Source organism: Marmota flaviventris, chromosome 17 (assembly GCF_047511675.1).
Source record: "Marmota flaviventris isolate mMarFla1 chromosome 17, mMarFla1.hap1, whole genome shotgun sequence".
NCBI lineage: Eukaryota > Metazoa > Chordata > Mammalia > Rodentia > Sciuridae > Marmota > Marmota flaviventris.
In genome coordinates this window covers 56,550,492-56,689,531 of record NC_092514.1, presented here as the reverse complement: position 1 = coordinate 56,689,531, position 139,040 = coordinate 56,550,492, and the positions used below count along the sequence as shown (strand labels likewise).

General features: G+C 43.7%; 5 protein-coding genes, 1 long non-coding RNA gene and 1 other non-coding gene across 13 annotated transcripts; 6 read left to right on the top strand and 1 right to left on the bottom strand.

Moving 5' to 3' along the window:
- The first annotated feature begins 26,631 nt into the window (after positions 1-26,631).
- Positions 26,632-53,301, top strand: Gosr2 (golgi SNAP receptor complex member 2). 3 transcript variants are annotated; one of them, XR_003580582.3, is made up of 7 exons: positions 26,632-26,725; positions 36,019-36,083; positions 37,517-37,625; positions 38,442-38,574; positions 41,267-41,407; positions 44,945-45,158; positions 52,923-53,301. XR_003580582.3 is itself a non-coding variant. In XM_027921769.3 (6 exons), exons 1-6 carry the CDS (start codon positions 26,697-26,699, stop codon positions 45,104-45,106), a joined length of 639 nt encoding a protein of 212 aa, XP_027777570.1. In that variant the 5' UTR covers positions 26,632-26,696; the 3' UTR covers positions 45,107-47,071. The 3 variants fall into 3 exon arrangements, 1 of the variants encoding a protein (XP_027777570.1); XR_003580581.3 differs by lacking the exon at positions 52,923-53,301 and adding an exon at positions 46,549-47,071; XM_027921769.3 differs by lacking the exon at positions 52,923-53,301 and having other exon boundaries at positions 44,945-47,071.
- A 2,995-nt stretch (positions 53,302-56,296) lies between these two features.
- On the top strand, positions 56,297-66,344 carry LOC139702330 (uncharacterized). Its single transcript, XR_011704952.1, has 4 exons — positions 56,297-56,520; positions 57,071-57,220; positions 59,343-59,519; positions 65,356-66,344. It is a non-coding gene; the product is annotated as an uncharacterized lncRNA (long non-coding RNA).
- A 4,932-nt stretch (positions 66,345-71,276) lies between these two features.
- Rprml (reprimo like) lies at positions 71,277-72,353 on the bottom strand. Its single transcript, XM_027956130.2, has one exon. The coding sequence runs from the start codon at positions 72,094-72,096 to the stop codon at positions 71,734-71,736; it is 363 nt and encodes a 120-aa protein (XP_027811931.2). The 5' UTR covers positions 72,097-72,353; the 3' UTR covers positions 71,277-71,733.
- A 2,776-nt stretch (positions 72,354-75,129) lies between these two features.
- LOC114078700 (lysozyme-like protein 6) lies at positions 75,130-89,785 on the top strand. Of its 2 annotated transcripts, none has more exons than XM_071603232.1 (6): positions 75,130-75,223; positions 76,034-76,240; positions 86,267-86,491; positions 87,357-87,515; positions 88,522-88,600; positions 89,716-89,785. In XM_071603232.1, the coding sequence occupies exons 3-6, from the start codon at positions 86,353-86,355 to the stop codon at positions 89,783-89,785; spliced, it is 447 nt and encodes a 148-aa protein (XP_071459333.1). In that variant the 5' UTR covers positions 75,130-75,223; positions 76,034-76,240; positions 86,267-86,352. The 2 variants fall into 2 exon arrangements, with proteins under 2 accessions (XP_071459333.1, XP_071459334.1); XM_071603233.1 differs by lacking the exon at positions 75,130-75,223 and adding an exon at positions 75,518-75,584.
- Positions 89,786-96,372: 6,587 nt separating this feature from the next.
- On the top strand, positions 96,373-98,752 carry LOC139702507 (leucine-rich repeat-containing protein 37A-like). The gene is made up of 2 exons (XM_071603847.1): positions 96,373-98,634; positions 98,747-98,752. The coding sequence occupies exons 1-2, from the start codon at positions 96,373-96,375 to the stop codon at positions 98,750-98,752; spliced, it is 2,268 nt and encodes a 755-aa protein (XP_071459948.1).
- Positions 98,753-99,670: 918 nt separating this feature from the next.
- On the top strand, positions 99,671-134,718 carry LOC114081522 (leucine-rich repeat-containing protein 37A-like). 4 transcript variants are annotated; one of them, XM_071603227.1, is made up of 12 exons: positions 99,671-100,124; positions 102,735-102,806; positions 103,807-103,878; positions 118,183-118,254; positions 118,975-119,049; positions 120,357-120,475; positions 122,579-124,398; positions 124,758-124,862; positions 132,714-132,763; positions 134,177-134,228; positions 134,309-134,451; positions 134,553-134,718. In XM_071603227.1, the coding sequence occupies exons 1-12, from the start codon at positions 99,898-99,900 to the stop codon at positions 134,599-134,601; spliced, it is 2,856 nt and encodes a 951-aa protein (XP_071459328.1). In that variant the 5' UTR covers positions 99,671-99,897; the 3' UTR covers positions 134,602-134,718. The 4 variants fall into 4 exon arrangements, with proteins under 4 accessions (XP_071459328.1, XP_071459330.1, XP_071459329.1 ...); XM_071603229.1 differs by lacking the exon at positions 99,671-100,124 and adding an exon at positions 107,739-108,439 and having other exon boundaries at positions 102,789-102,806; XM_071603228.1 differs by lacking the exons at positions 99,671-100,124; positions 102,735-102,806 and adding an exon at positions 107,739-108,439 and having other exon boundaries at positions 103,311-103,878.
- Positions 114,427-114,558, top strand: LOC114084526 (small nucleolar RNA SNORA51). The gene has a single exon (XR_003581331.2). It is a non-coding gene; the product is annotated as a small nucleolar RNA SNORA51 (small nucleolar RNA).
- Positions 134,719-139,040: the final 4,322 nt, after the last annotated feature.

The following is a 139,040-nucleotide window of genomic DNA, read 5'->3' as shown; positions in this document are numbered from 1 at the left end:
CAGGACTCCCATCCCTGTGGACCCTGCTCCAGAACATGGCCCTTGCCATGTTCTAGGCTCTATGGAGTATGACTGTGGTGGTTCCAACCCCTGGAGCTACGGAGATGGCCCCCAAGGTCAATTTCTCTGCTCCCCAGGCTCCTGAAGACACACAGAACAATCCTCCCACATGCCCAACCTCTAGGTGGGGAAATGTGGCCTCTGGCTCAACACCAAGCATTGCCTGCCCAGGCCTGGTTCCAGAGCCATGACCTGGGAGCGGGGGACATCAGGAAGGAGAAAGCGGGTGGGGTCCTGTGCCTATGCCCACCCTTCCCCTTTATTTCTCATTCTTTGCTCCACACCCTCTCACATTCTGTTTCTTCATTAACCGCTCATGCAACCAATTGGTGTGCTAGGCAGAGTGCCGGGGTGCTGCGGCAATGAGACCTAGGTTGGCCTTCAGGGAGGTCACAGACAAGGAAAGAGACCCCCAGAATCAGGGTCTCGGCACTCTGAGAGAGCCACCTTTCACACAGCAAAGCTATCAAGGAGTCTTAGGAAGCTTTCAAACAATATGGAGCTTCTTTATGATGATCTGGAAAAGCCAAAGCAGTGCTCTCGTTCTCGAAACACTAGATATTTGTGTGACTGCATTAAACACTAGATATTTGGGTACTCCTGGGCTGGGCCCTTTCCTTGTTTCCTGTTTTAATGGCTGCAAAACCCCTGGGGATCCATACAGCCACAATCCCAGTTCACAGAAACTGAACTCAGAGCAGTCCCCTGCTGTACCCAAGGCCCCACAACAGATAGCGGGGCTGGAAATTGAACAGCCTGGTTCCTAGGAGTGCAGGGCCCAGCTGGGCAAACGCCTGGGGCCACAAGAAGGGGACACCAGGGAGTGGCAAGGATCCGTGTGACTGGTGGCATCTTCCTCCCCTCTGGCTTGGTCCTTCTCCTTCTTTCTTCCTTCTCCTGCGCTTGCGCTCTCTCTCTCTCTCTCTCTCTCTCTCTCTCTCTCTCTCTCTCCCCTGCGTGCCTCTTGGGTGTCTTATCCCTGCTCCCATCCTCTGGAGTCCCCAGGGGCTGTGGGGCCCACATTCCTCCCTGACTCTCGAGCCCATTAGTGTGTTTACGCTGGAGCCATCTCAGGGGAGCCAAGCCGACCCCCCACCAGGCTCCCCCCCCAACTACAGAGAGTGGCCAGTTGAGAAATGGAGACTGGTCAGAGCCATGGCAGACCTGACCTGGTGTCCGAATTCCTGCCCCCCTGTCTGAACAAGTCCAGGGCGGCCAAGAGCCTGGAGAGCAACCGAAGCCCCGGGTCGCACCACCCCTTCCCACACAGCCTCCCCCGGCTGACAGCCTCTAATCTCAGCTGTCTGCATGCAGCCAGCCCTCCGCGCCTGGGGTCACCTGACGCCGACACATTTTAATTCACAAGCTGATTTCTGCTTGTTGGCAACATGTCATTTCTGAAATTGCTTTCTCTGCCCAGAGGCAGGAGATGTCAGAGCCATGCAGGTGTGGCAGCAGGGCTGCCCCCCCACCCCCAAGTTCAGGAAGGATTAAGGGGTGTGGGGGGCACACATGAGATCCTCAAGCTCTGCTTCTCATGTTTCCCCAAGGGCGGGGTGGGGGGCAGGGGTGGGGACCGCTGGGAACGGCCTTAGCTCTCTTCTCCAGCCCACAGAGGCCCACAGTTCAGGACATGAAGTTGTGGTGCTATTGCTGCCACTGATAGTGGCCACAGTAAGGTGCCAGGGACCCTCTCCTGTGCATGACTGTGTCTGATCCCATGACAACGCTCAAGTTGGCATTGTTCCTACTTAATAGATGAGAAAACTGGGGCTCAGAGAGGTTAAATCACTTCCCTAAGGTTACACAGCAAGTATATGGCGGGGCTAGGATTCAACTCAATGATGGCAACAGCTGGATTGAGATTTGGAGATCTGGGAAGAGATGGACCACGGAGCTGAGGAGGAAGAGTGGGTTGGCTGTTTCTCTGTTTCCTTCATATCTTGGTTTAAACACCTCCAGTGAAATTTGCCCACTCTCGCTACATCTCTGTTCCTACCACCCATCAAATAGTTATTTGCTCTCTCTTTTTTTATTTTCCTAACCTGTTCCATGTACCTCAATTAGCAATCATCTCTCAGTATTGGCTTCCTTCGTTTTATTGGACAAATGAATGAATGGGAGGACAAGTGCGGAAATGAGCCTGTGGATCTCGTTCTCCGTACTCTCCCCCATCCCCTTTTCCCTCCCCTGCAGCATCCAGCTGCAGCAGGCTTCCTGTGGTAGCTGACACCTTGTCCCTCCCGGACACATTGGCTCCTCACTGCCCAGACTCCCTGCCCTTTGCTCTCCTCCCTTTCCTTCCCTTCACTCCCTCTCGCCTTCCTTTTACGCCTCCCAGAATCTCTGGCTGTCTCAAGCACCAGGAACAAGACTCCCCGAAGCCTGAATCTGGGCTCCCACAGCGGGAGTGAACTGGCCTGGCTGGAAAGCAGCCTGTTGGGAACCCGGCAGAGATGGCACCTGGCCGCTGCCCGCGGAGGTTCCCATCTCTCAGTTCACCTGCTTCTCAGGATGGGCTTCTCCCTCCTGCCCCTCTCTCCAGCTCTCCAGAGGACCATGGCTGAGATACTTATCCCTTGGCCTGGGCCAGAGCTGGGGACAGTGGCCAGACTGGCTGGTGTGGAAGTCAGACCAGAAAGCTGTGCTCACCCACCTGGAGCACTGGGTGTTCGGGGATCGAGTAGCAGCTTTAACCCAAAACCTTCCACAGCAGCTCTCTCACTTACTGCAGGTGTGAAGAAGACCGCCCCCCAGGTGGGGGGTAAGCTAGGGAAGCCATGGAAAATGCCCAGATGAGCAGGCCCCTCCCACCTCCTGGAGGAGGAAGGGGAGCCCCCAGGGGATCATGGCTGCAGCAGTAACATCCTGAGCACAACATTGGGGTGATGGTGAAATGGAGTGGGGACTGGGGCACACCAGGGGACTTATGTGGGGTGATGTCTCATTTCCTCTCCACTTTGTGATCATTAATGAAGAGTAATATGTATGTTCCCATTTAAAAATCACACCAAAAAAAATGAAATCAGAATCCAGTTCACAGAGTATGGTTATATGTCCAAGAAGAAGGGTCAGATTGTTACTAATAAACAGTTTTCAGGGAGCACAGTCTTGGGAAGGGGAGTTAATTGGACAAGCCACCTTTCTTTTTGGAGTCTCATTCATTAAAAAAAAAATTATATATAGATATCTTTCTAAATGTCTCTCAGATGGATGAATGGATGGATAGACAGACAGCATACACGGTACTCCTGGCATGTGCCAGGCACTGTGCTGGGCCATAGGGATGAGGCAGTTAATAAGGTAGGCACAGACCCTGTTCCTGAAGGACGGGCAGATAAACAAGTCGTCACTATTCAGTGTGATGAAACTGACAGCCCTGCTCCCTGGGGCAGCAGGATCCAGGGGCTGGCGATGGGGGCAGGACAGAAGAGGGACCTTTCACTGTGTTCCTTGTTGTTGCTTTTAAACTCTGAACCATGCGACTGTATTATAGGCCCAGAGTAGAATAGGATAGCATAGAAATAAAGCAGGATGAGTTTTAATGAGCAGGACGCAGAGGGGTACTGCCCTGGCCTCTGGTAAGTCAGAGAAGGCTCCCCAGAGGAAAGAGCCCAGCCGCTGCCTGAAGCTTAAGAAGGCGTTCGGGGGGTGGGAGCCATGGGGAGCTGGATGCAGGTATCCTGGAAGGTTATGGCGTAGGTTATGATAAAACCCACCTTGCAGGCTCCCTGGAAGGGTTGGAGGGTGTCCCTAGGAAGTGCCTGGCACACAGGATTATCATTCCTCAATTATAGTTGTTGTACTTGGTCGAGGCTAGGGAGAGAGTACCCTGATGCTGCGGCTGATTCCACTGATAAACTCCTGGGCCTCTGGAAGTCCCTTGGGGACAGGAGCTCCTAACACTGCTGCAGCGTTTTACAGTGTACCCCAGTCTAGCCTTGGGTGCTCCATTCCAGGGGTGCCTGGCTCTTCTGAAAATAGTGCCTTGTCAAATGCAGGACCCAAACGACTCCTGATGGTCTAGTGGCCTATTTCTTGTCATAGACGAATAAATCTCCCCATGCAAAGAAGGGACAGAAGCTCTCCCTGCAGCATAGTGTTCACAGTGGTGAAAACCACAGCTCTGAGCCCTGGCGGGCACCTGGCACCATGTAAAACACTTTACTCAGATGAACTCCTTAACCCCAAACCCAGCCTACCGGGAGCCAGGTACCATGCAGAGTGGGAAACAGAGGCATGCAAAGGGTAAGTGACCCTCATGATGTCATGCTGTCAGGCTTTGGACCCAGGTGGCCTCTCAGCCACTTCCTGGCCTCCAAAGAAGAGTGCTCCTGTCTCAAATTGTGTCTGCTGGCCTGCTCGGCCCTGCCCTGCAGTAGAAGAAAACCATCTCTCAGTCTGATCCTACTAAGCACAACTAGACTTCATCTGTGTCCCTAAGTTTAGGAAATCTGATTTCCAAGCAGGACAGAGGGTCAGGAGTTGACTGAATTTAATGCAGGATGGACAGGAGTGTGCTACTCCCTTAGAGGGGTTCCCCCTTTGGATCAGGACCTCTGGGCTGTGACCACCTTAGTCCAGCAGGAACATCTCCTCTCACCCTCCTTGGAAGAAAGTGGAAGTCCTGTCCTCACCCACAGGTCCATCATGGCCTTGGTGGGCACCAGCCAATGGCCAGTGGTCATGGCCTCCAGATCCTGTTGGCTAAATGGAACTCTGACCCCCAAAGACTGAATGAGACCTCTGACCTTTGACTCTGAAAAGGTTAATGGAGATCTCTGACCTTTGTGTTTCTGGCTCCCCTTCTCCCTGACATCCCCTGGCCTAGCATCCACACCTCTGCTGTGGTTACTGAGAACTTGTCTTCTCTTCCCTTCCAGATCCGAGTGGTCCGGGGGAGATGGGAGTGGGAGGCTTCAAACCTTCCTTTCCTTCCTCACAGCCCTCAAGCCCTTCCTTGTCCTGAAAGTGCCAGTTGCATTTCATTGACTCCTAAAAGGGACCTTTGCCTTTTGATCTCTAGGTGGTTGAGGAAGGCTTCCAGGAACAGCCAGGCCCCAGCCTTGCGACCTGGATTGGCATTCTTAATGGATGGGCCTCTCCTGATCTCTACACCATCTGTAAAATGGGAATGACAACTCTAACACCGATGTTGTGAGGATGACATTCGCTCACCCAAGTGCTGCCAACAGTACCTGGCATGCGCCGGCTCTGATCCAGAGTCAGCTGCCACGGTTATCAGCATCATCGCTGTGATCATCGAATGCAGGCCCCTGGCGGCCCCTCTCACGCTCTCACTTCCACCTGCATCTCCAGCCCAGAGGCCCTGCCTCATTCTCCCGTCTGTTCTGTGTCTCTGAACCCCGTCCCTCCTCCTCCTTGCTCCCCTTCCCTCCCGGCCTATCCCCGCTACTCCTGCGGCCTTTCGCTGGCTAATAATGCTGCTGTCAGTTCAGATTAGAGCCCATTACGTTCCTTCATCTCAGCTTAACATTTTTGTGGTTTCCCATCTCTGCCTAAAGTGCTTCCTGAGGGTCAGGGGCTGCCCAGCTGGAGGGTGCTTTGGAGGAAGAATGCAGATCTGTGGTGAGGTTCCCCGGATTCCTGCCCATGGCAGAGGGCTGGACGGGGGAGCAAAGGGGAGCAGCTCCTCCAAGACTGCCATCAGGGGCTGAGGCCCCGAGACCAGCCAACAGCAGCTCTCAGAGGCCCCGCGTCATTGTACCCTATCACCCCAGGACGGACAGCACCTCCCTGGCGACTTGTTGGTCATTGAGTCTGAAAGCGGTCTCGGGGTTGTGGATTATGCCAGAGACCCCTGGTGGAACTACTGGGCACAGGCCTTGGGCTGGAATCTGTCTTCTGCAGCCACAGGTTTGCACTCAGTTTTGAACAGTGGCATCCTTGGTGACTCTTTTCAGACCTTGCCACAAGCCTGCCTTCCTGAGGCCCAACCTCCAAGGATCTTCCCAGCCATAGGTTTCCTCAGGACGAAGGCAGGAGCAAGGGAAATGGGAGGGGGTGGAAGGCAATGACCAGAGGAAGGCAAACAGTCATTTTAATGAGCGCTTCCAGCAGGCAGGCCACCATTGTGCTGAGGACTTTGTGTGCCTCAAACTATTGACTTCCTATCACAGCCCCCATCACCATTTCATAGGAGAAGAAACTGAAGCACAGAGAGATGCAGTGCCTTGCCCAGGATCACACAGCTAGGAAGGGAAAAGCAAGGAGGGGTTCATCTGGGCCCCTCAATCCTTCCCCACCCAGTTCATCAGCTCAGCTGGGAGATGTCAGTGTGCCTAGAGGGAGCGCCAACCAAGCAGGAAGTTACCACCATCAAGAGATGTGTCCCTGCCACCAGGCCAGAAAGACTTCCAGTCAGAAATGTCCTCATGTGGGACCCAGTTTTGCCCTCTCATTGGGGCTGGTCTTTTTTGTGCTCTGATCACAATGACCAAAGGACTACCATATGCAGGGACTGGCCAAAGGACCATCATATGCAGGGGCTTCAGGGACTCTAGAGCTTTTTTGACTCCAAAGTAAATGGATTCTGTTTCTAGTGAAGTTAAAGCCAGCTCTCAGAGTTTCAAAGCCCCCCTTTTACTCTTGCTGGCTGGATATGTCACACTCCTGTTTAAAAACCTCAGCTGCTCAGGCACAGTGGTGCACGCTCGTAATCTCAACTACTTGGGAGGCTGAAGCAGGAGGATTGCAACTTCAAGGCAAGCCTGGGCAGTTCTAACAAGACCCCAAATAAGAAATAAAAAAGGACTGAGGATGTAGATCAGTGTTAGAGCACTCCTGAGCTCAACCCCTAGTCCCCAAAAAAACAAAACAAAATAAACAAAACCCCTTCAGTATCTGTCCCCAGCTCTTCTGAACCTCCCACACCCACGTCTCCTGTGCCTCTCAAGGTATCTATTCCCCATCACCTGAGCCACTCCTGCTGTCCCTGCAGCTGGCTAACTGTGGTACCTCTGTCTTTGCTCATGCCAGTTCCGCAGAGGATGATTTTTCTCCTTTTGAGGAAACTCAACTCCCAACTCCTGTTCAACCTGAGACCCAGCCATAGAAGATGTCCTAGCTCTCCCCAGAAGGGACCTTCCCCCAATTGGGCCAGTCTTCCTTTTGTGCCTCATGAACCTCCCTTCCATCCTCATCTCTCCCCTGCACCAAACTGCGGGCTCTCGTGAGCAAGGCTTGGCCACATTGGCGTCAATTCCTGGAAAAGTTCTTTGTCTTCTTTCCTTCTGTTCTTCCTTCCTCTCCCCCTCCCTCCTCCCCTTTCACCATCAATCAATATTTATTCAGTCCAGCACAGACCAGCTGCTGGGGGTTCAGGGGTAAGTGAACATTTCCACAGGTTCACAATCTAGTGGAGGGGGTAGATAATCAAACACTCATACAATTAATCAAAAGATCGATTACCTCTGTGGGGAATGCTCTGTTGGAGAAGTACATGGTGCTGGGTCCTACCATGCAGGATGCCCTGACCTTTCTTAGGATGCCTGATTGTGAAGATTCACAATCAAAACTTTCCCAACAATCAGCATCACGTTGACTGGCTTCTCAGACTATTCATGTGGCCAGTGCAGTTAGAGCTTGGGGTTCTTTTTGAACCCCAACTCCTTTTTCTCTCTCTCCTTGCTCAGACTCATTCATTACCTACCACCACCACCACCAGGCTTTGTGGGGCGCTACCAGGGGACCTAGCTCAGAACATTGTGGGTGGACACTGCAGGTGAGCAGGGCAGGGAAGGACAGGACCCTGTTGACTTGGGAAGGTCTTTGTCAACATGTCATTTGTGAGATCTTCTCACCTTGGGGAGAAGTGACAACAGCCATCAAGTTCTGAACTGTGGTTGGAAGTCTGAAAAAAACAAACTGGAAAAGCTCTGGCTTCTAGAGAGGTTGATATGACATTACCAAGAGAAAGAAGCAAAGAGCCCAGTTCACTCTCCTGGGCAAGAGCAGATCCCCAGAAGAGCCAAGCTGGCCAGGAGGGGGCCATGGGTCATGGGTGGGGCCAAGTGTCTCTGTGGAAGTAGAGATATCTTGGTGGCCATCTTCATCAAGACACAATGAAGACTATTAGCACAGCTGGATTAGAACAGCTGCCGGCCCCAATGCCACCTTCCTGTAGTCAGTCTGTTTGTGGCACTTAGCAACCCAATCCCCTATCTACCTTGGTTTGACCTGGTAACTTAAGACCATAATACCCACCTCCATCCATTCACCATGGCCAATGATTTCACTCCCAAGGTTTGGAGAATCCCTCTATGCTCTCTTAGGTGTCACCCTCTTATCATCCACGTAACCAACACTCACTCACTGAACACCTAGAGCGTCCAAAACATTGCTGGGTTAAAATGGCATGATGAAGTCACCTAGTCACTGTTACTCTGATTCGCTAAACTCAAGGCATTAGGGATACAGATCAGTGTTGGAGACACAGCCCCATCCTCCAGCGAGCTACAGCCTCAAGGGACTAAGCACCCAGCCATGTGATTGACGGAGGCCCTTCCCTTCTCTGGGCCTCAGACCCCTACTCAGTAATAACAAGGAGGGTCAGACTAGCTGACCTTGCTGGGCCACGAATAATTCTGATGTAGGTTCTACACACAAGGTCACTGGGTGAGATGCAGGTGTCATTAAGTCCCCCTAAGACAGGTGCCAGGAAACCTACCAATTGGGTAATTAGGCTGCCCCGACCCTGCACCCCTTGAGGGGATAGACATGGACTTCAGCTGCCCTCTCCACAGTGGCGGAAGCAAGTGCGCCGCAGGGGTCCCCTGGTGGAATGTGACTGTGGTGGGCGCTGGGACAGAGGGCTCGGCTGACAGATCTAAGGCTGCCGCAAGCCACCAGGTCTCCATGGGGTGGCCTGCCGGCCTCCCTCCTGTGGAATGACAAGCCCCGCTCCCCCCACCTGGCGTTTAATCTTTAATGCAGCCCCAGCTGCCCTCGGGCTGGACCCATCAACCCACCCGCTCTGATAAAAGCGATAATTAGCTCTTTTTCAACTTTTCCCTTCTCCCCCCTCCACTCTGATGTGTGAGCATTGGGAGGATTCCAGCTAATGGGCCTGCCCTCAGCCAATTCCCCGCCCAAGTAGGCCGGAATGTGGGGGTCATTAGCCAGGCCTCCCGGGCAGGGGCCTGTGTTCTCAAGACGTGCTCGCCTGCCCGCTCTGGAGTGTCCCAGCCACCAGGAGCACTCAGCCCCAGCAGAGTCGACCTGCCCGGACCTGCTGGATCCCACCTCCCTCCATGGCAGCCCCTGCCCACACCTCAGCAGAGCCCACTGGAAGGTGCCCTTAGGCTCCATGGGGCCAGGCTGAGAGGACACGGGGCCATCCATCCCCAGGCATCACCCTGCTTCCAGGGCAGAGAGCCCAGGCTGGGTTCAGGCACCGGTCAGTGCAGAGGCTGCTGGCTGGGCTTCCCCACCCCCGCCCTGTCAATGGCTTATAATAACTAACTTGTGCGCGGAACCTCGCCCTTTACGGAGTGCTTTCAAATAGCTCAACCAGGAGGTAGCTACAGCCCGGGCTTAATCATGCAGGCTAAGGGAGCCCGGCTGTGCAGAGCAATCCCAGGCTTCCCCATGGGTGTCACGACAAATGGATTTACAAGAAAGTGCCACGGCTCCCTCATCTCTGAGTGGGGACAGTCACAGCGGTGCCCACTTTGTATGCTGGCATGAAGACGGAGTGGGCTGACACATGTGAGGTGCTCAGTACCGGCCGTTGTTGATGTTCTTGGTTCTCTGCACAGGCCTCTGTTTTGCAGGGGTTCAAAAAGTTTGCAACTTTCCCAGATTTTATTTATCTTAATAAGGATAATTGACTTATCTGGTCTGCACAGTTTTGGGTTTAGATCCCATTAGTCCCATTTTGCAGAGAAACAACTGATAAATGGCAGGTGCAGATAGATGTTTTCTGCTGCTCCCAGACACCTGCCTTGTTTGAAATCCTCTGCTGCTGGGGAAGCCCCAATCCTGCTGCAAATGCCTGAGGATCCGAGAACTGGGGAGATGGGGTCAGAGAGGGGCCACACCTGAGCTTGAGGGGCAGGGCCTGGTGCTGGCGGGGCCTCAGAGAGGCCTGGTGGAGGTGGAGATGGCTTCAGCTGGGGAGGAAGAAAGGCCAGGTTGGTGTCCAAGTCATGAGCTGGTCGTGCTCCATGGTGGTCATCTCTTCTCTGCCTCTGTTTTGTCCACCCTCCAAAGGTGTGCTGCCTTCTGGTGACATTCTTCACACTTCAAGGCAGCCCTGGCTAGTCACTGTCCCCTACACCCCCGGATTCCAGTGCCCAGTTGGAGGGGGAGTGTGTGAGACAGAGATGCACAGGCCTGGCCTGGCCGCTGCCCATCAGAGCAGGCCAGGAGGAGCAGCTGGCACCGACGCTCTCAGGTCTCACTGGGGCTTTGCAGCTCTGAGCAAAGTGGTCCCGATTGTGATTCTCCCAGAGGTTCCTGATGGAACAGTAGGCACCTACAATCTGGTTGATGTGCCAGGAAAGGAGATCACAAGACAAACAGAAAACTTCAGAAGAGAAAGAGCTGGGCTGAGCCCACAGGGGCACAGGAAGGCTCCGACTGCAGCTGGGGAGCCTGGGGCTCTGGCTTAGCTTCCTCTTCCCTCCTCTGTCCAGCTCTAGCCAACACCCACCAACTTATGTCCACCCAGTGCCAGAAAGCTGAAACCACGGGCCTCCATCATGAATGCCCAAGCTCACCAGCACCCAGATTGCCATGGAGAAACAGATGAGTAGTTACCTATGAGTAGGGGTGGAGGGAATGGGAGTGGGTTTTGTGGGGAGTCCTGGATTAGATGGTGGTGATGGTTGCCCAACTCTGTGAATATGCTAAAAACCACTGAACTGTATAGTTCATAATGGTGACATTTATTGTACGTGAATTCTATTTCAGTGGAGCTCTTATTTAGAATATGCTAGGGAGTTGTATTAAGCATCTAATTCTTACAGAGTCTCCACATTGGAGGTAGGGAGATGGTTAGTGCAGTGGTTAAGGTCTCAGAATTTTCAGTTGAATTATGAAGAGAGTACAGCCTCAGCTCCATCCTCTACAAGTTCAGGGACCTTGAATAAGTGACCCAACTTCCATGAGACTCAGAGTCCCCTTGTTAAATTGGGCACAGATACCTGCATGTTATCTGCACAGCTCTGTGCTTGGTGTGCAGGAAGTTTATAAGTATTGTCACTATTAGATGTAGTAGTATTATGGTTTCAGAAGTTCTTTCCATGCTTAAACTGTTCAAGTCCCCTGAAAGTACAGTCACCCTTAAAGGATGAGGATGGGGGAGGAGGAGGAGGAGGAGGAAGGGCATCTGCAAGGTGGTCTATATCTCCTTCTCGCAGTCAACTCTCTTGAGTGTGTTCGGCTTTGCAGGATGTGGTAGGGTGGGGAGTCTAATCTCTGCCAGGAACTTTGGAGGTGGATGATGTATTTTTTCTCCACGTTTCATTCCAGAAAAGTGACCACTAAGTTATTCATAATTGAACACCATCTTCTGGGGATCAAGACAGTCCAAATCTCACCCTTAATGGGGCTTACATCCTCCAGAGAGGTAGAAAACAAAAAATGAACCATTCCCAGGGTATTTGCTGAGCAACTATAATACAATGAAAATAAACCAAATAAAGGTGGAAGGATGATCCATCATAGGTATTCAAGGAAGTTTTGTCCAAGAAAAACGGCTTCTGAGCTGAGAGAGGAGGAAGGCACCAGAAGTAAAGGAAACCAAAATGAGAATAAGCCCAGCACATTTGAAGCACAGCAAGAAGCTTGGTACAGCTGGAGCTAAGATTGCCAGGGAAGATCCAGGAGGGAGGCGGGGCCTGTCCCAGCCAGCAGGTCTCCTCGAAGGACTCCACTTTGGCATCTCATGCAGTAGGCAGCAGGGGAAGCTTCTCTAGGCTTCTTACGGGAGGGAAGATGGTGGCAGAATCCCAAGGAATATATCCAGCAGTGGTGTCTCCTCATGCCTTCAGCAGCTGAGTGAGGGTTGAGTCCTTTGCCACAAGTTCTATGGTTCCCTCCAGAATGTCTGGCTGCCAGGACCTTTACCACTGAGATTCCTTCTGGAACCTTTTATGAATCCAGCCAGGCTAGCAGCCTCCATTCCTGAACACTGCCCTTGGAAGCATCTTCCTCCTGGGCAAGCCACGGGGGCACATGAGTGTGGATGTCATTTTCCCCCTGAAAACAAGGTCAAGTCCATTCTTAGAAATTGTGAAGAATTAGAGGCTCACGGATGCCTCCTTGTGTAAACCGCGTCAGAAATGGACCTGGGGGTGTCTGTGGTAGGAAGGTCTGTGGTAGGAAGAGTGCATTGTGCTGATACTTATTTTCCCAAAAAAGGTGTGAGGTTCAGAGTAACTCAGTGGGAATCTAGATAAGGAAAGTTTGTGTGTGTGTGTGTGGGGGGGGTATGTGTGTGTTGGAATAGAAGGAGAGAGAAAATGCAGGAAGTTTTCACTCAGCGAAGTTTTAACAACAAACAAGGTGCAGTTTGTGTTCAAGCCAGAGGGGAAAACAAACATGCAGAGCTGGGGCTGAGAAGGACAGGGAGGGGGGTTACCAGCTGCTTCTGGGGTGGAGGCAGAAACACCAAATATTGGACCTTTCATCTGGGTGCCAACGGACACCACGAGTAGCTAACCTAAGCTTCAGCTGCCCTTTCTTGATAAACAGAATCCTGGTTCTCATCAGATCCCTTAATGAAGGTACCTCTACCCCCAGCTCAAGGGAAAATCCTGACTCACTTGATCCAAGAGTGGTCATCCCTTTGCCCTTCTCAAAAGTCAATTTGAGCATGAGTGGGTGATGCACACTGGCCATGAGAGATGAAGGCAAGATTTGCTGGGAACTATAGAAAAGGTCTCTTAAAAAGAGATGGCAAGAAGAAATTGTTCCTCTTATGCTTTAGTTATTTACAGTATTAGCCTGCAGTCTCTGGATGTGTGACAGCCACCTTGACACCATCAGGCAAACTGGCAGGTACTTGGAAGGTAGAAAGATATAAGAAATTTGGATTCTCAATGAGGCCATTGAGTCCCAGTTGACCTTCCTGCCTACCTCTGAATTTTTTTTCCTACCTTCAATACTGGGGATTGAACCCAGGGACACTCTTCCACTAAGAAACATCCCTAGCCCTTTTATTTTTAACTTTGAGACAGTGTCTTGGTAAGTTTCCCAGGCTGGTCTTCAACTTGTGATCTTCCTGCCACAGCCTCTTGGGTTTTGGGGATTATGGTGTGGACTACTTCCTCTGGCCTTCTTAGTTTATGAGATAATACATTTTCCTTCTTAATTGAGGCCATTTCAGGTGCAATTTCCAGGCACTTGTATCCTAAGCAAGGCTGCCTTCCTTTCTGGAAAGCAACAAGAAGTTAATGACCACAGCTTCCTTCTCTCTGGATCTCTAGCACCCAATACCAAATCTGGCTCATTGTAGGTATTCAGCAGATGATGGATGGATGGGCGGAGATGGATGGGGATGGATGGATGGATGGATGGATGGATGGGGATGGATGGAGATTGATGGTGGAATGGATGGATAGAGGGAGGGAGGGATCTAGTTCACCAGCTTTTATACCAACTTTGTCTCAGCATCTGCTCTTCTAGTTCTCACTATACCCTTGTTCAAGATCAGAGTGAACTAAAGAGGCATAAATTTCTGAACTCATGAGATCTGCTCAAAGCTTTCACATGAACACAGGCTTGTATTTTCCTTGGAGTTGATGGGAAAACTTGGGTCTTCTGAGTGAAGATCTCAGCAAGAGCCCCCTTGCCCAGGGTGTTCTGGAGAACTCCTCCTCTTTGGGGACCCCTCCCGGAGCTTCTGTGTCCCAACACACATAACAGGAACTGCCTACCCCATCATAAAGGAAGCAGCTCTGGAGTCTTGGAGCAGGTCTCCACCTGTCCTGAAGCCTGTTTCTATATTGAACAAAGGAGGAAACTGCCCTGGACCTAGTGAGATGAGCTTATTAGCCAGAATCCACAGGGCCCTTCTGAAGATGGTGTTTGGCAACAGCCGGAAATAACTAGAAGGCACAGTTTTATCCTTCTAGGGAGTCATGAGCTGATCCCCTTTGTATATTTCACACATGAATGAGAGAGAAAACCCTGGTTCAGGGTAGTATCCGTGGTTATAGAAGAGAAGGAAATCTGGCCCTGTCTAGGGATTGACCCATGACCTTGACCTGTTGGGCAATGGATACCAACAGCTAAGCCATCATTCCCAGCAGTCCACAGTGCATCCAGAGGGTGGGACTTTGTAGTCTGGAACAGCCCAGAGGAAGGTCAAGGGGACATCTAAGTCATTAGTTGGTTGCTTCATCCTGCAGCCCCTGTACTCTGTGTGTGGGGGGGGAGGGGGGGATCATGTGTCTATGAGAGTGTACCGACTAGGTCCTCCAAGGGACCTTCCCAGTGCGAAGGAAAGACTCCGCCCAGCAATGACGGAGTAGCCAAGCCATCTTTCCACAGCATCTGGGAGGAACAGGCAGGGCCGGATGTGAGCTGCCGACCTTCTCCCTTCCTCCTCGAGAGGAAGCGCCTCCTGCGCCACCTTTGTGCTGCCACTGGGCGGTTACAAATCCTTCCCCGCCTGTCGTTCCCTTCCTGAGCAGTAAGGGGCAGCTAGCCTGGCCCACCCAGCCCCCTCTCCGGAGAGGGCCAGCCCAGGAAGGAGCTCCAGGCCCTGGCTTCAGCCCAGGGCTGATGGGTGGGGCGGGAGGCGAGGTCCCAGACCTGCTTCCCCTGGTCCCTTCTGGAGAATGGCATGCTCGCCTCTCCCATGGGAAAATAGACAGTGTCAGCAAGGACTTCCCTGCGGTCACAGGACAGGGGCCACAGAAGGCCAGAACTCGGACCAGCACATAGAGAATGAGCGTCTCTGGCCCTGGGGTGTTGTGGATAAATTTTATTTAACAAAACAGTCCTAAAGCACAAACATGTGCCCTTTATAATCACAAAAGTATATATACCTCCCAACAACCCTTTGAGAAAGGTGTTACTATTCTGCGCAGCTCAAAAATGAGGAGGTTGAGGCACAAAGAAGATAAGCAATTTACCAGCGATTGCCTGCCTGGCAAGTGGCAGGGCCCAGACTTGAATTCAGGCTTCAAGGTTGATGCTCTTGATTAAAATGGAGGCACAAAATAAAATCAGTACTTGAGTACCATGTGTGTGCCATGTGTCACAGGGTCCTGCCTGGGATCCACTGTTTGAGAGACCAGCATTAAACATGTCACAGTTACACAGGAAAGAGGAAGGAATCTGATTGTATCAAGTACTGTCAAATACATGGTTTCATTAGTCTACACTCACACACACACACACACACACACACACACACAAACTTGTAAGGAAACTAAAGGCCAGAATAGTTGAGTAACCTGCCCTAGGATGCATTGCCAGGGACTGATCTAACCCATATCTCTCTGATAGCAAGGCCAGGTGATTTTCCACAACATCAGCAGTACAGTAGGAGGGAGCTCTTGCCACTTAAGGAAATGGGACCCAGACAATTCAAGGGCGACAGGAGGCTGAGCCAGGATTTGAACACAGGCTTTTCGATGCCTCTATGAGCAAGAACCAAGTCTTGGGGTCCTTCTTGGCCCTACTGTTCTCAGGACAACAGGCTCCCAATTGGGGATGTGTTCAGAGAGAAGAAGAGGAGGGAAATCCATGTCCTGGTCCCACCTGGGGGATGAGCTGAGCATGTACAACAGTCCTCCGTGGATGCCTGCGACTACTGACAGTACCCAAACCTATGTATACCATGTTTTTCTCTATGCACACATACTTATGATAAAGTTTAACTTATAAATTAGGCACAGTAATGGATGTGATAATAACTAATAGAACAATTTCAACATATACTATAATAAAATTAATTTAAAAAAAATAATTATTCCTAGATTTCCCATGTAAGATCTTTGGACTGTGTTTGACTGCAGGTACCTGAAATCATGGAAAGTGAAGCAGGACTACTGTCCCCAGGTATCCTGAGGCTGACTGACCCTCAAGTTTTAGGAGAACAAGCCAGGTGCAGGTGTTGGGTTCAGTAGGGAGGATCCTGGCCCTCTGTTCTTATCTGAGGGACCCTTTCCCTAGCTCTTGGCATAAACAAGGCTTTGGAGACCCTCAGTGCAACTCAGCCTCCCTGATTTAAGCCAAGGAAAAAAAAATGGTAATGAAGATTGCCTCTCAAGATGTGTACTATTTTCTTAAAAACTGGGGCAGACAAAAAGGCCCCACCAATTTCTATTTTGCCCTGGGTTCCCTAACCGCAACTCCATTTGGGGAGTCAGGGCTAGAGAGTTCAGTCCCAGCACGGTGGGAGAGCAGGCTGGGGGCCAGCCCCGCTTGGGTTGCCGACCCCTAATCCCCACCAATGGAATGTGCTCCATTGCAAGAGGCTACATTTTGGGGGGTGGGCAAGCTGCAGAAGGCCCCTTTAAAAAGCCAAATGTTCAGACAGGAGATAGCCCTGCTGTTTGACGGTTCTTGATGGATGAGCCCCTGACCCTCCCCACGAGCCTCATGTGCCTCCCCCTCACGTGCCCCCCTCACTCTGTGAGGTCTGGCTTGTGCAAGGAAGCCTGTCAGTGTCGGGACACGTTGGCCCCATGGCCTGCAGCAGGAAGGAGGCCTCTGAGGGATGCCTGCTATCTGTCCCTCATCTCAGAGGGCTCCTCTCGTCCCATGCCTCGGGGTCCTAGGCGCTTCCCTTTCAAAGCTGCAAAATTATCACCATTAGTGCAGCTTGTCTCCTGGGGCCTGAGGGGAGGGTCAGGGAGGAGGAGGCCCTGACTCCCCGCCAAAGAGAATTGGGCCCAGGAATGGCTTATTTGGGGCCAAGTATGCAGAGAGGGAAGGGAACAGGCCAGTTTGGTGGGTGCTGAATGGGGTTTTACCCCAGGAGATTGGGGCTATTCGAACACCCCAGAGAATGTTGGGAATTGAATGGTGTGGCCACATGGCTCCTGCTGAAGGAACCATATTGAAGCCCAACCTGGCCAGCAGAAGAAGAAGGTAAGTAAGTAAAGTGCCTAGGGTCAGCTCCTGCACACCCTGACTGAGGGCCTCCTTCAGTTTTATGCCCTGGGCACCTGCTCTGGTCCCAACCCATTCATCTTCAACAGAAGGCCCATGTTAATTGCCATCATGACACACCCTGAGATTTTTTAGATCCCAGGGATCTCAGAGGAGCCCAAGCGGAGGAGCTGTAAAGGCCAGAGAACTGGAGATCCAATTTGTGCATCAGTACGTGTGGGGCCTGGGCTGTCAGGCTGGGAGAGGTGACCACATGACAGAAGCATTGCCGGAAGCAGCACTCTGCCCTCATGGAGCCTGCTGTGTCCTACGAAGGTGAAGATAAATGTTGGGCCAACACTGTCCAATAGAAGCATGACACAGGTTGCAAATGTGAGCTGCATATTTAGTTTAAAATTTCTAAAAGTCTTATGAAAAAATAAAAGAAAGGGCTAGGGGTATATGGCTCAGTGATAGAACATGCGCTTAGCATGCATGAGGGAGGCCCTGGGTTCAATCCTCAGGGGAGAGAGAGAGAGAGAGAGAGAGAGAGAGAGAGAGAGAGAGAGAAAGGGAGGAAGGCAGGGAAGAGGAGAGGAAGATAATTTTAGTAAAATACTAACAAATAAATAAATATTTTCCTTAATCCGATGCATCCAAAATAAGATTGCTTTAATATGAGTCAATACAAACATGTAATACTTTTACATTTTTTTGTTCTGTCTTTGAAAAGCCATGGTGCATTATGTACATACAATTCATCTCCATCTGTGCCAGCCACACTTCAGATGGTCATTAACCACATGTGGCTAATGGCTAGTGTGTTGGAAAGTGCAGGTCGAGACAGTGTGGCTTCATTTCAAGGGAAGACAAAACCAAATGGGATGTACCATGGTACAGAGGGTTTGGGGGCCGGGGAAGGGGTGAGAGATTCCTTCTCAGAGAGCTTTTCAGTCTGGTTGGACTTCTATTCACAGCAGGTTGAAGGCAATCTGGATGAGGGGAAGTTTCCCAGGTTCTGGTCCCGGCCTGCAATTCTAGAATCCCTCTGTTTGCAAGGCCTCCCCAGCTGCTGTGTCACCTGAGAGGCAGTGTGATGTCGGGAGGTGATCATGGAACTTGAATCAGGCCATGAGGTTCCAGCTGGGTTTTGCTATCTGTGTGATGTGGGCTGGTCTCCCGGAGCCTCAGTTTTCCTGTGGGCAAATGAGCAGACAGATGGGGGATTCACAGTTCATTGGCTGTCAAGGGCACAGAAGGGAACTACTCAATATTCCCATTCCCGGTGATTCCCATTCTGTTCCTAAAACCCTGAGGACCCATGGAATGGAGGAGATGAATGGGGATGATGCAGGGGGTCAGGCACACTCAAGGAGATCCCTGTGGGGCTGTAGAAGAGCGGACTTCTAGGTCAGCACTCTGGCAGGACCCACAAAGTTGACACCTGCCCCTCCACACTGGTCTGCTACATCAGTACACTGAGCCTCCAATGCACCAGATCCTCAAAGGACCATCACTCAGCTGCCCATGTTCTGGGGCAAAAGGTCCTTTCCTGACACACAAATGGATTGGTTTCTGAGGACATCCCTTAGCCCATTGCCTCTCTAGTTGAGCAGATTCATTGAAAAATGCAAGTAGAACTTTGTCTTCAGGAAGCATATGATCTAACCTGGAGACTGATAAACAATCAACACACCCAGAGGGCGAGGGCCAGGTCTCCAAGGGTGATAAAGACAAGAGAGTGGAAAGTCTGCGACAGGCTGAATGGTCAGGAAGGCTGCTGCAGGGGCCAGGATCAGAGCCAGCTAGGAAGAGGGGACAGATCATGTCAGGAGCCAGCAAAAGTCCACAGGTGTGAGGTCACATAGTGTTCTGGACAATCCAAGTGGGATTTGTGACTTGAGCCCATGGTCTGTTGGGGTAGGAGAATAGAAACTTTGCGTTTGGGAGAGAAAGTGAGCTGGTTCATGAAAAATGGAATTCCAGGAAGCAATAGCAGGCTGACACTGATGGTTCCCAAGCAGGAAACTGGGGACAGGCATACGGTGGTATTTAAGGCAGGGGAATCTGAAAGCAGGTGGACAAAGAAACAAAAACTAGAGGCAAGAACTGTCAGGATCTCCAGACAATGACTGTATCAGTAACTAATACCCAAATCATGTGCCGATCCCTTTCATTCCCTCTCTTATTTAATTCTCTTTTTACTCATTGAAATACATAGAGTGGGTATGATTGTCCCCACCTTACAGAAAAAGAAACTGAAGTTTCAAGGAATGAATTGATTTGTGCAAAGGACCCAAGTTGAAGAATTCAACTTGGACTCTGTGTTTCAACATCTAGGACTCTTTCTACTCCCTCTTATGTTAACTATCCAGAAAAATGGGGATCCAAAAGGAGGAGATAGAAATGGTGAACACAGGCTCCCTGGAGCAGAGGCGAGTTAGGACTCCCTCATCCTAGCAGCCAGAGAGGCCTTCACACTTCAGTGCTGATCTGCCCAGGCTGTAAGGCCGGGAGACCTGCGTTTCGGGGTCTGTAACTTTGGGCCCTTTACTTAGCCCCTCTAAGCCTCAGTTTTAGCCTGTATACATTAAGATACCTGCACACAAAGGGCTTATGAGGAATGAATGAGATTACAATCCTTAAGAGCCTAGAGAGATGATTCTCAGTCAGTCTCTCAAGTCTGAACTAAGCCAACACGTTGACCAGGGGACCACTCGTCCCCTTCATCAGCCTCCAGCCTCACACCACCTCTGCCTCCTCAGACTTCCTCTTTTTCCAAGAACTTCACATGTGTGGCTCCAAAGAGCAAGGGCTCTGAAAGCATTTGTCCCATCTGGGGAGAGTGCTCTAGAAACTATTGAGCCCCTCAAATGCCTAATGACATGGGAATCGTTTAGCAAGAGAAAAAGCCAGACCTTTGCCCTGGCCCTGCTCACAGGTGATGGGGTTAATTGGGAATTCTCTTCCCTTGCTCAGGGCTGCTGGTAGGGGTCCAGCTTCCCCAATGACCTGGGGACACGCTAGTCAGTGATAAGTGGGGCTTTCCAGCCCCTTTTATGCTGTTTACAATACACTGGCTTTCCTTAGACAACTAAACCCTCCTCCCCTGCCTTGCTCCCGGCTGTTACAGCTACATGAGACAATTTGCTGATGGACTCTTCACAGAGGGCAGCTTTCTTGGAGACCCTTTCCCACCTCGGCAGCACCTGGGGCAACATCCCCTCCACCTGGTGGGTCCTGGAAGGGGCCACAAGATTCTGTTTCCCAGCTCATTGCAATCTCCGCTTTCAAAACTATCATCCTTTCTGTCGGCTCAGCTTTAATCTAAGGGAGGGAGACCAAACCCTGAGGTGGCAGCAATGTTTCTCAGGCTTTGGTGGGCGGTGACCAAGGCTGTTGTGGCTGTCCAAAGCAGAAGCGATCCAGAGGTGTCCTATTTATCTGTGACAAGGCCCTTTCAGGGTCTAAAAGACAGGATGATAGAACAGCTACCTGGAGGGTAGGATGATGCTGCAGCCTGGTGCTTGTCTCCTTCTACCACTAACCAGCTTGGTCAGTCCAGGCAAACAAGTTTATTTCTCTGAAGCTGAGCCGTCCTGTCTAGGCAACCAGCATGGAGATGCTGGTCCTGCCTCTCGCTAGGTGGCTGCGAGCACAGAAGCTTACTGTGAAAGTATCCAAAGAGGAGGCGTTTCGTTAAACATTCTGCACCCATTTCAAGTGATGATTCGTCAAGCCAGATTGACTCCACTACTGGGGGCAGTTTTTAAATCACCTAAAACTTCCAAATAATTCTGGGTTCCCAGAATGCCAAGCACAGAGAGTACCCAGGAGAAGGAATTCATTCTTAAGAGCCCAGAGACACATTTCTGTCAGTCTCTCAGGGGTAAACTGGGTCAACCTTTGACCAGGAGACTACCCTCCTCTGCAACTGCCCACTTCATGCCACCTCTGCCTCCCTTGGACCTCCTCTCCTTCCAAGCGTGTCACATAGAATCCACTTCAGGGCAACAGATATTTAAAAACACACCAGGTCCTGAGCTGTGTAGAATGAAAGACAGAGTTGGGAGGCCTGTAATGAGTGGCAGGGGCAAAGGGAGACGGGGAGGGGAAAGTTCTACTCAGAATGGGTGTCGAAGGCACTCCCCAAGGAGGGGAATCCAGACTGGAAGAGCTAAGACTTGAAGAACCAATGGGAATTGGTTAGGCCTGAGGCACAGGGAAGGGTGTGCAAAGCACAGGGAACAGTATATGCAAAAGCTAGAAGAAGGCCCTGGTGAGTAGATATGCAGCTGCTCTAGTTAGCATGGGTGGGAGGGGAGGATGACCAGGGATGAGGCCAGTCTGCTGAGATAAGGAGGTCTCACTGTACTCTGGAGGCACTAGGGAGCTATGGGAAGGCTTACCATGTATGAGACATCAAATTGTGTTTTAGCACTGGGCAACACTGAAGAGGATTCATGGGAAGTGGAGGGAGACCTGAGGAACAATGAGGGCTTCTCAACCAGCTTTATGGTTTAGTAGGGGAAGCAAGAAGTAATTCAGAGCGGGCACCAATTATGCAAGGTGGTGCATGTGCACTGGAACAGGCGGGACAGTCACTAAGGGCAATGGCTCAGGAGAAAACAGGATCACTCTGTTTTCTGTATTGGTCAAGCAGGTCTCAAATCCAGCTCAGATTTCAAGGGAATGGAACTGAACTCTGTCTCTCAGTGGGAGCAGTAGAAAAGAATATGAAACCATATTTTATAACACTATTTTTCCTGAGACCTAGATAGGCAAGGTCACTGGCCCACATCCTAGCCCCACTCCTTGGGGGACCTCATACTTTGGAGTGCTAATGTTGAAAATTTTCCAAGTCCTTCAGTGGCTGGGATAATCCTGGTCTGTTTCTCTTCAAGGTACTCTTTGACCTGCCACAGCATCTATGGGGTTGACCAGATGCCTTGAAGAGCTTCAGGGTTCATGCCTATCAGGTTGTCCAGGGCAAGCTGACAAGCAGATTGCTTGTGCTGGACAGCACCATGCTTCTTCTGTGGCATTGCACAATATTAGCCATTAAATGGTACTGACTTGTTAAATATGGATGATTCCCATTCACCTTGGATACAGGAGTTCAGGAATGGGTTGCTACCAGTCTGCCATCGACCCTTGGGGTTGAATCATCTGCCTGGGTCAATGCCATGGTTCTCACCAATCTGGGTTATGACCACAGTGCTGCCTCTGGTCTACAGCATGCCAGAATAGTGAGAGTGGCAGCGTCCTTTATCCTGTGAAGAGCCCCGACCTCCACCCCACCCTCTCTTCGGGCTTTGCAACCGTGTGTCAGGCAGTCTTCCAGGGAATGCCATGTCTTTTTTTTTCCCATTTGAGATTGGAAATTTGTAATGCCAGCAGCTTTTCCAATCAATGTTGACTCTTTTCTCTGGTCAATGTCGTGACCTCACAAGCTACTGGGTTAATCTCAAGCTGTGTTAGGTGTGGGTCAGACATTCTTTAGCTCCACCCATGGACTCTAGCCCATCTCCACTCCCACTGACAACTGGATTCAGTGTCAGGAGTGCAGTCAACAGTGGAAAAGATCACATTCTAGGAATACAGTCCTTAGGCCTAAAGAATTCAAGAGAAGACATATTTGGATGATACATTGCTGTACATCTACAGTATACAACAACACAGGTACACTTACAATGAGTTGTTATTCATGGTTTCCTTCATACTCTAAACAAATCTTGCCATTTAGTGTCATCATTGATGAGGCATGGTAACAAACTTAGAGTCACTGAAAGCCAGTATCCATGGGCAGAATGAAGGATGATGAAACATCATGAGTCTCAATGAAATAAGCACTAAATAGATGACAAGAGGAAATGGAGGGACAAGAAGAGCTATACAGACAAAATGAGCAGGTTCTGAAGAGCCACGGCACTGTGAATAAAAACAGCATTGTTCGCTTTTTCTTATAGTAGCCAGAACCCAGCCAGCAAGAGCATGCTTGACAATGAATGTGAAGAGAGAGTTCCTGAACCCACACAGGGAGCCAGGGTTCATGAACATTGTAAAGGGATCTTCACATGCACTTATTGGACAATAAACAAATATGGAAGTACCTCTCCTCTGTCAAGTATTCTCAATTTTCATTGATAAATCACTGTTCTTATAGGAGTCCATGAATTTTGTAACACAGTTTTAAATCAAATTGCTTATATAGACAGGGTCCATTAACATTTTGTCTGGGGCTTGACAAACCCTAACAATCCTGCTAAGATAGATAGATAGACAGACAGACAGACATTTCCCAGAGGATCCTTTACCAATGAAGTACTAACAAATAATCCTTCAGTCAATCTCCCTCCTCCTGCCCATTAGACTGCAGATGGAGTGATCCGTGTAAAATGCAAATTTGCTCAAGTGACTCTCAAGGTTGAAATCCTCCAAAGGCTCCTTGCCACCTACAAAATGAAGTCCAAGCTCCTTAGACTGACTTGATCACAGTCTATCTTTCTGGTCTCATCCTTTGCCATTTTGTGCATTATATTAGTAATATAAAAAAAACTACTTACCTGTAGTTTCTCTGTGCACCATGATCTCCTCACTGGGTTTATCTTTCAAGACTCAGTTCAGGTATCACTTCATCTTTCAAGTCCTCTGAATCCCCAAGCTATGCTAAGTATCCCCTCTCAATCACCCCATAGTTCCCAATTACCCTTGATTCACACTCACCACAGAGCATTCTAATTATCTGTATAGAAATTTCCCTTCCATGATTCCTCAGAAAACTTGGAATGGAACCACCATTTGATCCAGTTATCCTACTCCTCAGTATATACTCAATAAAATCAGCATACTACAGTGATGCAGCCACATCAATGTTTACAACAGTTAATTCACAATAGCTAAGCTATGGAACCAACCTAGGTGCCCTTCAACAGATGAATGGATAAAGAAAATGTGGCATATATACACAATGGAATATTACTCAGCCATAAAACAGAGTCTTTTTATGACTTTTGTCCGTAAATGGATGGATCTGGAGATTATCATGCTAAGTGAAATAAGCCACCCCCCCCCAAAAAAAAAACAAAGGCCAAATGTTCTCTTTGATATGTGGATGCTAACACACAATAAGATGGGAAGAGAAGAATTTAGAAGTTCAGTGGAATGGATACAAGGGAATAAAGGAAAGGGGGATGGGAATAAGAAAGACAGTAGAATGAGTAGGACATAATTTTCCTATGTTCATATATGAATACATGACCAATGAAACACCACATCATGTGCAACCACAAGAATGGGATCCTAATTAGAATAAGTTATACTCCATATATGTATGATATGTCAAAATACACTCTACTGGCCTATATAACTAAAAAGAACAAAGAAAAAAATAAGAAAGTAATTTCCCTTCCAGTATATTAAACTTTTGCAGAAAGATAGTATCTCATGTATCTTTGTGTCCCAGCCCTTGCATTATGCCTGACACATAGTATGAGCTCAATTAATATATAATATAGGATGATTTATGGGAAAACATCACTAGACTAAGGCAGGTGGGCTCTGGTGAGCCTCAAAAACAGTTCTGGGAGAATAAAGGAGAGGTTGGAGGGCAAGTAATTATAGAGAATGTCAGCATAATAAATCAACTGTCCCAGTGGTTTACCATAAAAGAAAAATAAGAAATGAGAAACAAGAATGCAAGATGGAGGGATGGAGTTTCCTTCTATTTCTATTTGCATATGCATATGCAAAAGCCTGGGAAGCCATAAGGAGGCTTCTGTTCTTCAATTTTCTTATCTGCCTTATCCACCTCACAGGGATGCTGCGGAGCCCAAAGGAAATAAGAAATGGGCATAAAATTACTTTGAGAGCTCGGCATAGTGGTACATGCCTGTAATTTCAGCTACTTGGGAGGCTAAGGCATGAGGATGGCAAATTCAAGGCAAGCCCTGGCAATTAGCATGACCCTGTCTTAAAAAAAAAAAAAAATTAGGTGTGAGGGGCAGGGGATGTAGTTCAATGGTAGAGTGCTTGCCTGGCATGCCAGGAGCCCTGTGTTCAATCCCCAGCACTACAAAAATAAATAAAACAAGTCTTTGAGAAATTTAAAAACTTCTATCTAACCTCTGATAGTTTCCAGCTATCTATAGTACCAAAATCTACAAATGAAAATCTGAGCCTTACATTTGTGTTCCCCGTGATCTAGCTCTGAACTTCCTTCTAATACTATTCTTGCTCCAAGCCCCATGAGCCCAGCCACAGGAGGTCCAAATTCTTTCCTCATATGCCTTTACTCAAGTTACTCCTTCACTCTTAAATGCCCTCCCTTTCATCTCTACCAAGGCAATACAAGAAACAGTGGTTAGTATAGGCAAGACACTGTTGATTCTTGAAGGTCTATTCATATGGCAATTAGTCTATGATCCATGAACTTTTCTTGCTCTTCCCCATGGAAATGGTACTTCAGTCAATAGTTGCATATATTCTACTTGATAATTGATCTGGAGTATATGTCTAGCCCTCTAAATGGACTTATGAGAGGTATGAGACAGTTGAGGACTGCTGCTTTGTGTTCTTATCCCCAATATCTGTGCATGGTACACAGTAGATGCTCAGTGAATACAAGTGGAGAAGTTAATGTTAAGCAAATAAACAACAAGGGTGGACAGTCTCTTGGGACACAAAACTGGGAGGGATCCAGGATATGGGAGAATAGAAACATCAACTTGTCAAAGGGAGAGGAACATCTCCTCCTTTGGGAGGATCTGCAGATAAAGCCTGGGAGGATGAAAACGCTGTGGGTCTACGTGGAAAGACAGAAATTGTACAAGCCCATCCAAGTCTCAACTCCAATGCCAACCTCTTCAAGTCTCCTGAATCTCCCACCGAACACAACCCTAGCTCAGCCAATTTTCTTGGGCTTTCTCCGGATTTTCTACCTTTTAGAATGTTTATTCGTATACATATCTTATCTCCTTTCCTAGACGGCGACCTCTTTGAGGGCCGGAGGAACTCGGATTTTCCCCGTTACCACCCATGACACCAGATAATGCGGGTTTATTGGTTGGATAAATGGGAAGGGGAGGAGGGAGATGGGCGTGCGACTGAGCGGACAAATTCAATACAGGGGAAGAATGAGCCAGAGAACCCGGTGAAGATCCGCAATCGCAGGGTCAGAGAAGACAATCCGAAAACCGCAGTCAAGAGCCGCGTCTGCAGCCTTGCTTTGAGGACCTCACTCCAGGACCTCACTCCGCGGCTGTCCTTTCCAAAACCTGACTCAATCCTGCAGCTGGACCTCGGCAAAAACCTTCACCCCCTCGGCCCCGACGTGAGGCCGAGCCTGTAGCTACATGTGTTCTTTCCTCCCTTGCGGTTGTTTCTCGTTCTCCTCCATCCCACAACCTCAGTCAGTGAGGCGCGATCAAGGGCGCCCTAACCAGAGGGGAGAGGCGGGGTGGGTCCTGCGACCGGAAACAGGAAGCCGGAAGCCGGAAGCCGGAAGGGAAGCTTTGAGGACGTGTTCTGAGGAAGCCAGAGGCCGGGCCGGTAGGGCCGGCGACATGGAGCCACTGTACCAACAAACGCACAAGTGAGGGCAGCGTCGGGGAGCGGGCGGAGGCTAGGCCAGGCGAGGCCGGCCCCTGGGGCTGGGGTCTCGGGCGGACACCCGTGTACAGGCCGAGCCCTTCCGCCGGGAAAGCTCGGAAGTTCTCAACCCCTGGCGGGATGCCCGCTCAGCCTGGGGCTCCGGAGACGTTGGGCCGAAGGACCTCTGGGGTCTGCAAGCTGTGACTGCCTGTCGAGTGGACTGGGCGAAGGGGTAGTAGCACTTGCAGGTCGTAGTACTTCCTCCAGCACCTGGCAACTCGGTGCTTCGGGTTGGTAGAGTTTGGGGGAGAACGGAGCAGACGCGGCTCCTCGCCCCTAGGAGTTAACTAAACCGTGGTGAAGGCGAAGAGTCAGGGGAATAATGAAAAGTTATTTTTATTCTGATTTTGATTAAGTTTTTTAATATAAAGAAATTACCATACAGGTAGCATTCACAGTGTTTGTCAGTCATATCTGATTACAGCTTACCTTTAAGAAATATAATTGACTTAGTTTCTCATAGCTAAAATTCCTCGGTGTGTCCTTTAGTCATATTGCCCTGCATTGTTGGAAGTAGTTGAGTATGGTGATGTGGAACCATACCTATCCTATTTAAAAAAAAAAATATGTTTAGTTTTCTTTTGTAAAATATACGTAACAAAATTTCCCATGTTAACTCTTTTTAAGCGTATGATTCTGTGATATTAAGTACAGAATTACACCACCACTATACATTTCCAGAACTTTTTCACCAACCTAAACAGAAACTCAGTACCTACTAAGTAGTAACTCCCTATTCCTCCTATCCAGAGCCTCAAGTAAATTTGATTCTATTTTCTGAAGTGAAATCATACAATTTCTCTCTCTCTCTCTCTCTTTTTTTTTTGGGGGGGGGGCCTGGCTTATTTCTGGTGGCATGTTTTTCAAGGTTCAATATTGTAGCACGTATCAGAATTTCATTCCTTTTTGTGACTGAATAATATTTCATTATATGTTAGGGATGGCATTTTGTTGTCTGTTTATCCATTGATGGACACTCCACCTTTGGCTATTGAGAATGATGTTATTATTAGTGTTAAAGTATCTATTTTCGTCCATTTTCAATTTTTTGAGATGTATACTTATACCTATCCTATTTTAAGAACTTTCAGATATATGCTATCATTTTGATGTAGTGGAAACATTTAAAATCACACTCGCTAGGCCTGGAAATGAAATAAAATTCACTAAGGAGAATTCACAACAAGCTTAAGCATTAGGAATAAGAGGATGATGATTCTCTTACTCTTCATGCTTTGTGTGTGTGCTCGCTCACTCGCTCTCTCTTTCTCTCTTTTAGTGCTGGGAATTAAACTCAGGGGTATTCTTTTTTTAATATATATTTTTATTTGTTATACATGACAGTGCATTTTGACACATCATATATGAATGTAATATGACTTCTCATTTGTCTGGTTGTACATTATGTAGAGTTACACAGTTTATGTAATCATGTATGCACATAGGGTAATAATGTCTGATTCATTCTACTATCTTTCTGACCCCCATGCCCCCTTCCTTCCCCTCACTCTTCTCTGTGTAGTCCAAAATATCTCTATCTTTACCCCCCCATTATGAATTAGCATCTGCATATCAGAGAAAACATCTGGCCTTTGGTTTTTTGAGATTGGCTTATTTCACTTAGCATAATATTCTTCAGTTCCAACCATTTACCAGCAAGTGCCATAATTTCATTCTTCTTTAAGAGAATTCTTATCACTGAGCCATCAATCCTTTTTATTTTTTATTTTGTGACAAGTGCTAAGTTGCCCAGGCTGTCCTCAGCTTCCAAGTAGCTGAGATTACAGGAGTGCACCACTGTGCCTCACTAGCCCTTTATTTTCCAATTTTATGGGTTTCTTGCACTTTACTTTGGCAATGAAATGTTTGATTTGGGTGGAGGAAAATACAGAAACTACTTTGTAATGACAGAATTTGCATTTGCCCTGGGGAACCTTATTCTTAAATAAAAATTGTAGGAAGGAACTTTAAAAAATTACCCTGTGAGTCATTTAGAAAAGGAATAAAACAGCTGGGCTGAGTGGCAGCACATGCCTATGATCCCAGCAACTCTCGGGGCTGAGGCAGGAGGATTGCAGATTCTAGGTCAGGATATAGTTCAGTGGCAAAGTTCCCCTTGGCTGAATCTCCAGCACCAAAAAAAAAAAAAAAAAAAAAAAAAGAATGAAACAAAATTATGTTTGTGTTACTAAGAAAGGGCAGATCTTTTACAGTAGCAAGTTTCAGTGGGCTTTACAGTGCTTTAAAGTTAATAATATGCTAGTTGCTGAATTGACACAATAGTAACAACATTAATTTTTCTGGAACTTTGAACCCCATTTGTGATTTATCTCTTGTCATGTGCATAAATCAGCACTTTATCTTGAAAACTGAACTATCTGAACAATGAATGAATGAAAAAAAGAGATTAAAAAACAATAAATATTGTACACTTAAATAATATTTCATAAAGGCTAACTTTATATAGGGCTAGTGGCCGGGTTTTTGAGATTCCAGTGGTTGTAACAGTGCCCATGTTTGTCCCCTGTGTAGTTCAGATCATCCTCCTGTAGGTCTGAGGCATGAGAAGCTCTGATCAAATAAGTTTTCCAAGTGATTTTTTAAAAAAATCTTTATTTTAGACATTGATGGACCTTTATTTTATTCATTTATTTTAATACAGTGCTGAGAATGGAACCCAGTGCCTCACGCATATGGGCAAGTGCTCTACCACTGAGTCACAACCCCAGCCCCTTCAAAGTGATTTTGATGAGCACCTGGGTTTAAGAATTTTTACATATCTCAAAAGCATTTTTTTTCTTTTCAATTTTGCATTCTCATGATGTAAAGACAGTAGATGGAGTTGTGGAATTAAAAATGACTAGGTGGTTCCCATTACTTTAAGTAAAATAAAATAAAAAACGCATTACGCAAGGCTGTGTATGTTGTATAGCATTTTCATATTGCGTTGGGTTCTATAATCCTTTGGATAATCATTACTATTAGTATCCCTACTTTATAGTTGAGACTGAGACACCTAGAAATTAAATGACTTTGTCCCTGAGCTTGTACATAGTGAAACTAGACCTTTAACCCAGATCCTTTAACTCCCGAACCCTGTTTCCTGCTGGTATTGGTGGGAGGCAGCATGCTTGCAAAGTGGCTCTGTGTGGTGGATCATTTTGTGGAAGACTGGTTTCATTTAAAACCCTTCCTACATCCTTTGTAAACCTTTTTATGTTTTATTTTTTTAAGCAGCAACAGTGCCCCTTGCTTACTTTCTTCTAGGTCTTTGCTTGGTTATTATTATCACCCAAGCCTGTTGTGGACCCCATGCTAAACAGGGCTAAAACTTCTTTTTTCTCATATCTACCCTCTCAGGTCATACTTATGTGTCATCTATTCTTTATCGTGTATTATCTGAATTCCCAGTTTAGTTTAAAACAGATTTTCCACTTATCATATTGTAGTTCCCACCATGCCTGTCGGATTTGTATTATTATTTTGTTGTTGTTGTTTTGCATTTATTTCTTAGCATGGAATGAATCTAGAGATTGGAATCATGTAGGCTGTATCTTCTCTAATTCATTCAAAGCAATTAGAAACTAAATGGGAGAAGTAGTAATTTTTTTGCAAATTTTTAAAGTTTATCCTTTTAGCTTACAAAACCAAAGTTAGTAAAAGTATGTTTTTGAGGTATTATTAACGTCTCTCCTGCTGTCTTATACAATCTAAGACATGAAAGGGATTGGAACAATTTTCCACTCCAACTCTAACTTTGGTCTAAAAGACCTTTGTAAGACAGTCTATGTAATCTATGTTTAAATATGAAGTGACCTACCATATAATCCCGGTGACTCAGGATGCTAAGGCAGGAGAATTGCAAGTTCAAAGCTAGCAACTCATGAGACCTATCTCAAGATAAAAATAAAAGGGGCTGGGGGATGTGGTTCATTGGTTAAGTGCCTCCGGGTTTAATCCCTGGTACAAAAATGTGTGTGTGTGTGTGTGTGTGTGTGTGTGTGTGTGTGTATACACATACATATATATGGAATGATCTATCCCTGCCCTTTTTTTTTTTTTTTTTTTTTGGTACCAGGAATTGAACTCAGGAGGACTTGACCATTGAGTCAAATCCCCAGCCCTATTTTGTATTTTTTATTTAGAGACATAGACAGTGTCTCACTGAGTTGCTTAGCACCTCACTGTTGCTGAGGCTGGCTTTGTACTTGCGATCCTCCTGCCTCAGCCTCCTAAGCCACTGGGGTTACAGGGGTGCGTCACCACGCCCGGCTCTCTTTTCTTTTCTTGAAGAGAGTTCATAAGTGTTCCGTGTTCTTGTTTTTTTTCCTATCAAGCTGAAATCTGTTGTCTTGAAAACATGGGCCTTTTGGTTCTGGGTCTCCCTGAAGAAGCAGCAACAGGGAGCAAGCCCATTTCTCCCCTCTTGTGTCAATATTTGAAGAACACCAGCTACCCCATTTTAGTGAGTTTTTCTTTCTTTTCCCAGAGACTTGGTATCATGAGCTCTTTGGACCATCATTTGACTTCTGAACTCTGGTCATCCTCCTCATTGTCTATTGGGGAAAACCTTTAACAGATGACTCCCAGAATTGAATGCCAGTCTATATTTGTTCACTTAAAAAAAAAAAAATTAAAGGCAGAGTATTTTTTTTTCCTTGACACATTTTCATTATACTGTTTAAACAAAATGAAAATGTTAGTATTTTTTTTTGTCATAGAACATTGTATATGTGAACTTCATAATCATAAGTTGATTTAAAAAAAATGAACAAAAAACTCAAGGCAGGGGCTGGGTTTGTGGCTCAGTGGTAGAGTGCTCGCCTAGCATGCACGAGGCACTGAGTTCTATCCTCAGCACCACATAAAAATGAAATAAAGATATTGTGTCCACCTAAAACTTAACAATAAATATTAAAAACAAACAAACAAACTCTAAGGCAGCCCATGATGAACACTAGAAATCTTCCCTAGTATCCCTTGTTCCCTTGTGTGTCATTGTTTGGCCTGTTGTGAATCCCTCAATCTGTAGTATCATCAAGAAATATTTATCATAAGATATTAGAAACTACCATTTCCTCTTAAAATCAACACAAATTTGCTGTAGCCTTCTCACTGTAGACATATCTGTGGTTTCATTTCCTAATTGCCCATGGACCATTGTGCATGGTCTGTTTAATGTGTGAATGAATGAATGATCCTCATTAACCATTGACTTGACATTTTAAAAAAACTTCTATTTATTCTATTTATGAAATACTTCAAACAAAGATAGAGAATAACAAAACTCATGTCAGGACTCATTAATACCTGTTGTTTTGCTGACAATATATGTCTAGCCTCATTCTTCCTAGGGATTCTACAGGGAAATGTCAATTGTGTTGCCTTTTGTCTTACCCATATGGGTTTGAGTTTTTTCAAGTGTCAGGTTTTTCTTGCAAATTCAATTCTGATGTATATTTTTATAGAATAATTATTGCTTGATTCTAAAATATGTTTTCAAATGCTGTTATTTGTACTTGAGTTTGTCTTAAATCCATTTTCCTTTTTTTAATGGAGTTTAGAAAAAATAAGCCTAATCATTTTGTTTGGGGAAAAAAAAAAAAGGTGCTTTACATTATTGATTTAGAGACAGAAGTTAAATTAAAAGCTCCACACCTGTTCTTGTTCCTCAGCCCTAAAGATAGCCACCCTCTTATCCATTATTTTATTCTTCTTCCTATATTTGTATCCACAAGCAATATATATTACTGTTTGATGTGTTTTTTAGTTTAATTTTAATTTTTTAAAAAAGATACTGATGTATTAGAGTTTAATATTGTCTTTTCTTAAAGACTTATTGTCTGTGTTAATATGCATAGGTCTCTTTTATTTAAACTGCTTGTATAGTTTAATTAAACTGCCGAATTACTAATTTCCTTTTTGATGAACACTTGGATTGTAACTTTTTTTTTTTTTTGCTATAAAAGTCCACAGTCTTTTATCTGAAATCCTTAGGAACAAACCACTTTGGAATTCAAGTGTGTTGCAGCTTTTAGGAAAGAGATGTGGAACATGTATCCTATATCATGTTACATCCCAAACATCAGGGCACCACAGGATACATGAAAAACTGCTGTAAAATTTTACACTTTGTGGAATAAACAAAGACCTTAGATTCATGTCTGATCATTTTTCACCACTGAATTAATTTGCTATAGACTTATAAAAAATTAGGAATTTGAGAACATTTTGAATTTTAGAATTATTCATGGTGGGTTATGGGCCTGGATGAACAGCTGTTGCAAATGCCTCCTCATTGTATGCCAGATCTCTCTGGCATCAGACATATTGCTAGAAGTAGAATGTGAGGTCATAGAGTAGATGTCTACTGATTCTACTAGATGTTGTCAGAAAGCCATGAAAGTGTTCTACCAGTTCATAATCCTACCAGCCATGTATGAGAGTTCTAGTTCCCCACATCCATGTCAGTTGTATGTTCCCACACTTTAAACTACTTGTCAGTCTGAGAGGAGCATTGTTTTTGACATGTTTTCCTGAGTTACTAGTAATGTCTAGCATCTCTTCATAGAGTTATTGGCCATATGGCTTTCCTTTTCTTTCATTTACCCTTTGCTATTAAAAAATTTCTTTGTTTGGCTTTTCCTGTTGATTTGGAGCAATTCTTTATATATTCTGGACATTGATCCTTTGTTATCTACTGCAGCTATCTTCCAGTCTGCCGTCTTTTAATTTTTTGGGGGGGGGGGGGGTACTAAAGAGTGACTGGGATGCCACTGAGCCACATCCCTAGTCCTTTTTATTTTTTTAAATTTTGAAACAGGGTCTCACTAAGTTGTTAGGGTCTCATTAAATTGCTGAAGCTGGCCTTGAACATATTATCATCCTCTTGCCTTAGCCTCCTGAGCCACTGGGATTATAGGTGTGCACCATCATGCCTGGCCTTTAAATTGTTCTTTGTGGTGCTTTCGGTATAAAGAAGTTGTTTCATTTTAATGTCAAAATTTCCAGTCTTCTCCTTTGAGGTGATTTTTGGGTTTTGTCATTAAAAATCCTTCTTTAACCTGAGGCATTTATGTATGCCTGTATTTTCTTCAGAAAGTTTGAAAGCCTTGCTTTTTATATTTAGGTGTTAAGCCACCTTGAGTTTTTGTGTGTGTTTCATAAAGTGTCTTTTTTTCTATATGGATAATAAATTGAGTTTTCAGCATGTATTGTAGTCCATTATTTTTCAACTGATTTATGTCACCAACTTCCCAAATATGTGGGACCATTTCCTCTTAGGGCAAGGTTAGGGTTTGTCTATCTTTGTCCATATGACCCTGCACTGCTACCATATTTTAATTATTATGGCTCTGTAATAAGTCTCTTTGGGTGAGTACCAGGGATTGAACTCAGGGGCACTTGACCACTGAGCCACATCCCCAGCCCTAGTTTGTATTTTATTTAGAGACAGGGTCTCACTGAGTTGCGTAATGCCTTGCCTTTGAACTCATGATCCTCTTGCCTCAGAGCCCCGAGGATTACAGGTGTGCACCATGTCGCCCGGCTATAATAGGTCTTAATAACAGGAGTGATAGGTTGTCCCTCCACATGTCTTCAGAGTCATCTTGGCTGGTTTTTGCTCCCGTCCCAGTTTTTTGTATTTTTATGTTGTTGTTCCTGCTGATAATGCTGAAAACTTTCTGATTTGCTTTATTAAGGCACCCTTGAAAATTTACCTGCCTACATCCAGGCCTTCAGTAAAGTCCTAATTCTGCTGTCTTCTGTTGCCATTCTCTTAGTTACCCTGATCCAGATGTTCCACATGGTGATTCCACGTGGTCAAACTGCATTTCTGTATCAGCCTCCATACCTCCACATCCCCTCATTCCAAAATATCCTGGACTTACCTTACTGAAGCAGCTGTCTGGTTGCAGACTCTAGTAGTGATTTCTAGCTGCAGTCTTGCCTAGGAACACTCTGGAAGTTCTTAGACAGGTGGCCTAGCTTCTGGTGTCCTGAGTTATGTTTAGAAGCCACAAGGAGGCCCCAGAAAAACTGGATGCAAGCTTAAACCAAAGTTGAGCTCCTGGCTGTCATTGGTAAATTTAGGGTAACAGTCAATTGTTCTCACCATGAAGGAAGATTAGTGACCTTTTCCTTCAGGCCTGGGGATGAGGCCATTTTCACTTGGGCTTCAATATGAAGAGACTGTAAGCTCCAGGAGGTGGTTATGGGGGCTAGCATAAGTAATATTTCAGGGACTGATGATGGGGGACTACTAAGAAGTGTTCTGAGGTTGACCTTGGCCAAGTTCTGAAAAGCCTCCAGAGTGCTCTGGTGCCTGGTATCTGGGATCCTGTTGCATTTCCAAATCAGATGGTAGTCTCTCTTCCTATTGCCAGGGAAGGATGTTTACCAAACAGGAGATCCTGTCTTTCAGGCCTTCCTCTGCATGGTTTCCTCATCCTCCTCTCCGACCAACTCTCCTTCAAGTAGGCCACCCTGCTAGTGACCCACACAGCATGGCTTGTGTGCATTTTGGCATATCATTTTCTTAATATCTCCCTTCACTAAATCATGTCTTTCTTTAAAGTGCTGCTCTGAACTCTTTCATTCACAAAAGTTCCCAGCTTACACTTTCTCAGCCTCAGCCCTTCTATTTGCTTTTGCTTTACACCACTGTGCAAATCTCCTCAACTTTCTGTTTGTTTACATTTATGTGTGTTGGTTTTCTTGTAAATCTTCTCAGAGCTTTTTCATGTCTATCTGGCCTGTCATTCCTAATTACAGTGTTTCTCAAGGACAGGGATTCTATCTCTCTTGCCCTTTGACTCTTGTTAGTACACACCAGTGCTCAGCACATTAGGTCATAGAGCAGATAGTGGGATTGGTTGGATCTCTGAGTTTATCACTTGCTGTGTGACCTCGAACAAGTTACATAACCTTTCTGGTTTCAGTCATCTTATTTATAAAATGAGGACAATGATAGTACTTTCTTCACAGGGTTATTGACTTAGCAGTGTGTCTTGGATACAGTATGCACTCACTAAATGCTGCCTATCAGTATTATAAATATTAGTGTTTGGCTATTAGAAACATGTGGCCCAAAGCATCACATACAAATTTTTCAGTTCAGTGGTGCTGTCAGTTTAAATCAGTTACATGTTGGCATCAGAAAAATTGTCTTTCTTCACTGAAGTGCTGTTGATTATTCCTGTCTCACTCATTTCCTCCCTCTTCCTTTGATAGGCAGGTCCACGAGATCCAGTCTCACATGGGACGCCTGGAGACGGCAGACAAGCAGTCTCTGCACTGTGAGTAATTAACTATGGAGACCAGAGTCCTTTCTCTGATGACACGGTGCTAATGGGCTGGGTTTCCTGACTGCGTTCTGCCTCAGGGCTTAATGATTCAGTGTGGAATGAATTTTGTTGTTAGGGTAGACAAAAAAACCCTATGGCAAAGTCACTGATTTCCTTGATTGTGCCCTTTGGAATCCCACAAGTCTTATCCCCCATTACCCCTCCACTCAACCTGACATGGCCCTATGGGAATGGAAGTTCTTTCCCCCCATCTGTCTTAATCTAATTACCTAGTCCTTAGAGGAATGCACTCCTTAAAAATTCAGAGATGTTTAACTGGGATTGGCCATTTCTTCTAAGCTGAGAACTCTGGCTTTTTAGGAGGATTATTCAGAAACGAATAGCAATATTAATTAGTTTAGTTCCCACACCGTTGTTTCCTTTGAGAAACTTGCTGGGTTTTGTTATTTGGCTTTATTCTGTTCCAAGAAAGGGCCCCTTTTCTGGGTCAACATGCAGACACTTCTGCAGAAGCTCCTGTCACCTCACTGCCTGGCTCTTGCCATGCCATGTCTCGGTCTCTGCCACAGCTCGGAGCACCTTTTCTCTTGGCTCTGTGCCCCACAGCATCTTAATTTCAACTGTTCGTGTTTGCTGCATTCGCAAAGACCTAGGAAGGGGCAGTCAGTGCCCCTGCTGACGCTTCTTGGTGGGGCAAGGAGCCTGTACTTTTTTTGTGAGTGTGCATAGTTCGGTTTCTGTCCACTAGACTTTGTTTGCCTTCCCAGCAATCTCATTGTTACATGATTAGAAATGGAAAAGAGATCATTTTGACTGTCTTTATCAAAAGAGATAAGGAAAATAACTCTACTTTTCATATCTTTTTACCTCTGGATTCTTTCCTAGGCCTTTCCTGTTGATATTTGATCTATTTTGGGGGCTTCGGTATAGCTCAGCCCACCCATTCTTACAGAAAGCCTTAAGGGAACTCTTCTCCTTATGTTTCCATACTAATCTTCTCTTTCCTTTGTGCCTTTTTTTAACTTTATTACTGTAAAATTGGCATTCTTTTTACTAGGTATTTTTTTTATATCTGAGACCTATCTCAAAGGAAAAGAGACCTACATAAGAAAACTTAGCTTAAAATATTTATTTGAACAACCTTTTAATGTTTTATTTTCTAAAAGTATATCTCTATAGATCTACCTTTAGCTTTTAAAAAATTGTCATTGTGATGGCATTAACAGGTGTGTGTGTGTGTGTGTTTGAAACAATGCTTTTAGCATATCTTGGATTTTCTTCCATTATTCATTTGTGTATACATTCGTCTCCTTTTGAAATACATTATTAGTTTATTGGATATGGGGAAAATATGTTTGGTTTATCATTCTAATTTAAGTTCACTATCTTTTCCAGCATTTATTCTTTTTTTCTCTTTTGTGCAGTAGTAGAAAATGAAATCCAAGCAAGCATAGACCAGATATTCAGCCATCTAGAACGTTTGGAGATTTTGTCCAGCAAGGAACCCCCTAACAAAAGACAGAATGCCAAACTGTAAGTGCTGACCTCTGACACTGCCCTTATCCCCAGGCTACCAGGGAAGGCCTTCCTTCCAGGGAGGTGGTAGAATATTCTGAAAATACATGAACATGTTGAAAAACTAAGTGCAAAGATAAATTCCCCCAACAGGCACAGTTCTTGAGTATTATCCCTTCATAGTCAAAGCCTGTGAGGTCTCTTGTAAGGTCTCTTGAAATATAGTACCTCCTTGGTGGTGTTTTGGAATTTTGCCTCCAGTTCTGTTTTCTGATGAGACCTCTAACCACTTGAAGCCTGATATTGTCAGGGAGTTTGGCTCTGCTCTTTGATTCCCACTGGATTCTTGTTTGAAATGAAATCATGCTCTTACTTCAATCAGCCTTGTTTATAATGAAATACTGATCTAACGTTTGATACTCCACCATGAAATTAAAATGAAACCACCCTCAACGCCTTCACCCAGCCCCTGCTTGCTCCTAAAACTTTTATGAAACTTCATTGATGCTTTGCCTCAAAGATGCCCTTGGGCTTCTTCCAGGAGAGCGATATAATCCATAGAAGGTCAGGAAGGGGTCATCAAACCTGCTTCCTGTCACCTGTTCCCTATCATGCATCCAGAATCAGAAACCAGCAGGTGAATCTTGTGTGTGAGCACCCACTTTAACTTCAAGCCTCTTCTTTACTTTCAACATCATTGATTCACATCACATTTCAGGGGGTGGTGTAGGGAAAAGTAAGGAAATGTCCTCTGTCCTGAATACAAGGCCTGGCTGCCTCAAATTGTGCTGCACTGGGTTCCTAGAATTTAATCTCTCTCTTCATTGATTCCAGTCGAGTTGACCAGTTAAAGTATGATGTCCAGCACCTGCAGACTGCTCTCAGAAACTTCCAGCACCGACGCTATGCCAGGGAGCAGCAGGAGAGACAGCGAGAGGAGCTTCTGTCTCGTACCTTCACCACTAATGTAAGCCAGGCTCCGAGGGGGTCGGCAGGTGCTCAACAGATTGTTGGGGCTGAGCTCAGGTCGCTGAGCTTTATCTTTGTAGGAGGACATCTAAAACAGACTGACATGGAGGAGACCAACTGGAAATGACAGGGGACTTTGTGTATTGCCACTGATACTAAATCTAGACTGGAATTTCTTTTTTTTCAATCAGAAACCTGAAGAGGAAGCAGTTAAATTGAGGGATGGGCAGAGGTGAAAATTACCTGGTTCAGCTGTCCAGTGCACAGAGGTGAAAGTTCACATGGTCGAAATGTTTTTGTCATCAGATAGAGACAGATGATTAGAACTAAGGCCACTGGTAGAAAAGGCAGCATTTCAAAGCTGCCTCCAGGCAGTTGTTGTTATGCTGTGTATGTGTGTGGTTCCAGTGTCAGATGCATTAAAATGTTTTTGCCTGTAGTCGGAACAGCAATTTAGAGGAATTTGTTAACAGATGTTTAGTGTTGGATGGACTGCTTGGCTCGAGTCTGAAAATGGCCTGATGGTTTGCATATTTCATTTCTTAGACACTGTTGTCCCTGTCCTTTAGTCTTGATAGGATCAGTCCCTGCACATGTTTGCAGAACATAACTGGCCTTTTCTGTGACCTGCATAACATGTTTCACCAAATGAGGTGGGTCTGGGGTTTTTATATTTTGTTCCTTATTAGAGGGGTTTATTTTCTAGAGAGGTGTCAGCTTCCTAAGCCTGTTACTGGAATCCACATCATTTCCTGCTTTGCAGATGTTAAACTCTTACTGCTCCATCCATGCATTGCAGGAAATTTCCTTCAGTGCGTCAGAATGTGCCTCCACAAGTGTTATTTCTCCAGGATAAGCAGTCAGGTCAGAATGACCAACAGTTCAAAAATGTAATGCTCTATAAAGACACATTAAATGTTGTTGTGTGGGCTTTTGATAGTTATGGTATTGCATCAGGCATGTTTTAGGCTAGGGATATCTCTCAGGATTATTTTGTTACTTACCAGCCTGATGTGACTGTGCATACAGTAGGCCCTTAGTAAACATTGACTTGCCAAAGGAAACTTCTTCTTGGTCACATTGCCATCTGGAGCTATAATACGTGTGCCTGGGAGATAATGACCTATCAGTGATACTTTTCTGGTAGGAAGGTAAGAAAGATTTGCACATAAAAGGCATTCAATAAATTCTTATCAAGTAAATGAAGAGAAGTCTGTCATTGATTTTTTTTTTTTTTTTTTGGTGGGGGGCAGTACTGGGGATTGAACCCAAGTACACTTTACCACTGAACTATGTCCGCAGCCCTTTGTTTCTTTCTTATTTATTTATTTGTTTATTTTGAGATAGTCTCAGTAAGTTGCTGAGGCTGGCCTCAGACTTGCAATCCTCCTGCCTCAGCGTCTTGACCTGCTGGGATTATAGGTATGTGCCACTGCACCCAGCTTATTGATATTTTTTTCCAAACACTGGAGTCCTTTGACCCAGAGCATTAGCTCTGTGTAGAACACTAAGGTGCTGAGAGCTAACTGTGAGAAAACTAATAAAATGATTCCTTCAGCTGTGCCACTCCTGGAGGAGTTATTGAAAATTTGCATGTGAGAGATAGTTCTGAACTTGTGGAGCAGAGAAAAGAAGGCTTAATCTCTTTACCATCAGGAACTGAGGTGTAGATGGTCAAAACAGCATTGCTTGGCAGGAGTTTGGGCAAGTCAGAAGTTGGGAAGGAGAAGAGAACATTGTCACATGGTGATGACTTGCTTCTGTACACAGTCCACTTTTAGGGTGAAATGAGAGCCATGAGGATTGATCATGGTCTCTCTTCTGTGTGTGTGGTTGAGAGAGAGCAGGCCTTGCATTTAGTACCAGGATTCCTGTCGTACTGGCTTCTTACCAGCTGTATGATCTTGGACGAGTTATTCTTCTTTCTGCAGTTTGTTTCTTCATCTGTGAAATGAGGATAATAATGCACAGAATGAGGATAGAGTGAGTTTACAGTAATGAGTCTGTATAGTAAGAAAGCTTTTGATCAGTACAGGTTGAGCATCCTTAATCTGAAAATCCAAAATCTGAAATGCTGCAAAACCTAAAGAAGCATTTTGGATTAGGACCACTCACCTGGTACAATACTCAACCTGTATTCTTTTTTTTTTCCCCCTTTCTCCATTTTTTAGCATTTTTCTTGCCTACTTTGGAGTGTATTCCCATCCTGAACACCATTAGCCTTCAATAAAAAGCATAGGCTCTTTGATTCTTAGTCTCAATCTAATTGGAGGGGGGATAAGCTATAGATAAAATAGCTGAAGAACAAAAGCAAACATTTAATGCTGCATTAAGGGGAAGCCAAGTCAGGGACTTTTGGAACACCTTTCTTAGTAGTCAGAGAAAGCTTTTACAAGAAATGTAATGAGATCTTGAAGGAATAGGTTTTCCTAAGAAATGATACAGAGACAGAAATCAGCAATAATTGGGTAACAGAAGAGTGACAGTTCTGAGGAAACAAGCTTGTTCTTTGTAAACGGAGGCCTCCGACACTTTGCTTTTTCTTCCCCATTGGGTTCTCTGATTCTTGCATCATTCCCTCTGGCTGTTCTGGCTTGGCCTTGGCTGCAAGGCAGAACACTCAGAAGCAGTGGGACCCCTGGAGCTGACTAGCAAGCATAGTTAATCAAGTGCCTGCGTTTCTTTCACAGGACTCTGCCACCACCATACCAATGGACGAATCACTGCAGTTTAACTCCTCCCTCCACAACATTCACCACGGCATGGATGACCTCATTGGAGGCGGGCACAGTATTCTGGAGGGACTGAGGGCCCAGAGACTGACCTTGAAGGTGGGGTCCCTCCTGGAGAACAGGGAGAAGGCCTTTTGTTTTGGCCTCATCCAACAGTTTGAAACTGTTTACATTTTGATTATGTGTCCCCAAATTGTGATATTGTAACAGCACGGAGTTTTCGATTTGAAAACACTTGAGTTTTCGATTCTTCCTGTTGGAGTTGGATTTCTATAAGCACCAGAGTAACCAAATTCCTGAGCCATAAAGTGGCCTCTCTTGGTATCCAGGTCTTTCCCCATCTATTGAACCTACATGGAATTGACTGCTACAACAGGGGGACAAGTAATAGGCTGAGAAGATCTGATATAGAATCTGCTCTGTTCAGATGAAGACGAAGCTGCACCCTAGCTGGCTTTCCCTTAGGATCTCAACTATGCACTGTCTTACTGCAGTCCTGAATTCCCATGGGTGGGTCTTTGGGTTGCCTAAAACTGCAGTAGATAGTTTCACAGTAAATCACTTCTAAGCTTCTAGAGCACATAGTGAGGATTCTCAGTGACTCTTCATTCTCATTAGCTGTAGGGATTCCTAGAAGCCCTGTCCTGTTGGCATTAAGATTCTGACCCCCTGGGAGTGGTTTACAGGAACATGACACAGACTCTGTGTCATGCCCTTTTCCTGTGTCAGCCCTGATGGCTGATGGGGTGTGGGCTTTGCCTGTTATCAGGGTGTGGCCCCTGTAATGAAGAACTCCCATCCACTGAGCTGTGAGAAACTGTCGCTCAAAAGTGTGAGCTTTATCTTAGTTTTTGTTGGACCCCATGGAGCCTGTCTGCTCTGCAGGACTCTACATGTCTGAACAGCCCCCTCCATCCTTACCAGGGAGAGGGTCAGGTGAGCCAGAGACATTACTCCCCACCCCCCCTTGCTGACAGTTGCAGCAATTTCAGTACTAATTTAACCAGGTACTTGTTGGTGAGCCTACTCTTTCTATAAAGAACTGCTGCTCTCTTTTCCATACCTCAGCTGAAGAGTAGAGCCCTTTTAGGACAAGACTCCATGTCACACTAATGGAAGAGCCAGTGGGGGGTAGAGCTTTATTATTAAAGCAAAGGTTAGCTTCCTTGAAGTCTTGTGGCACTGAGGAGCCCACCCACCTTCTGCCACCTGCAGTGATGAAGTGCTGGGGAGCCTGTCTAGGCGTTGGGGGTTGCACCTCAAAGTTTCTAGCTCACTTTGCTCTGCACACCTAGTCTGTAGCTGTCTTTTGCCTCTTGATTCCTTCCACCTGCCTCTGTCGGGGACTTTTCTGCCTAAATCATTTGAAAGTAATGCTGGAAAGAACATGAAGGAACTGGGCTGAAGCACCCTAATGATTAAGGCCAGTTCATGTTTGAAAATACTTATTTTTTTTGAAAGGTACAGTTACTTTTAGGTGATTTTAGAAATTTGATTCTTGAACCTCACATTGATTAGCCTGTACTTCAGCACTCAGCAGGCTCTTCAGCAAGAAGCTCGTTTTCACTGTCACCTTTCATGTCTTCTCTAGTAGCAAACAAGTTTAACCTGAGTCTGTGCACATTCTCCATCTGTATTTTTTTGTTTTTTAAATATTTTGCAGTGCTGGGGATGGAATCCTGGGCCTTAAACACTAGGCAGGTGCTCTGCCCTGAGCCTCACCCCAGCCCTGGAGATCTCTTCACAAGGCTGGTTAATCCTTGTGTGGGCAGAATGTCGGCTCTGAATTTCTGTCAATGATGCCTCCTGTTCCTCTTTCTTCCTTGGCCTTTTCTCTTAGTCTCTTATGAATGTGTGTTCATTTAAGAAAGATGGCGCAAGCCTGTAATTCCAGCAGCTCAAGAGGCTGAGGCAGGAGGATCACAAGTTCAAAGCCAGCCTCAGCAACTTAGTGAGGCCCTAAGCAACTTAGCAAGATCCTGTCTCAGTATAAAAAAGGGTTGGTGATGTGGCTCAGTGATTGAGCACCCCGGGGTTTAATCCCTGGTACTAAAAAAAAAAAGTGGGAGCCACAATGGCACATATCTGTAATCTCATCTGCTAGTACTGGAGTCTGAGACAGGAGAATTTTTAGTTCAAGGCCAGCCTCTGCAACTTAGACCTTCCTTGTCTTGAAAAATAAAAAGGACTAGGGATGTAGCACAGTGGTAGAGCACTCCTAGGTTTGATCCCTAGTACCAGGAAGGGAAAAAAGAAAGAATGGATGTGGGTAAGTCGTATCCATCCGTCCGAGTATAATGAGTGACTTGTGATTATAAGTAACTTGGGGTCTGCCTCTGCATTCATTTATACTTGTTATACCTAGGAGAAATATTTTTAAAAATATATTTAAAAAACAAATTCATAAATGTTCTTAAAAATTAGAAAGCAGAAAGAAAGGTAGGCTGGATGGTTTGGGCTGTTGATTTAGGAATAAAATATCCTTTTGTTTTGGTGGCAACATTTATATAAGGGGCTTTTGGTCTTTGTGTTGGTGTCTGCTGCATTTCCATCTTTTCCCACTTCATACCCCTCATAAATGTGGACTTTGACCCACACATTATACTCAGTAGAATCCCTGAAGATTCTGCTCTACACAGTGGGCAGATTAGTATCAAGGATTATTGGAGGTAGGGAGCCAAGGGAGAGTTTTTCAATGTGGTCTCTAAAATATATATTGAATTTTAAATTTAAAAAATACTTATATTTAAATTTGAAAATACTTATATTTTTTGAAAGGTATAATAGTTATTGAAGTGTAGTTTATATTGTGAGGCATACAGAGCTTATTTGTATAGTTCAGTACATTTTGACAAAAGCATCATGCTCGTACTCCTATCAAGTTACAGACTGTTTTTATCACCCCTGAAAGATCCCTTTGCCCCTCCTAGTCAAACTATCCCAGGCAACCACCATTCTGATTTATTTCACCTGTAATTAGTTTTGCCTGTTACTGAATTCATATAACCATTCATACTACTATTTTATGTGTGCTACCCTCCTCTGATATTTTTGAGGTTGGTTCATGTAGTTACATGTTTGGTTATGGGTGGCAACTAGATACCTTTTATTGCTGAACAGTATTCCACTGTGCAGATAAAATGTGATATTTGTATCCATCCTGTGGGTGATGGGTACTTGAATTGTTTCCGGTTTTTAGATATCTTCCTGTGATATGTATGATATATGTGTGTGTGTGTGTGTGTGTGTATGCGTGTGTGTGTTAGGGAGAGATACACATAAATGACAATTTGTTATGTAGTCAGTTGTCTCATCACCATTTCTGATATAGACGTTTCTTTCCCTTTATGTTGCTTTGGTACCTGGATTAAAAATCATTTGACCTGGGAAACCCCTATAGGGCCGGCTTCCCCCTGTGCGAGTTCAGTTTTTATTCATACTTAATGAATTCTACTCCTTTCACTCTGGTAAAAACAAAACCAATTGACTATAGGAGAGTGAGTCTATTTTGGTGGATTTTTTTTATAGAGCATGACCAAGAAAACCCATTGGTAAAGCCCCAGCACGTGATAACCATCACCCACCATTGGCACAGTGAGTCAGTCTTTGTTTTCTTTCTCTTCTTGTCTGCTGCAGGGGACTCAGAAAAAGATCCTTGATATTGCCAACATGCTGGGCTTATCTAACACGGTGATGCGACTCATTGAGAAGAGGGCTTTCCAGGACAAGTACTTCATGATCGGCGGGATGCTGCTCACCTGTGTAGTCATGTTCCTCATGGTGCAGTACCTGACTTGAGCCGGCCACACCCAGTGGCTGGACATTGTTCCCACTGCGAGACTGTGTGAATGTGAGTGTGTGCACGTAAGAGAGAGAAGGGCCTAGAGGCCACCTTTTGAAATGTATGCCTGACTTAACTGTGAAGACCACTTAGGAGTAATTGTGATCAAACTGCTCTTTTTTCTGAGACATCTTGGTGAGCTAGTGCCACCAAGATGCGTGGTATGTAGAAAGTGAAAGAAGTTCTGATTCTCTCACCCTCACTCTCACTGGGGGAGGGAAGGGATGGCTTTGTCCACATGACTGTGTGCACCTGGAGAAGGCTTCTGCAGTGAGCCTCATGCACAGGACTGTTCACACTGTTCACACCTTGTCATCAGCAGCCTTTGAGGCTCCTGATGAATAGGCTGGAGCATGAGCAGAAAGGAGAGGGAAGAGGCCTTTTCCTGCACCTGTTGCAGTGGATCAGTTTACACACTCTTGCTCCTGCCACCCTCCCCCAGCAACTGACATGTAGATGACTAACTGCTAACACTCATCATCCTTTCCTGGAAGCAGCAACCTAGGAGAAGCAGAGACATTAAAGGTATTGCTGATAAGGGTAAGCTTTTCCACACTATGGTTGCTGGGCGTTTGTCCTTCCTGAAGGAAGGCCAGTGTTCCTGGGAATGTTCAGTCTGGAGACTGAAGACCCGAGTCACCAATTTTTTTTCAAGTATTAGAATGGTTAGCTCTCTTAAAACTCAGAGACTGCAGCTGGGCACCTCTGCCCAGGCTTTGATGGGCTTTTGCGTCTTAAGAAGGTGGCAATTAGCAAAGGTTAGTTATTTGTCAGTTACAGTCTCGTCTCTAGTTCTAACATCTCTTAATTCTTTGGCTCTCTTCTCTTCCTTGAAATACATTAGCACCTGCCTCGCCAGGGTAGGTCACCCTGGAGATGTCTCTGATTATATGTTCTTGTGAGACTTTCCAGGAACCAGAAACTTTCCCTTCTTCCCAGCCCTGGATTAAGGCTGTAACAATACCTGGAGTATTGTGGAATTCATTATAAAGCCAGTCTGTCTTGAAGTCTATCTAATGTGATAAATTTCTGAAAGTACCAGAAAGACCTGGTGAGTGTAGTTGTTCATCTGTCAGAGAACAACTGTCCTACCAACCCTAGGCTTAGCCTCATGGCGAGGCAACATAACACTCAGAATTCCCCGGAACTAGAAACCTGGTCAGTATTAACTCCACCCTTGATCATTCTACTTACACTTTGTCTTTGTTCCTTGTAGCTTAAACTGTCTTGTGCCTCTTTTCCCTCCTACTGTGTATGGTCTCTTCCCTCCCTTACTCACCTGTTTCAGTAGCAATACTGGTCTCTTCAGGCATATGTATTTGTAGCGTAACTCCTCCTTTGGTGAATTTTCTTAATTGTCACAGATTTTTAACATGAATTTTCTGGGTACTAATTTCAGATTTCTGATCAGAAGAGACATCCATTACCCCTCCCTACCCCTCTGGGCTAAACAGGGACCCTAGATTTCCAGGAAGGAGGAATCTGTGACCCCTTCTGAAAAGGATTAACAGCCCTGCAGAGCAAAAACAGTGACCTGAAGCAGGGACAGTGGGGCTGCAGCATCTTCAACCTGCCTTTGGGAGGCATTTTGAAATCTTCACCATGCTCAGCACAGAGCTCTTGAGGGTCCATAAAATGGATTATTAGGCTGCAGAGACCTGTCTTGTCTCCTGGGCACCTGAGGATTCTGCCAGACAGTACACTTTGGAGGAAGGTGTGCAAGTCGCAACTGAGCCATTTGGACTTGAACTCTGGGAGACAGACACCTCCAACCCCCGGCCCTGTTGGCTGGTAGGGCATCTTTTTGTAGTGAATACCAGTTTCCTCACCTGCCTTTATAGTGATTCCTGGCTTTGATAAACCTTCATGCCTCACCTTTGCAGCAGGTTCTCCCTACTTGGGAATAAAAGTTGTGGAGGTGGTGTGTGAGTCTTTACTGCCTGGGGCTGGGAATGGTGTTCTGTGTCTGGTGATTCCAGGGCACTGAGAGGGCTATTGTCACAGAACTACCATCCTTCCCATTTCGTGTCCAGTGCCCTACTGGGCAAGAAGTGCGTGGCCTGAGTGCAGGAAAGGGTCCCAGTCTAGGGGACCCTAGACTCCTCCCCAGTTTAGGGGAGGAGCGCCCTCTAGTGGGGTCAGGGTAAATTCTTAGGTGGAGCTAGCTAGAAACTCCAAAAGGTGGCCTTAGCCACCTGGTGCAGCAGTTATGCTGCCTGCTGGGGTTTGCAGCAGGTGAGTTGCCAGGAGGAACTTTGAATACCCTTATTACATGGATGTTTATTCCAGGTCTGGTCACTTTAAGAAAAGCCAGATTCAAGATCAAATTAATACAATAGTCCTGGTTTTATAGAAAATTTCATGCTGGGTTTTTCACTAAAGCCACTTTCCCTGTTGAATGTAAGTGGATTTGATTTGCAAGTTTGAATTTCCACTCTGTTTTTGAAACATCAGCTGAATAAAGTTGAGATTTATTTTATTTAGAAAATCATACTTTGTAAAATAATTTGACATTGTTATCACTAATAACCTTTTTTATGGTTCCAGGACAGTTTCTTAAACACTGTTCCATGGCCTAGGACTGGGCTGGCTGGCTCAGAAGCAGTTGGGGAACTTTTTTTTTTTAAGTACAGATTCCTGGGGCCTATTCCAGACCTGAATTAGAACATTTTTTAAGTCTCTGAGGTCATTCTTACATGTGTATTTTGGAACCACTGTCTCGCAGGAGGCTTTTGTCTTAATCAAAGGTGATAGCATTTGAAAGTGTAAACTCAGAGTACATGTGTGAAGGAGCGGTGGGGTGGAGCTCGGTGGTAGTACACCTGACTAGCATGAGTGAGGCCCTGGGTTTGATTCCCAGCACCGAAGAATACATGTGTGAAGAGCAAGACCCATCAAATCCAAGAATAAAGTTATTTATAGCCTCCTTTATTCCAGAAGAGAGTTGAAACAGGAAATAACTCAGGCTGGGGATGTAGCTTAGTGAAGTAATCCTCAGAACTGCTGGGGCAAATGTTGAACAAGAATACGGAAAAAACCAGTGAAAAAAAATGAGGATCACAAGTCAAATCAGTGGAATGTCAGTACGGAGAAAACTTCAAATGCAAGTTGAAAATCCTTCAGATGCACTGGGGAATCCCTCTTGGGACTCTGAGCCTTGGCAGAACAGCACAATCCTTTACTGACTGGTGGGATGGGGGTGTCACCTGTTCTCAGGGAAAACCTGGAGCCTTACTGCTACTGGCTTCCACTGAATTCCCCATAGTCCCTACTGGAAGTCAGGCACAGTTTTTTCCCCTGCCTCCCCATTAATTTTCACAAACTCTAAGATACGTCCTGCTACCCTACCCCTATGTGCAAGCAAGAGGGCTGAATTTTAGTGACTCCTTGTCTGGCTGTCCCACATCTCCCAAGATCTGCATCAGCTTGCCTACCACACTTCTTGGAGACGATCAGCTGGGGTGTAGGAATCAACCACAAGTGTGTGGGATCTGAGGTGACCTGCTGACACTACGTGCAGGTCAAGCATTTGTTGCAGACCATTTAGACTTCACATAGCAAATTCTTTGTTCTAGAACATTTTCCCAGTGGAAGGGGAAAGCAATTTGGGGGAACTTCTGAAGTGGGGGGTGAAAGTTGTACCTGCACTTTGCCACCAGAGGGTGGCATAGCCCTTCTAATGGCTGGTCTGTCGGAGTCCTCGGGTACTTTTGACACTGACAGATTTGGATCCAACTTTTTTTGCTGAGCAGTGGCTTTGGGCTACTCTTGGAGCTCTCAAGAGTACAGCCAAAAATGGCCTCCAAAACCCCAGCGAGGTTTCATTTCCAAAACTCCCTTTTCAGTCCTTCCTTGGTTTGTGGACACTGCAAATGTGGGAAACGTTTCTCAAGGTGTGGTGGTCATTCCTCCCTGCCTTTCTGTGTCCTTTCATTTTGTGTGGTGCATGGGAAAAGAAGGAAATGGACCTCTGCAACACTTCCTCCCCACCCCATCCCTGTGTTCCTCTACCATCTGGCTGTACATTGGGTTCCCCTCAGGAGCTTTTAGAAATAGCCATGTGAGGGCATTTTACCTTGACCCCTTCTGATTAACTGGCCCAGAGTGGAGCCTGGGCATTGTGTGCTGCCCAAGTGATTGTAATGTGTAGGCATGACCTAGAGCAGAAAAGAACTTCAACCTAAGAGCAGGCCATCCCTGTGAGTTTCCCTCTGTCTACACTGGTGTGGTAGCCTTTTGTCATTGTGACCAAAATACTGACAGGAAAAACTTGGAGGAGGAAAGATTAATTTTGGCTCATGGTTTCAGGGGATTCAGTCCGTGGTCTGCCAGCTCCATTGTTTTCAGCCTGAGGTGAGGCAGAACATCATGGCAGAGGGCATGGTGGAGGAAAGCTACTCCGTTTCCGGTACCCAGGAAGCAGAAGATAAGCTTTTCCAGGGCACGGATCCTACTTCCTAGTGGGATATCCAGCTATCAATGGGATAATTCACTGAGGAGGTCAGAGCCCTCAAGATCCAGTTATTGTGTGAAGGCCCCACCTCTGAACCTTGCTTCGGGGGGCACTAAGGTTTCAACACATGAGCTTTGTGTGTGTGGTGTGTGTGGGGGGGGGTGGGGTCAGATCCAAAAGATAATGATGGGGAATCACTGTCCAAGGCTAGCTGGAAGGGAGAATGGAGACCTAATTCTCTCAGCTGGTTTGGGGAGAAGCCAAATCCATCTTGGCCAATGGGTGCCCCTCATTTTCTAAGGCTGCTCTGTCTAAAGCAAAGCACTACAGTGTGACAGGCCAGCCCTTCCCTGCCCTCCAGGGAACCTCCCAACCTTCCCCACCATATCCTGCCTTGCTCCATGCTCCCCGATTGATTGCTTGATCTTGGAACATGTCATGCTTTTCTGCATAGCTGCATCTTTGCACAAGATGTTTCCTTTGTCACATGTCAAGGACACTCCACAACCCCATGTCACCTCCACGAAATCCCTCCCCCAACCTCTAGCCTTGCCGTCTCCTGGAGAATGATAGTTGTTTCTCCCGCAGGGACCCTTGTGTATCCCCTACTTTGTGCACATAGTAGGTGGTCAGGAACATGGGGTAAATGGCCTTTGGGAGGGTGCTTGAGTCCAGCCTTTGTGGGTAACAGAAATGGATGCGAAGGTCCAGTGAAGTTGTTGTAATCAGACTCAGAGGAAGCCAGATAATTCAATGCCCCTCGTGTTCAAAGACTCAACAACAGCAATGGCTAAAGTAAAAGGGGGAGACCCCAGGAGGGAAAGTCAACCAGGATTGGAGAGAGGCAGGAGAGAGACCATCTTGTCTGAGATCTAAAGTGGAAAGGCCTGAATCCTGGGAACCCCTCAGTCTGGAGTAAACAGGATGGCTGGATCATGCTAGGTAATTGTCATAACTAATAAGTCATGATTAATGCAGGGTGCCCAGAGGGAGGGGACTGGCCTCAAAAGCTAACTCCTAACTCAGTCATTCCTTTGGTGTGATCTCACAGCCCCTCCTTACAGGCACCTGTGACATGAGGCTCCTCCTGGAGAGCTGGTGGAGGCTGAGCAGGCCCAAGTGGGCAGTCCTCCAACCTTGAAAGAGGGCCATAGCACTGGCAGGGTGTTTGCCTTTGTGTGTTCAGTGCTTCTGTGCCCTGCTCCCAGAGCTCTGCATGCCCAGCACTGTGTGAGCTGCTCCCTGCAAACCTGCCCTCTGCAGTCTGCAGTGAGCACAGAGTGAGGCAGCACTGCAAGCCCCAAACCCAGAAGACAGAGCCTGACTCTGAGTCCCAGCCCTACCAGCTGCAGCCACGTGGCACACATCCCTCTCAGTCTCAGCTTCCTCCTCTTAGAATGGAGCAACCTGTCCCACATCCCTTTCCAGGTGGGCCTGGCTCAAATGACCTAGTGTTTGCAGCAGACTCCAGAGGTCTGAAGAGGTGATTCTCAGCTATGGCTGCTTCCTGGCATTACCTAGAGTTAAAAAAAATTGACTTGTGGTCTCACCCCAAGAGACGCTGGGCTACTTGGTCTAGGACCTGGGCTTCAATACTTTTTTTTTTTTTTAACTTTCCAAGGAATCTCTTGCTCTAAATGCCTTCTAGGTGTGAGGGACTATTTTTCCTGTCCAGCTTGAGAGTTGAGCCCTGTTCATATGAAACAAAGTAATGTGCTCCATCTCCACAGTTGAGGGACAATGGCTCAGAGCAACTGTCATGGTAAGGACATTGACTAGGAAGGGCTTTTCCAGTGACAGGCGCTGGCTGTGTTCAAAGGAAAGGAAGAGTGGGAGAAGCTGAGAAGAAGGGGTGAGGTGGAGAAGAAGCTCTTGTCAGCCTTTAGCTGCTGAAGGCGGTGAGAGAGGGCTTATGCCATCTGCCCATCATCTCCATGGCTCGCAGCTTCCTGGAACTAGCTCAGAACCCATGGAAGAAATCATTGCTGCTCAGAGGCCCAAGAAACCTGAAATGGAGCTAAATTTTTGGAGTGTGATAACTCGTCAGAGTTATAGGCCTGAGTTATGCAGAAGGAAAGAAATTTCTTTCCTTGTTCTCTTTTCTGAACAGGGCAATGGGTGCCACTTGGACAAAGCCCACCCACTGGCTCTGCTTATCTCCTGGCACCTTTCTGCACCCTCTGCTAAGAATTTCCTTTGCCCAGGCTATGTTCAGGGACTCAGGCAAGGGGTCAGGGAAGGGAGACTTCTGTGGGAGGGCAGAGTAATCACCACTCACCAGGGACCTCTGCAGATTATTGTGAATATCAAGATAAAATGCTGGAAATGAAGCCCTGGTTGCTCCCAGGTGCTGTCCAAATTCCTGTTGCTATATGCATGGAGTGAGTGTCAATTCAGTGTCCATGGTGATTCCTTTCAGGAAACCATTTCTTTTTTCCCCGCTTGTGGCAGAAGGCAGCCTCTTTTACCTCAGCCTGGGGATCCTGGGAGGTCCTTCACGGGCAGCCCCAGGAGCTGAATTCCAGAATGGGAGATGAATTCCAGAATGGGAGCTGTAGCCATCTCCTTGGATGAAAAGATACTTTGGAATAAATATGTTAAGTTCACCCATTTGGAGGGAACTGCACTTGATTAATGATGGGGGAGGCCTGGAATATTCACTTAAGGAAAAAGTTTAAGCCTGGTTCACAGCTTTTTTTTTTTTTTTAATTGTAAATGGACACAATACCTTTATTTTATCCATTTATTTTTATGTGGTTCTGAGGATCGAACTCTGCTTCATACGTGCTAGGCAAGCGCTATACCATTGAGCTACAACCCCAATTACAAGCAATTGGGGCAGCAATTAGGTGCCAGGCAAGTGGGATAGATACTGGAGGTTTTTGTTCAGAGGGAAGAAACTCATCCAGGGCGGCAAGAGTGAGCAAGGAGGCTTCCTGGAGGGGAGGCTGGTGCAGGCTAGAGGGCAGAATGGACCCATGTTCCTGGGGAGTTTGGGGAGGGGAGCTGGATTGAGAAGAGGAGTGGGAGCTCAGTTCTTGATAGGCTGGGTTTGGGATGAACTGTGCAGAGTAGGGAATATTAGAGGGGAGTTGTAGAAGTGGGAGAAGGAAGGCTGGGAAGCCCTGGGGTGAATGCAGTGGAGGAATCCTTAGGTACCATCCTAGAACCAGAAGGGAAGAATCCTGACTCATGCCCTGCATTCCTTGGCCCCAGAAGAGCAGCCTCTTCTTTAGTGTAAACTTGCAAGGAAGAGGATGAACTGGGGTTCTACCAGTCTCCCCCAGGAGCACCCATTGACCCAGACTCTCCCCTTCCAGACTGGTGAAGTCCCGCTGGTCAGAGGCATGAGGGGGCAGCAGCTAGCACTGCCGGGTAAGCTGAGAACTCCCCACAGTTCACTTTCATGATGTTGACATGCTGGTGAGACCTAGTGGAGAAGCTGTCAATCTGGTGTGAAGTGTGGACAAGCTCTGCTCTCCTGGGAAGACCTGACTACCAAGGACCTTGGACATCATCTTTTGCAATACAGCATAGTGAGATGGGAGTGGTGGGATGGTGTTTGAAATGGGGAGGGCTGATAATGGCTTAGAATCCTGGTGTTACCACTTGTTAGCAGCTCAACCTTGGGCTTCATCACCCAAACCTCAGTGTCCTGCCTATATAATGGGGGATAATAATAACTACTTCATAATGCTGGTTCACGTGTCTGTATTTGAGTCAATGGGAGTGATTTTTGTAAGAGGGAAGAAGAGCTTAAATGATCTTAGTGTGACAATCAGCTCTGCCCCTTCTGTTCATGGAAACTTGAGCAAGTTACATCATATCTTACCTTCTGGGGATCCACAATGACCAGGTCACAAGGTGGCTATGGTCCAGCACAGCTTGGGACATGAAAGGTATGGTAACTGAAGTTTGATGGTTGTTGTTAATTAGCATTGCATAAGACCTGGGTCTGATCCTTCTTATTCAGCTGGTGTGATTTTTAGTCAAGGATCTGATATCCCCAAAGATACTTTGGACTCAAAGAAAGTATTGCAAGTGTCTGCCAGTTAGGCTTTATTTGTTAAGAGCTTTAAGAATGTTGTTGACATGATATTGACTTGCATTGCAAGCTCACTTTACTACTTACTAGTATTCACCCGCTCTCTTTTTCTCTCAGCCTCAGTGTCCTTGTGTATGAAATGGGGATGCTCATAATGGCCTACTTGGCTGAACTGTTGTGAAAGCAAAAACAATCAAATGTATAAACCAATGAGGATGCTCTGGACTGCAAGTATCAGAAATCCCAATTCCAACACTTTGGCATTAAGAATTTGTGGAACTGGGGCAGCTTGTAGGGTTGCTTGATTCAAGACTCAGTGATGTTATTAAAGGCAGGCCTGGGGCCCACCTAGCTTCCCTGCAAGCAGTGGAATTATGGAGAGAAAACATGAGAAAGATGACAATGGTGATTTAGGGGCTGGACTGGAATTGTCATCTCACAAATTTCATTTGTCCTTTCATTTTAGGAATGCCATTGAGCATGCCCTAGGTAACAGTCAAAGGGTTGGGCCTTGAGGTAAAATATGATTCAACAAGACCCCATCCACATTAGTGACCTATTGTTGTGTGACAAATCACCCTCTCACACTGACACTTCAAACAACAATAGAGGAGCAGGATTTGGGCTATGATAATGCATCTCTGCTCTTTGACTTCTGGGTCCTCAGCTAGAAGATTCTGAGGCTGTTGGAGGAGAATCATCTTAAGGTCATGTCCAGTACTTGATATCTCTGAGCCCTGGAATACCTGCACATGCATGGCTTCTCCACGTGGCCAGGGCTTCCTCACAGCACAGCGATTGTATCCCAAGGGAAGAACGGATGGGATTTGTATCCTTTTTTTTTTAAATGATCAAGCCTTAGAAGTTACAGGGTGCATTCTGCCATATCCCTTGGGTGGTGGCAGTTACAAGCTTCCAGCCACCTTTTTCTCAGTGGAAAGTAGAAGAGCAGGTGGGATGGGCTGATCACATAGGTACAGCTGTCTTTGGGCAGTTTAATCTGGCACACTCCCCCAAAGAATCAACACTTCTGCCTGGGAACATGTACATAATTAGCCCAGAACAATAACATGCACAAACTCCATCATCATAGGTACAAGGTGCTTTCCGGAGTGGGACTCAGGCTGAAGCTTGGGGCTGAATCTCAGATGAATCAGACTTGACCAGAGTTGCTAAGGGGTAAGCAGGGGGACTATCTGAACAGAGGGAAATCACTGGAAAGTGCTGGAGGATTCTGTGGTAGGAGCTCAGGCCTGGGGTCCAGCCAGGGCTAGACGTGAGGTGCCTGAGAGTGAGCTCATTACTTTCTGTCCGCCTTTATTTCCAATCCTTCTGCACACAGAAGGCACTTAATAAATATTGATTGAAACTGGAGTGAGCAGCAAGTGTTGAAGAGAGAAAGCCACATCCCAGAGGGATGCAGGGCGGCCTCCTGAAGGGGGCATGGGATAAAGACAAGCCAGAAATCACTTTCTTATTGTGGGGACTTGAGTCTTTTTTTCTTAGTTTTCTAATATTTTTCATTGCTTCTGAGAGTCCACAGGCGCTGGTGGCAGCCCCTGAGTCACGTCTCTTTCTTTTCCCTGGCTCCCAGCAGGATTCTTGAGTCCTCACCCCTCCCTCTTGGCCCCCAGCCCATGCTCTCCTCTGCCTCTTGTAGGGTGGGGAGGAGGCTGCTGGCTGAGGAGGCACCAGAGGGAGAGTCACAGGGCCGGAACAGCAAGGAGGGAAAAGAAAAGAGGAGGAGCTGAGAGGGCAGAGTGAATAGAATCATTGAGTGCGTGCTGTGCGCCAGAGTCATGCCCATACTGAAAATTACTTTTCCCCTCATGCTTGTCCCAGGGAAAGAGCCAATTCAAATAGTACCTATTGGAAATGGAAGAGTAATGGCAACAGGCAGCTTCTTGCACTCATCTCTGGGAGCAACTGGGGACCTCTGTGTGCTTCAGGAACCTCCATGTATGAGCACAGACATCCTGAGCTTGGGGGGCCAGATGTCCCCAAGCAGGATGAGGGCTGCCCCAGCATCTTGCATACTAAGTGGTACAGCCTGAAATGGGCCTGGACTGGTCTCTGAAGGACTCTGTGCTCTGATGGGTACAGTGGGCTGAGCCATGGTGCTAACAAGAACAAATGGTCCAGTTCCAAATCCAAGAACAGAGAAGCAACAGGACTTGAAGCAATCTTAGGGACCACTAAGCCTGACTTTTCAGGGAAGGTGACTTGCCAAGGGCCATACAGCTAGTTGAGGATGACAGATCTGGAATCAGAGTGGAGGTCTCCTATGCCCAACCTGGTGCTCCTGCTGCTTTACTCTGCTGCCAGGGATATTCTTGCCTTAGGACATTACACCATCCCAGCCCAAGTTTGTGTCCCCAGCCCAGCGGCAGTCCTACAACCTGATACTGTATCATATTCCTGCCCACACACAGCTAACTCAGGGTGATAGGAGCCACCTGAAAACCAAGGTTTTCCTGGTTTGAGGGCATCACCCCAGATCCCTCAGATATTGACATAAACTGGCAGTCACACTGCCAGGTTGTGATGTCCCTAGGAGGAGGCAGACAGAGGTGGACAGAGCCCACACACTGGCTGGAACAAAGGGTTCCAGAGGTGCCTGCTGGCGGCTCACAGTGAAGCCAGGTGGTGGGTGGCATTCTCCCCACAGTTACCATTAGGCCGTGTCTCATCCACCCATAGTCAGTTTCCATGACAACAGCAAGCTCCTTAACCATCGAGTTCATCCTTATAGATTCCCACCCCAGCTGCCTGAGCCCAGGCTCCTCGCCCAGCTGCTGCATCAGCCCATTGGCTCTGGATTGTTTAGCAGTGAACTGTCAAGCTGCCAGATAGAGCCTCCCGGGAAGTGCCTGGTAACTGACTAGCCCTTGAAAACAACCACATAATCACTTCTTAATTGGATTAGAAGTGACTCTCTGCTCCCCTTTTAGAGCTCCCTCCCTCCTCTCCTCAGAGCTCAGCATTGGAGAGCCCCTTTCCTTTCTGCCCAACCTCCCAGGCCAAGAAAATGCTACAGGGCTGCTGCTCCAAAGCCAATTACTGATCCCAGGGAAGTCTCTAGTCTGGGGGGACCTGGGGACCCACGGGGAGGAAAAATAGCCCCGCGTGGGAACACTGTCTCTCAGCCAGCCCTGCTCCTGGATCTGCCTGCTGCTTTTCCCTCTGGGCTTTGGCCTCCCTGTCCCTCCTCTCTAGACACCACCTCCTTCACAGCCCAGCTCCAAATTCACTCCCACCAGGAAGTCTTCCTTTCTGAACATTCTTCTCTGCATCTTCTCGGAGTGGCTATATTTGGTTCCTACAACACAACTTGGTATATGTTGCGTCAGAGAAGGGGGAGATCCCTAAAGCTATTTATTTTCTGAAGCTAATTTTTTTTGGGTATGTTTTCTTTCTTTGCAGGAAAATTCTTGTAGTGAACATATGTTGTTTATCTGCCCAACATACCCTCTTTGGACTACAAACCCTTCTGCTGGTGACATTATATAATGTCTCTTTCTCATGGAAAACTTATTCCATGGGATTTAGGTGGGGCTTCCTCCTCCAACAGGGGTAAGTTCCTAAAGCAGGCCCTGCCAGAGGACTGGCCAATTTGTAGGCCATGGTGGTTGGTTCCTGGATGACCCCATGACCATGCAGAGCCAATCAGAATCATCCCTGATATTCCTGTACACTCTGCTAGTTCCCTGACCAATATCCATCCTGCCTCCCCACCCCCAGTCCTGATTCTTATGAACAAAGACAGTTGGAGATATTTGCCTTTCCACACTGTCTTACAGCTAGGGGTTGTCATGGCACTTGGTTCTGGTCAATAAGACATGGGAGGAAGTTGCTGGGAGAGATGATGGGAAACAGTTTCAAAAGGAACAGACGCAGCTGGCAGGCCTGCTTTTGACCGAATTCTGACTAATCACTACCTCTAAAATCAAGACATCTTAACGTGGAGGCTGTTATTCCAGCCATATGGAGAGGAAAGCCCACCAAGAGACAGCCAGTGAAGCAGAGAAAGAGAGATGACAGTATCAGTAAAGTCCCTGCATTGAGCCATACCTGCAACTTTAGAACATCCCAGTTTGGGAAGTTGATAAATCCTTTTCCAACTAAGTAGGTTTATATTGGATTTCTGTCTCTTACTGTGAAATATCCTTGAAACTGCCCTGTTTCTATTCTCTGCCCTCCTAAGCTGTCCCACATGAGATGCTGCATGCAAAGGTGACAAACCATAAATATTAATGCAAATGATTTGGAACTCCCCAAATTCTTATTTCAATAAGACTCAGATAAAAGCTTGAAAAGACTTGATATCCAAATTAGAATCAATTAGAAACAAACTTATTAATTCTCAATGTAGGTCTCAGGCTAAGAACACCTCTGAAGCAATGCCTGGCCTGGAATCCCTTCTTTTCACCCTCTCAAGGAAGCCTTCCAAACCAGGCATCAATACCATCATCCTGGCTACCTTTGTGATCACTCGTTTTTTGTTGTTTTTTTTTTAACAGTAGATCAAATTATACTTGGCTTTATGCGTCATTTGAGCATACCAGTGTGTGTTTCATCTCTCCTACCCTGCCTCCAATTCCCACCAGATGACTAATGACCTCTCTAGAACAGGGGCTGTGTCTCTACCATCAGACTAGAAACTCCCTGAAGGTGGAGGTTCTAACTTCCCAGTAGGACTGCGGATTCAGATGCTACCTTTCCCCACATCAGACTAGGAACTGAACAATCTAGAATCATCTCCCCATGCCTCATGGAGACTCCTCATATGGAGTCTGAACTACTACTCTGGAGAGATGGAGAATGGGAAGGAGGGTTCATTCTAACCTTCAGGGGAAAACTGATCAAGGGCCCATAAGCTTAGTTCAGGATCACAGTCTGTTATTTTAAAAGCTCTTGAAATAGTCTAACTTGGAACCTGCCTCCTCTGGAGTAGCAACATAAACAGAAACCCTCTCATATGGCCAGAATTCTGCCCTACAAACTCGTTTTTCTTGTTCTTGGTTACTGTCCTTTGACTAATGAATCCCTTTATTGGGAAGCTTGTTAAATTTGAGTAGACACACATGGAGGGGGTGGCCAGCCATGTGTTCACTGTAGCATGGCTCCCGTTGGCTGGGAGTAGCCTGCGTAGCTGACAGGCCAGTGGGAGAGGATGCCACCATTCTGCCCTCCTCAACACTCTGCCCTGGCTGTGGGTCTCCTGCCCCTGTTCAAAAATTAAAACCTTTTTTTTTTTAAAGAGAGAGAGAGAGAGAGAATGAGACTTTCAATTTCAATATTTATTTTTCAGTTTTCGGCAGACACAACATCTTTGTTTGTATGTGGTGCTGAGGATCGAACTCGGGCTGCACGCATGCCAGGCCAGCGCACTACCGCTTGAGCCACATCCCTAGCCCCCCCCCCCCAAAAAATTAAAACCTTTTTAACAACAGCTACACCTTGAGCACTCATAGAGAAACGATGCTAACGTAGGGTTTTGAAGAAGGGGACATATCCCCAAAACAGTCAAGGAAAGTCCCATAGGAAGGATGAAATAGTCTGTGTGGAGGCAGCAGGTGTGAGGAGGCCAGGCTGCCCACCCAGAGCAGAGTTGGGGCCACAGAGTGCACAGAACAAAGGTGAGGCTGGTTTGCTTGTGGGAGAAGAGGGAACTGATGGAAGGCTTTGAACGCAGGTTTAATCTGTATTTGGTGGAAAAATCAATGGGGAGACCGGCCAGATCTTGGACAGGAGGGAGACAAGATAAAAATAGTGCTAATGATCCAGACATCTGCACGTGGGAGGATGAGCACCCAGGGAGAAGGAGGCGAGGCGCTCACCCAGGATGCTGCGACAGGGATCAGCGTGCACGGTATGATTTTGCAAGTGGGAGGAATTGGTATTGATTGAGCAACTCCTCAACTCTAGACAAGGCTCCTTCTCTTAAAGAAAGGCAGCTGGAGCTCTGGCTTAGAAATCCCACCCCAAGAGGCTGAGGGCTCCAGGAGTCCAGCTGCTGCTTTGGGATCCGTTGCTGCCACATGTCATCACACATAACCCTTGGTGAGCAGGGTCCTTAGCTGTCCAGGACTTTCTTTCCATTGGCAGTGACCAACCAGGGGGCCTTGGAGCAGAAGAGAGTGGAGAACAGGCTGCCGAGAGGCTTTGTCTCAGGTTAGCCAAGTTGAAAGACAAGGAAGAGAAGTGGAGAATCTTTAGTCTCCACATTTTCTGGGCATACAGATCCCAGACCAAATAAGGAGAAAGATGGGATGCATTTGCACAATAACTCAAGACAGGGTCTCCATAGCAACAATTACCCAAAAATCCACTCCCGACAGTCGCAACAGCAGGAGCTAGCAAAGAAGACTGGGGGTGGGAGACGTGCGTGGGGGCTCAGAGAATGGCTTCCTTTTATTCTTGAACTGAAGGAAGTGCTGATGGCAGGAACCAAGGCATCCCAGAGCCTTCTAAGCCAAGAGCCTTCAGCAGCAGAATCTGAAGAGAGCCTTAAAGATGAGAGACTCAAGGCCTGGGCATGGGACACTGGCATTGTGCTCTCAGGCATGTGATCAGGGGTCATCAGGGAATCATCCCTCCCACCACCCACCTTGTGGAAAAGACTTCTCCATGGTCTCCAGAGGGTTTGGGGCAGGCTGGGCATGGACCTAGCTTCCAGAGAAGTCAAAGACTTGGGGGCAGTTTGAGTCAGCCTAAAGACAGGGCACAGCCTAGAAATGGCTCAAACACAACATGGGATGGGAGACTTGAGTTCCAGCATATTTTTCCCCCACCCTCTAAACTTGCTGTAGAACTCCTGTTTCCCTACCACGCAATGTATAACCTAAGCCCAAGAACTGTCACCCGGTGGAGTGAACAGTATGAGATGGGAAATGCTGTTGGCAAAGTCAAGTCCAACACAAGGACAAGAGTTGTCCCTGTGGCCTTGCAGAGAAGCCTGAGAAAGTAAGCCACACCCAAGACTCTCCTCAACAGGTAGGGACATTCCCTAGGTTGGCGGAGAGCCATTGGAAGGAATGCATTGGGGACCTAGAGTGCCAGAGAGGTATCAGAGAGGGGGATGGGTGGGTGGGGGTAACTTAGCAACATGAGTGTCTTCTGTTCCTCCCAGGAGACAGATGGAGGGCTGGCAGAGTAAGCTCGAAGCAGGCAGGGAAATGTGTAACTTCCAGTTTTTATTTTATTTTATTTTTTTAAGAAGTTTGACTTAAAAAGGAAAAAACATTTTGGAGAAACCTAAATCCAACCTGCCCCACCCCCTTTTTTTTCCATTTTTCTCCTTGTCTGGTGCTTAGGAGTCTCTGGCTATTTTTCAGCTTCTGGAGCTCAGGTTAATGTCTCTAGGGAAAAAAAGCAAATTTTTTTTTCATCTTAATTTTAGGGATGAAGAAAGAAAAGGCAGTTTGACTTTCTCTTTAGAACAGAAAAAAAGGCTCTGCTAGGTCTCACCTACACTTGAGAAGCCCAGGTTTTTGGAAGAAAGCTACTCTCAAGAGCTTATGAATATTATGAGTGTTCTAGTCATGTGATTGTCCCCCACTGCATGAGGCAGAGGACACCCAAGACTACCTACCAACTCCCCTAGAGAGCGACACCCTTATTCTGAGTTATGGTGGAAGGCATTAAGCTAGAGCATGTCTTGAGTTATTTTGCTGTTCCAGGGTCTCTCCTTTGCTCTCCCTTCCTCCACCCCAAAATGTATCCCCCCTTTGGATTTTTTTCTCCCTTACCATAGAGAGTCCTTTCATTCCCAAAGGTCCTCAGTGGTCATTCTTTCCACCACTAGAGCTGAATTTTTTTCCCTTCCTGCTGGACTGAGCAGGAAAAAACAGATCAAGAAAAAGGCTACCTGAGGAAGGCTGGCTGGACCATCGGGCAGGGCCTCCCAGGATGCTCCAGGTCTGGTCCTCAACACTAGAGTCAGCTGGACTAGGACACTTAAACTTGACTCTCAGGACTGACTCCTGCTGACCAAACTAAGTGATGAGCATCCAGAATGCCACTTCCTAAAACCATGCACATACCAAAAGATTTGTACCCAAAAAACATACCCAAAGAACTCTTGAAGCTCAATAGCAAGAAAACAAGCAACCCAACTGTGTGTGTGTGTGTATGTGTGTGTTGTGTTGTGTGTGTGTGTGTACCGGGGATTGAACTCAGGGGCACTCAACCGCTGAGACACATCCCCAGTCCTGTTTTGTATTTTATTTAGAGACAGGGTATCACTGAGTTGCTTAGCGCCTCACTTTTGCTGAAGCTGAATTTGAACTCGATCCTCCTACCTCAGCCTCCTGAACTGCTGGGATTACAGGCATGTGCCACCATACCTGGCGCAACCCAACTTTAAAAATGAGCAAAAGATACTTCACCAAAGAAAATATAAAGATAGAAAATAAAAGAACAAGAAGATGTTCAACATCATCATTCATTAGGGAAAAAGCATCTTCAGCCCACAACGAGACACCACTACACGTATACTAGAAAGTCACACATATAAGACAAACAAACATAATACAAAACACTGACAATAGCTGGGCCCAGTGGCACATGCCTGTAATCCCAGTGGCTCAGGAGACTGAGACAGGAGGATTGCAAGTTCAAAGCCAGCCTCAGCAACTCAGTGAGGTCTAAACAACCTAGCGAAACCCTGTCTCAATATAAAAAATAAAAATGGCTGGGGATGTGACTCAGTGGTTAAGTGCCTCTGGGTTCAATCCCCAGTACAAAAACAAAAACACCAACAATACCAAGTGCTGATGAGGATGCAAAGCAAGCAGAACATTCAGACTTTGCTGGTGGGAGTGCGAAATGGAACAGCCACTAGAGAAAACAGTTTAGCAATTTCTTACACAGTAGGCACATACTTCCTGTATGACCCAGCAATCTCATTTCTAGGTATTTACCCAAGAGAAATGGAAACTTCTGTTCACGCATACATTAAGAGAAACATGCATGAATATTTATGTTGGCTTTATTCATAGTCACGAAAAACTGGATACACCCAAATATCCTCGAACTAGAGATAGATAAAAATGAAAATTTAAATTTAAAAACCTGTGATACAGCTGGGTGAGGTGGCATGCACCTGTAATACCAGTACTTGGGAGGCTGAAGCAAGAGGATCACTTAAGTCCAGGAGTTTTGAGACTAGCCTGGGAAATATAACAAGATCCCCCAAACAAAACAAAACATCCATTCAATGGAATATTACTCCTCAGCAATACAAAGGAACTACTGATAAATGAAATGACATTGGATGTGTTAAGCTAAGTCAAGGTGACATTGTATGATTCCATTTATTTGACATTAAGGAAAAGAAATATCATAGAGACAGAGAACAGATCAGTGGTCATCGGGGGTCAAGGGAAAGAGGGAAGGTGTGATCCCAAAGTGGCAGCAGGAGGGTGTCTTTGAAGGTAGAACTGTTCTGTGTCTTGATTGTGTTAGTGATCTCACAACCCTAAGCATATGTCAAAATTCATAGTATTGTACACCCAAAAAGAGAATTTTCCTATAAATTTAAAATAAAAATGAAAAAACACAACAAACATATGCCACTTTAGAGGCAGTTTAAAAAAAACAAAGTGGAAATGAAAATATTAGACAGTGTTAGACTGGTAGATTGGGGAGGTCATCAGAATTTAAACATTTACAATCCTGATTTTGTCGAGGATGAAGGAAGAGATATTGATAAATTTTATACTTTTTTTTGTATCAAGGATGCTCTTTAAAATGGAAGGTTAACTGCTAGAAAAAACAGATATAAAATGCTTAGCTTCTAAACCAGTAGAAGCCATAAGATGAAGAAGAAAATAAGCAAATAAGCCTAGCAGGGTGGCACAAGCCTGTAATCTCAGCAATTTGGGAGGCTAACGCAGTAGGATCGCAAGTTTGAGGCCAGCCTCAGTAACTTAGTAAGGCCCTGTCTCAAAATAGAAATAAAAAATAAAAAAGGGGTTCGGGATGTTAGCACAGTGGTAGAACACCCCTAGGTTTAATCCTCAGTCTCTCTCTCTCTCTCTCTCTCTCTCTCTCTCTCACACACACACACACACACACACACACACGTGGTTAAAAAGACACTAAACAAGATAGTGGAAATGAATCCAAATATACTTTTGATCACAATAATGAAATAGATGAAACACACCAATAAAAAGACTATATTTTTTAAAAATTAAGCTATTTGCTATATGCCAAAATAGAATGACCTGAGAAACTTACAAGGAGAATTGATTGAAACAACAGACACAAAGAGAATATTAACACAAATAAAATTGGCATAGAAATATTACTATCCAAAAATGTGCAGTCTTTATTTAATACCTCCTGTTTGCAGAGCCCTGTCATGGGCCTGTGGGGATGATATGGAACAAACATGACTCTTATCCTAAGGGACTACAGTTAGAGTGGTAACTACATGATGCTAAATTATTTAGTCAACAAATATTTGTTTGATAACTGTGTGAGCCAGCAAAAGATGGTTTCTAAAAGAGCGAAAAGGAGTGGCTCCTACCTGGAATTCCAACAATAGAAATATTTATTAACCCTTGTAGTAGTTGATTTCTTTATGAAACATGCCTTCCTGTATTCATGCCCCCATATAGTTTCCTGCTTTGAATCTGGGCTGGACTGGTGACTCATTTAATAAATAGGATTTGGCAGAAGAGAAATTCCAATTCTGGGCCAATTATGAAGGCCTAGAAACTTCTGCTTTTGCAAATTGGTGAATAAATATGCCATGTATTAAGTACAATTATATACTCCTGGGGATGTCGTGGGACTACAAAGAGAGGAAAGGTATCTGATCTAGCCATCCCAGCTGAGCTCAGCCTTCCAGCAATCCTTGCCAAAGTGCCAGCCTTGGACGTTGTACCAGTTGACCCCCAGGGCAGTGGCAACTCCAGGGACATCACATGCAGCATAACTGCCTGCCAAGCCCAGTCAACCTGCAGAATCATGAGAGATAATAAAACGGTTTTTATTTTAAATGGGAAAGTTTGGAAGGTGTTTGTTATGCAGCTATACAGAATAAAAACAATCATTTTCAATGTCTGTTAGACACTGTGTGCTTGCTAATTTTTTCCATTAATGCTTGGTTATTTAATGCTTTCAACTTAGAGATATGTGTAACTAACTCCCACCTTACCAATGGGGAAACTGAGACTTGGAAAGATGGTCACACAACTACTAAGGAATAGAAGCAGGGTTTGAATCAAGAGCTTCTTGACCATGGTCTACACACATACAACCACTGCATTATGTGGCCAGGTGAGGGTGTCAAAGGGTGAAAGAATATTTCAGAGCAAATCACATTGCCTGTGTCCCTCCTACCATGACTTCCCTTTACAGTTTCCCCTGTTTCTTTTTTTTAATACTTTTATTTTATTTTTTAAATTTTTCATGTGGTGCTGATGATCGAACCCAGTGCCTCACACATGCCAGGCAAGTGCTCTGCCACTGAGCTACAGCCCCAGCCCCTCCCCTCTTTCTTTTTTTCATCCTGTGCTACTAAGGAGGGAAGTGAATTCTGGAAACATGATCAGATTAGTAGGTGGATGACATAGTTGGGGATTTTATTATAGTTTTAACACATTTAACAACAAGCACTAATTACTCTCAGTGTTTGGTAGTCGTTTGAGAACATGTAAATGCTACATCTGCTCACTGCCTCTTTTTCCTTCCAGACAAAAGAACACATGTTCCTGACAAGGTGTGCCTTGTTTCCACCTGAAGTCACCTGAGCTTCGAGATAGATGGGGGAAGAGCTGAATTTTTAGGGCACTCTTCTCCCCCATGGCCCAGGAAAGTCTTCAGGACTTTTCTGGATGCATCAGGTGTTAGAGATCATCTATTCCCCACCTCATTTTTACAGATGAGAAAACAAAGAACCACAGAGAGGTATGGTTTCATCAAAAAAACCCAGACAGTTCTGATCCGTCATGTTAGGACATATCTTCAGAAGTCTCCTCTAGTCCTCTCTGAACTCTAAGGCCTGTGGATTCTCCTCTCCAGTTTAAAATACGTTCCTGGGATTTGGCTTAGAGTGCTGAGAACAACCTGGATTTGTCAAGAGCAGAACATGGCAGAGGGGCTCAACCTTTGGACATTCAGCACCATGGACAGCCCAACAATCCTACTACAGAGGCAGTGGGAGGTGGGAGGTGGGAGGCTGGTTGCTCAGCAAATCAGAGTATTGGAATAATCCCAGAGACCATCTAGTCCTGTCTCCTCAGTTTTCATGAGAGGAAGCCCAGGGAAAGAGACACATCTTGGGCAAGGTCACACAGCAAGTAGTGGAGAGCCAAAGATGGGAACTGGGAACCTACGTCTTAGTGGCACAGAACTTGAGTCAAGTTCTCCAGAATCAAAATCTCCTCCTCTTGGAAATGACAAGGAAGAAAATAGAAGACAAGAAAACAAGAGAAATAAAAGAAACTGAAAGAGCACCCGGCCCTGATGGGAAGGTCTGTGATTTGATCTCTAATTGCCAATTCTTGACAGGATCTTCCTACTTCTCCAAGGTGATGTGGCCTTTCAGCTACAATTTAGTTACTGTGGCAACCTTATTCCAGGTTTCATCTCCATGGCAATTCATTAGAGTTTTTCACCCTCTGGTATGTGCACACGTGGCTGTCCATATGTACATCCCCAAAATTTAATATAAAATCATGTTTTTGAAGTGAAGTATCTCATTATCTAGGTCTGTACCCAGGAGCATAACAAGGCGCATTCTAGAATGGACAGGGCCCAGGGCATGGAAAAAGGTTCTGCATTGTTATTGCAAACCTCTCCTAATTATTACAGCTCAACACATCGTAAGCTTACCATGGGCACAAATAATTTCTCCCTTCCCGTGATCTCCCTAGCTCCCTGTTCCATGGCAAAGGCTCTGTGTTGACTGTGCCAGTGAGAGGTGCCAGGGCAAAGAGACAGAAAGCTGGTCCTTCAGACTACAACCTCAGCCGCACCCCAGGGGTGCCCCTCCTGCTTCTCTTATCCACTACATCCCAGTTTGGGACCCTTGGAGCTGGCAGGCTAGGTGGCAAGGATGTCCATAAAGAAGGTAGCCACTGTTCTAATATTGATTCCACCACCTCCCGTCACAGGCTTCAATTTCCTCTATTTCAAGTAAGCAAGCTACTTGGGGACTCCCCTGACCCCAACAAGCCCCATCCCACAGCAGGGCCACAGCTGCTTTCCTGTGCCAGAGATGCTGTCAGAAGTGTCAGCTTCCCCTGCTTTGGGCTATTACCAGGCTCTGTCCTGATGAGGAGAAGCTTAGTTTGGCAGTTGTTGATAGCAAACAATTCCATTCTATGAAAAGGAGAGTAAATAATGTCTTAAAATGGAATTGTTTATGGGACAAAAAATAGTTAAAGAGACGTGGTGGCAAATGATTGCGAAAGATAAAGATGGGCCCTATTCTATGAGGTCTTCCAGGTTTGACCTAAGAACTTGAGCTTGTGGGCATGAGGCCTGGCCTCCTTTCCCAATATAAGAAAGATACTTGTTACCTTTCCTAACCCTTTCGCATTCTCGCTTGGCCAGCTCTTTCTCTAACCCCACCCCTGTCCCAAGCACCCTAGTGATTGCACATGGCAGAAGCAGACACATGGGGAAACAGATTCTAGGCTGCCATTGTCTGGCTGTAACTGACCTCTCTGAGCTTCCATGGTCTCATCTAAGAACCCCAATATTTAGGGTTGCTGTGAGAATTAAATAACGAGCAGCTGTAAAGTGTTGGTCTCAAGGTGAAAGTCAGTAAATACTGGTTGCTCCCCACCTTGCCCACTCCTCATCTCCCATCACTTCTATTAAATGGTTACAGCTTCCATCCTGGAGCATGAAGATGCTTTCTGCAAAAATGATCCCAAGACCACAGGGGGAGAGAAGCTGGGACACGAGGACTCCTGTTACCATGAGTCATAAGCTAAGCTTTTTCATCAGAGTTCATCTGTAAGGCAGGAGCACGTGCTAGAGCCATTCCACTCACCTGGAGAGAGGCTCAGAGACCTGGAGACAACATAATGCCCAATAATAGGGGATCAGTTAGTTAAAGTATGATATGTGCACAAAAGAAAAGTGTACATCCCTTAAAATGATGGTGTATATGGCTCTTAGTTTCTGACATGAAACTTCATCACCATTTATTATCAAGTGAAAAAATAATCTCACAATATATGTTCAAAACAGAGCATATACTGTAACATTTTTTTGGAGAAAAATAATCTCAATTTTAACTCTTATCAATCCCTAAACATATGAAAAGATAAATGCCAAAGGATTCATGGTGATTCTTCCTCAGTTGAAAGATTGTGGCTTTTTGCCTGTTTTTCTTTCTTTGTTACTATAAGGATTAATAATTTTAAAAGCAAAACTACTCTAAGGATGACCTCTGTGGTTTTTGCAGTCTCTTTTGAGCTGGCATTCAACAACCTGGCACATCATGGCTCTCTCTCATGCTGGATTAGGGACTCTGTGATTGAGCATCTCACATTTCTCTGGCCTAACGAACTACATCCTTTTCTGACCTTGAAACTCACATGGATAGAGACAGAAATGCATCTATCCTTTAAAACATTTTTTTCCACTTAATTCATTTCATTATCAAAAGCTTTTATCAAGCTTTTATAAAAACTGTTCTTGTTCTGCTGCCCAGTTAGGTTTTGGGGGTGGGGGACTCTCAGCAGCCACAGCCATGCACCCTCTGTGTGAACTTGGCTTGGACAAGCCAGTGGGAAAGTAAGCAGCATAGTGATGTAAGCCCTCTATCGTTCCCATTCCAGAGCACATCTTGCTGGCGGGGTACATCAGACCCTAGAAGTACACCCCTGACTCAGACGATGTAACATGGAAGGCTTAAACTGGTCTCTGAGATGGATGGAACCAGCTACCCTCAACCCAGCGCTAGTGCCTGGAGCTTCAGCAGCTGCAGGCTGGGATTAGTTTCTTGCTCACCCCACACAGTACCCAGCCCACAACAGAACCGAAGTTGACACTGGATAAACTTGGGCAATTCCATTAAACTGTAACTGCTTCCTCTTTTATAAACAGGAAACTAGGAGAATATCTGCTCCTCTTATTAACTCCCTAACCTCAGGCAAACTTTTTGGGCCTCAGTTTCCTTATCTATAAAATGGAGGTAGTAATACAACTCTCCTCATGGGATGGGAGCTCTGTTTGGCATATTGGGTATTCAACACATTATTTCCACTCTGCTTACTAAAGTGCTTTAAAACTACAAAATGCCTTGCAAATATGAATTACTCTTTTTCTATCCAGGGATCCCATTTCAGAGAACCAACTCTATTTTATTGGCTGAGAATTTGTGTAATACACAAAACTAACAATAATCATAATTATCGTTAGTGGGTGTCTATGAAATGCCAGGCCCTATGCCTATTTTACACATCTATCATGGGAGCTATAGACCTTATTGCTCCCATTTCATAGATGAGGAAACTGAGGCACAGAGAGGTTGAGCTTTTTCCACACCATGGAGCTAGGAGGAAGAACAGCCAGGATTTCACAGACAAGTCCAGGGCTTCTCTCCTGAATCCAGGACCCTCTGAAATTTGGCCCCTGCATCCTGGGCAGGCCTCTTAGGAAGGGCTTTGTTACCTAAAGATTGAGAGTGGGAGGGGGGATTCTTGAGATGAGGCCCCCTCCTCCATTCTTCACAGCACCCAAGTCTCAGGATTCTGATCCATTGTGGCCCTTCTCTGAAGCTGTGTGCCTTTTGTTTTCCTCTCTTTCATAACTCAGTGTTCCCACCCCTGCCTGAGGTTCAGGTAGGCAGCTCAGCACATGCCGCAGGCCTTTAGGGCTCTGGGAAAACAAAAAAAGACTACATGTGTGATCCCTCACTCTCCACCCCTTTCCAGGACCTTGCTCCTTCTTGAGGTATGAGCACTGCCCTTGTGTTCCTGCATGCATGAGCACACACCCATGCACATATCCACTAGTGGACATCACATGATGGGGGGTGTCAAACACACATGGTACTGTACAGATGTCTTCACTGTGTTTTTTAATTTTTCCTGTATAGGAAATTTAACTCTTGAATCACCCCCACTCCTGCCTCCGTCCCCAGCCACATTTACTAGAAGACCATTTTATGAGAGGAAAGATCTGGTAGTGTTCATTCTAACGTGTCAGGCAGAAAAGAGAAGCCCTTATTCCTCATGAAACTCATTTTCCAGTCTTTGGGGCTATACATGACTGCCTGAAGCTGTCTGAGCCGTTCTCCAGGTCAGGTCACTGGGTGGCCAGGCTCCAGGCACCTGTACTACTTGGAGCCTGGTGTCCCAGTTGCCTAAATCATCAAGGGTTGCACCCTCCATCAGGTTGGCTACCTGTGAGTCACACCAAATCATCATAGAACATTCTTTTACCTGGAGGATTTGTCTCAGATACTTAACAAGGAGTGTTTGGCCCCTGGCCTCACTGGCCTGCCCTGGCCCACTGAATAAAACTGTAAGCCTGAGATTGGGGCAACAGGACAAAGGGGAAAGAAATGCTCCACAATGTTGATAATTCTGATGGCAGGAGCCACAAAAATTCCAGGTCCTTTAGTCAATGACTGTCTATGCTTTTGTTGAGATACTTCCCCTACCACCTCCTCCCTTAGGAGGAGACAGGAGAAGGTTCCCTATGCTTCTTGTCCCAAAGCCAGTGAAGGCGTCAGCCATCTTCTTTCTCATTCTTCATTTCCATTCCTGGCAAAAGAGGAGTGCGGAAGAAATCCATCAGAGCCTTCCCTGCCCAAATCTCCCCAAGTACAGGGGTTCTGAGTGGGGCCAGCACTGGGCCAAGGGGATATGCAGAGGCCCCAAAGTCCCTCTAGTCTCCCCAATTTCAGCTGCTCCCCCAGACCAAACACTTGCAGATCACAGAACTGTCTGTCCCCTCCTGTTGACCAGTGAACACCAAGGTTCTTACTGCTTAATACAGATCTTAGAGAAGCTGGCATCTCCAGGAGGCACTGGGTTTTGGGGTCAGCTGGGGCATCTCATAATGGGTGGTTCTAATTCCTCCAAAGAGGACTGCAGTTGGAGGCCATTTTCTCATTTTAAATATGATGGGTCCCCTTCCCCCTCCCGGAAGCAACAAGGAGTCTTCTTTGAGGGCAACTCATCTACCCTCCATAAGGGTGTAGGCAAAACAAGACCTTAGATGGGGATTTGGGTCTTACTAAAATTTTAAGTAGCTCTAGTTTCCCCACTCTCTCACCCGCGCAAGTGAATTCTACTTTTTTCATTCTCCTAATGTCCTGTTTTCCTCTTTTTGGACTCAGTTCACTGATCCCCTCCCCACATCCAGTCTCACGGAAGAGACTCAGATTTCCAAAGATTTAATTAATCGCACCAACTGTCAGGCCGCCCAAAAGGACCCGCCTCCGCTGTCATTGTAGAAAACAGTTCCTTTATCCTTTCGTGGCTTAGTCTCCGGTGTGGAGCCCTGTATCTGCTCGCACCGCACCCCAGGAAGCCCTCAAAGGAGCTATATTTTTTCTGGACGGGCTTAAAGGGCTCCCCACTAGGGTACATGCCTCCCTCCACCCCGCACATTCCAACCCCCAACACACACACCCACAGGCGCCAGTGGGAAGTCGCAGGATGTACGACGGCTGGGGTTTTATTACAAAAATTTCTTTTCAAATGCAAAATCAGACCAACAAGCTCGGAGACTCCCATTCTTCAACTTCTCCCCTGCGCCGCCCGTGTCCTGTCCCCCATTAACACGCACAAAACTCCCACGCGAGCGACCTCAGCCCCACAATGCATCCCACATTCAAGTCCACCCAGCCCCGAACTTCTTAAAAAAAAAAAAAAAAAGTCTGTTAAGAAACCTTATCCCCCGGCTGAAGCGCACAGGACCGTCCCGTGCAGGGCGTGGAAGTCCCTTTCCGCGCCGCCGCCGCGAGTCCCGCGGTGTCCAGGCACTGGTGCCCGGAGGCATGTCGCTGTCCCGGCGCGGCGGCGGCGGCCGAGCGGAGAGGGGGACTGGGGTCCCGGTCTCCTTTTTCGCAGCAGCTGTGTCGAAGGCGGCAGGCGTGGTGCTCAATACAGCCCCAGGATGGCGGCGCCCACGTCCTTGGAGGGCCGGCGCTCTTGCACCAGAAAGTTGATCATGCTCTCGGACTTGATGAGCAGGTTGCAGCCCAGGAAGAAAACGCCGAAGACCACGGTGAGCGACAGCACGCATACCACGGCGATCTGCGCCACGCGCGACACCCACAGGCTGCGTTCGTCTGGAGCCAGTCCCGCCGGGACCCCGTCGCTGGCGGCCAGCGGCGCGCCCCCGGAGCAGCAGTCTAGCCACGTGCCCAGCCCGTGACTGCGGTTCCCCAGGGCCGCCCCGGCGCCGCTGCCCACTCCGCCCACCTCATTCAAGTTGGTGTGGTTCAGGAAAGTCGCGTTCATCGCGGCGCTGCGCCCGGGGTCTTGGCGCGGGGTCCGGGGTGCACCGGGAGGCTGGCTCTGTTCGCGCTCTCCGGGACGCTCTGGCGCGGGGTGGGGGAGGAAGAGGGCTGCCCACGCGATGGCACCCTCTCGGGCCGCCTACCGCTGGGCACCGGGCAGGAAGCGGCACAGGGAGGGAGCAACAGGCGGCGCGGGAGCGGGAGCCGGAGAACCGAGAGCGTAGCGGTGGTCGGTGGAGCTCCCAGCGGCCCGGCCGCCCCTCCCCTCCAACGGCCCCGCCCCGCCCCGCCCCGCCCCGCCGGGCGTCTAGAGGGCGGGAATCCAGGCGAGGGCTCAGCCTCCGGAGTCCCACCGCTGCCGGGGGCTGGGATCTCGCGGCAGTCCCCAGTCCTAGGGCCAGCGAAGGTTGACCGCCTCTGGGCTAGAATATCTCCCCAAGGTGCTTATTCCAGGATTTGGTGCTCTTAGCGGTCGAGTTCTTCTGGAGTCTGCCCTAAATCTCGTCTTATCTTTTTCTTTAAACCAGGGTAGTCCTCTGGCAGTTCCGCATCGCCTCTGCGGGAACCTCCCAGCTTTTCCCCGGACTGAAGAAGTGTTGCATTGAGGAGTGTACCCTGCTTCCTTTCCTACATCTCCCCTACCCTGCCCCATTTAATTTTTTAAATTAAAAATAAGCTACTGGAGTTTTTCTTTTTACAAAAATGTAGTCATTGTAGACCGGTCATAACGCATGGATTAGCAAAATGAAAAAAAAAATCTAAAACCTTATAATCTTACCATCCAACGAGGGTCGATGTCACCTTGGTACAAACTCTTCAGGCCTTTTCTATTGTGCGGGTCTGTATACATATATTCGAAGGGTGGGGGGGTGCGGTGTTGGTGCATACCGTTTGGTGCAGCAGGTATCTGGCCTTTTGGCCAGTTGGATTTTTTTTCTTAGAGAAATGCTGGGCTATGTTCTTTGCTCATCTCACTGCTGAGAACAGATCCTGACCTTTATGTACCCTGAAGTCTGGCTCCCTGCTGCAAAGAAAGGGAGCAGGGAAGGGTGACTAGGGTATGGTAAGGGGACAATCTACTCCAGTGAGTCATGAGGAGCTGAACGTGATGGCTGGTCTTTGTTTTATTAAGTTCCTACTATATGGTCAGTACACTAAATACATTACCTCGCTGGATGCTTGAATCAGCGTTTGAGTTTCGGCTGGACTGTTCCCTTGACATGAGGAATCAGGGGCTAAGGTTGTTTAGTTGACTTACCCAGGACCACATAGCCAGGTAAGCCTCAGCTCTCTCCTGTTCCAAAGCTACACTCTTAATTATTGCTGTTCCCCTTTCTTCCATTGTCCCTGAACTGGTTTCTCTGGATACCTGGTGATGGGGGAAGGGAGAGGTGTTGTCTTTGACCTGGAGCAGGAAGGGAGAGAGAACTTGGGTTTATGGGAGTAAATGAAGACTAGCCACAGAGAACAAGCCTAGGCAATTTAATCAGAGCTTGCTGAGAATCTCTTGTAAGAGTCAGCCACTGTCACTTGTGTTTTGCAGAGACTCAAAGGCCGGTGGATAAGTGGGAAGCTTTATAATAGGAAAAAAGAGACAGCTTCAGGCATGCCCTGGTTGGGGCCTGTTGGCATGGGGAAGCTGTAGGGGGCTCCCTAGAAGAGGGGCATCCATGACATTGGTTAGGGGAACATACTTGCTTTCTCCAATTTATGCTAATTTTGGAATTAGGGACAAAATTAGGCAAGCTGTCCATGATTGACCAAGTTCGAGCCATTTGGGACTAGTAGCTGTTTGGCTTCCCAGACTTTTATTGCAGGTTCCTGGTCCATGCTCTGTTTTCACAGCCAGGATTTAAACCATCAGATATCTTACAACCAAGCCCAAACTCTTCAGTGCTTGGTGTGTGGGGGTGGGTATATGTGTGGGGGGAGTACTTCATGGTTAGGGAAATACTAGAAGCCCCTGAGGCCAGGGGTGGGGGGTCACAGGAACCCAATGAAACGTCTGATAACTGGGTTGCCTCTCCTTCTCTAGAGACAAGAAAGCAGGTGCCTCTGGGCTCAGCTGCCGCCCACACGGGACTATTTTTACCCTTTACCTTCTTGACAGTCAGCCTCCCCAGGCTCTGGAAGGGCCATCTGGGCAGTCTGACTCCCTGGGAGGGCCTGCCACCCAGAGGCTTGTTCGCCCTGCTGTCTCTGCAGCTGTTTCTAAATGAACCTTTAGCCCTGTGGCATGGCTGGGCCATCAGGGTCAACATGACATCTCCCTGTCCCAGAACCAGAGGTTGGTAAAACCTCCCTAATTAGTACCAATGGCTGGATGGACCTATGGAAACTAAAATGTCTACATCCACAGCTTTAAAAAGAAATACTCTTTGTGTGTGTGATATTGGAGATTGAACTCAGGACTTCACATATGCTAGGTAAATGCTCTACCTCTGAACTACATACATCCCCAACCCACCTTACTTTTTAAAAATTTGAAACAGAGTCTTGCAAAGTTACCAAGGCTGACCTTGAACTTGTGATCCTCCTGCCTCGGCCCCTGAATAGTTGGGGTTACCGGTGTGTGCCACTGCACCTGGCTCATTCACAGATATTTAAAATTTTGTTCATATTTTAAACAAGGTTAATAAAGTGCTGTTTTCATGAGCTCTTTTAATGAAGAGGTAAGAATGATTTTACTTGCGTATTCCACAGTAACTCCCTCCACTCATTAGAAAAATGTAAATGGACATTCATCTTATGACAGTGTGCGGCAGGGATGCCCCAGAGCCCTTGAACAGAATTTATTTTGTGAAGTGGTTTCCAACAACCCCCCTCTGTTCCTGTTTACGCTGCTCGTTTTTTGGCAAGCTCTTCCTGGAACAGGCAAAGGTTGCCTTCTGCCCAGTTCCTGTCCAAATGGTCTCACGTTTCACATTGGCAGAGGGGGAGTTAATGACATTTTACTGCATCTGGTTACAGAATTAAAATAAACACAAGTTGCCCTGTTCAGCCTTTGCCCCCAGTGAGATTGCCACTGCAGGCTCGGCCAGGCTTTGTGTATGGGGAGTGAGTATCCAAATTGGCAGGAGAAATGCATGTGAGGGGATCTCTTCAGGAGTGGAAAGAGGACAATGCAGGTTAAGTACCACAGAGTGGGGAACAGAGACAAGTATCACAGGTATAGTGGGACTTCATACCCCAACTTCCTGCCACCTGTCTGATGTGTGTTTTAGAGGATATTTGGATTTCAGTGAGCTGGGATCTATTTCTTACTCTACCCCTAGTTGGCTGTGTGATCTTGGACAGGTCAACCATCCGTTAACCAAGGGAACTTGATCAGAAAATCTTCAGTAAGACATAATTTCCCCAAACAGATCAATGGGCCAAATGGGCCATAGTCTGCCTTCCCCAACTCCATGCACAGGAAACCATGAGGCAGAGTTCTCTCCTGGTCTGTCCCTAAAGTTCTACGTGGGTCTCATTACCCCAAATGAGGAGGTTGGCCACTCTCTGCGCTCCCCAAGCTGTGCTTCTTGGATCAGAAGTTCTGTGAGGCCCACAATAGAGGAGACACTGGCCTAGATAGGTTTCTTTACTGCAGGACCCCTCAGGGTGTTTAGTATGTGGGTATGTCTCATGAAGTCCCTATGGGAGATACAGGATGATACAGGAGATACTCGGGCTTTGATGATGGAACTTTTTCTTTCCCTAACACCAACTGATATTTTGTGCCACTATTCACCACTCAGCACAATTTGGGAAATCCCCTATAGTTTCCCTTAAGCCTCAGTTTCCTTCCCTGTAGAACAGGTACCGGCCTCCTAGACGTGGTGGAAAGGTTAAATCAGGTAAAGTCTGGAAACAGGCCTGGAGCAGCGCCTGGCACAGAGTAAGTGCTCAATAAATGCTGGTAGCGCTTATTTATAACACGATCCTTTCCTTTCCAGCTCTGACATTCTGGGCTTCCAACTGCAGTGTGTAATTAAACTCCAGAGCATCTGGCTTCCCAAGTTGAAAGAACAAGCTTGGAGGAATGAAAAAGGAAGAGAAAGATCCTTCTGGGTTGCCCATTTGTGCATCAGCCTCATTGCCAGCCGTCACGCCAGGGGGATGCAGCAAGATGCAGCCCCTGACAGCAGGGCTCAGGCCAGCAGGTGCGTCCCAGCAGGGTTCAGACACTGCGGGGAGTATTTGAGACTGTGGAGGGGTGAGAGGTCAAGTCAGTACTGCTTTATGGTTACTGTGATTTGGATATGGTCTGAGTGTCCCTAAAGGTCCACGTTTTAAAGGTTTGATCTCAGTGTGGTGGTGCTGGGAGGTGTTTGAACCTTTAAGAGGTGGGGCCTAGTGGGGGTCCTTGGGCTAGTGAGGGCTTACCCTCAGAAGGTATTAACAGTTCCGTGAGATGGTGGCAGTCCACCTGATCTTGAATTTTAAACCTCCAACACTAGGAGCTAAATAAATTTATTTACTTATAAGTTAACCTGCCTCACGTATTTCATTATAGTAACACAAAGCTGCCTGATACAATGGTCAAACAATAGAACCTGTCCTGGACACAATGATCCTGGCCACTTTCAAGTACATGTGACAGATTGGGGAGCAGTGCCAGGGAGAACTAAATTGGAAAAGGTGAAATCGAACACTGTGTTATGTGAGAAGCAAGACAGTACAGCTCACATATTGTGTGATGCTATTTATATAAAATATCTAGAATAGGTAAATTATATTCAAAGAGACAGACTGCAGATTGGTAGATGCCAGGGGTTGGGGAGAGAGGTATATGCAGCGTACCTCTTCATAGGACATTTCTTTTTGGAGGGATGAGGTGTTTCGGAACTAGCTGAAAGTAGTGGTTGTACAACACTGTGAATATACTAGTTGGCATTAACTTATTCACTTTAAAATAGTTAATTTTATGTTATATGAACTTTTGAGGATGTAGCACAGTAGCTTGCACACTGAAACTACCTGGGGAGTTTTAAAATCCCAAAACCCAGTCCCACCCTTGATTAATTAAACTTGACTCTGGGAACAATATTTTTAAAGTTTCCCTGGGAGGATCTAATGTAGAGTCACTGTGGTACATAAATATTCAATGACATAGAAAGATGTCTGCTATATACTACTATAAAATGAAGAAAAGCAATTATCTAAGTGTGTACTATATCACTTCTTGTGGTAAATTTCTCATGCATGTCATACACAGACTCACACATACGAACAATAAATGCAGAAGCAATGACAGTGGTTAGTTTTGTCAGCTGAGACTATGAGAAATTTGGAATTTATTTCTTTTTGCTTATCTGTATATTCTATTCTTTGGTTTTTTTTAAATTTTTTTTTTTTTGGGGGGTACTGGGAGTTGAATGTAGTGATGCTTAACCACTGAGCCACATCTCCAGCCCTATTTTATGTTTTGAGACAGGCTCTAAGTTACTTAGGGCCTCTCTAAGTTGCTGAAGCTGGCCTCCAACTTGTGATCCTCCTGTCTTAGCCTCTGAAGCCACTGGGGTTACAGGCATGCGTCCCTTGCAGTGCTATCCTATTATTTATATTTTTGTAATTTTGAGATGGGGTCTCACGGTATTGCTCCAGCTGGTCCGGCCTCAAGTGATCCTCCTGTTTCAGACTGCCAAGTAGCTGAGATTCCAGGTGGGTGCCACTGTGCTCATCTTAAATTATTTTATAGCAAAGGAAAAAAGGCAGCTGTCACCAGCCACTTCACTGCCTCCTGGGAAAAGATGGTCTTGTCCCTGACTCATCATCCTAGGGATGATTTACACAGTGTCCAGTAGCTATTGGCCTCTGAGTCTGTGCCTGTCCTTGACAGTGAAGCAGACCAACCCTGCTGACACTTCTTCCTGAGCTGATGCTGTGCTTAGTTAGCTACAGAATGCGCGCTGGGGCTGCAGGAGTGGGTTCTGTGAACAGCTGTGCCCCTGGCTAGGCGGCAGTTCCTCCCTTGCTGCATTTGTTGGGAGTCCCATGGCCTCATCCTGCCCAAGTCCAAGCCCCAGGACCTAGGACAGCAGGGATGGAGAGAGCGGCAGCTTCCCCTGTTGACCTCTGCCTTTAATCATACTTGGAGTCCCTGGAGGTATGTTTTCTTGTGCTTCAGTGTCAGACTCTTGATTTGGGGGTAGGTTCATGGTTGTGTGAAATGAAAACATTTCCCATCCTCCCAACTTGCAGTCAAGTGTGGCCATGTGACTCAGTTCCAGCCAATAAAATGTAAGTAGAGTAGTTTGTATAATTCTGGAAATTGCCCTAGAGCAAGAAGAGTGTTTTTCTCCTTCTGCAACTCCTTCCTTCGACCTGGAATATGTCACAGCAAGGCTGAGTTCCAGCAGCCACATTATACCATGGGGTAGAATCATGTCTGTGCATGTCAGTGCAACAAGATAGGGTGGCTAATGTTCTCTCTGTTGTTTCCTTTGGTAGCCTGTTGGCTTGAGATTGACTCTTGGGATGAAGAAAAAAATGAGCATTAGCCTGTTTAAGTCAGTGATAACTGGGATTTTCCATTCCTTTCAACCCAGCTCAATTCTAACTGACACACAGGGCTTCTGACTTGATCCTTGGACCTGAGTCCTGCAGTGGTCAGCTGCCCAGTGTGAGGCTGAGGGGCCTGGCTTCCTCCATTCCGACACTAGGGTCTGAGCCTGCCCCAGCTCAGTGTAGACCTTGCCACCTTCTGGTGTCCTTCACCCCGCTGCCTGTCACCTTGCAGGACTTTGTGTTATCGGGCTTGCCCCTTGCCAGGGTGGAGCGCAGGCCTGGCTCTGGTTCCTGGAGTCCCTGCCCTTCCGTATACCCTTGGCTCCTGTCCTGGCTCTGGCAGGTTGGCTGATCTTTGGACATCCAGGGCAGGGTTCATGCCTGTGGTGTCTTCCCTAGCTCGTGGTGTGGGAGCAGCCTGTTCCTGACGTCCAGAAACATTGACGTCATCATTAATTACTCTTTCCAACATGTATTCATCAAGTGTCTATTGTAGTCATTGGGGACACAGGGGAAATAAGAGCGGGATGAATGGCAGGCCTGGTGCAGAACTTCCAGCACAAGCTATAGGACAAGAGTGTCAGGCACAGTCACCAAATATGGGAGCTGTTCACGGGGAATTGGGGGGAGTTTCCTTTAAGGATGTGCCCATGATCCTTTTGTGATGTCACCAAAGGAAGCCACTAGCCACGTGCCTTCTGGAGAACAAACCTACCCTGAACGAGTGTTGCCAAAATTAAAATCTTCATCTGATCAGGCCTCTAGATGCAACTAACAATTGCCAAGAAATGCAAAAGAGAGAAATATGTGAAGCCACATGTTTGCAATCCTCAAAATCCAGATGGCAGATAATCAACAGGATACGTGAAGTGGCTACTTCAATAATACATTGTAGGTGGCGCTTACCTGTAATCCCAGCATCTCCAGAGGCTAAGGCAGGAGGATTCTCAGCAATGGCAAGGTACTTAGCAGCTTAGTGAGACCCTGTCTTTAAATAAAATGCAAAATAGGGCTGGGGATGTGGCTCAGTGATTGAGTGCTCCTGAATTGAATCCCCAGTACCCCAAAATAACTAAATAAATAACACATTGTAAGGAAAAAGAGAAAGATGAAAGAGAAATTTGTGGATTAAAAGAGTTTTAAGGTACATCAACCAATCATAATGTGTGCTTCTTATTTGGATCTTCATTTAATCAATCTGTAAAAAAAAAATGTTCTTTGGCAAAAAAAAAAAAAACACTGAATATGTGATAAAGTTGCCCACAGTGGGGGCCTTTGCCAACTCCCTTCCCTGCCCAGGCCTTGGTCTTCCCATCTATGAAAGGAAGAAAGGGTCTGTGAGGATGTCTTTTCACTGGCCTCCTTTTTACTTTGTCTTCCCACTTGAGCCCAGGAGCTTTAATTTGGTGGCTGTAACAACCCAATCAGTGTCTCCTGGGAATAAAATGGCCCAGAGAGGGCATGGTAGGCACCAGCCCAGGGCCCTTGGCTTTGGCAGAATCCAAACTAGGAGGGACACTTTCCTGGGGCACTTGGCCTGGAGCATCAAACTGCATGATCTCAGGGGAACTATTCCAAAGTTGAGGAAGGAAGGGAGAGAATTGGCTGGAGGACTCACCCACCCATGGACTATGGGCCAGTTACCAGCTCACCAGGATGCTCAAATTTGTTCTGATACCCAAGGGCTTCCGGTGCATTCCCTGGGCCTGCATCCTAGCCTGGTCTGGTCTTATTAGGTTAAGCTGCTTTTCACAAATTCCTGTGAGCACAATTGAACAATATCACTACATAGCTGCATGTTACCTGTCCCTTAACTCCTTGTTGCTGGCCTTGGCCCACCTGCCCTTATTATCACTGTTAAAGTATCAACCTTAGCACGGAACCTCACACATTGTAAATGTTCAACACAAACAGGGGCAAGGGGGTGGAAAGGGGAACCTCCTTCCTGGACCATCACAGGCTCTTAACCTTCTCTTGAAGCATTATAGACTTTATCTTCAGAAGGCTAAACTAGAACATCCACCATCTGAGACCAACACCAACCAGTTTAACACATGAACCAAAGAACTGAGAAGGACCATTCCATTTAAGTGTGTACTATATTGTAGTAGCTAAGCTGACAAATCAGTGTTAAACCTGGATTCAAATTCTCCTGAAGCCTCCTACTAGCTCTGTTTGAGTGAGTTACTTAACCTTCATGCAGCTTATTTGACAAGAGCACTGTGAAGGTAAAATGACTCCCTGTGTCCAGCACTTGTGTTCAGTGTTAGCAAGTGCTTTCATTGGAAGGCTTCCATTGCGGATCTGCCATCATATCCCCTGCCCCCACTAAATTTTCTCTCCTTTCTCCTTCCCTTCTAAAAATGAATTTTAGGTTGCAGCATCTGACCCTGGAAATTGCCCTGCTTCACAATCGTGGGTTTCAGGTCAACTGAGGAGTCTTGCCAAAGGCACCTGGAGAATCACAACCCCCTGGTGCCATCTCCAACTGCTCCCTGCCGGCCCAGTGGGTAACAGACCCTGGGCTATGACGGCTACCCCACTGGAGCACAGGGAGGTCTCCTGGTGCTGAGGGATCAATATAGTGGAATCAGGACCAAAGAGACGATGGTTCAAATTCCAGCTCTACTAAGAGTAAAGGGGGTATTTAACATCCACCTCCGAAGTTAGGGAGCCCTGCAGCCCCCGCTTCCTGTACAAGGACCACTTCTGCCCTCTAGTAGTCTCTCAGTGAATTGCACAGCAGATAGGGCAGGGGGAGGAGCTTGTTCCCACTTCTCAATCTACCTGATGCTGGGTTCTCAACCCTGCCCAACCCTTAACTTCCTTTTCACAAGATTCATTTTGTGTAACAATACTAATTTTTAAATATTTTAAGTACTTTTTCTGAGGTGTTGATATACAGTAAACTGTATAACTTACAGAGTACAATTTGATAACTTTGGACATATAGACATGCCTGGAATTATTATCAAAATCAAGATAGTGAACATATCCATTTCTTCCCAAGTTTCCTTTTGCTCCTTGATGACCCCCTCCTTTCCCTTCCTACTTCCCCAATTCCCAAGTACCTACAGCTCTGCTCCCTGTCATTATAGATCAGTTTACACATTCTAGTTTTGTTCAAATGGAATCATATAGATTGTGTTAGCTTTTTCTGACAAGAACAAGTACCTGAGACATGAATGAAGTATCATTTTCTAATAGTGCTGAGATTATCATTTCTGCATGTTTTTGTGCTCCTATTCATGATTCTGGAGGTACTAAAAAAATTAGTATAGTTTTGCCTCAGTTGTAAACGTAAGCTGAGGAAAACTTTGCAACATTAAATAAAGTACACATTATTCTTCTTTTTCCCTTTCCCTTTTTGGTACTGAGGATTGAACCCAGAGGTGCTTTCCCACTGAGCTACATCACCAGCTTTTTTTCATTTTTTGAGATAGGGTCTCACTAAGTTGCTGAGGCTGGTTTCGAACTCGTGATCCTCCTGCCTCAGCCTTCCAAGTTGCTGGGATTACAGGCAGGCCCACTGTGCCCAGCTTATGGAATAGTTTTAATATTGGTGAATTACGTATATCTTCATTTTATTGCTTATCCCAACACAGTCAGCTCATAAAAGAGCACTCAGACATGTGCAATAAAAACTAAATCCATGCTGGGGGGTATAGCTCAGTGGCAGAGCACTTTCCTAGCACATGTGAGGCACTAGGTTCGATCCTCAGCACTGCATAAAAATAAATAAAATGAAGTTATTAAAAAAACCTAAATCCAGTCATCTGACATTTTGCTAACTATGTCATTTGCAAACACAGCTTGATACACAATTACAATTTGTATCCTTTTAAAGATCTCTTCAGAATCCATCAGGGTATGAACACCGAATATATTTTATTTATTGGTCCCTTAGTTTGATGTATAACTTGTAAATATTTAGACAGATGGCCTGGAGTCTGCATTTGTCCTTTTACCCCAGGCTGCACATCCAGAATTGATCTTTGTGTCCCAGCTTGGATTTTCCACTTCTCTGAAGGTATAGGACTCCACCCAGGGCTCATGTATGTCACAAATGCTGGGCCTTGGGGTGGGGTGGGGTCCTCTGGTCCCTCTTCAAGTGCTGACATCATCACCCCCAAGATTTTAAGCTGCAGAGAGGCCTGACAGCAGGTAGCCTAGGCCCTATGAGTTGTCCCTCTTGATAGGGGATCTAATTTTACAAGGATAAATTTATCTGGGTCATCTGAGGCACCTGCAGAATTCTGACCATAAACAGTACCTCATAAAATGATACCCATCTTCCCCAGGGTTCTGCCTCCACCTTGCTTCCCCTGACTTCCTACCCCAGGATGCAGGGGCTGCTGCCCTGCTGAGAAGGGAAGTGAGTGTTACAGTCTAGGGGTGCTGAGTTCATTATCTCCAGTCAGCAAAGAACTGAAGATCAGGACACAGAGATAGCAAGCAAGCAGCAGGTTTATTGCAAAAGTGACCATAAGGGACTTCTCCAGAGAAGGGGCCCTGGAACTAGGAGTCTGGTGGGGAAGTTTTGGCCTATTCTTTTTATGGTCTCTGGAATTTTCTCCTTTCCATATCCCTTCCATGTTCATACTATCCTCACTATTACTGATTGGTGCCGTCTCTGTCCATGCATCTATTTTCGTTTGTTTTTTTGTTTTTGTTAGATCCCCCCACTTAGGGACACAAGTACAGAAATATCTGTCTGCTTGGGTCCCCAGCTTGTGTCCACAAGCAGTTAGTCGACCAGGAAGTTTTTGTGTTATTTATTTATTTTTGGTACTGGGGATTGAACCAGGATGCTTAACCACTGAGCCACATCCCCAGCCCTTTTTTATATTTTATTTAAAGACAGTGTCTCCCCGAGTTGCTAAGTGCCTTACTAATCTGCTGAGGTCCTTTTGCCTTTTGCCCCAGGCTGCACAACAGAAGTGATCTTTTTGGCTTTGAAATCGCCATCCTCCTACCTGAGCCTCCCGAGTTGCTGGGATCACAGGCATGCGGGAAGTTGACCTCATTAGAAGATCCTCTCCATGCTCTTTTGTTTTGGCCCTGACCCTGACTTCCTCACTCACCATCTTGCCCTGGCTGCCTTTGCCCTTCCCCCCTATGGGGGGCACTATGAAGATGGCCACTAAGAAGCCCACATTACTCTACGTAAATCCTAACATTCTGTCTCTGAGGTTGAGTGGCGATTAGTGACAAAACTCTCAGCTTTTCTTTCTTTCTTTTTTTTTTTGCTACAGTTGGAGGAAAATTCTCAGACTTCCTTGGTAACTAATGACACTGAGAGATGTTGTGACCTTCATGGAGAGGTGATATATTGTTAGTTCACCATCTCATAGATGGTTAACCTGATAATCGGCTATAATAGGCAGTTCTCCTTTGGTGGCATGTGACAGAAACCCAATTCAAACTTGTTTATGAAAAAAAGAGATATTTATTGAATATTAGAGATATTTATTGAATCTCAGAGCTGCAGAAAAGGAAGGGTGTGTTTGAATTCTAGAAAGGATGGACTCCAAGTCTGGCCCAGATGCTACTGTCTCTTCATGGAGGCTTAGCCTCTGATGTAGGCCGTATCCACAGGAATTAAAACTACCAGCCTCTATCCCTGCGCCCTAAGGCTTCCTTTGAGAAACTGAGCTGCATGTAGTTTCAATTCAAAATATGTGGATTCACAGACCATTTTTTTCACCCCAAGGAGGCAGGATCCTATGACTGGCAGCTCCCACCAAAAACACCTGTGGGGAAAGGGGTTTCCCCTGGTGTGGTCCTATTCCCAGAAAGGATGGGAGGCAGAAGGATGGAGCCCTGTGTGGCCCAGCAGGCTCCCACACACTTGTCACCTCTTCTCCCAGGCCCATCTGCCATTTCCACCTGAAGCTTGGTCAGTTTGCGTGTCTCGAACCAGCGTATTTCCAGGGGAATTATGTCACAGAACCTGAGTTCCAGAAGGCTGGAGTTGCCAGCGCTCCTGACTTCTTTAGAACAAGGAGGGGCATTAGCCAGGTGGGGCTTGAGTGTGCTTGGTGAGGAAGAGGTTCCTGCTCCAAACCGCCTTGTTCTCTAGATTTCACAGAAAGCCCTGGGCAGAGACTGGGACCTGAGGTCAGAGAGGGGCGGGAAAGAGGTAAGCTTCAGAAGGGGTGGGTGGGAACCCGCGTTCTAGGGCCACTGTCTTCTCTGAGAGAACCCAGAGGGGACTTCGTGGGTAGACCTGGAGCTCCCTTCTTCCCAGGCTCAAAGAGGGGGGTCTCTGAGGGAAGCCTCTGAGTTAGGGTGGGGAGGGTTGCGAGGGACATTCTTAAACTAAGCGACGATTTGTTATTTGCCTGAAATTCTAATTTAACTGGACATCGTGTAATTTTATTGACTAAATCGGCAACTCTGGGGTGAGGGCTGTGAGAGAAGTAAAAGAATTGTCTCCAGGCTCGGGCTAATCCAGTTTGTCATCAAGCTTCCTGCCTCTCAAACTCAGCACCTGCTGATAATTCTTGCTCAAACCAATCTATGATGGCTACAAAATGTTAATGGGTACAGGGCTTCATTTGGGGTTGATAAAGATGTCCTGAAATTGATTGTGATAATAGTTTCATATGTCTGGAATTGAATTGTATACTTTTGATAAATTATCTATTGAATTGTATACTTTCAATAAATTAATTATCCATTGTGCCTTATAGCTCAATGAAGCTGATATAAAAACACTGTTCAAGGTTTGGCCAACCGATGGCCCTTTGAGCTAGCCCTTAAGTCTATCTGACATGCCTCAATCCATATTTTGAGCACTTCCTTACTTGTTCAGTTCAAGACATTTCAGAATTATCTCATACCCTTTCCTGCTCTAGCTTAGGAATTGCCATACTCCTAGGAATCCTGGGCTCATTTTGTGGGAAATGTGAAACCAAGACCTGGGCATTTATTATTTTATTTAATCATCATGTCTTCCCTATTAAGTAAGTATTAACATATCTTCATTTTATAAGTGAAATTAAGTGTATTGCCAAAGTCACGCAGCAACCCAGCCTTTGAAAGCAGGTGGTGTGAATCCAAAGCCCTTTCTCCAGTGTGAGCCTGGTTATTTGAACAACCATGTCACTCTGACTTGCTTTAAGTTACCACATTGGAGTGGAAACAAAAGGGTCGAACCTTCAACCAGCCCACCCCACATAAGGCAGAGTATGTGTCTAAGGGTGAGGGGTGGGGGAGGAACTCACCATCCAGTGTCCTAACTCTTTTCTTTTTATGGACCTAATATCTTTATTTTTTAATGTGCTGCTGAGAATTGAACCCAGTGCCTCACACATGCAAGGCAAGCGCTCTATCACTGAGCCACTACCCCAGCCCCAGTGTCCTACCTAACTCTTATTCTGAAAGGACATGCTCAAATAGACATGCACAAATGCCAGTGAAGCATAGTTTTCATCAATCTCCCTCCTAGCCGCAGGACCCAAATGTGGTTGGTACCTGAGTGTCTAGTACAGAACAACCTACAAAGGAAATCAGATTGGCCTTGGTTTTTAACTATCAAAGCTGAGAAAAGGGTACATGGAGGATTATTAGAGTCTCTTTTTGTAAATCTTTAAATTAAAATATATTTATAAAACAATAGATGAAAGGAAAGAGACTGGGAATAGAGAGTGAGCAAGGAAATTTATTCTCTCCAGATTCTCCAGGTTCTAAAGTGAAAACCGGCAAGAAGTCTGTGAGACAAGACCTGTAGGCCCTACTGGACACCCTTTCCCCTCTGAGGATGACCAGGGTGCTGCACATCACTGTGGCCTGCTGCCTCCTTGTCATAAATCAGGCCACTCGCATGCATCGCTGTGAGTTGGCCAGGGTGCTGTACAAGAATGAATTGGATGGATATGAGGGTTACTCCTTGAATGACTGTAAGTGCCATGCTTTTTAGCCATCTTTCTTTCTCTCCCGTTCTTCTTTTCAAAGCCAGGAAGCTTTTCCCAGCATTTCACATTCCTGCAAAAATTATTAATTGAACACTTATTATATATCAAGAACTGTTTCAGAGTCTAGGGATACAAACAAATCCGCTTCCCTACACACACGCACACACACACACACACACACACACACACCACACAGTATTACATCTGGTAGCGATAAATGCATGAAGAAGAATAAAGTAGTAGGGTGTGTGACAGGTGACACTGACTGTTCTGGATGGAGAACTTAAGGAAAGACTCTCTGAGGAAGTGACATTGAGCAGTGCTTAATGAAATGGAAAATCTGATCAACCAAATGCCAGAGGAAGAAAATTCCAGACACAGGAAATGGCTGGTGCAAAGGTTTCATGTCTCTGTGTGGCAGGGACATCTCCCTTTTGGTCTGGAATTTGTGCAACTGTCTTGCAACACTTTCTCTTTTTTACATTGCTTTGTGGTTTTTAAGGTACATATTATCATTCTTATACTAAAATTTCCTTGAAAGCAACATCTATAGGTGACCCAGTTAATTTCCCTTGTTAGGCTTTGCATATTTCCTGACACACAGTAGATACTCAAGAAATCAGAAAGCATGGGTGGATGGTAGGGTAATGAATGGCTGGTTATATTGATTGGTGGCTGGAGGGACCAAAGAATAAGATGAGATGCCCATGATCATTTCCAGCCCTCCAGTTCCATCTAGCCTCCCAGATCTTGTTCCTTTCCTCTGAATCCTTGTCCTCCTTTCTATGCCATCTCTCTCCCACTCAGCTAGGTCCTCCCTAAATCCTGATTCTCTTCTCCCCATCCTAAGGGATTTGCCTGGCTTTTGTGGAAAGCAAGTTCAACGTCTCAAAGATAAATGAAAATGCAGATGGCAGCACTGACTATGGCATCTTCCAGATCAGCAGCCACTACTGGTGCAACAATTATCAGAGTCACTCAGAAAACTATTGCCACGTGGACTGTGAAGGTTTGGCCTGGGTCCCAGGGTGGGAGGGACGAGAGAGGAGACCAGGCTGTACTCACAGGACTTCTCTTCCTACCCACAGCCTGGGCACGTCCTTAGAGAGTTCTAAGAGTCAGGGAATCCCTTTACTGAGCAGAGGCTTGGTTTACTGGCCCTGTTACCCATCCAGTCAAAGGATTCTACAGATCCTGAAGCGCCAAAGTTGGTTGTACTTTACATGCTTACCTCATTCTATCCAAATTTCCATGCCAGTTTTCCATTCAAAACTGTTTGTGATTCCCACTTTACAAATGAGGAAGCTGAGGACCAAAGGAAGAACTGAACCTGAGGTGATGGGATGCTTATTATCCCATTGACTTGTGAAGCTGAGGCAGGAGGATGGCTTGAGCTCAGGAGTTTGAGGCCAGCCTGGGGTGACATAGTGAGACATCATCTCTGAAAGAAGAATGGCATTGAATGCAACTTGTGGCTTGAAGGCTCAAGTCTAACCCTTCAGTAGTATGCAGGGATACCAGTCTGACCAAAGGCCAAGTGTAAACTCCTCACCTCAGAGGTGATCCAGGAGACGTGACAAGGCCCAGGACTCTGCCCCTTACCTCCTCGTTACTCTAATATTTCTGGAATCTTCACCTAAAGAAATATTAGGTTCTAAGAAATAAGAGTTTCCCTCATTAGGCAGGATTTTACCTTGATTCTGGGCTGCCTCTTTTGGTATTTCTTTTCCCTGGAAACCCTGAAAACTTTGGGGGAACCACCGTCTACCCTGACTAGGAAGAATGGTAGTGGACAGGCCCAAATAGTGTCCCTCCTGCTTCTCCTGCCCACAGCACCAGCTACGCCCAATCTCTAGTAGTCATTATAAGAGCGTCTAAAAGAACCCTGGGAGGGAGTTCTAATGTGGATGAGTTCAAGCCCAGGTGGCAGATCCTGTGCAAGGAAGGCCAGAATCTGCCTCCGTCTTTATGATTGTCCTCTGTACTCTTAACAAATGTTCTCTTTCCCCCGATAGATCTGCTGGAACCGGACCTTATCTCGAGCATCAACTGTGCAAAAAAGATTATATCTGGACAAAGGGGGATGAGGAACTGGTGAGGAGAGAATAATGGGCAGGACCCCAAGGAGGAGGAGTGGCAGAGAAAGAGGCCATGGGAGAGGCTCCTGGGGGCACTTTCTTGTAGAAGTCTAGAAAAATGTGGGATAGTGATCTGGCTTGGAAATCTGAGAAGACTTGGGTTTGGTCCATTCTCTGATATTATACTAAACAAAACTATTTTGATTGCAGTAACAGAAAACAACTTGAGCTAGCTGAGGGAAATTTATTCTGACAGGAGAAGGTGTCTCACTGAGCCTACTGAAAGGGTGCAAGCTAGACCTCAGAAAGAGAATGCAATTAGGACTGGAAACTGCCAGAAGCTTTCCATGGCAGGTTTCTGTGTCTGTTGGTGCGTTCACTTCACTAATCTCTATGTAGACCTGCTTCCTCTGCCCCCATCCACAAGCCTATCAAAGTTCCAAGTTTATGAGCTGAAGTCATAAGCAATTAGAAGGAGTGGCTAGACTCAGTCCTAGTCCAAGTTCTACGACAGAGAATCTGATTGGTTCAGTTTGGACCATGGATGTTCTTCCTTGGTCCAATCAGCTATAGGCATAGGAAGATTTAAGCAATACAAACATAGCTGCCAATAGGTAGGAGCTGCTCAGTTGGGTAGACATCCTCAAAGCTTCCAGCTCCTCAATGGTAGACGTTCACTAACCTTTTCTGTGCTTCACACTGGGCATGCAAATGGTTGCCCCTGCAAGGTTTCTGAGTTCCTTACAGACAAACACCTTAAAAAATGAGACATTGATGAGTATCCAGGCTGATCCTTTCTGAAAGAGTCAAAGGTTGCACGTGGGATTTTCTTTTCTTTTTTCCTTCCTTTTCAAGTAATCCTTAGTCTTGTAAAACAGTACTGTCCATTTTTGGAGGGAGATTAGGATTTGAAAATATAGAAGCATTCTGAATGAGGAAAGAGGGAAAGGACAAGAGAGGAGGGAAATTCAAAGGAAGAATTAAAGAAGCCTGGAAAACAAGCTAGAGAGCAAGTAATGAAGGGAATTCTTGCTGTTGCTCTGCAGGGAGACTCACCAGGAACTGGGACAGGTGAATGGAGAAGCTGCTGCTAAGTGGGAAGCAGGACCTATGTATTTTTTTTCTCCACAGGTTAGAATGGAGGTTGCACTGTGCAGGCCGGCCTCTCTCCCACTGGATGACAGGATGCCACCTGAGATGAGACAGGGTGCAGGCACTCTGTGGAGTCATTCCAAAATTCCTGTCCTTATTCTGGGATTCTTCACTTCTTCCTCTTTTCTCCACTTTATTTTCTTCCCTTCCCACTCACAAATAAAATGAAGAAACCCAGGGATAAATGATTTTCTTAGACTTCCTCCGTGCATCCACCCAGGCCCAGTATCCTTGCTCCTGACTTTGATTTGCAAACCAAAAGGATGACTTCTAGGGTTTTTAAAATGTACTAAGGTTTTCCCTGGGCAAGAAATATGTTAGTTTATTTATATTCACACACACACATTTGGGTTCTTACTACAGTAGGAGTGTACCAGATTCTGGAAGAAGGAAGACATAACTATTGTCCTTCGGGTGTTCATAATTGAGGCAGAGAAGCAGAAATATCCACAAACTTACAATGGACAATGAAGTGGGTAATAAAATCTACAATTATTGGTTTAAAAGAGTACCAAGATTTGTGTAATTCCCCCAAGACAACTATTTTTGAAGTAAAAGAGGAAGCTTAGAGGTAGGTAATGGGTGGGCTAAGGCTGTGGTATTTGAGGTGGAAAAAGTAGTGGTGGAACACAGAAATAGTGCCAGCTACCAATGATTTTTGGTTGCTTTGGTAGAATGAGTTAGAATCTAGATGATTAAAGAAAAAAGTTTTTCTGGATAGGATCCAATTTGCTTGGAGGGGGCTGACATGGAGTAGAGCCTATTTAGGGACAAGGCAAAGACACAGAAGAATGTCCTGCACATAGGCACCATCAGTAGTGTCGGACCAAACTGGAGTGTTATATGGGGTCCTAAAGCCTCTACCTCTGATCCCTAACTGCATCAGATATAAGACAAAAGAGTTGATTATTCAATGGTTTCCAGACCAGGAAAATGTTTAAAAAAAACCCTAAAATAAAGGTTTTCAACTTTTAATGTTAATGCTTAAGTATTAAAATAACTATCTTCTCTATTTCAGCATCTCTTCCTTAAATATTTTTAACATCAAAATTGTAGGGAGGTCATACATGTAGGAAAATGAAATATACTTTATTACAAAATTTCAGAATGACATGTTTTCCTTTTCTGATTTTACTGAGGATAGGTGAAAACATCATAGACCAGCACAGATCTGAGAAGTGTTATTTAGAAACCAAAGGAGACCTGTTTTATATAGAGTCTTATCTGGTAGCATAACTGCAGCCAAGATATCTTCCCTTTCCCTATCTCCACTTTATGAATACTGTTCTTATTCCCAAGAAATAGAAACTTCACCCAAGATAAAACCTACCAGCCTGGAGACATGCTGGTCTCTCCCTGATCTCTCATTGAGAGATAGGAGACAACTTACTGGCCCTTGAGATGGGGACATACTGGTTTCCCTGTTCTCTCCTTGAGAAGATAAAGGGACATGCTGGTTTTCCTGTCACCCCTCTGATAGGAAAACTGCCTGTCTCTGTTCCCAAGAAATAAATTTGCCTTCCATAAGATAAGGGGATGCTTAGTATGTCAGTCAAAACTAAACCCTCCCCTAATGTGCAGCCATGATTCTAGCCTATAAAAGGTGAGATTCAAAGGGTGCTTGCTGCTCTCCCTTGCTTGCTGCTGCTGTCCCTCTCTCTAGGCTCCTGACAATAAACTTGCTTCTTATCCCAGGTGTGCGTGAGATTAGTCCTGTGCCACTTTTCTTTTACTATCCAGCTCTGACATTGTAGGATTAAAAAGTGCTTTAGGAGCCAAGCATGGTGGCACATGCTTATAATCCCAGTGGCTCAGGAGGCTGAGGCAGGAGGATTGTAAATTCAAAGCCAGCCTCAGCAAAAGCAAGGTGCTAAGCAATTCAGTAAGACCCTGTCTCTAAATAAAATACAAAATAGGACTGGGGATGTAGGTCAGAAAGCTCCTGAAGCTATTAGGATTTGAATTAAAATGCCTTTCTAGGATTTTTTACTTTTCTTTTTTTCCACTTGCTAGGCAAGTGCTCTACCACTGAGGTACACGCTAAGCCCCGCTCCCTCCCATTTTAACATACAGAAATAAAACTAAACTCCAATAATCACAGACTGAGATATCCCACAGCTTCAAAAATCAGGTAAGATTTGGATCTAAATTACTAGATATAGGAAAGCATTTTTTATTACACAATACACAGACACTGGAGAAAACTACAGACAACACCATTCAGATGATTAAGGTGATTATCATTATTATTTATTTATCTGGTACTAGGGATTGAACCGGGGCACTTAGCTACTAAGCTACATCCCCAATCCATTTGATTTTTTATTTTGAGACAGGGTCTTGCCGAATTGCTTAGTGTCTGAGACTAACTTTGAACTTGCAATCCTTCTGCCTCAGCTTCCTGAGCTGCTGGGATTACAGGTGTGTACCACCATGCCTGGAAATTATTATTAATTCTAGGTTGTGGGCCTGCCGCAGTCTGGCTGGGCACAATCAGGAGCCACTTGTCAAAAGAAACTAACTTTATTTTTAGAACCACACACGCCAAACAAAACAGCCTCTCAGGAAAAACCCTCAGAGCCTCAACTGCCACCACCGGCTTTCCACAAGCCTCTCTCTCCCACCCAAGCTTCTCCCCACCTCCCACAATCCTCCTGCTCTTGAGGCCGATTGGCTGGGTCACGTGGGCGGAGCCAAAAAAGTCCCCCAATGAGCAGCTCCGTGGTCTGAAAGGGCAGGGAAACAGTCCAATGAGCATCACCGCAGAGGAGCCAATCAGCTAGATGTTGCTGGGGCCGAGGAGCCAATCAGCTAGATGTTGCTGGGGCCGCCGATTCAAATATATCCACTCACCTTCAGTGGTAGGTAGCCTCTCACATCTCCCTCTACAATACAGTTCAATCCTTCTTTTAGAGTCTAGGATTATAATGTTGAAAGAAGAGTGTACTCAAAGAAAGTCTATAGAGTTTACCTTAATGATCCTTTTTGACCATCCATTGAAACCAAAGTAGTAATTTGCCAGTTTTTGGCATTGTGAACTGTTTGGGGCAAAGGCTTGATGTTGAACTACCTTATATCTGGTGCCAAGACAAACCTAAAGTCATAAAAGAGATGCACAAATATCATAACCTGCCAGAGATTTTATCTTGGATACACCTGACATTCATTGATACTGAATTCATAGAGTGACTGTTAAAATTAAATGGGATAGAAAGAGGGGTTGGAACTGTGACTCAGTGATAGAGCACTTGCATAGCATGTGTGAGGCACTGGGTTTGATCCTCAGCACTACATATAAACAAACAAACAAACAAAAACAAACAAATAAATAAAGTGTCCATCTACAACTGAAAAAAGAGTTTAAAAAAAGGTCTGGGATTGTGGCTCAGCAATAGAGTGCTCGCCTAGCATGGGCGGGACCCGGGTTTGATTCTCAGCACCACATAAAAATAAAGGCATTGTGTTGTGTCCATCTATACCTCAAAAAATAAATATGAAAAAAAAGAGTTAAAAAAGATTAAATGGGGTAGAAGAAACATTTTAAGTATTGCATTCCTAATAAGCCCTAAACAAATGTTATTTTATTATTTCTAAGCCACAGTACTTTGCTTCATCATTTTCAGGACCCCTGATTAATTGGAAGGTTCCTCTGACCTCTGGTGGTGATAAGTGATAATGAAATCAACTAAGGGAGTCCTGCAGAAAAATTATAGAATTGTGAGAGAGCAAAGAAATTTTTTTTTTTTTAAAGTGAGAGACAGAGAGTAAGGAGAGAATTTTTTTTTAATATTTATTTTTTAGTTATCGGCGGGCACAACATCTTTGTTTGTATGTGGTGCTGAGGATCGAACCCGGGCCGCACGCATGCCAGGCGAGCGCGCTACCGCTTGAGCCACATCCCCAGCCTGAGAGCAAAGAAATTTTATTTTGCACCAATAAAAATATGGAAAAATAAATTATTTGTCTACCCATCATGTAGCTCCTGCTTGAGAATATGACTTAAAAAGCAGTTTAGATGAACTGCACTCACCAAGTTACAAACCCATATTAGAGGTGAGACTACACATACCTCTATGAATGTTACAGGCCACTAAAATGATTAATAATGGTTCAGCTGCATTAACAACCTTCTCCGAGAATGTAAATACCTCCTAAGTGTTAGCTATTTCCTTGTGAAGATGAAAGCTCAGGGGTTCCATAGTCAGTGTAGCCATGATTGAAAACAACCAGTGGGCTGGGTGCGGGGTTCATGCCTGTAATCCCAGCAGCTTGGGAGGCTGAGGCAGGAGGATCACGATTTCAAAACCAGCCTCAGCAACTTAGCAAGGCCTTAAGCAACTCAGCAAGATGCTGTCTCAAAAGAAAAGAATTAAAAAAAAAAGGGGGCTAGGTGGCCTGGTGTTATAGCTCAGTGGTAGACCACTTTCCTAGCATGTGTGAGGCACTGGGTTTGTTTCTCAGCACCACATATAAGTAAATAAAATAAAGATTCACTGACAGCTAAAAATATTTAAAAAAAAAAAAAAAAGGCTGGGAATATGTCTCAGTGGTTGAGCGCCCTGGTACCATAAAGAAAAGAAAATAAACCAGTGTTATTGAAAGACTTCAGCACTTCATCATGTATCATTCTTAGAAAAATGAAACTCTAAAACTGCTTTTGATTATAGGGGATTTATGGACTTCCTGACCCATTGTTTGAAGTTTAGAGAGTAGAATTGAGACCTCTCAAGGGACTACTGTAGTTACAGACTCAAAAGAGGAGCTAGGCTCCCTTTCCAGAGTTAGAGAAAGTGGGCTGCTTGTCTTTTTAGATTTTCCCTCAAGTAGGATCACAGAGATTTGGCAACAGAGTAACTACAGCCTTAGGTTTGATTGTGTTGTAGCTTTGAGAACTATTATGCCTCCAAAATGTGGTGTGTTACCTAAATCTCAACATCTCCCTATACTCAAGTAGAATATTTTGCTGAAGAACCTTTCTGTAAATCAATTATATGAAAGCCCTTAACTAGGGAGTAAGTTGCCAAAGTAATTTCTAGATTAGGCATTATTTACTATGTATAAGATATTTGGGGGAAGCACAAAAATGTGTTTTATGCGGGGGGCGGGGGGATTAATTTGGAGATTTTCAATTATATGACTCTCTTCAAAAATGTGGGGTGTTTTATTTTGAAAAGGCAGAGGAAGTGGGTTGCATTCTGAAACACTATTTTAAGTTATTTCCATGTAAAAGTTTTAGTTCAATTTAAATAAAACCAGTTAAGGAAACTTAACTTTAAGAAGTCTCACTTCCTGTGAAATGTGAAAGGAAGTAAGTCCACACTGACTGTAGAAATTCCATTATAAGAGCAGATCCACCCCTTAAGGAGGTGACTTTGAAAACCATTACTATGTGCTCAGCCATATGCAAGGCACTGGGAATAAGAAGATGACACATCTTTATGCACTAGGGTTGTGTCAGGTAATAAGTAATAAAACAGATTACTATAAGGGCTCTGAAAAAAAAGTCATTTGGGTTCTAGTCTTAGTAGTGTTTCAAGAAAACTATTTAAGTTGCAGGCTTTAACATCCTGCCTTCTCTAGATATGTGCACAAAAGTCACCTTTAGGGGCTGGGGAATGTGGCTCAAGCGGTAGCGCGCTCGCCTGGTATGTGTGCGGCCCGGGTTCGATCCTCAGCACCACATACAAACAAAGATGTTGTGTCCGCCAAAAACTAAAAAATAAATATTAAATAAAAAATTCTCTCCTCTCTCTCTCTCTCTCCTCTCTCTTAAAAAAAAAATTTTTAAAAAAAGAGTCACCTTTAAAAAAGTGGTGTTGTCACGCCTACCTGAGCCAAGGTGGGAAGGAGATGTTTTCCCATGCCAGTGTAAAGGGCTGACCACACGGATTCACACCCCTTTCTCAGACTGAATTGCCCACTGCCTAAAACCCCTCCTACAGAAATTTCGGAGTCATCACTGATTTCAATGGTAGCCCCAGCCTAACAGAGTGATGAATTAATTATCAAACATGAAATAGGATAGAGAGTTTAGAGCAAATGGCAACATTTTGGAATAAATAACCTTAATGTGTAGTCTGCCTGTTAACCTAACTGGCCCTCGTTTTACAGGTCACTTGCTTCTCTTGGAAGCAGTATAGCCAAGGGGAGGAAGAATATCTCTGGGATTTCAGCCTGGAAGAGGAAGAATTCAGGCTGCCAGAACTGGACTAGCACTACTGAATATCCCCAGAGGCTCAGTCCTGTGACTTCCTTGGGAATCTCTGCCGCCCCCCACCCAATGGGCTGCTAGAGTCCTGGTGCCACCCACATCTAGGGCCCAGATCCTGCTTCGATGTAGGGGAGGGGGCCTGTGGGAGTCGATTGTGGCCCCTGCTTGGGGAAGGGAAGCTTGGGTTGGTTGATTGTGGGAAAAGGCTCCCCGCGAGCCTAATAAAGGTTGAGCCTAATAAAGGTTGCGTAATCAAAGATGTCATAATCAAGGTGTCATAAATAAAGGGTGGGGCGGGGCCACTGAGGTTTCCCAGGCGCGCGCCTCAAGGGGCTGCCATAAGGGTTAGGCTCCCACAGGCGGTTAGGCTCCCACAGGCGCTCCCCATTGGCCTGGGTCGCTGTGCCCCGAAGCCTCCGCATGTCATGTCCCTGCTGCGCCTCTGGGCACCAGGGCTTCTCCTCACGTGGCAACCATTGTGGCTGCTGGTCCAGGCAGCTCAGCCTCTGGAGTCGCCCCAGGACCCTCTCCAGCTGACCGCTGAGCACCCAGGGCCTATCAAGCCCTGGTCTCTGCTCTCCTCTGAACTCCCACCCTTATCGCCCCATGCGCTTACACCCCCGGCAGACCCGGGAGTCTTTGATGACCTGGGGTCCTCTGCTCGCTCCCAGATGTTGGACTCACCACGGAAGTTAACTGACAGTTTGCTTCCATTCTTGGGCAGGGTTTCACCTGGAGAGCCGCCCCCAGAGATGGATCAGTTTGCTGTTCAAGATCAGTTTGCTGCATCAAGACAAACTAATTCCGAAAGAGAGGCTCCCAGAATTGGTTCCAATGCTCGACTCAAAAGTAAGATTCATACTGTCAATCTGGATCAGTCTACAGATCACCAGTCATTTGAAGTACTTGTTCCACCTCTAGATAGTCAGAGTGCAAAAGCAGCAAAGTTTATTGTTTCACCACTGAATCTGAAGAAGGATGTAGCTCAGCATCCGAGATTTGCTAAAGTTGTTGGTGGAACTCCAAAGCAATTTGCAAAACTTCAGCTTCAGAACAACTTGCAGGATGATTATGTGTATCCAAGTACAGATGTAGCTTCTTCTGGCAACCTACCTCCGGAATCCCAGGAGAACTCAGAGGAGTCTCCAGAAACTCCTGACCAGGTTGAACCTTCTGTGGAGGCCCAAGAGACTCCTGAGGAGCTCCAGTCCTCTTCGTCCCAGCAAGAAGTTCCTGAGGACCAGGAGGCTCTAGGAGGTGAAGCATCAATGCATCATAAGCTTTCATCTCTAAGAAGTGACACTCAGCCGGTTGTCACAAGTAAACCTGCAGATCTGGTTACCGTAACTCCGCAGGCAGATAAAGAGATTCACCTTCCTTCAGGCCAGGAGCAGGCCGCAACCCAGCCTTCAGAGGGTCTTGAAGTAGTAGAACCTTCATCAACCCAACAAGAGGCTCCAGCTCAGACTTCAGAGCTCTCTGAACCCTCTTTAGCTGGTCAGGATCAAGTTCATTATTATAACTTGCCCAGTGTTACAGGTAGGCCTGCAGACGTGGAAATTACCATAACTTTGGAACCTACCAAGGAGGCCGAATCTTCTCTAGCCCAGCAGGAGGCCCCAGTTCAGCCAGAGGCCCCAGTTCAGCCAGAGGCCCCAGTTCAGGAGGCCCCAGTTCAGGAGGCTCCAGTTCAGGAGGCCCCAGTTCAGGAGGCCCCAGTTCAGGAGGCCCTAGTTCAGGAGGCTCCAGTTCAGGAGGCTCCAGTTCAGGAGGCCCCAGTTCAGCCAGAGACCCCAGTTCAGGAGGCCCCAGTTCAGGAGGCCCCAGTTCAGGAGGCTCCAGTTCAGGAGGCCCCAGTTCAGGAGGCCCCAGTTCAAGAGGCTCCAGTTCAGAAGGCTCCAGTTCAGGAGGCTCCAGTTCAGGAGGCCCCAGTTCAGGAGGCTCCAGTTCAGGAAGCCCCAGTTCAGGAGGCTGCAGTTCAGGAGGCTCCAGTTCAGGAGGCCCCAGTTCAGGAGGCCCCAGTTCAGCCTCCAGAGTATGCGGAGGAGGTAGAACCTTCTCTAACCCAGCAAGAGACCCCAGCTCAGCCTCCGGGCCCTCCTGTGGAGACTGAACCTTCTCTCAGTGAGCAAGAGACCCCAACTCAGCCTTCTGAGTCTCCTGGGGAGGTCCAGTCTTCTGAAAGCCAGCTGGAAGTACCGGTGCAATCTCTAGACTTGCCCAGTGTGACCGGTGAACCTGCAGATGTACTAATGACTATAACACCTGAACCCACTACAGAGCTGGGAACTTCTATGATTAATGGTGAGGCTATAGTTCCTCCCTCAATTCCAACTAATGAGTCAGGACCTTCTGCATCCCAGCCTGAAGCTCCAACTGTGCCTCCAGAGCTCCCTAACGATGTAGGTCAATCTCCAGAAGGTGAGGATGTGACAGGTTCTTCTCTAGGTTCTGATCAAGCTGAGTCTCCTACTCCAGAATTGAATAATGAGGTTGAAACTTCAGCGCAACAGAAGACCCTAGATGAGTCCTCGGTGTCCCCTGAGCAGTTGGAACCTCAGCCAAGCCCCCCTCTAGAGGAGGAACAGCCTCCAATTGATCAAGAGGTCCCCAGTCAGCTTGAAGAGCTGCCTGAGGAATCTTTATCAAGTCAGCAGGAGAGCTCATCTCTGCCCTCAACGCCCCCCGTGAGTGTTGAACTTCCACCTGTCCAGGAAACACTCCCAACTAAACCTCCAGAATCCACATTTGTCCCGACTATTGCTTCCTTCAGTGATTCCATGTCATTTTCACCTCAAGATCTAGAAGTAATGTTCAGAAGTGGGTCTTCAAATTTGCCTAAAACCACAGTTCAACATGTGGCTCTGATAGTTACTGTACCTTCAGAAGCCACTAAAGAAGTTGAGCCAGTTTCCTCCCAGCAAGTTACATTTTATCCAACCCAGTCTAATGCCCCTTCCCAGTCTCGAGGATTCCCTGAAAACTTTGGATTTTCTTCAGCCCAACAAGCAACCACAACTCAGATGGAAACTTCAACTGAGGTCCTAAGTCAGAATCAAGCTCAGGATTTAACATCACCCAGTGTTACATTTCAACCTTTGGACCTGGAACTCACCTCAACTCCAAAACCCACTAAACGTTCTAGAGTGAAGAAGAAGCCTGTAGCTCTTTCATCGTTCCCTATAGCTATTGGAACGTTCTCTATATCTCTTCCAATGGTCCCCGTATTTGTTTTTCCAACCATGCAGAAAACCTCAACTTTGCTTCCAAAGTATCAAGAAGGAATAATTCCAACACAAGAAACTTCAACTCAGCCACAGGTCCTAACTGAGAATCAAGTTCATTATTCAACAGTACCCAGCTTCGCATTTAAACCTGTGGAAGTGGAACTCCCCATAATTCCAGAGCCCAATGTGGGAGTTAAACATTCTACAGCTTTTCCTATAAAGCCCCATGAGGTAACACTTCTACGTCCTCACCAGGGGACTACAAATCCTCCTCCAAAACCCCCGGAGACAACATTTCCACATCTAGATCTGGAAACTACAAATCTTCCTCCAGAGCCCCCTGATGTGACATTTCCACGTCCATACCCAAAGACTACAAATCCTCAAATCAACCACAAGGAAACTTCAGTCTTAGCTCAATCTTTTGAAGTGGAAATTACCATACCTTCAAAACCCAACATTGATGTTGTGTCTTCTCAAACCTTGCCGGGGAAGCCAATTCAGCTTCCAGAGCCATATAAAGAGATTATAGCGAAACCTCCTATATATTATGAGATTACACTTCCAACAATAAGTACAACTCCGGTGTCGGAGTCCTCTAGTGTTGGAGTTCAACCTCCAGACGTGACAATTACCCTGACTCCACTACCCAGTGTGGCAACTGAAAGTTCTACAACTCCTACAACTCTTTCAACAACTGAAACAACTTCACAGCAAACAAATATGACTGAATTCACAGTTGCACAAGTGGAGCCAGACCAAACCACAACTCATTTCCCCGAAATTTATGCCACAGAAAAGGAAGAAAATGTCACCAAGAACACTAGTATATGTGAGCTCTGTACCTGCCAAGATGAGACACTGTTGTGTGTTGGTCTCGCCCCAATGCAGAAACTCCACCGAGTGCCTGTGCTAGAGCCCTACAGCTACAATGGCACCTTCACAGTCTTGTAAGAATCACCTTTCCTCATTTGTGCTCTGAATTCTGCCTACCCTTTTCCTCAAGGGTCTCCGGGACCTTTCTCATCTCCCCAACCCACACTGACTGACTTTTTGCTTTTAGTTTTTGCTTGTCAACTTCTCCATATCCTCTTTTTCCTTCTTACTCTTGTGTCCTTTCTCCAATCTTTCACTTGTGATCATCCTTTATTTTCTTACCCATTTTTATTTAGCCCTATCATATCATTGCTTAAGCTTTACCATTTTGCTCCATCTGCTTTACAACTCATTAATGATGATACAACCAAGTGGTTAAGAGTACATTCTAGAATAAGACTGCCTGACTTTGAACCCAGATCTTTCATTTATTAGCATTGTGACCTTGGGCAAAAAAGCTCTATGTCTCAGTTTCCTTATTTGGAAAATGGGGATTATGATAGTTACCAGTTCATAGGATTGTTGTGAAATTTAGATGAGAGAGTACATGTAATACTCATGTCGGTGCCTATCATATATGAATACTAGCTGTTAATATAATTATTCAGTCCCTCAGTTATGTCCAGAATTCATCTTAGCCTTGGCTTTCATATAACATCCATTTTGTGCCCAACTGAGGGCTAAGTACTATGGGAGCCACAGAAATATGACATTGTTTACAGAACATGAAAATGATAGGTGGGAAGAAGACTAAAAATGGAGATGATATATAATTAAGTACTAAAAGAGGATGCAGACCACAGGTGCTGTAATTCTTCAGAATATTTCATTACTGAGGTATGGATGTTGGGAAAGCTGTACAGATAGGCTCAAATGTTACCTGGTGCTTGAAAGTGGCTATAATTGTTAAAGAAAAAAACGGGAAGTATATCTACACAAAGGAATGGCTGCAAGAATGACCAGGATTTGGTAGACTAGTAGGCTTACAAAGTATTGGGTTAGAATCAATGAAAGGTAATATGAAAAATCTTAAATATCAACTATAGGTGTTTGAAAGTTACACAGTGAGAAATGAAGAGCCACTGAAAGTTTTCAAACAAGAGATAAAAATAATTAAAACAGGAAGATAATTTTATAATCCATTTTTAGAGTGATCTAGAAGAGAAAGCTTAATTCAATGGGGCCACCTAGAAAACTTTAGCAAAATCTATGAGTAAAGCAAGAAGGAGCTTAATCAGAGTGGTTGTGATGGGAGTAGAAAGAAAATCCTGGGAGCGCAAGGGGGAGTGGGGGAAGGAGGAGGGAATGGGAATGGGAAAAACAATAGAATGAATCAGATATAACATTCCTATGTTCATATATGAATATACAACTAGTGTAACTCCACGTCATGTACAACCACAAGAATGGGAAGTTATACTCCATGTGTATATGATATGTCAAAATACATTCTACTGCCATAACTAAAAAGGACAAATAAAAGTTAGAACAAGAAAAATCAAATTATTTATTCTGTTTGATAACAAATAAAACTGCCAGGTTTTAAAAGTAAGATATTAAAAACATTTTAAGGTTTGACTTTAGTCTGTTAAAAGGAAAAAAATCCTGGGAGCTTTAGAAGAATAACAAATGCTTTAATGATTGACTAAAAGAGTTAGGGGATGAGGTGTATAGAAAAGAGAAAAATAAAATACGGCTCCACGAGTTTTGTCCTGGATAAAAAATTAGAATGCTGGTGATGTAGCAGGTGGAAAACAACACCAGGAAGGAAAGCCAGTTGGAGAGAAATGAGTTCAGTCTTAGCCATTTCTTAGTGGGGAACATAAAGCCCTCCGAAGGCTTCTGGTTGAGTGGAAATGTCCACTAGGCATTTGTCCACTAGATGAGCAGGCTTATCCTCCAACCCCAAATGCCAAGAAAAAGTCTATGTAAAGATGTATAAACAGAAAAGTTATTGCTAAGGGATAAGGACAGAGTTAAAAAAAAAAGTTGAAGGTATCTGCAGAGTTGAAACTGAACATAATTTAACAGCTTCTTTAAACATGTCATTCATAGATACATTCTCACATTTAAAAAAAAAAGTCAACAGAAGTATATTGGATCAAAGTGAAAATCTATACCTCTATCCTTTTTCACCCGTTGTCCATGCCCTACCACCCATAAGATGACCCCTGTTACATATTGGTGTGTGTCTTTCTTTCTGCTTTCTCTTCTATGCATAATTTTCCCTGATGAAGTTTAAAAAAGAAAAAAACACTGATTCATACTTGTTTTCTATGCAACATGTTCAAGAGATCTTTCCACATCAGCACATTAGTTCCCGTGATTTCTAATTGTCCTTATCCTCCTAATACCTGGAGATATTTCAACAGAGGGCACTTAGGCAAAGCTTTGGTGTCACTTGCAATGTGTTTCTTAATTCATATTTGTTAATATGGTAAATTCTTGCCATTTTTCTGTTGAAATTCGACAGATAGGAAGTTAAACTTCTGCTTTATCATTTGTGCCAGTGGCTCACATTATTATCTTATTGTGAAACCGGGAAGCTGATAGTTCCGAAAATTAGAAAGCTGGGTTTTTGTTTCGTTTGTTTTTTCTATATTTGAATGTTCTCCGTGATTGTTTTACTTTTTCTGTTCATTTTTTCCCCTACTTATTCAAAGGTATAAACTGTTTCTTCACAGGAATTTCCAAGGAAACGTTATTTCTTACACTGAAGAAAACATATGGAAATCTTACCGTTGGGCTGAGAAACTGTGAGTATATTCTCTCCAAACATGAATACAAAAAAAAAAAAAAAAAAAAAATGCATTGTAAGATCCTTCTTAGTCTAGAATGTTGAGGTCAATACTGTTAGAAAAAGGTTTTCCCCTCCATAAATTAATTCAGCCTGTATTGAGTGAAATTTGGTGGTTATTTTAAAAATTAAATTTCATGGGGACTGGGTTTGTAGCTTAGTAGTAAGTAGAGTAATTGCCTAGCATGAGCAAGGACCTGGATTCCATCCCCAGGACCACAGCAAAAAATAAATAAATAAATAAAAATTCAATTTCGTGGACCCCCTTTGAAGTAAGTAAAAAACAATTTAAATTTATTTTCCATTTTGTAAGTAATACATAATTACATTCTTAATGAGTAAATATGAAATAATAGGTATAGTGAGACACCATCCCTGTGCTGTAACCCTCCACCCCTGAGGAAACCACTACTCTGAGTTTGGTATATATAACCTTCTGGATCTTTCCCCATGCATTTGCCTACACACATATTTACATATAGCAAAATAGGTTTGTTGCATGGTTTTATTATCTTTTTTTACATAAATGGTAACATTCATGCAACTTGACTCTTTCACTTCATCATATGTCAGGTTTCTTTTTAGTACACAGAGCCTACCCTATTCATTTGAACTCATGCATAATATTCCATCGTATGAACATATCATGGTTTATTTAAAAATAATTCCCCTACTGATGGATGTTTAGAGTGTATATGGTTTTCCTGTTTACATGCATAATGTCAATAAACATACTTCTTTGTGAACATGGGCATATAATTCTATAGAATAGAAATGAGATTTTGGGGGGTGAAGACTATTGTAGATATGAAATTTTAGCTACCCGCAAAAAGGTTATGCCACTTTATACTCCTGGCAAGAGAATATGACAGCATTCATTTTCTCATACTTTTTTACCACTGGATATTCTCCATCTTTGTGCTGAATTTTGGTCCAGAAATAACCTTTTCATCTTTCAGAATTCTCAGTGAAAATTCCCTGACTGAATTACACAAAGATTCCTTTGAAGGCCTGCTATCCCTCCAGTATTTGTAAGTTAGTTAATCATATTTATCTGTGAGTTATGAGTTATCTAATGAATAAGGGATTCATATTAGATAATCTGTAAAATCTCTTCCAGCAATTAAATTCTGTGATTGTGTAAGTTTGTATAGATTTTAACCCATCTCCAGCATTAAATACCTCCTAAGCATTTTTAGTTTTAAAAATTATATAGACAAGATACGGATGGGAAAAAAAAAAAACTCCACTTACAGTGGAAAAGTGGTAATAAGATCAGAGCAATTACTAACACTCATATGAACCTTGTTTTATAAGTGTTTACATGTATTTATATCTAATTTAGAGCCCATGGATCAAAACCAAACCACAGTCAATTTTTATACAGCTCATTAACTAAGAATTATTTTTACATTTTTAAAATGCTGTAAAATAAATAGGAAAGAATATGTAGCAGAGATCGTATGTGGCCTGCAAAATCTAAAATATTTACTATCTGGCCTTTGCAAATAAGGTTTTAAAAAGTTGGATTAGTAGAACAGAGGGAATTAAAGTTAACCTCAGTTTGGTGCCTGGAGGAGAGAAAAAAAATAGGCCACCTATATTCATTTGAATGCCATTAATTCAGAATGTTTTAACAATTAAACTGAATTAAATTAATGCTTAAAGACTAAATAACTAGCCAGCATGATGGCCAGCATGATGGCGCACACCTGTAATCCCAGTGGCTCAGGAGGATGAGACAGGAGGATTGCAAGTTCAAAGCCAACGTCAGCAAGGGCAAGGTGCTAAGCAACTCAGTGAGACCCTGGCTCTAAATAAAATACAAAATAAGGCTGGGGATGAGGCTCAGTGGTTGAGTGCCCCTGAGTTCAATCCCTGGAACAAAAAAAAAAAAAAAAGACTAAATAACTAAGTAAGTAAATTACATAATAATATTTTCAAGACTACTAAGCTAGTAGTAGTAGCTAATACTACTAAGCAGTATTAAGGATTTCAATGCAGGAATTGGCATACCTTCATTAAAAATAGATATTTGCCAAACACAGAAGTATAAAGAAGGTCAAGGGTCATGTGTTTTCTCTCATGTGTGGACACTAGAGAGGAAAAAAGAAAAGAAAGATGGGAGTGAGGCTCATGAAAATCAAAAGGAGATCAGTAGAAAAGAGGAAAGGAACCAAGGGGTGAGAAGAAGGGAGAGAAGGGGGAAGTGCTGGGGAATGATATTGGCCAAAGTTTATTGTTACATTGTGTGCATGTATGAATATGTAGCAACAAATCCCAGCATTATGTACAACTATAATACACCAATAAAAAATGTGAAAAAGTTGGGCATGGTGGTACATGCCTGTAATTCCAGCAGTTCAGGAGCCCGAGGCAGGAGGATTGCAAGTTCAAGGCCAGCCTCAGCAATTTAGCAAGGCTCTAATCAACTTAGTGAGACCCAATCTCAAAATAAAAAATCAAAAGGGCTGGGGATATGGCTCAGTTTTAAATTGTCCCTGGGTTCAATCTCAGTATCCCCCTCCAGAAAATAGATATTTGAAATGATGGTTAAATAGTGTAGCTTGCAACGTTTACACTAAGTAAGCAGATCAGAACTGCCTATAACTTTTCATTAATCACAAAATTAAAATCTCTCTATTATTATTGTCAAGGAGGGAACACTTACATAGTATTTTTATCTGGTTAAAGATAATTTAGGTTCTTTGCTGTGAAAGCTTGATTTTTATCCTTTGTCTGTGGTATCTAGATATGTGTGGGTCATTAACCCTATTAAGCTAACTAATGATGTTTTTAGTAAATATATTCTTTTTTCAGATGTAGAAGGCTTAAAAGAAGTGAGCATAAAGAGCTTCACATGATACTAAAAGTAGTCCTTTGAATTATCAAACCTCCTAGGCCCTCAGGGACAACTGCTTTTGTATTGCTGGTTTTAGTCACTTCTGCCTCAAACCTTACAAACCAGGTTTGGAGAAAACAAATGAGATAACTGCTTAATGGAGTAGACTTTTCATTATTTCTACTATGTAATACTTTGTTAGCTAATTATTTCATGTTAGCATATATATATATTGCATTTATTTAAAAAAAAAACACTAACCAATAAAAAAGAGCTCAAAAGAATATGCCAAACACTGTTCCCTAGTATTGGAAGGACAAAGATGAGTAAGACAGGTTCCTCTTCTTTAGGAACTTAGGGGCTCACAGAGGAGACAAGGCTAAGCTCAAACCATAATGCAGCAAGTACCCAGTGGATGACAAAGTGCTAAAGAGGTGCAGCAGAAGGGCCAGCTGTGAAGTCACAAACTGCATTCCTTTTTAACTAGTCATTTTTGTCCCCCTCCTCACTCCCTAGATATTCATTTGTTTTATAAATATTTTAGTTTCTCAAATACTTGTGTCAGTTTTAAACCTGGAGGGCAACACAGATGAGCAAGACCCAGTCCAGGCTTTCACAGCGTTTGTATCAGAAGAAATGGGATACAAAAACAATTGAATTGAAAACAAATGAATATGGGCACTAAGAGGTATAAATTGTGTCTACAGCACAAAAGAGGAGAAAAGATTTCCAACTGTTTAAGGAAAATGTTCCTACGGCAGTGCTGTTTCAACAGGACCTCGAAGGGCCTCACTGGGAATCATCAGATAGGCATCTTAGGGAAAATATACAAAGCTTACAAAGGGAGAGTGGGAGAAAGGCAAAACACAGAAATGTGTTTGGGGAGTGCCATGGGCACCTGTAGGGCACAAGAGAGAGAATGGAACCCAACCTTCTAGGACTTTGAGTGCCAAGCAAAGGAGCTGTGGTGGGGGAACCATCTGCAGTGCTCTAAAACAACCTTGAGTCTCCTCTCAGATTCACCTGGAGGACTTTGTAGAACTTGGTTCTGGATACCACCCTCATAGTTACTGATTCAGTCATTCTGGAGTAGGGCTGAGAATTTTGCATTCTTCAAAAGTTCCCAGGTAATACTGGTCTTTAAGAACCAATTCTAGACAGCCTAACTGGTGACTGTGTTCGGGATTGATTAGAAAGGGAGAGCCTAGAGTTGGAGACACCAGTCATGACAGTTCTACCCATCCAGGTGAAAAGTGAGGAACAAGCTGAAATCTGTGGAAGTAAGAGAGTCAACTCTAATCAGAATGGGTGTTTTCAAATAAAAATGCAGTTCCATGTTGTTTTTCATTGTCCCAGCACTACACAACTAAAGCAGTGACTTCATGGAGTATTAAGGTAATATGAAACCAAAATGAGTTTCCATTAGTATGATAGAAAGTACAACTCTGAATTAGTTCAAAGTCATGTATTAATTAGAGGAGTAACTGTCTTTCAAATGATTTGAAAGGTATCTTTTTCTTCTAGTATTAAACTGGGTTAGAAAAATAGAATAAAGGACTAGGGGTATAGCTCAGTGTTAAAGTGCTTGCTTAGCATGCACAAGGCCCTGGGTTCAATCCCCTGTAACACACACACACACACACACACACACACACACACACATGCATGTGTGAAAGAAAAACCAAATTAAGCCAGGAACATGAGAATATTCCCTTTAATTTAAAAAATTACATGCAGAAATTAATACTTGTAGCTCATAATCTTGAACTTGATAAACTGTAAAAGGTCACATAATAATTATCCTACTGTCAGGAAAGACTATCTCAAAACCTGTCAAGATATAAAGTTGTATATTTTATTTATGAAAGTGAGACTCAAGAGAAGAGTGGGCAGGGTTAAAAACTCTAAAAAGTTCAAATATAAGTCCAAAGGTTTAGAATTTAAACAAAAACTAGGTATTCAATATTATCAATTCTGGATTCTATTTATTCATACTAATTAGATAGCTAATATCTAATCAAGGCAATATTTTCCTTTTACTTTTCCTAGAGATTTATCCTGCAATAAAATACAATCTATCGACAGACGTACATTTGAACCACTACCTTTTTTGCAGTTTATGTAAGTTACAAGTATACCTTGATATTTGAAATTTTATAAACCCCCTTGCTACTCATTTGAAATTATGATTAAAAATTTACGTATCTAGCAAAGATAAGTATGAGAATTATTATACATGGATTGAAATGAGTCATTACAGAGCAGTGGTTCAATTAGTGTGATTTTACACACAGGTGACATTTTGGCATCTAGTGGCCAGACACCAGGGATGCTGTTAAACATCTACAATATGCAGGACAAAACTCCACAACAAGAATTTTCCAGCCCAAAATGTCAATAGCATTGAAGTTGTGAAGCCCTGTTTTAGAGAAGTAAATATCACAAGTATTTTTTGAGCATTCACTGTTTTATAGCTAAGGCTCTGCATGTATAAACGCAGAAATATAAGTCATAAGTCAGGATCTTCCACAGCAAGATTTCTTTAGTGTGTGGAAAAAGTATTGAGGTTACATTTCATCATATATAAGTTAGAATCACTGCCAAATGATAAATGTTCTGAAAGAATATCTTTTTTCTTCTCCTTCTTCTTTGGCTTATCTTTTTTGTAGAAACCTTAGTTGCAATTTACTGACAGAACTGGGCTTTGGAACATTTCAGGCATGGCATGGACTGCAGTTTTTACACAAGTTGTAAGTGAAATAGAAGATACACGCATGTACAAAAAACCCCCCAAAACTATGTGTTAAAAACATTATACAGTTATTGGTTAGCTGTCTTAAGAAGTATGTCTTAAGATCCATTCATTCTTTTCAAATGAGGAAACTAAGGTACAGAGAGGCCAAGAGACTTGTAATTTTTATAGGACATGCTCTGCTTTCCCTAGCACTGATCTCTGGCATAGATAATAGAAAGCATCATGCAAGCAACACCCAAATTAGCATTGCCATGGTAGTCTCAGTGATGATGCTCTGACATGTGAATTGTCCTTGAATTTCATTTTTGAGTTTAACTCTGATTCCATCTCACATTTAGAGTCCCTAACTGCTTAAATATATGCAACAGGGCTACAAAGAATGAAGTTTAGCATAAAGCCCTCCAGGGAGCACAGATGCAGGTGCTTTCTCAATGGAAAGCAGAAACGAATTCTTTTAAACCTCATTCAGGGGACCTCTCTCCCCAATCACCCAGAGCATTATTTTTCTAAAAATACCTGCCTCTGAAGTCATGAATTGTATGTAGGCAGTAGGAATCTTTGAGGTGTGAGAAAGATGATGTTTATGATATAATGTAAAAAATATTTGTAAAGAAAATACATTGCTCTGACCTAATTACATATACTTTCTTTCCTGACTACCCTCAACAAGAAGTATGGGTTTTATTTCCTTTCAGCTCAAAAGGGAATTTTGTTTTTACTTATTTATTTGATTTGTTTTGTTTTTCGGTGCTGGGGATGGAACCCAGGGGCCTTGGGCATTCTAGCCAAGCACTCTGGCACTGAGCAACATATACCCCTAACCCTGAAAGGGATTTAAGACTCAAGGTGAAAGTTCTCCCCTCAACTCAATTTTGGAAAAAATTGTTCACCTGTCTCGTGGATCAGAAATCCAGGTTCACATGGTTCATTTTGGGTTCCATGAAGGGATGGTTATGGTATGCCTGGAGCTGGATTAACTTTTCCTTCAGATGCTCATTTATTGCAGCCACCTCCTCCCCTTCATCAATTTGCTGAAGCCTAACTTGGGGAAAGAATATGGAGGGTCTACTTTTCAAACAAAGCAGGGATGAGTGGTGGGTCAGAAAAGACTCATAATGGAGGTGGCACCAACTTATCTCTAGTTTCTGTGTTCATCTGAACAGAAAAAAGCATTTGCTTCATGATGAGAAATCAGAGCCAACTGGCAATGGACATTAACACTCATGCAGTGCGAATGGAGCTCTGCCTCTCAGACCAATTCATAGTTGCTTTCATAGATTGGCACAATGAGCCAGACAAGGTGCACAGCTGTGGTCCCAGCCATTTGGGAGGCTAAGACAGGAGTTCAAGGCCAATCTGGGCAACATAGTAAGACCTGTCTCTTAAAAAAGAAGAAAAGAGCTGGGCACAGTGACACACGCCTATAATCCCAGCAGCTAGGAGGCTGAGGCAGGTGGATTATGCATTTAAAGCCAGCCTCAGCAAGTTAGCAAAGTCCCTAAGTAACTCAGTGAGACCTTGTCTCTAAATAAAATACAAACAAGAGCTGGGGGTATGGCTCAGTGGTTAAGTGCCCCTGAGTTCAATCCCCAGTACCAAAAAGAGAGAGAGAAAAAAAAAAAAGATTGGCGCAATGGTCACGATCCACCAAGTGTGTATTGGGAGCTGAGCACTTTTGTTTTGGGTAAAATTTTTCTAATAGATAAAGCCATTTTGCTTCAGGAAACACTTGCCATAGTGAGAGATAAGCCTCTTAAATTTCTTTCCAAAGGCAATTTGCCAAGGGAAGATGCCAGTAATTTTATGATCAATATGAATGTACTGGGGTGTTTATAAGTTAAAATACCAATTTTCTCTGAACTATAAAAGTTTGTACAGAGGTCTCAGCTGGTGTAGATATATCATGAATTGAATGGAACCTAAGTTCTGGGTCTCCTCCCTTGCTCAGGTCTCTTGTAAGGTTCTGATTGGGGCCCTCGCAATTTCTTTTTCTTTTTCCTTTCCTTTCCTTTTTTTTTTTTTTTGTTGGTACTGGGGATTGAACTCAGGGGCCCTCAACCACTGAGCCACATCCCCAGCCCTATTTTGTATTTTATTTAGAGACAGGGTCTCACTGAGTTGTGTAGTGCCTCTCCATTGCCAAGGCTGGCTTTGAACTCGCGATCTTCCTCCTCAGCCTCTCAAGCCACTGAGATTACAGGCGTGTGACACCACACCCAGCCCTCCCAATTTCTATATACATAAATTTTGCATGTTTTTATCAGAGGTCATTTCCCAAATTAGATAAGTTTCAGGCCCCACAAAGTCTGGATTCACCTCTGGGTTCCATGTAATACAACCTGGTAAATCTCTCGAATAAGGCCTTTCTATTATTGACAAACACTGATGCAACAACTTAGCAGTATGTTAGACTATTTTGAACCTGAAAAAAGATGTGCCAAGAGCTTATTAGTAAAGTACCACTGTTTAAATCGTAGTAATAATCATATCTCTTCCAGATGAAATCAGAAATGAAACATATTATGGAAAACTAGTACTGGTTGATAATCCTAAATGTTAAGTATACTTTTTTCCCCCTGACTTTAAAGTGCTTCTCCTTCATTCACCTACACAGGTCCAGACTGATGGCTTATTTTTTAAAAATTCTTTGAGTTACTTCATTGGTTCTAACAATACAAGCTCCATGAGTTTAGAAATTGAAGGACTCTACAAGGTAGAAAGGCAGGCTCTATTCGGATAGAGCACATTCACATGCTGACTTGTCTATGACACATCAATATTGTGCCAAGAACATAAACACAAAGAACGAATAAGAGGGAAATCCAAGATTTATCCCTGTTTTTTATTCCACTACTGAGAATATCCATGCGGTAGGTGTGTCCACACTATAAAAGCAAATTGAGCTACGGTCCCAGAAATGCCCTATTGCTCCTCCATAGTCCACTAGCACCAGTTTCCTACAGACAGCTGTAGAGACACAAAAGTTTGCATGCTTCAGGGTACGGTCATCACTTTTTGGTTTGTACTGGAATCCTGGCAGCTTCTTTCAGATTCAGAGAGGCATAAACATTAAAGATGAAAAAAAGAGCTCAGTTCTGTCCTTTGGGGTGAGTTAGGTTGGTTTAATTTGTAATGGTTCAAAAGTTTTGAGAGTCTCATATCCAGTAACTATTATACCTTTCTTCTCCCAGTTGCATCTTATTCTTCCCACCTGTGGACACAGGCATCTTCTCTTCTCTCCTCTTGGAACCTTAGTAATTCTTCCTCTGCCCATTACATTTATTTAATGCCTAATTTACTAGTTGTTTATTATGTTCCAGGCACTATATTAAGTATTTATACAAATGAGATGACATACCGAAAAGCCTTAGAATAGTGCTTGACACTTGATAAATATTCAAAACATGTTATCTTATTTTCCCAAGAACTCTTGCAATGTTGATATTATTATTTCCCATTTTTCTGATGAAAAAGTTGAAATTCAGAAATCTTGCCTAGGTTCACACTGTTAGTAAGTGGCAAAATCACAAACTTTACAAATAATTTTCCATGCAGCATTTGTTTCCTTGTAATAGGAGCTGGCTGATAACAATTTGGCTCTTTGTGCATTGTATCTTGAAGTTGGCTTCTGACTTGCATAGGACTTTTGGAGCAGAGAGCTCTGTTTCCCTTTGAGAATTCTGCACTTCTAGAGCTATGGCCATACCACCTCTGGGCATCCCCAGGGTTCCTGTTCATTGGCCAGTGCATATTTGACATCATCACAGCCTTCTCTGGGCCCAGCCCATTCTAGATGCCTTAACATGTTCTTTCATTTAATCTTCAGACTGCCTGGTGTGAGGAAAATGCTACTAATAAGGCTCACAGATGTTTGTGACTCAAGTCACTTCAGTAGAAAGTGACAGAGTCAGAATTCAAACCCAGGTCTGCCTGATTCCAGGGTCCTTGCTGCTTCTTCTGTTCCTCACTGCCAGGGAGTCTTCTTCAAGGCTCTTCTCAGCACTTTCAGATACAGGCTTGCCATTTCAGATTCCTTTAGACTTTGCCTTTAGAAAGGACTGACGTGGTGCAGTCGGAGGTCTTGTATTGAGGAGCTTCATGTGGGCAGTCATTTTCTTATGGCTCATGGACCTATGTAGATGAACAAAGGAAAGGGGTTACTCCATCCCCAAGTACTTCAAACATGCTGGAACAGGGTGAGGGCTACTCTGCTTATTTCTTTGACTACCTTCCTCAAAGGAACCAGTTTCCCTGCCTGCCTTGTGATTCTAGCATAGATAGATAGTGTTGGAGTTTGTCCTATTTTATGTTTGTTTTGACTGCCTGCTTTGGACATATTTTCAGCTAAAGCTGTTAGGATTTCAGTACATTCAGGACAGTGATGACGCTTCAGTCCTCAATTCTTCTCTGTCTCCTCAGTTAATAGAAAGGAAACATAGCCCATCTGTCTGGACTTGTATAGAAGAATTTGGAGAAAAAAAAATAACAGATAAGAAATGTTCCCTTATTTTGTGAGCTTACCTTTATTCTGTCCCATTGTTCCTACAGCAAAAGGCTTGAGCAAACATATTTGAGTTTTCCTTTTCCAATAAGGTATGTTTTTAAAATCACTTAAAACTGTACTTCTCAAGCTGGGCATAGAGATGCACATCTGTAATCCCAGTTACTTGGGAAGAGCCTACAGCAAGAAAATCGCAAGTTCAAGGCCAGCCTTAGCAACTTAGTGAGACCCTATCTCAAAATAAAATAAAAAGGGCTAGAAGCTGAGTGCAGGGGTTCATGCCTGTAATCCCAACAGCCCAGGAGGCTGAAGCAGGAGGATTACAAGTTCAAAGCCAGCCTCAACAATTTAGTGAGGCTGTAAGCAACTGAGCAAGATCCTGTCTCAAAAATTAAAAGGGCTGGATGTGTAGTTTAATGGTTAAGCACCCCTGGGTTCAATTCCTGGTTCAAAAAAAAAGTGGTGGCAGGGACAGGCTGGAGATGTGGCTTTAGTGGTAGAACACTCCTGGGTTCAATCCCCGGTAACACAAAACAAACATACAAACAGGCAATGCATCTCAAACTTTGCCTCTGAGACAGTCTTTAAGGCAAAAAAAAATTAGCCACTGGTACTCCCACAAAGGTATCAAAAAGGCAATGGATGAGGAGTCAGTGCACCTTAGTTTATCTATAAAATCAGGGAATTGAGGGATAAATGGAAATGATCTCTAGTGAAGTGTCCACTCTGAATCTACAAATGTTCATATGTTTGGTTCATGAAAAAGAGTCACTATAGCGTGTTCCAGCTTCCCCCTCACTCTCTCCATTGCACAGGTACAACCTTAATGAAGAAAATGATGCTCTAATACAGGAGGAAAAAAATAGGATAATCTAGATTGTGGCTTCATGTTTTAATTTCACTAGGGACAAAGACCCCAGTGTCAGTTGTAGAAGGGCTGTCTGTTGAGAGGAAATGCTGAGATGAAGGGCACAAAGCCATGTGCGAACTGCTAAAAAAGAGAGAAGCACTGAAGAACTGAGATCATTTTAAAGGAAAGATAATAACAAACTTTGCTACATTCTTCTGGCTACAGATTGCTTTACAGTCATTCTTAAAGGCTAGTGGAAAGGGAACAGGAGGAGATAGAGGTGTAGGAGCTTACTTTTACAGAACACACCAGCCATCTTACAGGTTTTAATGCCCCCACCCATGGCAGAGAATGTTTAAAGCCCAAGTTTGGGAACAAACCTGTGTCATTCAAATTTTTTTGTCTTCATAACATCACAACTAGTGTTATAAATTGGGCAAGTTAATGAGACTGAAAAATATCTGGAAAAATGCACTAGGCAAGAACAAGCTATGTGGCTGCTGGCTTCACCAGTTAGTCACTTTGACCTTAGTCATGGAAGAGTATGAAATGTCACTCCTCTTTATTCCATCTACTGACATGATTAGGCTTATAGCAATTGGTGTTCTATTACATTAAAATATGGTTCTTTTCCCTCCTCTTGCTTACTACAGGCTGTGTTCTTACATTAACTGTACAGAAAGAGGGAGCAGAATAAGCCGACCCCATGTACATTTCAACCCAGGCCCTGTGCCTGCTCTGTCTTGTGAATGGGGAAACATGGAAATAAGAAAATTGATATAACACACCACAAAAAAGCAACATTACAAAGCACAATTCAGGATATTCAATGCATTCATAAGGTTGTGCAACAATCGCCGTTATCTACCTGAACGTTTCCATCACTCCAAAAGGAAACATGGTTCCAGTTAGCTATCACTTTCTCTTTCTTTCTCCCCACAGTCCCTGGCATTCACTACTTTCTGTCCTTCTGGATTTGCCTATACTGGACATTTCACATAGACAAGTTATATTGTAATGGCCTTTTATATCTGGCTTTCACATGGTTTATTGTTTCCTAGGTTCACCCTTGTAACAGTTATCAGTACTTTCTACAGCTGAATAATATCCCATTGTATAGATGTACCATTATATCAATTCATCTAAACATTAATTAATGAATATTTGGGATGTTTCTACTTTGAGGCTATTATGAATAATGCCAGTTTTTGTGTAGACACATGTTTTTAATTCTAGGGTACAAATCTAGGAAGGGAATTCTAGGGTGCATACCTAGGAAGGGAATTGGTGGGTCATGTGGTAACTATAGTTAACTTCTTTGAGGAATTCCCAGACCGTTTTCCACAGTGGCTTCACCATTTTACATTCCCAGCTACAAAGTATGAGGGTTCAGGTTTCTCTGTATTTTTGTCAACACTTGTTATTATCTGTCTTATTTTTATTTAAAGCCTTATATTAAGGAACAATGCTTAACCAGTCTTTCTCTTCATAACATTATGAGTATAAAGTAGTATCTTGTGGTTTTAATTTGCATTTTCCTAATGACTTGAGAAACTGAGCATTCTCTTCATGAGCATGTTGGCCTTTACATATCTTATTTGAAGAAATGTTTATTCATGACTTTCCCCATTTTAAAATTGAGTTTTTTTTTTTTCTGAGTTATAGGAGTTCTTTATACATTTTGGGTATTCTGTGTATTATCAGCTATATGATCTATAAATATTTTATCCCCTTCTATAAGTTGTCATTTCACCTTCTTAATAGTGTCCTTCAAAGCATAAAAGTTTTAAATTTTGATACAATCTAATTTACCTAATTTTTCCATTGGTTATTTATACTTTTGGTGTCATATCTGAGAACCTTTTAACCTAAAACAAGGTTGTGAGCATTTACTCCTATATTTTATCCTAAGAGTTTTTTTTTGTTGTTGTTGTTGTTGTTTTGGGGTACTGGGGATTGAGCTCAGGGGCACTCAACCACTAAACCACCCCCCAGCCCTATTTTGAATTTTTTTTTAGAGACAGGGTCTCACTGAATTGCTTAGCACCTCGCTGTTGCTGAGGCTGGCTTTGAACTCATGATCCTCCTGCTTCAGCCTCCTGAGCCATTGGGATTACAGGGTGCACCACCGCACCCAGCTGGGCTATTTTTCAAAGCTATCACTGAGCTAGAGAGTGAGGAATGGAAGAACAACACAAATCTCACTGTTCGTATAGAAATTCAGCTGTTTTTCTGGAATAAATGCTTCTTAGTTTGCTGTAAGCCTTTGATTAAATTTCCAGAACACTGGAAAAAGTGATTTTGACCATTTTGCCATTTTGTTGTTGTTGTTGTTGCCTTTGTGGAGGGATGTATTTTCAGATATCCTTACTCCACCAATTTTCACTGATGTCACCTATAAAAAGGTTTTAAATCTCTACAGTCTCAGTTCTGTGGGCTAATTATTTAATCATGGAAAATAATTAGGGAAAAGAAGTAAAAGTATAATTCTCATAGACTTTTCCAGATGAGCAGATGAAGTTTATCGAGGCATTTCTGAATTTAGTTCTCTCAAAGCTAAGGTTAAAGTAACATCTGTCTTCTGTCTTAAACCCCCCCCCCTTTTTTTTTCTTTATATGGGCTTTGGGGTCAGAAATGAGTTCAAATTCCAGCTTTGCTTCTTACTAGTTTGGTGGCCCTAGGACAAGTTATATAACCTCTCTGTGCCTCAGTTTCTTCATTTGTAAAATGGGGTCATGATAACATTTACCACATAAGCTTATTATGAGGATTAAATATGAAATGCTGATCATAGATGCCTGGCAGCCTAATAGATGTTAGCTGCAATAATTATTCTTAAAAACTATAAGTAAATAGCAGAAAGATCAGTAGAGTAGAAGGGAGAGAACAGGGGGAAGGAGAAGAGGGGGAACAGGGAGTACTAGGGACCGAATTAGAGCAAATTATATTACATGCTTTTATAATTATGTTAAAATGAATCCTAAAATGTTATGAATAATTATAAAGAAACAACTAAAAAAATGTTCTAGCCAGGTTCAGTAAGACATTCCTATAAACTCCAGTAGCTCAGGAGTCTGAGGCAGGAGGATCACAAGTTCAAAGCCAGCCTTAGCAACTTAGTGAGGCTGTATCTTAAAACATAAAAAGGGCTAGAGATATGGCTCAGTGGTTAAGTTCCCCTGGGTACTATTTCTGGTGACCCCCCAAAAAGTGTTCTGTAGGAATACACTAATGATTCTTGAGTAGAGTTAAGCTAAAGTCAGATTTTCTTTTTCTTTTTTCCTATTTCTTTTGTCTTTTTGTTTTCTGTTTGCTTGCTTTAATGAATTGAAGAAATATCTTTCAGTATTTTAAAGTAAACATTTGCATAAAAATAAATTTACACTGGGAGGCTGAGGCAAGAGGACTGCAAGTTTGAGGCAAGCTTCAGCAGTTTCAAGGCCAGCCTGGGCAACTTATCAAGACCCTGTCTCAAAATAAAAAATAAGAAGAGCTGGGTATATAGCTCACTAGTAGAGTACCCCTAGTTCAATCCTGCATACAAAAAAAAAAAAAAAAAAAGTTTATTTCTGGTGTTTGGCACATTCCTATAGTCCCAGCTACTCCAGAGGCTATGGCAGGAGAATCACTTGAGCCCAGGAGTTCAAGGCCACCCTGAGCAACATAGTGAGATCCCATCTCAAAAAGAGAGAATTTATTCATTTTATTTACATGTAAACATAATGTTATTTATTTATTCAACAAACATTTACTAATACCTAGAAAATTTGCTGCACTATACCCGGCACGGGAATGACAATGATAGTAAAATGAGATCCCTGCCCTCTCCCTGCCAGGAGACTGACAAGTCAGCAGGTGCTATGGGCAAAGGCTCTGAAGTGATAGAAAAATACCAGTGACAGTAGGTGCTGGGAGCATGACTTCTACCAGTTCCATTGCTTAGTTTTATCCCCTTTCCTTTGACTTCCAAGCCAAGGAATTGGTTCTATATTTTTTCTTAACTAAGTGAATTAGACCATGAAATGTTTTAAATTTCTAAAAATGAAAGACAAACACCTTGAAATATGGAAGGCACTAAAAATACTGTTTCCTATAGGGCAAGGGCTTCCTACTAGTATAGTTACTTCTAGGGTTTTTGACCTGAAAATTCTTTGCCATATTTTTTTCTTTGTGTTCACTTTTTTTCCCCTCCTTTTTTCTTTTTCTTTCTCTTTTCCACTTGATCTTCTAGAGAGCTGGATAATTCCCAAATAAAAAAGTGCCTTATGAAATTCTAAGGGTGATTTATATATAAAGACAAAATATTTTTTAAACATATAAGTTCTTTATAAAAAAGTAGTCTCATGCATGTTGAAAATATAATTTTAATTCCATTGCATGTTTCAGAACTCTCAGTCATAATCCTCTGACAACTGTTGAAGATTCATATCTTTTTAAATTGCCAGCATTAAAATATCTGTAAGTATTACAACAATTTTAAACTCAAGATATGATTTCTGCTCTTCTTGTTTACTTCATCAAAGGGTTAAGTATTTTGTATTAATACTAAAAAGTCATAATTTTAATTTTAATTAGTTACTGGAGAAAAATGTTATGGTAAAGAAGAGTTAAGGAAGGATATATCATGGGGCAAGACAGCCATCAGAAGAAGGCAGCCATATTAAAGAACACTTACAGATATGGAACATGTAAACACATGTAAGAATATATTATTTATCCCAGAAAGCACAGAGGAATACATGTATATTATTTTTAAAAAAGAAAAAAAGAGGGGCTTGGGTTGTAGCTCAGTGGTAGAGTGCTTGCCTTGCGTGCGTGAGGCACTGGGTTCGATCCTCGACACAACATAAAAATATATAAATTCAGATATTGTGTCCATCTACATCTAAAAAAAAGAAAGAAATGATGCAATATGAAAATAAGAAGTAAGATGATGGTTTAAAAAAGATGTAAGTTCTATGTTTCAATGCCAAGATCATTATTTGATGGTGCAAATAGTAAACTTACGTATCTTCAATAAGAGCTTTATGGAATTATCTTCTATGCGAAATAAACTCTTAAGGCAGCTTGTTTTATGAGAAGCCAAAATAGAAAAGTTATCACATGTCCTTGAAATATTTTTTCAAGTATAGAATATTTATTGGGGTTCATCATGAATATCTTGGCATTCTCTTTCAGAGACATGGGAACAACTCAAGTATCACTTTTGACAATTGAGAATATCCTCCTGATGACTCTTGAATTGGAAAAACTGTAAGTTTTTTTTTTCTTAGATTTATTTTACTTGATATTTTTTAGGTCTCTTTTCATATCTTGAATTTAAAATTATTTTAATACATTATTTTCTTAACTTTATTGAGGTATAATTTTCATGTAATAAAATTCACACTGTAAGCATACAGTTTGATGTATAGTAATGTAGTTACCACCACCTGATGATATAGAACATTTGTCATTCCCAAAATAGCCCCTTACATCGCTTTGTATTCATCCACTCCTCCCACCACCAGCCCCTACAAACCACCAAATCTTTTATCTTTCCCTATAGTTTAAAATTTTCCAGAATGTCTTATAAATAAAATCAACTAGTAGTAGATTTTTAGCTTCTTTCACTTAGCATAATTCTTAGCATATCTACTATCAGAATAGAAGAGTTGCAGTTTCTCCATGTCTTCATCTAATCCTTGTTTCAAGTTATTCCTTGTTTCAAGGAATAATATTTTTTTAGCCTTTCTACTAGTAGGAATGTAGTGGTATCTCATTGTGGTTTTAATTTGCATTTCTTTTATAGCTGATGATATTTAATATCTATTTTTATGCACGTTTCTTCTCTTTATGCTTTTACATGTTCAAAGTGTCCAGATTTGGCCAATGTGATCTCTATTGTTGTTTAACCACACAATGTGAGTTAAACTAAGCTATTTTTTATGCCCAGAATAATGTCTACCATTTACCACTCTCAAGCGGAATTGAGATATGGACTCCAGTAGTTGGAGACTTATTCAGATCCTTCTTAGAATTCTATCTTCCTGTGCACTCCTAACCCAGAGCAAGATTTTAAGTTGAAAGGAGATGCTTTTTACTGTCACCCAATTCTAATTTCTTTTTTATTTAGGCCTTCCATACCCACTGCCATGCTTCCCTTTCTGGTGGGCATCTCCCTCCTCCTTCCTATATATTTACAGTATTCAAGAGCCACATGCCAGGCACCATGGCACATGCCTATAATCCTGTCTGCTCAGGAGGCTGAGGCGAGAGGATCATGAGTTCAAAGCCAGCCTCAGCAACTTAGCAAGGCCCTAAGCAATTTAGTAAGACCCTGTCTCAAAAAATAAAAAGGACTGAGAACATGGCTCAGTGGTTAAGCACTTTTGGATCCAATCCCTGGTACAAAAATAATAATTAGAAAAGCAGTTTACCATTGGTTTCTATCCAACTTGTCCAGGCTATATGTATCAAGAACTCCTTTCTACACTGTCCTGTGGTAGCCTTGGACTGTTCTTCTACTACTCAAGTAACTCCTTTTCCATTAACTTAATCCTCTGTGTTTCTATTTATAGGATCTTACCTAGCCATTTGGCCTGCTGCCTCTGCCAGTTTAAAAATAATATTGAAGTTGTCTGCAAGACAGTGAAGCTGCAATGTGACAGTGCATGTCGGACAAACAATACACGTTGCCGTGAGTCTGAATTGCCTGATGAGAAATGTTTTAACTTTTGTTTTGTTATTCAACTTTTAACTGGTGATCATAGATTTTTCAAACTAATGATGAAACTGCTTTATTTTTATTTATTTGTCTAGAATTCAACTCCCTAAATTTCTGGATTGCTCTCTTGCTCAAAGTGAGGTTTTCAGCTATAATTTAATAATATAGCTATTCCATATGCCTAAGGATGAAGAGAAAGGAATAGAAGGGAGAAGGAATAATATTAATGGCCACACATGGTGTCCTGTGCTTTCTGCTTGGTACTTTGTTTTCCAGTGATAACTTATTCATATAGTACAATGCAGTTAGTAAGCTGTTTTTTTTATACACTAGGTCTCAAGTGTCCTCTGCCTTATAGGGCAGGCATCAATCTATTTTGTTCTGTTTGTGCAACTTTATAAAAGAGAATAAATATTTTATTTGAAGTCTAGGAGTTTCTGATTCTATAATAAGAAATTGCACCTAGACCATCCAACTCTGAACTTCTCTTAATCTCAAATTTTTCTATCCTCAGGTAATTCATGTGCTTTCAAATGTTTTTCTGTGTATTAGGTTTATTAGCACTAATTTCATGACTTTCAAAATGTGGTTGCTTTCATATCCAAATAGCTCAAATATAGGTCTCTACCAGTGATCTTGGGCAAATTATAACTAATAGCACTTTGCTACTTACATGCATATAACTTATTTTTCAAAATGATTTTTCACCAGTTACATTATTTCCTTTTTCCCCAGAGGTGAGCAGAACAAGTATTTTTCATCTTCATTTACAGATAAGGAAAACAAGATGGGAGGTGTCAAGTGCTATAGCCTTGAACCCAGGTCTTCTGTACCCAATTCTAACCCACATTCCTCTTTTGTCTCCAACCTTACCTCCTCCTTGACTCTCACCACACAAAAAAATACTTTTAGCTCTCCTGGGAAAGAAACCAGCTATTGCTGGGTATGATGGACTGTAATCCCAGTGGCTTGGGAGGCTGAGGCAGGAGGATTGTAAATTCAAAGCCAGCCTCAGTAACTTAGTGAGGCCCTAAGCAATTTTGTGAGACCATGTCTCAAAATAAAAAAAATAAAAAAGACCTGGGGGTGTGGCTCAATGGTTAAGTGCCCCTGGGTTCAAATCCCAGGTACCAAAAAAAAAGGAAAAAAAAATCCAGCTACACAATGGTACACTTGACCTCATTTAGCTAGAAGCTTTGGATGATTCCCAGAGCTAGAATTGCTAGTTTTCACATCTAATATGAAAACAGGGAAGGCTTCTGACAAAAATAGCTTTTCCATTACTGTACTTCAGAACCTCAAGTATTGTTTATCCAGAAAATGCTGTTATTCTGTCGATTTATTGCACATTCAGTATTGGCATAGAACCAGGCAAATTAAAAAATCTTTTAACTCACATCCCAGATCCCTGCCTTAATTTAGGGAAAGAACCAGTATGGATATAGTGGGGTGTTTTTTGTGTGTGTGTGTAGAGGCATCTGTTATGGAGCCTAAGATGTATGGGGAACAGGGGCCAGGTGAAGGAACTGGGTGAGTAGGTGGAAAGGACATGTTCAGATGAGGGAGGATGTGTTAACAGAAAGAGCGGAGCCTGTGCTTTAGCATCTTGGTTCTTATTCTCCTTGGAAGAATGTCCTTTGTCATGATCATCTGTGATGTGAAGGAACATGACACACTGAAGAGGTGGATAGAGGAAGCCTTGTGCCCCCTCTGTATCTGAGTGGGGACAGCATGGGGTATGTAAATGTAAGGAGACACAGCTGATCTGTAGAGAATCTCTCAGAGCCCATGAATATTTCTCTTCTAGTCTTGGGCTTTTATTGAGTATTGGGCAATTGGCTGTCCTAAACAGAGTTCTTATACACAGTATGGAATATTCTGAGTTAAGTAGCACTTTGTCAATAAAGATGTCTTTTTTTTCTTTGTGTTGTTGCCATTTCATAGGTTTAATTATGAAATTATTTTTCTTTCTTCTAAATGACACTTAAATGCTTGGCTGGAATGTATGGCTGTGGACTGACAAAAAGCTGTCCATCAGTCTTCTGTTATCAAAAATAGTCTCTTCTTTTTTGACAGTTCAAGATGCATCTGTAGGGAATGCAGAAGGATCATTCATGAAGGTGTTACAGGCCCGGAAGAAGAACACTAGCACTGAGCTTTCTATTGAGCCTGAAAAGCCAGCTTCAGATAAAAATGGTGTCACCTTTTCGGGATTCTTAAATGAACAGCTAGACTTCAATGATGAAAGTGATGTTATAAGTGCATTAAATTACATATTGCCATATTTCTCAGAGGGAAATCTAGAAGACATAGAGTCAACATTATTACCATTCATTAAACTGCTTTTTTCAAACATACAAGATGGAGGTAATGCCATGGAATCTTTGAAGAACAATACAAAGAACTCCTCTCTTTCAACTGCATCCAACAATTCAACTTATAAAAACAAATTAAAGAAGCTTCATTTTCTGGAAAATTTGTTAGATGCAGAAATTCAGGAAAAAATTGATGAGGTGAAAAAAAAAGAAAAAACTGCCATGCTTATGCAATCTAGGCTTTTAGGTCCCAAATTTAAACGCCAAATCTTTCAAAAGAAATTGGAAACTGCCCAACCACAGGAAAACAGCCTAGCAGAGATTGAGAGTACAAAGAAAAGGCTGAGGAGAGTAAACAGAGTCATCAAGGGGCCGAAGGGCATACGGAAAAGACTCCTCAATGAAATGAGAAAACAGAGTATGGGAAGGAAACAGAGTGCCTGGGCACTTGCGGAGAATGTTGCCCAAGAAGGCAGGCTCAGGAGACCAATCCCAAGGGAACTAGAGCAGCTTCACAAGTTGCGGAGGAGGCCCAGGAAGTTAGTGGGAAACTCCCTCCTGGACGCTTCATTTACAAATGAACATAAGGCAGCAGTCTCTTCTTTTTTGAAACAATACTCCTTGGGCAAATCTCCCACCCCCTCCATTTCAAAATTACAGCCTGAGATTAGAAACAAAGCAAAAGACTTAACCTACACCCTTTTTGTTTTAGAAGATGCAAATGCTCGAGTTAAAAGCCTGAAGGCTGATAAACCAGTCATACGTTTCAAAAAGACTCACAGCTTTCATAAAACTTACTCTCTTGCAGCCCACAGAATACCCAAGGCCAAAGTGAGTCGAAAGTTCAGGAAGGATAATTTGCACAATAGACTGATGCTTGCAAAGAGGCCCCCATTCTCTGCAATAAGGAGCCTCATAAATTCCCCCCCACGAGGGGCCTTTTCATCTTTAGGAGACCTGAATTCTCAGGAGAATCCTTTCTCAGGATTATATGCTCTTTCAGAACCTATAGAAAGTGTTCCTGCAGAAAACAATACTGCAAAAATTCCTTCTGAAGGAACTATTTTTGAAGCAAACATTACTGTGTTGGATGAACCCACCTCTGAAAATGCAACCTATGAAAACGCTGGTGCAGAGGCTGTAGATTCTGCTGTGACTCCTTTCAACATAATGCCAACTGTTCAACAAACCAATGAGACACAATGGGAATACCTCAACGCGAACACTGACTCACAACCCAAGCCTGAAGACTTATCCTACCCATTGACGGCATCCCCAGGTGATCAGTTTGAAATTCAGCTAAACCAGCAACTTCGGTCCCTCATCCCCAACAATGACGTGAGAAGGCTCATTTCTCATGTTATTCAGACTTTGAAATTGGACTGCTCTGAACCCTATGTGCAACTGGCCTGTGCCAAGCTCATCTCCAGAACAGGCCTCCTGATGAAGCTTCTCAGTGAGCAGCAAGAAATCAAGGTGTCCAAGGCCGAATGGGATACGGACCAGTGGAAAACTGAGAACTATATCAATGAGAGCACAGAAGCCCAGGGTGATAACAAAGAGCATGAGGAGACAAGTGAGGTGAGGGAAACTATTGAGCAAGAAGCCCAGACTTTTTCATCATTTAGGGTATACAATTGAAGCATTCAAGCAGGAAGACCAGGGGCTTCTAGTCCACATCTTGTCTTGGCCACATAACTTTGCCCAAGACAGTGATCCCCATTTTGTTCCATTAGAGAATAAAGTGGACTTAACACACAAGATAAACAAATAATAGGAAGAAAAATGTGTGATAATAAGATGTAACATATTAAATTTGGTGTGTTCTTTAAGAAACTGCAAGCTATTCACCTGGAAGAATGGAAATTTTGAATAGTTAACTTTCATCCTTTCCAGTCTCTTTTTTACTTAATAAAAATCATTCTTTTTCTTTCTTTTAGGTCACAAAAGGAGTCCCGGGACATGGTTATAACAACAAACTCATCTTGGCAATATCTGTGACTGTAGTGGTGATGATTTTGATTATAATTTTCTGTGTGATTGAGGTAAGGACAACAATCAATTCAGGTTTCCAGAATACATCTTATCATTGTAATAGATTTAGAACGTATACCCTGAAAATCAAAGTTCCTTCCCCACCTACTACTTGACATTTCTCTTCAGTCACTAACACTGAGTTATGCTTTGTTCTTTTATTGAAAAATATATTCTAGGGATTTTTATTTATTTTTTTTATTTTACTTTTTGGTACCAGGGATTGAACCCAGGGGTGTTTGAACATTGAGCCACATCTCCAGCCCTTTTTTGTATTTTACTTAGAGACAGGGTCTCACTGAGTTGCTTAGTACCTCGATAAATTGATGAGGCTGGCTTTGAACTCACAATCCTTTTGCCTCAGCCTCCCAAGCAGCTGGGATTATAAGTGTGCTTCACAGTGCCCAGCCCCAGAGACTTTTAAAGGAACTTCATTTCCAGGGAATCTTTGAGAAATTGAAACCAAGAGAACAAGCTATAATTTCTTAAGAAATTAAGACTAATATGGCCAGAGATGTCATCGTAGCAAAATTTGTCCAACCCAAAACCATGTCCACAATTTGTTACTCTCATTTTTGTAAAGTTTTGATGTACTTTCATTCTACCACTGATTTCTTTCCTTGTTACTGAAATGACAAGAGATGACTTCACTCTCAAGCAGCAGTCATTACCCTGGGGTAAAAGGAGAGGGCTAAAAGATAAAAGTGCTATATGTAGACTCAGTGGATCCACACAGCTTCCTCCTCCTCCAGTGTGTGAGGTATTGTCTAAGTAGGTGTTCAGGTAAAGCACTGCAGCTAAATTCTCATCAGGCTACTCCAGAGCAGGTCCTAGTGATAATAGTATATTCCTGGCTCTGGCTTCTGTTTACCTTCTGTTTGCTTACATGATGGTTTATTACTTTTCTCAATAGGCAGGTTTAGAATATTAAGAGTCATTTAAGAAGCTGACAATCTTGATTCTACCCTCCCAATTCAACCATCCAACTTAGCTAGTTTGCCTTTTCTACTGTAATAGCAGTCCTCCATTCCAGCCAGAGCAGCCTCTCCATATACTCGTCACACCATGCTCATTCCTTGCCTATCTAAAATTCCCTTACTTTGCCATGTCTGTGGAAGTTTTATGAATCTGTCAAAAACCAATTCAAGTTCATCTTTCTTTACAAAGCCTTCTCTGAATACCCCAGTTCTCCTGGACCTATGCCAACTATGAGATTTGTTTCCATTTCTTGAGGTGATTGTGAAGCTTTGTCCCTCCCCTCATAATTTAAATTTTTGGTAAACAATTTTTTAAAAGATGACTATAGGAGAGAGAAACACCAACATCTCTGTTCCATTAATGGAGTGGAACAGAGATATATAAGGATCAGATGGCTCAGACTTGAATAGAAACCTGACTGAGTATATTACATATCTACAGAAAAATAGGTCCAGGCCAGGAGTGATGGCACACACCTATACTGCCAGTGACTTAGGAGTCTGAAGCAGGGAGATGGCAAATTTGAGGCCAGTCTGGGCAACTTAGCAAGACCCTTTCTCAAAATAAAAAAATGAAAGGGCTGAGTAGCTAGAGTAGGCTGGGTTCAATCCCCAGTACCAAAAAAAGAAAAGAAAAATATATCTACAGGAGAGCTGGTCAGTAGTAAAAGCACAGAAAAGAGAAGAAAGAAACTGGTTTGAGAGCTGGGGTTGTGGCTCAGTGGTAGCGTCCTCGCCTAGCATGCATGAGGCACTGGGTTCGAACCTCAGCACCACATAAAAATAAAGACAATAAAGTCCATCAACAATAAAAAATATTTAAAAAAAAAAGAAAGAAACTGGTTTGAATAGTGCCCATCCTAACATTTTGCGAGAGTAGCAATGGATCCCTGGGCAGGTGTGGAGTCAGTTTCACTGGCCGGACAACCCCTGGCCAGGAGAGGAGAAATGGATCTATCTACCTTAGCCCTTTTGTTCTAATTCTATTCTCACCAAGTAGCTTTCCAGTTGGGCTTAAGTATGCCTCAGAGGCCTCTCTACAGAGAAGCAATTCCCTTGTGGTGTAGACAGATGTTCTGTTTGTGGAGCAGAAGTATTTCTTACTATCAGGTCATTTTCTGGCAATCTGTGTTGGGGTCAGTCCTGTAGCATCTATAAGGTGAGACTTCTCGGAAGAAAAGAAGTAAGTTCTCTCTTAGTGAAGACAGAGTCAAATTTTGAGCCTTAAGGGGGTGCTTACACATGGGGTCAGTTTGCAAAAAGCCTCTGGGAAGATTATCACTGGCCATTGCACAGATGGTATGATCTGCATCTCTGGGTGGCATGTGGCCTCTCTTGAAATTTCTGTAAAATTTTATACTGATTTAAATTTGTTTATACAGCTGGGTATCATGGTGCATGGCTATAATCCAGTGACTCAGGAGGCCAAGGCAAGAGGATCACAAGTTCAAAGCTTGCCTCAGTTAATTTAGTGAGGCCCTAAGCAACTTAGTGAGACTGTGTCTCAAAATAAAACATAAAAAGGGCTTGGAGTATGGCCAGTGATTAAATGCACCTGGGTTCTATCCCTGGCCCAAAACAAATTTGTATGTACAATTCAATCTTATATTCGTGTTTATTTATATTTTTATTATTTCCTCTCCCCAATTAGATGAGCTCTAGGAAGACAAGGGAGGATGTAGTAGTAGATACTACTATAGTGGACAATATGGTGTTCAAAAGAAAAGAGATGAGATATTATGTCAATTCCACAATGAGGAATCATGTAAATCCAGTATCTGAAGTAGCATACAGAGTCTAGCAATAGAGAGACTCAAGTGATCCTAAGACGTTTGCATATATTTATATGCATGCATGTTATGTGTTAAGAATCAAACCCAGGGCCTTGGATATGCTTTGCCACTAAGCTACACTCTCAGCCCCTGAGACTTTTTATTTATTTATTTATTTTTAATTTTTTTTATTGTTGGTTGTTCAAAACATTACATAGTTCTTGATATATCATATTTCACACTTTGATTCAAGTGGGTTAGGAACTACCATTTTTACCCCGTATACAGATTGCAGAATCACATCAGTTACACATCCATTGATTTACATATTGCCATACTAGTGTCTGTTGTATTCTGCTGCCTTTCCTATCCTCTACTATCCCCCATCCCCTCCCCTCCCCTCCCCTCTTCTCTCTCTACCCCCTCTACTGTCATTCATTTCTCCCTCTTGTATTATTTTCCCCTTTCCCCTCACTTCCTCTTGTATGAAATTTTGTATAACCCTGAGGGTCTCCTTCCATTTCCATGCAATTTCCCTTCTCTCTCCCTTTCCCTCCCACCTCTCATCCCAGTTTAATGTTAATCTTCTTCTCATGCTCTTCGTCCCTACTCTGTTCTTAGTTACTCTCCTTATATCAAAGAAGACATTTGGCATTTGTTTTTTAGGGATTGGCTAGCTTCACTTAGCATAATCTGCTCTAATGCCATCCATTTCCCTGCAAATTCTATGATTTTGTCATTTTTTAATGCAGAGTAAAATGTGTATAAATGCCACATTTTTTTATCCATTCGTCTATTGAAGGGCATCTAGGTTGGTTCCACAGTCTTGCTATTGTGAATTGTGCTGCTATGAACATCGATGTAGCAGTGTCCCTGTAGCATGCTCTTTTTAGGTCTTTAGGGAATAGACCTAGAAGGGGAATAGCTGGGTCAAATGGTGGTTCCATTCCCAGCTTTCCAAGAAATCTCATACTGCTTTCCAAATTGGCTGCACCAATTTGCAGTCCCACCAGCAATGTACAAGTGTACCCTTTTCCCCACATCCTCGCCAGCACTTGTTGTTGTTTGACTTCATAATGGCTGCCAATCTTACTGGAGTGAGATGGTATCTTAGGGTGGTTTTGATTTGCATTTCTCTGACTACTAGAGATGGTGAGCATTTTTTCATGTACTTGTTGATTGATTGTATGTCCTCCTCTGAGAAGTGTCTGTTCAGGTCCTTGGCCCATTTGTTGATTGGGTTATTTGTTATCTTATTGTCTAATTTTTTGAGTTCTTTGTGTACTCTAGATATTAGGGCTCTATCTGAAGTGTGAGGAGTAAAGATTTGTTCCCAGGATGCAGGCTCCCTATTTACCTCTCTTATTGTTTCTTTTGCTGAGAAAAAAACTTTTTAGTTTGAGTAAGTCCCATTTGTTGATTCTAGTTATTAACTTTTGTGCTATGGGTGTCCTATTGAGGAATTTGGAGCCCGACCCCACAGTATGTAGATCGTAGCCAACTTTTTCTTCTATCAGATGGCGTGTCTCTGATTTGATATCAAGCTCCTTGATCCATTTTGAATTAACTTTTGTGCATGGCGAGAGAAAGGGATTCAGTTTCATTTTGTTGCATATGGATTTCCAGTTTTCCCAGCACCATTTGTTGAAGATGCTATCCTTCCTCCATTGCATGCTTTTAGCCCCTTTATCAAATATAAGGTAGTTGTAGTTTTGTGGATTGGTTTCTGTGTCCTCTATTCTGTACCATTGGTCCACCCGCCTGTTTTGGTACCAGTACCATGCTGTTTTTGTTACTATTGCTCTGTAGTATAGTTTGAAGTCTGGTATCGCTATACCGCCTGATTCACACTTCCTGCTTAGCATTGTTTTTGCTATTCTGGGTCTTTTATTTTTCCATATGAATTTCATGATTGCTTTCTCTATTTATACAAGAAATGCCGTTGGGATTTTGATTGGCATTGCATTAAACCTATAGAGAACTTTTGGTAATATCGCCATTTTGATGATGTTAGTTCTGCCTATCCATGAACAGGGTATATTTTTCCATCTTCTAAGATCTTCTTCTATTTCTCTCTTTAGGGTTCTGTAGTTTTCATTGTATAAGTCTTTCACCTCTTTTGTTAGGTTGATTCCCAAGTATTTTATTTTTTTTGAGGATATTGTGAATGGAGTGGTTGTCCTCATTTCCATTTCAGAGGATTTGTCGCTGATATACAGGAATGCCTTTGATTTATGCATGTTGATTTTATAGCCTGCCACTTTGCTGAATTCATTTATTAGCTCTAATAGTTTCTTTGTAGACCCTTTTGGGTCTGCTAGGTATAGAATCATGTCACTGCAAATAGTGATAATTTAAGTTCTTCTTTTCCTATTTTTGTGCCTTTAATTTCTTTGTCTGTCTAATTGCTCTGGCCAGTGTTTCGAGAACTATGTTGAACAGAAGTGGTGAGAGAGGGCATCCCTGTCTTGTTCCAGATTTTAGAGGGAATGCCTTCAGTTTTTCTCCATTCAGAATGATGCTAGCCTGAGGCTTAGCATAGATTGCTTTTACAATCTTGAGGTATGTTCCTGTTATCCCTAGTTTTTCTAGAGTTTTGAACATAAAGGGATGCTGTACTTTGTCGAATGCTTTTTCCGCATCTATCGAGATGATCATATGGTTTTTTAAATGTAATCTTTTAAAATTTAAATCACTGGGGGGCTGGGATTGTGGCTCATCGGTAGAGTGCTAGCACGGGCTAGCACAGGCAGGACCGGTTTGATCCTCAGCACCACATAAAAATAAAGGCATTGTGTTTTGTTCATCTACACCTTAAAAATAAATATAAAAAAATATTCAAATCACTGGAGAAAAAATGAATTAATAGTAATAGAAGCCTAATGAAGGAGCAAGTAATAAAAGATGCCTACTTTTCACCTTAAACATATTTCAGTAAATGTTAAAAAAAAAAGAAAGAAATCATGATAGTAGTAGAAGAAAATAGAAGCAATATTTTTTTTTATAACCTGAGGGAAAAGAGCTTTCTAAGTCTGATAGCACAGGCAGAAACCTTTAGCAGTCTTTAGCAGATGTGACCATCCTATCTCTGATGCCCATTAGCAAACAGTATGTATGGATGTGAAGCATATAGAACAAACAGTTTCCACATGTTATTTTATTTAATCCTCACAAAAATCCTGTAGGATAATATTATAAACCCTCTTTTACAAATGAAGGAGATCAACTGACCTGGGTGGCTAACCAAGAGCAAAATTCCAGTTCCTATTACAAAGCCTGTTCACCTCCTTAAGAGACAAAAATACTGGGAAATATTTGAAATGTTGAAATACAAAGAAAACCATTGCAAACCATTGTAAGGACTAACATGGATTTATAAAACTTTTTTTATACTAAATATGTTAGTTCTTAAGAAAATAAATCCATAAGAAAAAAGACAAGGGGGAGGGCTGTGAAGAGTAGGTGTGTTTCTAGTCAAGCCACCCACCTCTGTCACCAGCACTGCCTTGTGGCCATGGATGAGCTATTGTTATAACCAGTGGTCTCTATTACCTCATGGAATAAAGGTGATTTCAGATACTTTCTTCTACTGCTTTTCTAACATTGCATTTTTATTTATATTTTTAATCCTTCTGGAATTTGTGTTTTGTTTTAGTATGGTTGGAGTAGGGAATCTTTTCCCCCCCTACATGATTACCCAGTTGTTTCAAAACTATTTTATTTTATTCTTAATATTTTTTTTGGTTGTCAATGGACCTTTATTTATTTATTTGTTTGTTTGTTTGTATGTGTTGCTGAGAATCTAACACAGTGCCTCACACATGCCAGGCAAGTGCTCTACCACTGAGCCACCACCCCAGCCCTTAAAACTATTTTAATTAATGGTTGATTCTTTCTTCACTGATGTAAAATACCATCTTTATCTGGACTCTTTTTTCCCATTGATCCAGGTGTCTTTTTCTATACCAGTACTAACATCACACCACTTAATTCCAGTTGCTTTATAACATATTTCAAGCTATATATTTGGTAGGGCAAGCTCCTGCTCTCCTGATCATTTCGTACATTTCATCACTATTCTTATATATTTTCTCTGCCAAAAGAAAAACAAAATAAAAACAAAAACAAACAAACAAACAAAAAAACTGTCTTTGAATTTGAATAGGACTAGATTGAATTTGAAAATGAATTTGCGAATTAACATCTTTACAACATTCTGGGAACATGTAATCTCATGCCATATATTCATTTCTTCTTAATGTGCATTTATTTATTTATTTATTGTGGTGCTAGGGATTGAACTCAGGGGCACTCCACCACCGAGCTGCACTCCCAGTCTTTTTTATTTTTATTTTTTAGAAGGAAGCATTTCCTTCCATATTTTATTTTTATGCGGTAAACCAAGTGCCTCACGCATGGTAGGCAAGTGCTCTACCACTGAGCTACAATTAAAAAAAATTTAAAAAATATTTTTTATTTTAAGACAGGGTATTTCAAAGTTACCCAGGCTGGCCTTAAACTTGATCTTCTTGCCTTAATATCTACTGCTGGGAATATAAGTGTGTGCCACCACATCCAGCTGAATTTTAGTATTTTCACTACATAGATTTTTTTAATTGGATCTTTTTAGTTATACATGACAGTAGAATCCATTTTGATATATAGTTTCAGTTCCTTTCCCCATTTATGCCCTCATTTATTTTTCATACTGCATTGATTAAGACCTCCTCAATGAGGTTGAACAGCAGCAATAACAGGCATCCTACTCTTATTCTTGATTTTAAAACGACACTGTTGTTTAAAGTTCTGGCAGACATGTTTATCAAGTTAAGTAGTTCTTTCTTTTTCTACTATTAAGTGTTTTTATTAGGAATTATCTGTTGGATTTTATCTAAAACAGTCAATAAAATATATTAAGTGCCAGCTGCATGCAAGACCCTAAGCTAGGTACTATGGAAGAGTCAGAGAACCATTAAAAGGATAGAATTCCTGCCCTCAGAAAAGTTATTATCTCACTAGGTAGATAAGACTTAAAATAAATATAAGGAATGAATAGAGACTTGGAGATTAGTGGTCATTGTGATACTTATGACTGTATTTTCTTCCAAAACAGATTTATTCCCATAAAACAGTACCACAAGATGATGAAGAAAAGTCCTTAAGGTAACTATGAGCCTGGCAGTATTTAAATGAGAATTTTATTTTATTTTTAATATTTATTTTTTAGTTGGACACAATATCTTTATTTATTTTTACGTGGTGCTGAGGATCGAACCCAGGATCGCACATGCTAGGCGAGCGCTCTACCGCTGAGCCACAACACCAGCCCCTAAATGAGAATTTTAGAACTCATCTATTTCAATCTTAACAGTGAGGAAACTGCTAAAGGCAGGACGAATACTTCCTCTCATGTCTCCCCTGGCTCCAGGAAAACTAGTTTCCCAGCCTGCTGAGGTCAAAGGCACTAGCAGGGATGCATCTGCTGTCTCCAGTCCTTAAGGAAAGAGAGTGGAGGGCAAGAGGTTTGGGCTGTGCCTGCTCCCACTGTTCACGTGCATCAGACTCAGCTGGAGCCCTTCTTTGAGGCTTTCAGGGACAGGGAAGACCTTGGGTCATTAGCGTGCTGTGCTATTCCCCTTCCAGGCTGGCGGAAGTAGAAGTAGAATGTATGAGTCCTTCCTCCAGGTGGTAGGAAAACTTTACCTTCTTGCCTTACTGTTCACCTTCTCACCCCCACTCTCTATTCCTTTTACCTAGATTTCATAGAATTTTAACAGGGAGCTTAGAAATAGTAGTTTGTCTCTTCCTTTTATAATAAGAAACGGAGAATAAGAAAGGGAAAATATCTTACCCTGTGGTCACAGTTAGTGTCAGAAAATGGTTCCTTTCCAGCTAGGTACTTCTCCATTAATTATACCCACACTTGGGCTGTGAGCAACATTTGATATTGTGAATTAGTAGACACATTTCAATGTAAACATCAGCAATGTTTGAAACAATGCACAGGTTTTTTTTCCTATTGTTTTTTGTTATGTATATGTCTAAACTGATTTTACAACTCAATCATAAGTGACAGCCTGCAATATGGAAATCAGTGAGCTAGACAACTTTACTAATTGGACTTTGGTATTTACTTGATGTAATTCAACTTGTAGGATAAAGCAGCTAGGAAATAGAAACACCTTCTCCCTCAAGAGCCACCCTGCTCTCCACCCCAAAATGATGATACATGTTGAGATTTAAGTCCAAAGAGGACTGATGTGAAAGGCTCTGGAGAGAGTAAAACACTTCAGCCCAGTATGGTTGTGTACTGTACAAGGTACTTAGCCAAGAGGGTAAGCAGAGTTGCTAATCCTGCCTATGCTCATGTGGCTCTTTGGGAACATACATAGAGAGTTCTGGTAGCCCAGCATGCAGGGAATTGTTTTTAGGACCCCAGGTCTAGCATGATTTTGCTCATTGTGCTTATGAACTAAGGTATAGGCTTTGTCCTAAAAAGACCAAAGGTGCACATTACAAAAAGACATGAAAAATGGCATCCATCACTAATTGTCTTGTGCATGTGTTTCCCCCCAGGAGCTGTTTCGGGTTTCTGTGTAGGAGAAGCTCAACGGAAAGTGAAAATCAGGTAAATCTGAAGAGAACCCAGTGCTGTGGCCAGGGAAGGCAGCGGGAAGCAGAATTAATGTTCCACTTTCTGTTTTCTAGGAGGGCTTTTTCTGGTTAAGGCGGCCACTTTGGCTTAGAGATACGTACAGACCTCTCAATGCCACACGTAAGAAAAACATGGCACAGAAGCTACATGACAAGGACTCCTCTGATGAGGATGAGATTTTCAATAAGGATGCTGGGTAAGTGACTGGGGGTGATATAAAATTCTCAAGTGAAGAGGTAAGGAAAAGCTTAATTGCTCCTTTCAAGAGTAACAACCTTGGCTTTGTTCTTCTCCCAGGGATGAAGCCCCATCACAGACCTCTGCTCCTACTGAGGGCGGAGAGTAAATCTGTCTTGCCTCAAGCGACTGGCAAATTTTATTTTCTAATATTGGCTTCTCATCAGTGCTTGTAAAATACTTTTTTTTCTCATATTAAAAGGTACAAAATTCACAACCAATCCTAGCCATGTGGTAAAAAGTAACACGTAAATAGTTAAATATGTGTATATAAACAACAAGGGCATAGGCAAGTAGAGCTGGTCTAGAGCTAGAATCCTCTATGGCAGCCATGCTTCTGTAAGAGGCAGTGTGTGCAGAGTTGGAAAGAGCTTCTAGGCCTCATGCCCCAGTGTAAATAATCATCTTTCAGAGGGCCAGAAAACACATCATCTTCAAGGAGTGTGGATTTCTAAATAAAATACCAGTTGTTCTGGTGCGCTCTTTCTGGTTCAAGAACCAATCGTTTGAAACTTAGTTGACCTCATGCCCATGAAGATCTTCCACCTTCTGGCCCCTCTCATCAGGTATTGGGGTTGCCAGAATATTTGAATCATTGAACTTGCTGCACTGTGGGGCCAAGCTGTGCTTTTCTTCCCAAGCCTTCAAATCATGTGCAAACATATACCCTGTCTTCGTAGGGGATTCTCCACCCTTTAAAAGCTGGTAGAAAATTAATATTGGTTTATTGGTTTTTCATTTTTAAAATGTTGACCCTTGGACATCTAGCAGGATAGGGTAAAGAACATGCTAGAGCAGTAATTTCCCTAGATTTTCCTCCTTGAGCTTTTATTTTGGAAAACATGTATAAAGCTACTTCTCCATTCATATGGACTGCATCAGCCTCTCCTGACCCCACTTAGGGTCACATGTGTACTCAGCTCCCTTCAACTCCATCCAACCCCAAACCTACCCACTTCCTGCCTCATCCAGCACCATCCACAACTACAGGATTACAAGTGATAATTTGCAAAAGATGCAAGCATTCCTCCACTCCCATCTTTAGCAACAAAGTTGGTAATAAATCACATTTAGTGATACCTGTGTTGAGAATCAAGTTTGAATCCTGTTCCCCCAGTGTTGAAGACTGAACACCCAAGAAACTCCAAGGCAAGCACAAAAAGTTTTATTTAAAGAATAGAACAGAGAGAGAGAGGGACAGAGGCTTCTCTGCAGAGGTGGGGGTCCAAGTTGGTGCCTGTTAGCACAAAAAGACCAGGCCAGAAGCAAACTTAAGGGATCATCTCAGCCTTTTATTCAAGAACAAAGTTTCATTGAGGAATAGGCTATGCAGGAATGGGCAACAGGGTCTCTGAGGGACCCACTTTCCTGGTGGAAAAATGAGCCACTGACCAAAGGAGGAGTTTGGGCTTATATAGGCTTATAGAGGTGATTTAATGAGCGTGTCAGTTTCGGCACTCAAGAATTTGGATTTTTGCAATGGGGATTGGGTCAGTGGCCAGCACCTGGAGAGGATTTATCTTGGAAGAGATTCAAGCTATCAATGTATGGCTTTTTTTTTCACTCCCCTTTCCCAGGCCACACCATCTTCGGGTTTTGATTTTCTATATCTAACAGTGTCCAAGAGAGTGGCAGTGTCCTGCGCTTTTACACATTTCAGGTTTCCTTCTCATACCCCCCTTCCTCCCCTTATCTTGCCTATATGACCAGAATGTGGGAAAGGAGCCTTCCAGGGGTACAGGCAGGAAGCGGGATGTCGCAGGGTGGGGAGCAGGGAGGATCCTTGGCAATAGGTTGGAGGAAAGGTAGGTATTAGTATTTTATTTCCTCTTGAATCAGCCCCCGTTTTCCCAACCCAATCATTTATCACCTGCATTGCCTGTTCTTTTGCTTCCCCCCTTCAACCAATCCCCCCTCTGAGAATGGAGCCCTTTCTGCAATAAGGGGAAATGATCGATGACTGCTCTGGCTGCTGTGGGCTGAGAGGGGTGACGGGGGTAAGCCATTGGGTTTCCCTTTTAGAAATGTTTTGAGTTCCAATTGAGGGTCGATGTTAAAAGTTTGGTTTTGGAAGCAACAGATTTTAAAGTCATGGAGAGGTAGATGCTTCTGTGAGAAAAAGATGAGTACTGGAATAAGATTAATATGAAAAAAATGTCACAGCATCTGGAACATGTCAATGAATATCATAATGCTGATAGAAATCAGTAATCTCTCACCAGGAGGTGTAAGATCTAAGAAGTTGATCTTATAACAAGGCCAGTGAGGGACATGACCTCTATTTGGGAATGTAAATCTGTAAGGATATTAGTTACATTGCCAGAGTTAAAGAATGGAAACTCAACACTTAGTTTTTATAATGTCATGGATGCCCCATAAGATGTAGTTTTCTAATTATGTAGTTTTCTGATTTTTATGTTTAGTAGAGATCCAGTTATTTCTGTCACTTAAGGCTAGATAATCATACTAGCAAACAGATCAGGCCTACTTGTGTAGAAAGTTAGAAAGATTTGTAGCCTTAAATTGACTAATTTTTTAAAAAATATTTTTAGTTGTAGATGGACACAATGCCTTTATTTTGTTTGTTTTTTTAATGTGGTGCTGAGAATCAAACCAAGTGCTTCACACATGCTAGGCAAGTGCCCTACCATTGACTCACAACCCCTGCCCTTAAATTGACTATTGACTAAAAAAACTTCCGACTCTGATAATCTCTTTTGATAATTATTAGGTACTCCTGTCTAAGAATCCCTCTTTTGTAGCCTCCAGTCTTACTTATTCTTGGTGGGGCTAACACAAATGTACATCTTAGGTTAAAATAACTATTGTCTTTCCTTTTAAATGCCTGGATAGGGCTATGCTTTTGTTATAACTGTTTTAGCTGGTCAAATTGACTTTGTTCTTATCTATTGTTATGAGTCAGCTGAGGGCTGGGGTTGTAGCTCAGTGATAGAATGCTTGCCTAGCTGGGGTTTGATCCTAAGCACCACATAAAAATAAATGAATAAAGTTTTTTTTCTTTAAAAAAAAAAAAGAGTTAGCTGAGTTCCCTCAGGGGGGGTCACTCTTGGGGACTTGACAGCAGCCTCTTAGTTCCTTTAGTGCTGTCTGCCACAATGGGTGAGGGTCTTGTTGACCATAGGGCTTCCCTTGGAAGCATCATGGATATCTCCCTCTACAATGACCCTCCTCTTTGCAGCATGTGCATTGGTTGGCTTTCTGTTCTCCAGGGTCTCATTAATCCCTCTGATCAGAATGTCATGTGACCCAAAGTCTCAAAAGCCCTTAGAGAAGTCCCCTTATTCCCTGTGTTCAAGCTGACCTAACAGGGCAAGAGCCAAATATCAGCTCTTTTCTTTCCTGGCCCTTTTACTTCCTTAACTTTAGTCTCTAAGCTTTGATCTTAAACATCCCAGCAAGCTAGTTTCACTAGTCTCAAAGTAAAAGTACTGGGTTTTAACTTGAATATCTATACCTTTACAATTATTTACCCCTTATATTTAATTGGGATCAGTATTAGTACTGGAAGTTAGCCTTATATCCTGTTTGTCCTGTAGGTGATGGCCTATTCTCTCAAATTAACTCAGGTTGTTACATTAGAAATTTATACTTTTGTAAGGCACTAGCAGATAACAATTATAAAGTTTGTATTTTCCTTAAAATACAAAATGAAATTAGCAAGAGTAAAAACATATTTAGTTTGTATAATAGCTATGAACTAAGAAACATAGTTTTTGTAAAACATAATTTTTATAATCCCAGACCTTTTCTTTAAACTTTAGTTTGAAGAATACCAGTTTGGTAAAATGTTCTTCTAAACCTTATATCTAAAAGATTTGTATACTTGGAAGATATGAATACATTTAGTATACAAAGAGGCCAGTAACAGCACCACAATTACATTGATGTTCTTATATTAACTAAGTTTAGCTTTTAAAGAAAAATTCAGAATCTGTAATGTAGTATAATACTCTAAAATAACAGTTGTTGTTTAACCAGAGTTGTATAAACCCTAATTCCTTTAAGACTAATTCCTCTAAATAATAAAACTTAACAGACATAAGAAATTATCTTGATAAGAACAGATTAATGTTTTAATATTTGACCTTAGGGGAAAACCTTGAATAACTTTAACTGATTGTGCTGCTTATATATATAACTAAGTTTTACACTAACTTTCTGAAATTTGCCCTCTATAAACCTTTTGCAACTTACTTAGACATTTTACAACTTTTTACTTTACCATCCAGAAACATTTCTTTTTCCTTCAACTTTCATATTAAAACATATATCTATTTCCTAGTTGTTGACCCCTTTTTAAAATTCATTCTGAAACAACCCTTATAAAATTTTTTTAATTTAGATAAATTATTTTAATAAGATTAAATACTTTTATGTTCTTATAGTACTTTAATTGAAACCCAACTGAAACCTCTTATACTGTTTGTGTACAAATTAACACTTGCTAGAACCTTAACTCTTAGTAACCTTGTTTTTAGTGAAGACACAGAAACAAAGCAATCCATTTTCCATTTCCTAATTTATGAA

Bases quoted from the DNA above. Each gene is read 5' to 3' on its own strand.
- LOC139702507 (XM_071603847.1), top strand. From the start codon at position 96,373: ATGTCCCTGCTGCGCCTCTGGGCACCAGGGCTTCTCCTCACGTGGCAA.
- LOC114081522 (XM_071603227.1), top strand. From the start codon at position 99,898: ATGACTGAATTCACAGTTGCACAAGTGGAGCCAGACCAAACCACAACT. The intron at 102,807-103,806 runs GTGAGTATATTC...TTCATCTTTCAG, and splicing joins TACCGTTGGGCTGAGAAACT to AATTCTCAGTGAAAATTCCC. The intron at 134,229-134,308 runs GTAAATCTGAAG...TCTGTTTTCTAG, and splicing joins CAACGGAAAGTGAAAATCAG to GAGGGCTTTTTCTGGTTAAG.
- LOC114078700 (XM_071603232.1), top strand. From the start codon at position 86,353: ATGACCAGGGTGCTGCACATCACTGTGGCCTGCTGCCTCCTTGTCATA. The intron at 86,492-87,356 runs GTAAGTGCCATG...CCCCATCCTAAG, and splicing joins GGGTTACTCCTTGAATGACT to GGATTTGCCTGGCTTTTGTG. The intron at 87,516-88,521 runs GTTTGGCCTGGG...TTCCCCCGATAG, and splicing joins TTGCCACGTGGACTGTGAAG to ATCTGCTGGAACCGGACCTT.
- Gosr2 (XM_027921769.3), top strand. From the start codon at position 26,697: ATGGAGCCACTGTACCAACAAACGCACAA. The intron at 37,626-38,441 runs GTAAGTGCTGAC...CATTGATTCCAG, and splicing joins AAAAGACAGAATGCCAAACT to TCGAGTTGACCAGTTAAAGT. The intron at 41,408-44,944 runs GTGGGGTCCCTC...TGTCTGCTGCAG, and splicing joins CCCAGAGACTGACCTTGAAG to GGGACTCAGAAAAAGATCCT.
- Rprml (XM_027956130.2), bottom strand. From the start codon at position 72,096: ATGAACGCGACTTTCCTGAACCACACCAACTTGAATGAGGTGGGCGGA.